Raw genomic sequence first — 130,010 nt, forward strand, 5'->3', positions numbered from 1 at the left:
ACAGGGACTGGTGAGTTATACTGCACCTCCTTAAAGGCTCCTGTTCACTTTTTGTTTCAAAGATCTGATTGGAAGTTACATATGTCTGCTGGTTTCATCAGTGATGGAGTTTGTTTCTGGTTTTTGGTCTCCATGTCATGTTAATTTTTAACCTCTCTCCTACTGACTCTTTTTCCTCAGCCTATAAACATGCTTAAGCCTCCTCATCTGAAAACAAAACCCCGACCTACCCCCTCCAACACTCTGCTTCCCCTTCTGGATGTCACCTACTCTCTCTCTGCCTTCATAACCACAGGTCTTAAAAAAAAGTAACTATTTCAACTTCCTCACCTCCCTCTCTGTCTTCAAAAACAGCAATCTTATTTCTGTCCTTGCCTTTCTTCCAAAACTGCTTTGGCAAGGGAGACCAGTGATTTCCATATTGCCACATCCGACGGACCCTTTTTTTCTCTCTCTACAATATTTGACTCATTGAACGTGTCCTTCTTTAGAAACTCTCCCTTGACCTCCGTCTGAGTGACCGCTCTCTGCTGCTTCTCAATCTTCTCAGTCTCTTCCCTTTCCCCTTCCTGCTCCTTCTAGGTCAGTCTTCCTGACTCTGTTCTTGGCCTCCTTTTCTTCTCATTCTAGACTCTCCTTAGCTAATCTCATCTACTCCCAAGACTTCAACAACCACTTTATTCTGATAACCCTCAGAGCTATATTTCAAATTCAGACATCTCTCTGTGTATTCGTTTCCTAGGGCTACTGTACAAATAACCACAAACTTGGCTTAAAACAACAGAAATTTATTCTCTCAGAGTTCCAGAGGCCAGAAGTTTTTTGTTTTTTTTGTTTTTGTTTTTGTTTTTTGCGGTACGCGGGCCTCTCACTGTTGTGACCTCTCCTGTTACGGAGCACAGGCTCCGGACGCGCAGGCTCAGTGGCCATGGCTCACGGGCCCAGCCGCTCCGCGGCATGTGGGAGCTTCCCGGACCGGGGCACGAACCCATGTCCCCTACATTGGCAGGCGGACTCTCAACCACTGCGCCACCAGGGAAGACCTAGAGACCAGAAGTTTTAATCATGGTGTCAGCAGAGTTGGTTCCTTCTGGAGGCTCTGCGGCGGAAACTGTCCCATGCCTCTCTCGTAACTTCCAGTAGTTGCCAGCAATTCTCAGCCTTCCATGGCTTGTAGATGCATCACTCCAGTCTCCGCCTTCATTCATCTTCACGTGCTGTTCTCCCCATGTGTCTCTCTGTCTTCACATGGATTTCTGATGACACCAATCATTGGATTTGGGGTCCACTCTAATCCAGTATGACCACATCTAAGTTCACCTAATTTCATCTGCAATGACTGTATTCCCAAATAAGGTCACATTCCGAGGTTCTAGGTGGACATGAATTTTGGGGAGACACTGCTCACTATTCAACTCCAGTGTTGAGTATTCAGCTTCCTCCTGGACATCTGCAGTCAGATGGCTTCCAACAGACTCCTCAAACCCAACGGAGCCAAGCGGTTCAGATGATCTCCACTGTCACTCGTACCCCTCAACCTGATCTTCCTCTGGTTTTCGCTGTCTCAGAGATGGTGTCACCATCCACCTAGTTATCCAAGCCAGAACCCGGGATCAATCTTGACTCCTCTCTCTTTCTCACCATCATATCCAACCTTTGGCTGAATCTTGCTAATTCTACCTTTTTAATGGTTCTATATGTCCCCACTTCTGCAATCCCATTTATCAGTTATTATAAGTTTGGCTGCAAGTAACAGAGAACCTAATGCAAGCTGGCTTAGCCACTAAGAAAATTATTTAGTTCATTTAACAGACAATAATGCAGTAAGGGGACTTCCCTGGTGGCTCAGTGGTTAAAAATCCACCTGCCAGTGCAGAGGACATGGGTTCGAGCCCTGGTCTGGGAAGATCCCACATGTCGCGGAGCAACAAAGCTCATGCGCCACAACTACTGAAGACTGTACTCCTCAACAAGAGAAGCCGCCGCAATGAGAAGCCCACACACCTCAACGAAGAGTAGCCCCAGCTCACTGCAACTAGAGAAAGCCCGCTCACAGCAGCGAAGACCCAACACAGCCAAAAATAAAGATATATATACATAAATAAATAAAATAATAATAATAATGCAGTAAGGTAAGCTTCAGGCTTGGTTGATCCAGTGATGTTTCGATGACCTGGGTTTTTTGTTTTTTTTTTTAATTATTTATTTTTGGCTGCATTGGGTCTTTGTTGCTGTGTGCAGGCTTTCTCTAGTTGTGGCGAGCGGGGGCTACTCTTTGTTACGGTGCTTGGGCTTTTCATTGCTGTGGCTTCTCTTGTTGCGGGGCACGGGCTCTAGGCACACGGGCTTCAGTAGCTGTGGCACGCAGGCTCAGTAATTGTGGCTCACAGGCTCTAGAGCACAGGCTCAGTAGTTGTGGTGCACGGGCTTAGTTGCTCTGTGGCACATGGGATCTTCCCGGACCAGGGCCCAAACCCATGTCCCCTGCATTGGCAGGTGGATTCTTAACCTCTGCACCACCAGGGAAGCCCATGACCTGGGTTTTTTTTCCATCTTTTTTCTACTGGCTTCATCGTAAGCCTGGTTGCTTTCATGATTATTGGATGTTTTCCAGTAGCAATTGGGGCCATGTGTTTCATTTTTCCCATCCATCAGGAGAGAGAGACTGGCTTCCTGTGACATCCTAAAGAGTAAGGAAGAACTTTCCCAGTAGACTTCAATATCCAAAACTTGTGCCTTACTGGCTAGAATTAACAAGAGTGAACATTTTGCCATATTTACTTCAGGTCTTTTTAAAAAAATAAACGTTACAGATAAAATTGAAGATTCCTTTGTACTTCCCTCAGTCTTATTCTCCTCAATTCCACCTCAGAAGCAACCACTATTCTGAACTTATGGATGTTTCCCATCTATGTTTGTATATTTCTTTTACATGCTTATAAAAATATATGTATATTTTTTTGTTTTATAAAAAAAAGTACATAATGTACATATAAAATGTATACACATAAATGTACATAACACATATAAATTCTGCAAATCCCTTTCTTCCTTCAACATTATATTTTTGAAATCTGTCCATATTGATACATGTAGATCATGTTCACTCATTTTATGGACTATATAATATTCCATACTATGAATATACTGCAATTTACAATCTTTGTGTCTTTTTTTATCATGATTTCTGTGCATTTCCCCTTTCACTCCTGCCTTCTGACTGAGTTTTTAAATTATCTATTTTTCCTCCACTGGTTTGAAAAGTGTACATTCTGTTTCTTTTATTTTAATAATTACACAATCTTTTTTTTTTTTTTTTGCGGTACGCGGGCCTCTCACTGTTGTGGCCTCTCCTGTTGCGGAGCACAGGCTCCGGACGCACAGGCTCAGAGGCCATGGCTCACGGGGCCCAGCCGCTCCGCGGCATGTGGGAACTTTCCAGACCGGGGCATGGTATTCTATTCTATGAAAATACCAGTTTTTAAATCCTTTGTACTATTGTACTATTGATAGAGACTTGGGTAGTTCCCACTTTGGGACTATTATAAATAAATAGTATTATAATATAGTATAAATAGTATTGCTGTGAACATACTTATATATGTTTTTGGTTAAGATCTAGAAGCATTGCTTTTGGGAAGATACCTAGGGGTGGAATTGCTGGGTCACACATACGCTCAGTTTTAGCAGACATCGTCAAACAATTTTCCAACGTTGTTGTACTAATTTACACTCCCACAAACAGTGTGGAGCAGTTTTCACATCTGTGGGCACATATTAGAGGATTTGGCACTAGAGTAGGTCTTTTCCCTCAATTACACGGGATTGAGAATTACTACTGCTCCTTTTCAAGGAGAATAAATCAAGATTGATATCAGAAGCCCTGGTTTATCTCTTTTATACTTCATGATATATAACTACAAAGTATATCAAAAACACTACAGTTTGTCAAGCTTCTACCATGTGCCAGACACTGTTCCAGGAAGCCGTTTCCTCCTTGTCACGACCCTATGAAATAGGCATTATTATTGCTTCATGTTTCAGGTGAGGCAGCTGCAACTCAGGAAGATGAAAGAACTGTCCCAGGACCCCAGAGCCAGAAGCAGCAGAGCTGTAGCAGCCTAACTCCGAAGCCTGGCCTCTTCACTCTGAACGGCGAATACGCTCCTGCATCCTCCTGCCAGAGTGTGGGCTCAGCTTTTTTCAAAAACCTCTTTTGCACCTCCCTAAAGACCTAAAATACAGAGCCATGTACTGTCAGATATGACTACCTGGAGCAGATGAAATTTGCCCAACTGCAGCCAGAAATCCATGCCTTTGTATCGGCGGGTAGAAACAAGCGAGTGGTCACCGTGAAGAATTCTGCTCCCAGAAATCTTGCTTCTGTCGCGTGTACCATGAGTTACACTGGCTCAGTGCTGGCACATAGTGGCACCTCAGGAACATTGGCTGAACAGAACTGTAGAAAAATCCACATTTGTGATGTTGACCCGGGGCCCTCTTGGCTGCAGCTCCTGGCCTCTAATCTTTGACCACCAGGGGGCACACTTCTGTCCCTAGAGCACCCTCATTCTCCCAAAGCCAGTTTCCCTGGGGAAGAGAGGGGTCTGTCAGAAAACTCTGAATTTAGAAAAAAGATACAAGAGAATTGGGTTTTTCCGGGTGTGGTCCAAGGACCACCAAATCATAATCACCTAGAGTGCATGGCTAAAATGCAGGGTCCAGCTTATTCAGCCTAGACCCATAGAATTAGACTTTCCACGGGTAGAACTTAGGAATTGTACCTTAAGCAAGGTCACCAGGTGATTTTTTTTTTCATGCACATAGCTCTGTGTTCAGACTACCCGTGTTCAAATATTGACTTTTTCACATATTAACTGGGTGACTTTGAGCAAGTCAATTAACCTGAGACTCAATATTATCATAAAAGGGGACCATAAAACCAGACTTAACTCTTAGAGTTACTGTGAGTAATAAATGAGACAATTCATGTAGAGAGCTTAGCATGGTGCCGGACAGTGTCTTAGCACTTATAAAGCTTAAATTATCATTACTGGGGCTTCCCTGGTGGCTCAGTAGTTAAGAATCTGCCTGCCAATGCAGGGGACACGGGTTCGAGCCCTGGTCTGGGAAGATCCCACATGCCACGGAGCAACTAAGCCCATGCACCACAATGACTGAACCTGCGCTCTAGAGCCCAAATGCCACAACTACTGAGCCCGTGTGCCACAATTGCTGAAGCCCGTGCGCTAGAGCCCGTGCTCCGCAACAAGAGAAGCCACCGCAATGAGAAGCCTGCGCACCACAACGAAGAGTAGCCCGCGCTTGCCACAGCTAAAGAAAGCCCGCGTGCAGCAACAAAGACCCAACACAGCCAAAAATTAATTAATTAATTAATTAAAAATATATCATTATTATTGAATGATCTTAGGAGGGAGTGCGGTGAGGGGGAAAGAGCACAGTGGATGAGACCTGGAAGAAGTCTGGGATATATGCTCCCAGTGTAGGCTTTGCTGCTCTCACCAGCTGTGTGTCCTTGGGCAAGTCATTTAACTTACCTGGGCCTCAGTTTCTGCACAAATAAAATGAGAAAGTGGGACTAAGTGGTCTGTGAGATCCCTTCCAGTGCTGATGTTCTGTGAAAATTTCACAGGGTTTGAGGATCCTCGTAAACACATGCACACACACACACCACCTATGCCGCCCCTGTGTGGTTCCTGCAAGCCCCTGTGTGATTGTATCACACCAGATTACATTGCTAATTCTCTTCCCTGCCTTTTGTGAGGAAGGCAGAGCCCATGTCTTCTTCATCCTGGAGCCTCAGAGCCTGGCACGTTGCCTACCACATAGCTCCTGTGCAATAAATATCATTTATACTGAGAAAGTAGAAATATAAAGTGTGACACAAATGTGAGGAATTAGGATAATTTTTAATCCTAGTTGGTCTTTAAGAAAACAGCTGTTGGGGTAGGATTAGGCCAAGAATGGCTGGAGGAGCCTGGAGGCCAAGGTGGGATTCAGGTGTGAGTACTGAGTGGCCAGAGAACTGGGTGCAGGGATACAATGCAATTCACCTGGCACCCTCCTCCTGAAGGTGAACTTCTTTTCGTTGCTACTGTCGATTTGTTTTTTGTGTGTGTGAGAAGCAGGACTGGGGTCAGTGTCTAGCGTGATAGCCTGCAAGTCGTAGACCTTCAAATATTTCACTAAGAATCGTGGCCCAGGAGAGCTAGAAGGAAAGAGAAGTCAGAAACAATCCTCCCATTTTTACAACACAGCAGAAAACTATGAGCCAGGAAGGCAGAGCCCCTTCCCAAGATGACACATCAGGTTGTGGTGGAGACGGGCGTGTGAGTCTACCAAGTTCCATGCCAGGGCCTTGCTCCGGACCCTGCTTCCTCCAGCACTTTTAAACGAACGATGAACGCACACAAGTGGAAATGTTTCTGAATGTGTGCTCATGTCTTTACCGGTCTTTGGGTTTGTCCAACTCTGTGTGTCCAGTTGCCTCCTGCATGACTCCGCCTGGACGGCCCCCAGGCATTTGAAATGCAGATAGCCCAAACTGAGTTCATTACATTCCCTGAGTCTTCTACCTCCCTTTCCTGTTTTTCTCTTTCAGCAAACAATGCCACTGTTTATTATTCTTTTACTCAGATTAGAAACCTGGGTGCCACTCTTTTTTTTTTTTTTTGGCTGCACCCCACAGCTTATAGGATCTCATTCCCCCACCAGGGATTGAACCCCGGGCCCTCAGTAGTGAAAGCCTGGAATTCTAACCACTAGGCCACCAGGGAACTCCTGTGGGTGCCACTCTTGACTCCTGCTTCTCCCTCACCCGTCATCACCAAGGCCTGGCAGTCCCACCTCCTGCTCTCTCTTCATTTCATCCCCCTGCAGCTGCTGACGCTTCAGTCCGGGAACTCATCATTTCCAGGCAGCATGCAGACTCCTAACCAGTGTCCCTTCTCTCCACTTGATCTCCAGACCCCAGCAGTCTGAAGCATCACCCGCTGTCTCTTTGTAAAATATGAACCTGTGAAAATATTTACGGAGGTTCTGTGCTTGGTGATAAGTGAATGATGATGAACAAGGCAGAGATGGTCCAAGAGATGAGCAGAGCAAGGATGATATGGACAAATAAATGGGTAATTACAATAGGTTATGGAAAGTGTTATGACGGGGGAAGTATGGAGTGAGATAAGAGCTTTGGGGAAAGACAGCTGCTGAGCTTGGTTTGTTGAATGACTAAATGTGAGTAAATGAATACTCCTAATCCTGTGAGATTTCAGTATCTGCCCACACCCCCACCCTCCGTGTCTTGTGCATATTGTGAATATGTCTGTGTATATATGTGTGTCTGTTGGGGTTGGATTCAGCTGTGCGTGAGAGAGAGTCAAAATAACAGTGGTTTAAATGAGATAGAAGTTTCTTTTTTCTCTGACTTCAAGTCCAGACCTAGTGGTCCAGGGCTGGTGGTGTGTTTTTAAAACAAAGTTGCAAATTCTTTGACTCTCCTCCCATTGAGAAGTGCAGGTCTATGACCCTTCTCCTCAACTCTGGGTGGGCTTGTGACTTCTTTGACCCATAGCATAGGCAGAGGTGATGTCAAGTGACTTCCAAGGCTTGGTTGTGAAAGGCCACGGAGTGTCTGTCTTGATCATTGGAACGCTTTCTCGTGGAGCCCTGAGCTGCCACATAAGAAGTCCAACTCTCACGAGGCCATCATGCTCGAGAGACCACACGTGGGTGCTCCAGTTGACTGTCCCAGCTGAGCCTTTCACCAGAAGCTGCCCATGCCAATGCCAAGATGCTAGACATGTGAGTGAAGCTGACTTGGACATTCCAAGCCAACCCATGCACCGGCTGAATACCACCAGGTGACCTCAGTCAGTGGCACAAGGGGCAAGAAAATCACCCAGGTGAGCCTTGCCTGGAAGTTGCACTTCCACTTCCATGTACATCCATTGACCAGAAAATAGTCATATGACCACCCTTCCTGAAAAGAAGGCTGGGAAATGAGATCTTTATTCTGGGTAGATACTGCCTAGCTGTTAATAAAAATTCTATCACTATAGAAGAAAAGGAATCTCATATTAGGGGAAGATTAACAGTCTGTCACTCTGTGTTTGTGTGTGTGTGTGTGTGTGTGTGTGTGTGTGCGCACGTGCGTGTGTGTATCCAGGGAGCAGCTGGACCTGGAACATGCAGCTCTGGTCCCAGGCTGACCCCTCACCTCCCGGGGCCAGACTGCTGGTACCTGCTTCATCTGACACCACTTCTGGTACCCACATTCTGGGTGGATGAGGGGACCCTGGATTAGGGCAGTGATTTCTCAGCATCCTCTAGACAAGAGGGAAGACAGGCTGGAGGTGGGTCCAGCCTGGAACCCCAGGCAATGCTTCTGAGTCTGGCCTGGGGAGCCCATTGCCAGGTGGGCCAAGGACTTACAGTCTGGTCTTTTGGTCCTTGGGAGTAACCTCCTTCCCAGCCAACTTCCTGCTTCTGCAGGTGAAGCCCATTCACACCAAAGTTCCATTATATCCTCACCTGAGGAGGTGCCTGACTTGCTTGTAGACAATATTTCTCGATGCTGGTGAGTGGGCAGTCGGAGTGATACCGGTCAGCCAACTACAGTGTGGTCCAGTGGTTGCTGCACAGTCTCTGGAGTCGGAAAACTGGGTGAGAACTGGGCTCCACACGTACAGGTTCTAAGAACTTGGGGCAGAGCTCTCAGAGGGTCAGTTTCCTCATGTGTAAAATGGGGATAATAAGAACTGCCTCACAGAATTTTTATGAGAATTAAATGGAGTAATATAGATGTAGCAGTTATCATAGTGCCTGGCCCATAAAAAGGCCTCAACATATATTAGCTATTATTATTATTATTACTGCTACTACTAGTATTAAGCCCTGAAACGCTATATCTCTGCCCCCAAAGAAAGGGGAATTGGGAGAAAGAACAGTAAGTTTGTACAAGATTATTGATGTAAAATTTTTTGAGATCTTACCCATTTTTTCTCCTTCCTGTTGGTATTTTAACACCTCATCCCCACCACTTCCTGCTTTTCAAGGAGCTGGGTTGTCCTGTGCTCATTGCCTCAGAGGATGACACCTCAGAAATAAAGTTGCTTTCTGGCCTCCCTCTCCAGAAATCTAGTCTTCAGGGGAATAGAGGGACCTCTGAGTAGAGACTGAATATTTGAGGAAAATATCATACGTGAAAGCCGGATGGGGTGTTTGAGAGGAGAGGGGCTCCTTTCAGAAACTGGAGAAGCTTCCTCCAGGCTAAGGAGGAGAAGAGACAGAGGGGAAAGGATGACTCTGTAGGTGGCCATGAGTCTTAGCCAGAGGGATCCTGTAGGGCTGGAGCCTGGGGCAGCAAAAAGGAAATGGTGGTCTGGGGAGGTGGGGCAGATGGGAACTTGGCTGCCAAGAACCCAGGACCCTCAAGCCTGGCATGGACATAACAGAGAAAGCCAAGAAATAAAGGACATCTCAGCAGTAACCCAGTGTGCGACAACGAATGGCCTGGTTCTACCAGTTGACATAGAGGCAGATGACATAGAGGGCTGAGCGCTTGCACACTTGCCTTGGGACACCTTGACAAAATCCTGGTGCAGGGCTTCCCTGGTGGCACAGTGGTTGAGAGTCCGCCTGCCAATGCAGGGGACATGGGTTTGTGCCCCAGTCCGGGAAGATCCCACATGCCGCGGAGCGGCTGGGCCCGTAGGCCATGGCCGCTGAGCCTGCGCATCCAGAGCCTGTGCTCCGCAATGGGAGAGGCCACAACAGTGAGAGGCCTGTGTGCAGAGGGAAGGGGAACCTAAAATGGCCTGGGATTAAACTAAACTCTATGGTTCAATACAGATATAAAGTTCACATCTATTTCTTATACCCTGCAGTAGAGAACAGAGTCATTCCTGCTATTCTGTGTCAAGTACTTTATAGTTTATGACAGGAATCTGTGGAGCTGGAGTCACCTAGACCTGGGTTTGAATTCTAGCTGAGTGATCCCAGCTAAATTACCTAACGTCTCTGGTCTTCTGTTTCCTCTGCTACAACGTAGGGATCCTAATCTTAACCTCACAGGGTCGGAGAGAAGGTATGAATGAGGTAAGGAATGTGATGTTCCTGAGTCTGGCCCTGGCCATCCAATATTTGTTGGTTCTGTTACACAAATGAGGACCAGAGAGGTGGAGTGAGTTGCCCCAAGTCACACAAGAAGTGATAGAGCCTGGGGCCCCTGATTTCAGACTCAGATGGCGAGAGACATCAGGAAGGCCAGACAAACTGGGAAGTCTTTCTGGGGAACAGGGCTTTCTCCTGGGGAGGCACTCCTAAACCTCATTCCCAAGCTTCCCCGGGGCCCCTCCACCAAACTGGGAGAAAAGAGCTTCACTGGTAGGAACTTCCGCCTTGGGAACGGAACAGCCCTAGCTACTGATCCGTTCCTGTCAGTGCCAGCCAAGCACTCCTGGGAGCCAGGTGGTTTCCAAGCCGGGCCTCACCTGCACCTCTGCAAGGGTGACTACGTCAGGGTGTCCATACCTGAGAAGGGAATTTCCTGAACCCGGCAGGCCATGGCCACAGCTTGGTCCTGAACACTGGAGGGTAGGGGGATACTCGTGGCTTCAGTTGTGCCGAGGGTGTAGGATTCTGAACACAAAGAACACACACTGTGGGTCTTAGCTTTGGTGGCATCCTTTTCTGAGTTTACCTCCTGCAAGTCCCCCACAGCTTGGGGACAAAAGCCCATGTTCTGCGTGTTTCCTGGTCTGCAGCACCCCGGAGCAGGCAGCAGATTTCTTTCAGCCTCCACCTCTCAGCAACAACTATTCCCTTCCAGGTAAGAGAGTTGTGGGCCTGGCTCTAGGGGTCTCCAGAATCCAGAGCCATAATAAGGATTTAGAATTGACTGAAGGAATATCTTGCTGATAGAAGGAGGAGAAGGCTCCAGGGCAGCCCTTGTCTATGGCACAGGTTCAATGGCATTGTTTTTAATCTGGGATCAGAGAGATACATAGGTATTTCTCCTGTGCCCTGCTTGCTCTAAATCATGTTTCTCTCTCCTTTGGGAGGCTGCATGGTACAAAGAGCACAGGCTTTGGAGGCAGCAGACCTAGATTGAAATCCTGGCTCTGCCATTCAGTTTTCTCTTCTGTGAAATGGGGATAATCACGTCCATCTCAATTAGCTGTTGGAGGACTTTGATACGAGCACATGTGAGAAGGCTGGCATGAAGCAGGTGGTTGCTGGAAGGAAGGTGGATTCTGAGAGATTTTCTGTTGGGGGACTCCTGGGTGCCCACCCTGGGACCATGTGGCACAAAGAATTGGGGAGAAACAGAAGAGAAAGTAACTGCCTTCTTAGCCCAGAAACTTTACAGTAAGAGTGGCAAACAGATGCCAACAGGGGTGTGCTGGTAAACGTTTAAAAACTGGCTCCCTGGAAAGATGTGTGCAAACACATAAGGTTATTAAAATGTTTTATTTGTATAAAGAATGTGTAGTACACAATTTAGAAATAATAACAAAATATACAATACTCTTTATGGTCAATTCCATTTAGCCAATTCATTCCCACAAAATGCCTTCATTGATTTTTAAGGGCCGCTTGTATCAGTAATCAGCCTTAGGTTACAACTGATAAACAGGTGTACTTTTGACGTGAATGTTGGTTGATATTTTTGTTGAAGTTAAGGCATAAGATGAAAGTGAAATAATAAAGATTTTTTCTTTTGTCTGAACTTCACTTGTTAGTCAATGACTGAGCAACTTCCTTGCTGAATTGCATGGTAGTTTTCAAATACTGAAAGACTAGTTCCTCAAATTTTTGTGCTAATCATAATGTAACAGCTACAGATGCGACACACTAAGTTTATTGATGTTATTAATATTTTCTCCATCAATACCTTAAGTCTAGGGAATTTCCTGGCGGTCCACTGGTTAGGACTCGGAGCTTTCACTGCCGGGGGCCTGGGTTCAATCCCTGGTCAGGGAACTAAGATCCCACAATACCTTGCAGCACGGCCAAAAAATAAACCAAAAAACTTAAGTCTAGACAATCATCAACACAATGAATCAAGCCCCGTTTTATGGTGTTTGCCGATTTCCATGGTGTAAATACTCCTATTGTGGCCAGTTTCATGCTTCCAATGTGACAAAACTGAACACAGTGTTGGGAAGAGATGCAGTAACACACCACTATATAATATTTCCACCATATAGGCACAACAGATGTAAATAACCTCAAAAGCATAGATAATAGTAAAATGTATTAGTAAAATAGTAAACATAATAGTAAAAATAGTCATTAGGAAGTTGAGTTTTGTTTTCAATTTAGTGTACTTAATTGTAAGTTTATATAATTTAATTTTTTTATAATGGCTCAACAACTGACTCTAGAAATTTGACAATCAACTCTTGTGAATGGGTACCAGCCAGCTCCAGCATACCACTGCACAGGAGATCAGATGGGTCTTGTAAGTAGGAGAAGCCGGGTGAGTGTGGCTGAGGGAAATTGGACAGCACTCCCTACCCTAAACAGAAAACCACTAAGCAGGTCCCGCCAGCTATTGACCATGGTATGTAGTATTGCTAGATCACCCAAGGTTTCAAAAAAAACCAGAAATGTGGATTTTTATGTGAATCTCTTGACTTAAAAAAAATTGGCTACAAATCAAGACATTTTTGAAAACACAGTGCTAGCCAATCAAAACACATTTATGTGCAGAATTCAGCCTGTGGGCTTCCATTTGTGACCTCTGCCTTCACATGTGCCTCATGGGCTGTCCTGCTGGGGACCCAGTGAGCAGGGCTGGGGTGAGAATGAGGTGAGGGAGGCAGTAGCCTCAGGCACAAAATTTAAGGAATGCTAAAAACCTCACTAATCAAGATAAAGAATATTTTACTGGAATATTTTCAAAAATTTAAACTGATGCAAAGAAAAAATCCATGTTGAACAAAATAATGTTTTCGATACAGAAAAGATCAGTAACGGTATTGTGCCAGGCCACGTGGGGGGCTGAGGCAAAAGGAAGAATCTGTACTACTGATTTGGAACTAGAGGAGCTTAAGAACCCTGCCAGCAGTGCCCCTCTCTGGCCCTGTGTTCTAGGGCTTTGGGGCGGGCAGAGATACTCTAAGATATGGACCTGGAAACCCTTCCAGGCCTTGGTTCTTCTTGCAGGCCTCTACGATCTGTGTGGTTCCAAGGAACACCCAGAGAAGTCTACCCAGCAGTCTCCCCCAACCCCCGAAGATCTGAGTTCAGAGGAGGAGCTGGACACACTGGAGGAGGAACTGATTTGCATGATAAGGCCTGTAGCTGCTGAAAACCTGGGGATTCACTACTCTTGACTCTGCAGGGTCCTTGTTATGTGACCTTGGCTGGCTGGCTGGGGCATCACAATTTCCTATGATACGGGGTCTTTGCTCTACTCCCTGACTTCTAGCCTGTCACAGCATCTTGTTTACCCCTCTTGGAGTTTTTCCTTTTGGATCTTAGAATCTAGAGGTCAACTTTTTCATCCCCTGCCTCCAAGCAGGAAAACACTTTGCTTAGCCTAGACCAGGTTCTCAAGTTTGTTCCCCATGGGCCATTGGCAATGGAGACATTTTTGATTGTCATGACTCGGGGTGGAAGGGGGGTTGCTACTGGCATCTAGTGAATAGAGGCCAGAGATGCTGCTAAACTTCCCTCAATGCACACGACAGTCCTCTATGATGGAGAATTATCAGGTCCAAAATGTCAATGTGCTGAGGTTGAAGCTGAGGTTGAGAACCCTGGGCCTGCACAGATAGATCTCTGCCCTATTTTCAAAGTTCTCCTGGGAGACTGTGCTCTCATCCATTGTATTAAAGCCCCGGCAACCAGAAACTTCAACCCTCATTCACTCATGTGGACAGCTTGTCTTTTTGAAAGTTAAGGGGAATGGAGAGAGGTTCCAGGGGCAGCTGCAGGATTCTGTTTAGGAGGGGACTAGAGAAGACGATCAAGTCAGCTGTGAAGGCTGGGGTCCTGTCTTGCCCCTGAGTTTGCGCAGTAAGAATGCTGCTGCTCTATTTAGATTGTACTCGCATTTGGGAGGCTGAAAGAGGGGGCTGATGGTGATAAGGGGTGTCAATACCCCCCTCTAAACTATGCCTTGGCAAGCTTTTCAGTAATTCCTAGGATTAGAAGCTACAGACATGTAAAGTTAGGTAAGATTTTTGCAATGGGAGGCAAGAATGGGGGCTGTGAGACTTGCCTCTTCCACATCCTGGCATGGTGACAAAAAGTTATATGTGACCCCGGAACCTGGAGGAGAAACAATCTAAGTTATGAATAGTCTGCTGTGGCATGTTGAGAAAAACAGGCCTGGTGCCTTGTAAGTCTGAAAAAAAAAAAAATGCCCAGGACGGTTGGAAGGTTCAAAAGCCCATTAGTCAGGAACATTTCTGTGGAAGCCTAATTGCAGTGTAAGTGTTCAGACTGTCTTGGTTAATTTGGGGTTGTGCTGGGGAGAAACTTGGAGAGTTGCTGCTTCCATCCTTTCTTCCTCAATGTCCTTTTCTCTGCCAGTTTGTTCTCCTTGTCCTTGTCAGGCAGCAAGTGGCATGCCTGGGTATCAGGCACAGATGGAGCTGGAGTTCTTGCTGTGGGCCAGAAATAGTTATGCAAATATCTGGCTGCTGGGGCTTTATATTTATCCGCGCCCCCCCCCCCCCCCGCCTTCCCTCCATATTCCTTCCCTCACCTCAATTCCTCCCTTAAACCTTGTGATTTCTGTGTCCACAGGTACCCAGACTGGGGTTCCTGGAGTCTTCTCACTTCCTAGAGGGACAGCTCCTGGCGGGAGAGAGGATTCTCCTCAAATGCCTTGAGGCTGCAGCCCAGGAACTCAGCCTGAGGTCACACAGAGTCTTGGCCATCAACCTTGCCCACGTGGCACTGCGGGCCTTTACGGGGTTGGCCTTCCTGCTGGGGCAATACTCCCTGTTTGGGTTTGATGTTCCATGCTTGTTTCATTACCACTCCTATCCCTGTCCCCCTAGTACTGACTCCTTTGTGTCCAGGGCCGCAGAGAAGGTGATGTTTCTGAATTTCATATTTGGGGTGGGAGTGGGATTCTTTCTCCCGAACCTGGTGAAGCTGTAGTACTGGGGCTGGGTCTTCCCCTGCCAGCCCCTCTCTGTGGCTTGTACCAGCTGCTGCCACTTATGGGGTGGCCTGCCCATGCTCCCCTGCTCCATTCTGATGAGACAGCCCTGGGCTCCAGGTGCCCTTCTGCCTGGAGGTGTAGGCCGGGTCAGTGCAGGCCCCAGCGCAGCACGCCTCAGGCTCCCTGCCTGATGGTAAGAGGCAACCGGCTCAAGGTAGCAGCAGGGACCTGAGGTCTGACTGGGCAATGCCACCCGGCAAAAAACCCTGCCATCGCCATCACTCTCCTGCTTTATCCTTGAGGTTGGGGAATCCTGCTTCCTCTTGAAAGCATTACCTCAACAGATGTAGGATAGCAAAGTGATTAAGAGCAAGGCTTCTGGAACCAGACTGTCTGGGTTCAAATCCCAGCTCTGGACTTCCCTGGTGGTTCAGTGGGTAAGACTCTGCACTCCCAATGCAGGGGGCCCGGGTTCGATCCCTGGTCAGGGAACATGCCGCATGCCGCAACCACATGCCGCAACTAAGACCTGGCGCAGCTTAAATAAATAAATATTTTTAAAAAACCCAAAAACAACGAAAAACAAATCCCAGTTCTGCCATTTACCAGCTGCATAGCCTTGCCCAAGTTGCTTAACCTCTCTGTGCCTCAGTTCCTTTACCTGAAAAAAATGGGAATAATAAACCCTACCTCCTAAGAGTGTTGTGAGGATAAGATGAGTTTATATATGTCAAGTACTCACCAATAGTAGCTGGTCACAATAAACATAAGCCATTGTATTTTTGTGTGTGTGTGTATTTCTTTTTCTTGTTTTCTTTTTCTAACATCTTTATTGGAGTATAATTGCTTTACAATGGTGTGTTAGTTTCTGCTTTATAACAAAGTGAATCAGTTATACGTACACATATGTCCCCATATCCCCTCCCTCTCACGTCTCCCTCCCACCCTCCCTATCCCATAGCCATTGTATTAACTTTAGCTATCTGGAGGGTTGCTTTTGCCTTGCTGCCTGGCCCATGGAGAACTGTGGGATCAATTGCCAACTCCTCCCTCACTTGCTCCTATGGCTGTTGGTAGCAGAGTCCCCACACAAATCCTCCTTCCTAGTCTCTCCTACCCAGTCCCCACATCACCTCCCTGCCTCAGACTTGCCTGCACTGCTACTGCTGAACCTGCCAGCACCTTCCTGCCTGCACTGTCCCCTCCCTCCCTTCTAACCTGCACTTGCCTCCCGCTCAGCTCTCCACTTGAATTAACCCCTTGAAGCTCCTCAGCCTGGCATCCAGCATCTTCCACGAGCCAGTCCAGACCTCGCTACCCACTCTTTCCCATTCCAGCCACAGTAGGAGCTATGCCCGGACCTTCACCCGCTTCTTCCCACGCTTTGCTACAGTCCCTCCTGGGGAGCTCTGCCCTGGTTGGCTTCAGGGCCAAACTAACTGGGTTCAAATCCTGTTCTGCCACCCACTGGCTGTGTGACCTTGGCCAAGCTGCTTGGGGTTTTGAGGCTCAGTTTCCTTCTGTATAAAAAGAGACTAATAATACCCACTTCACAGGGGTATAAAGCACCAGGTGCACAATGTTCCTCAGCGGTGCTATGACCGTCGAAATTCTACTATTATAGGCTCAAATCCTAGCCTCTTTCTGTGAAGCCTTCCTTGACCCCTCCTCTGATCTGTTCCTCCTCTGAACCTCCAGGACGATTCCACTCGATAATTAGTCATGCATGTTGTGACTCCCCTTGACTGTGACCTTCAGCAGTTATTTACATCCATCTTGCTGTGTAACTTTGCACGTGTCTCTGACTGGTCTTTGCACCTCCGTTGCAGGCAGGGCAGAGATGCTGAGCTTTGCAGGAAGAGGACACACAGTCCTGCTCTTAACTTAGTGTTTTGCATGGAATAGTGGCTCGACTCATCTATGCTGATTTAATTTAAGGTTGATATCTTCAGACCAGAATTAGGAGTGGCCAGAAAGGGCTTTGCCTGAGGCATGTCAGCAAACCAGAGGAGATGGACATTCCCCTGTCTCCTACAACTTGGGGCAATTTTAACAGCTAAGAAAGTTCTTTCCAAGTCTAATTGGAGTCCTGCTTGCTGCAGTGGAAGCTGTTCTCCTTGGGCCTCAGGCTATTGGTGTCTTGGTCCTGAGTAGCGGGGGACCAATTGCCTTTGGGTTATGCTAATAAGCTTGGATTCTAGTCCTTAGGCCAGGGTTCAGCAAACTGTAGTCCTTGGGCCAAATCTGGCCCACCATATATTTGTTTGTTTTTTTAAATAAATTTATTTATTTTATTTATTTAGTTTTGGCTGTGTTGGGTCTTTGTTGCTGCTCGCTGGGCTTTCTCTAGTTGCAGCGAGTGGGGGTTACTCTTAATTGTGGTGCGCGGGTTTCTCATTGTGTTGGCTTCTCTTGTTGCAGAGCACGAGCTCTAGGTGCATGGGCTTCAGTAGTTGCAGCGCACGGGCTCAGTAGTTGTGGCTCACGGGCTCTAGAGCGCAGGCTCAGTAGTTGTAGTGCATGGGCTTAGTTGTTCCAAGGCATGTGGGATCTTCCCAGACCAGGGCTCAAACCCGTGTCTCCTGCATTGTCAGGTGGATTCTTAACCACTGCGCCACCAGGGAAGCCCCCACCATCTGTTTTTAAAAATAATTTTTATTGGAACACAGCCATGCTCCTTCGTTTGTGCATTGTCTATGGCTGCTTTTGTGCTACAGTCATAGAAATGAGTAGTTGAGACACGTGCAAAGCCTAAAATATTTACTATCAGATGCTTTACAAGATCTCCCAAGGAGGGGGTGTAGGATCCTAAGAGCAGAAGGTGGAGGAAGAAATCCTAGGAAGCACCAACACTGAAGGGCAAACAGAGGAAGTAGGTCCAGCAAAGAGATTTAGAAGAAGAGGTTCCAGGGGCCAAGCTGAGAAGAAAAGGCAGGTCAAATAGGCAGTAGTCAGCAAGGCTGAGAGGCAGTCCCTAGCATTAGCAATTGGTAGGTCATGGCTTGGGTGACCAGTTTGTACTATTTTGCTTGGAACTTTCTGTTTTAGCACTGAAAATCCCACATCCTGGGAATGCCCTCAGTGTTGACACTGACAGCTGGTGACTCTACTGCTGTCCTCACCAAGAATGACGTCAAGAAAAGTTTAGCTTGCAAAGTAACTAACTTCCGGAGACATTATTTTCCCAATGAGCTGATAAACCTATGTCCTAGCTGGATCCTCTTTGAATCACTCCAAGCATAATAACAACATGAAGCCCTCTCTTTGTACAGCCCTTGACCATTATGCAACCTCATTCCATCCTTACACAATCCTGTGAGGTAGGAGTTCATAGCCCTAATTTTATAAGAATGGAAACTGAGAGGTTAATTGATTTGACTAAGCTCTCACGACAAGTAAGTAGCAAAGAGAGGCTCAACTTCAAGCCTTATATCTCCAGAAGCACATGCTCCAGCTGCCTCCACAGCTCTGCTTGTGTATGTCTATAGTCTAGGATGCTGGGCTCGAGGCTGATGGGATTGTGGCTCATTGTGGAGTCAGGCGGAGCCCGTGAGATTCTTGGGAGCATGGAAGGAGTCCCACAACTATGTGCAGATCAATACAGAAGGAGTAAGGCTGCAGGTTCAGACAAAGGCCGACATATAAACTGAAGAGGGGCCATATTCTATGCAATAGCTGGACACTTTTTATTTTTTGGCTGCACTGTGTGACTTGCAGGATCTTAGTTTCCTGACCAGGGATTGAACCTGGGTCCCAGTAGTGAAAGCACCAAGTCCTAACCACTGGACTGCCAGGGAATTTCCAATAGCTGGGCTCTTAAAGATATTTTTTTATTGCAGTAAAATATGCATAACATAACATTTACCATTTTTACCATTTTAACCATTAAGTGTACAATTCAGTGGCATTAAGTACATTCACAATGTTTTACAACCATCACTGCCATCCATTTCCATTACTTTTTCATCATCCCCAACAGAAACTCTGTACCCATTAAACAATAACTCCCCATTTCCTCCTCCCCCTAGATGCTGGTAATTTCTATTCTACTTTCTGCCTCTATGAGTTTGCATATTCTAGGTACCTCATGTAACTGGAATCATACAGCATTTGTCCTTGTGTAACCGGCTTCCTTCACTTAGCGTAATGTCCTCAAGGTTCAATCATATTGTAACATGTGTCAGAGTTTCCTTCCTTTTAATGGCTGAATAATATTCCATTGTATAAATGCTACATTTTGTTTTTTCATTCATCTGTTGCTGGATGGGCTCTTTTCATATTCTTACACTTCTAATAAAGATAATCATATATTTCTGATGTTTTTAAGTATCATTTTAGAAACAACAAGATACTATATGCCTCCTGAAGAAAGAAGACCATGCCACCTATGAAGTATCCTTCCCCCCAAAATAAAACTCAAATTTGCTCAAGCCTCTAGATCTATTTACCAATTTATAGGAAATACAGAGGCCAGAGTATCATATTAAACTACCCCATGGGGATGCAATCAACAAAGTCCAGATTGTGGAAAATCTGTAGGATAAATGACCTAGTTTCTCCCACAAATGAGCTGTGAGGGAAAAAAGGAAGAGATAGAAGAGAAACCTGTAGGTTAAAAGATACTTAAAAGTCACATCCTGCAAATATTCTTGCTATTCTGATTTTATAATAATCAGAGCAGGCTAAGAATTTGCTACACTAAGACCACGCATGTATCCCCAGACCTAGTTCTTTCCCTAGGTCTGGTTTTATAAATGCTGGTGATAAATCAATCCTGATTTATATAATGCATCTTATGTGGGAAATGTCTGTGACTCTAGGTATCTGATCAACCTCGAGAAATTACAGCACAACTAGCGTAATAACTTTTGAAGATAACTATTGCTAATTTGATGATTACCAGTTGCCATTAAATTAATTGTAAAAAAAAAAGAAGTTGACTAACTGCAACATGTGAATCTTGATTCAAACAAACAAGCAATTAAAAAAAACTTTATGAAGATAATTGGAAATTTGAACTTTGATGATATGAGGGAATTATTATTTAAAATCTTTACGTGTGACAATGGTATGTGGTGTTGTCTAAAAAATAATCCTTATCTTTTAGACATACACACCAAAATGTTTTCAGATGAAGTGATATGAGATCTGGGATTTGTTTTAAAGTTACAGTTATAGGGGGGAGTATAGTTGAAACAAGATTTCCAGGAGTTGATGGAAGCTGTATGATGGGTACTCAGGGGTTTGTTATATTGTTTCTTTTATTTTGTCTGTGTTTGAACTTTCCCAAGTTAAACTTTTTTATGTCATTTCAGAGACATGCTCCTTTTTTTGGGCTGGTATTCGGCAGGTACTCTCTTCTAAGAATTTAGCTTCAAGTCTCCTAGAGAGGGTTCTGCATCCACACTGCAAATGTCTATGCAAAGGAATAAAGGATCTTCGGCTAATGCATTTTGAGGAACAATATTCAACATGTGCTCTTGTCACCTGAACATCACTTGCTATCACACAGATATGCAATTCCGTGAGCTTTAAAAAAAAAACTGGCTTGCTTATTTGCGATCCTTTCTGGAGTGTCATATCGTGGTAGCTTACTGTGTGACGAGTATCATCATGCTTTACCTGTGCCATTTCCTCTAAGCCTCACAATAACTCTATGACTTACACATTATTACCAGCCTCCATTTTACAGATGAGGAAAGTCAGAGAGATTAATAAGGGCTAACATTTATTAACCACTTACTACCTGTCAACTACTAGGCTAATTGCTTTAAATGAATTTGCTTGTTTTATCCTCACACTCTTATGAGGTAGGCACTATTATTATGCCCATTTTATAGATGAGGCAATTGAGGCTTAAAGAGGCCAAGGAACTTGCCAGCAGCTGCTAGGCCACGTGTCCCCTCAAGCCGCGTGGCCCCAAAGTCCATGCTCTTTTCACTCTGCCCAGGACACAGCCCAGCAGAGTGACTAAGAGCAAGCGTTCCGGGCTCTGCTATCTATTAGTCGTGTGGCCTTGGGCAAATTATTTCATCTTCCTCAGCCTGGTTTCTAATCTGCAAAATGGGGATAAGAACATCACCTCCCTAATAGGGTGAGGATGAGGACTAAATGGGACAATGCCAGCCAAGGGGTTAGCTTAATGCTGACCCATAGTGAAGGCTCAGTTGCTGTAAGGGATATTTATTATTACCAGCCTTCTCCCTTAGGGGCTTCTCGACTTGAGTCAGATTGCTTTAGGAGCTTACGAATTTTCTGGAAAAAACTGGCCTTTCCGTGGTCATCTGGGCTATTTTATGTGGACACTGCTGTGACGTTTTTATTTGAAGGGTGAATGGGGCTTTACTTTTACTTTTACTTAGAGCCAGGGCAGGGATTATTCTGACCTTTGAGAAGTAAAAGATTAATAAACAAGTGACCATGAGCCAGAGTCACTGTGGGCGTTGCTCTGGTGTTTCATTCTTGCCGGGTTTCTGAAATTGGTTCCTGGTTCAGGCTAGGGGAGCTCTTAGGAACACCGTGTGCTACCCCCGAGTGTCCTGATGTGGACGCACATAAATAACACAAATGTTAATATGTCTATTCATTCATTGCCGTGGTACAGGGGAAAGAACATGGGCTTTGAGTCCTGGGGACCTCAGTTTGAATCCTCACTCTGCCACTTGCAGGCTGTGTTTCCCTAGCTGTGAGTTGGGAAAGTTATGAAAACAAAGCTAACAGTTATAGAATGCTTACTGTATGCTGGGAAATGTTCTTTTTACATATTAACTCATTGAATTGTTAATAATCTTTATTTTTTAAAGCAATATTAGGTTCATAGCAAAATTGAGCTAAAAGTACAGAGTTTCCACATACCCCCTTCACCCTCCCCACCACCAGCCTACCCCACTATGAACATCCCACACCACAGTGGTGTATTTGTTACACCTGATGAACCTACACTGACAGATCATCACCACCCAGTCTGCAGTTTACATTAGGGTTCACTCTTGGTGTTGTACATTCTGTGGGTTTGGATAAATGTATAACGACATGCATCCATCATTGCAGTATCATATAGAGTAATTTCACTGCCCTAAAAATCCTCTGTGCGCTGCCTATTCATCCCTCCCTTATCCCAATCCTAACAACAGCTGATCTTTTTATGGTCTCCTTAGTTTTACCTTTTCCAGGATGTCACAGAGTTGGAATCATATAGCCTTGTCAGATTGATTTCTTTCACTTAGTAATAAGCATTTGTTTCCTCCATGTCTTTTCATGGCTTGATAGCTGGTTTCTGAATAATAATCCATTGTCTGGATGTACCACAGTTTAACCATTCAGCTACTGAAGGACATCTTGGTTGCTTATAAGTTTTAGCAATTATAAATAAAGCTGTTATATCCGTGTGCAGGTTTTTGTGTGGATATAAGTTTTTAACTCCATTGGGTAAAGAACAAGGAGGACAATTGTTGGGTCACATGGGAAGAGTGTGTTTAGTTGTATAAGAAATTGCAAACTGCATTATCAGAAAATCCACAAACAACAAATGCTGGAGAGGGTGTGGAGAAAAGGGAACCCTTCTTGCACTGTTGGTGGGAATGTAAATTGATACAACCACTATGGAGAACAGTATGGAGGTTCCTTAAAAAACTAAAACTAGAACTACCCTATGACCCAGCAATGCCACTACTCGGCATATGCCCAGAGAAAACCATAATTCAAAAAGACATGCACCCCGATGTTCATTGCAGCACTATTTACAATAGCCAGGACACGGAAGCAACCTAAATGCCCATCGACAGATGAATGGATAAAGAAGATGTGGTCCATATATGCAATGGAATATTACTCAGCCTTAAAAAGGAACGAAATTGGGTCATTTGTAGAGACGTGGATGGACCTAGAGACTGTCATACAGAGTGAAGTAAGTCAGAAAGAGAAAAACAAGTATCGCATATTAACGTATATATGTGGAACCTAGAAAAATGATACAGATGAACCAGTTTGCAGGGCAGAAAGTGAGACACAGATGTAGGGAACAAACGTATGGACACCAAGAGGGGAAAGCGGGGCGGGGGGTGGGGGTGGTGGGATGAATTGGGAGATTGGGTTTGACATGTACACACTAATATGTATAACACAGATAACTAATAAGAACCTGCTGTATAAAAAAATAATTAATTAAATTAAAAGAAAAACCCAAAACTGCCAAACTGTCTTCCACAGTGGCTGTGCCATTGTGCGTTCCCACCAGCAACGGATGAGCGTTCCTGTTGCCCCACACTCCCACCAGCATTTGGTGTTGTCAGTGTTCTGGAGTTTGGCCTTTCTATTAGGTGTGTAATAGTACCTTGTTGTTTTAATTTGCAATTCTCTATGACACGCGATGTAGAGTCTTTTTTCAAATGCTTATTTGCCATCTGTATATCTTCTTTGGTGAAGTGACTGTTCAGGTCTTTGGCCCATTTTTAAATCAGATTGTTTGTTTTCTTATTGATGTGTTTTAAGAGTTCTTTGTTTATTTTGGATAACATTTCTTTATTAGACGTGTCTTTTGCAAATATTTTCTCCCAGTCTGTGGCCTGTCGTCTCGTTCTCTTGACATTGTCTTTTACGGAGCAGAAGTTTTTAATTTTAATGAGGTCCAGCTTACCAGTTCTTTCTTTCATAAATGTCCTTGGTGTTGTATACAAAAAATCATTGCCGTAGCCAAGATCATCTAGGTTTCCTCCTATGGTATCGTCTAGCAGTTTTGTGTATTTGTCTTTTACATTTAGGTCTATGAGTCATTTTAATTTTTGTGAAGGGTGTAAGGTCTGTGTTTAGACTCTCTCTTTTTGCCTGTGGATGTCCAGCTGTTCCAGCAACATTTGTTGAAAACACTAAACTCATTTGATTTTCAAAATAGACTTTGAGGCAGGCATTATTAGCCCACTTTTTCAGATAAGGAAACTGAGGCACAGAGAGGTTTTGTAAGTCACCCAGAGTAACACAGCTAGCCTTGACCGAGCTGGAATTTGAACCCAGGCAACCTGGCTCCCGAGTCCATGCACTCAACCCCTATCTATAAAAATAATGTCTCCCTCAGGGACTTCACTGGGGGTCCAATGGTTAAGACTTCGCCTTCCAATGCAGGGGTGCGGGTTTGATCCATGGTCGGGGAGCTAAGATCCCACATGCCTCGTGGCCAAAAAACCAAAAAATATAAAACAGAAGCAATATTTGTAACAAATTCAATAAAGGCTTTAAAATTGGTCGACATCAGGGCTTCCCTGGTGGCGCAGTGGTCGAGAGTCCGCCTGCCAATGCAGGGGACGCGGGTTCGTGCCCAGGTCTGGGAAGATCCTACATGCCGTGGAGCGGATGGGTCCGTGAGCCATGGCCGCTGAGCCTGCGCATCCAGAGCCTGTGTTCTGCAATGCAAAAGGCCACAACAGTGAGAGGCCCGTGTACCGCACAAAAAAAAAAAAAAAGAAAGAATCGTTGACATCAAAAAGATCTTTTAAAAAAATGTCTCCCTCATACGTTTGTTGTGAGGAATAGAGATAGTGTCTAGCACATAGTAGCTGCTCAGAAAGCAATAGTGATAATCATTGTCCTACTTAGCTTCCAAGGTTCCGCTCAAATGGCATGTCCTCAGAGCAGCTTTCTTCCATTCCTCCAGCCAAATAAGCCGTCCATTATAGCGTCATCTCATCATCCAAGGGATGACAGCGTGGTGAATCCCCCTGCAGTCAAAGTTCACTACCAGCCCCCGCCCTCACCATGTGAGTTCCCTGGAGAGACGCTCCAGGTCTGATAGCTCTATGTCCCTCAGAGTGTGCTGCACTTGGCACTTAGCAGGATCTCAGTAAAAGTGTGCTGCATTGAGTTTGCGTTACCTGCTATTCCTTTATCCAACATGCACATTCTGGGTTTGGTCTATTCCTCAGGATCTCTCAGTTCTCACTCAGCTCTTAGCTCCTGAGCCCCCTTGCTTGAACCTTCCCTGGTCTGTCAGGTTGGGCCACGCCTGCCAGAAGTTCCTGGTTGGGCTGTTTACGGAGGCAGCTGCCCTTGTCTGCGACACCCTTTTACCTGCACCACCCCACTCAGTTTCTTCCACGTTCTGGGGTACCTCCCTTCAGTATGGACACTGCCCGTAGAAATGCCCACCTCGCTCTCTCAGCTCAAGGCATAGCACCTCTCTTGGAGGTCTGGTCTCTAAATGTCTCTGGCCTCTTCCAGAAAGTCTAAAATTCCTTCTCAATGGGTAGAGCAGCTCACCCGATATTGATAGGACATGAGGACCCAGGGGCAGACCTCATTCCAAAGAGCTTCTGAAAGCTGTTAATCTTGGCATTGCAGGACTCCTTTGGGGAGTGAGTGCCATTTATGGCTATGACTCCTGGGCCTTGGCTCATCCTTTAGGCAACTCCACCTGAGACAGGGCTCTCTCAGGCCAAGCCACCAGGAGGCTGTGTCCACCTTGGGGAGTACATTCTTCCAGTGCCACCTTGGGCATGGCTGGCAGTGCCTGCTTTGGACTAGGCCAACTGGCATCCTCCAGCAGCACCCTATGTCTGTCTCTGCAGAGCCACCCTGGGAAGATGTGGCCCGCGAGGCTCAGTTGTTTTCTCTGGACAGCACTGTCCTGGGCAGCACCCTCTTGGACACAGCCAGCAGAGTCCACCAGTGCCTGCCGCGGACAGAGCCTGTTCCATACATTCAGCATGACCCCGGGGCCTGCCCTGGGCACGCTCAGCAGCCCCCAGTGCCCAGTGCAGACAGGATCTCCAGGCAGGGCCTCTCGGACCCGGACCGAGGCCTCCAGGGCAGCTCCCGGTGCCCGCCTGGCCCGCTCTGGAGGCGCGCCCAGGCGCTGCCAGGAAGGCCGGCCGTTTATCCCCGGAGCCGCCAGCAGGGAGCTCCCTTTCGGCTCGGCTCGTGCGGCCGCGGGGGGCGGCGCTGCGCTGCGCCGTGCTGCGCTCCTGCCCGGACCGGGCCGGGGCCGCTGGATGCCGCGTCTCCGCTCCTGCTGCCTGCCGGGCGGGCTCCGGCGGCCGGTGAGTGCGGGGCGGCGGGGATGGCCGCTCGGTAGCGGGCTGGGGCCGGGCCCGGGGTGGGGGTGGGGGGTGCGGCGGGGCGGGCTCGGGCCGGGAAGGCGGGCGGGCGGCGGGGCCCGCCGGCTCCTCCTCCTCCCCTGTCCCCTGGAAGCGGCGGCCCGGACTCCCGGCTCCGGTCCCTGGCCGTGCCGCGCAGCTCGGCGCCGGGACGCGGGGCCGACCGGGAGTGGGGCGGGAGGGCGAGCTCCGGCCCCTTTTGCCACCTCGAGGGGCGGGGTAGGCCGGACAGGGTGGCCTTCAGTTTTGGGGGGGCGTTCGGGGCTCGGGGGAGCCCAGGTGGCCCCGAGCTGCGGGGTGGAGGCTGCAGCCCGGGGGGTAGGGGGCTTCTCGAGGCCAGGCCCAGGTCCCCCAGACAGACTGACGGACCGAGGCTCTGAGGAAGGCAGCGGGGAAGGCGAGCACCTCCACCGAGTCCTTTATCCCTCCCAGCGGCCTTCACCCTTTCATTGCCAGGCCGACACCGGACTCCTCTCAAAGGAGCAGCTGCCAGACAGCTGGCAAAACAATGGAGACCCTGCTTCCCTGGGCCCCCTCCCCTTGGGGCAGAAGACGGGGGGCGGGTGGGTGAACGGTAGGCTTTGGGGATTAGGGTGTGCCAGCTGTCCCCTGCGAATGGCTGCTCACCTCACCTCTCCCTGCCAAGGGGTGGGGTGCGTGTGGGAAGGTTGGACTATCTGCCCCAGGCCTCTGGGAGAGACTGCCCTGATGCCCCGCCCTGCGAACCTGTCATGCCAGTTGCTTCGCCAATGGGAAGGGGAGATGGTAAGGTTCGCTGCCCCCCACCCCCTTGTTGGGGGTGCCGCTGGTACCAAGCCTGGTGAGGAGTGGGTCCTGTTCCTGGCTGAGATAAGGCCTGCAGGGACACACCGCACATTGGAGCTTTGTTTGGGGGTAGGGGTGCAGTGGGGGATGGCGGTGTCACCCTGTTGCAAGGCATGTGTGTCCTGCTGATTAGTTGGAAAGGCTGCCGGCCAGAATGAGCTGGCGGGGAGGGTGAGGATGGGGGAGGCTGCCAGTTCGTTTTTTAAGCAGTACTCCTTTTGCCTGGTCCCTTGGCCAATGGGGCATGTGTTTGGCAGTGTCCTCATGGTTTGTGTTTGTGTAGGGAGGCCTGGGATGGTGCTTCCTGGGAAGAGCTTTCCTGCCTAGGGCCTTCCTGCCCTCAGATGGTCCCCCCAAATTATGGAATTGGATTCCCTCCCCTCTTCACCTTGCCAATGATTTATGTAGGTTCGTTTTGTCTTTTGGAGTACCTAGCATGTCTGTGGCTGAGGAGGCCTAGTAAATCCCCCTATGAAGAGCGAATGGTGCCGAGTGTGTCTGCACTGCGGCCATGCTGGAAGGGATGGAAGGTTGTCCAGGTGATTAAGAGCAAGAACACCTTAGCAAGACATTGAACCTAGAGGTTCAAGCTGCCTTGCCATGTGCTTACCAGGTCTGGAGCCCTTTTCTTGGGCAGGTTGGTATCCTGTTGTCATGGCAATGGAGTTGGCCTTGCCTCGTGTTCCCCACCCTATTAGCTCAGGGGCTACTTTCTAGTTGGAGATATTGAAAATTGCTCTCTTGAGGTCTCTGGTTTCCGGACAGACCTCACTGGCTCTTTGTCAGTGGCCTGCCCTCTGTCCTTTTGTGATGAGGACTTTCCAGGAAGCATCCTCCTGGTTGCTGGACATGACTGGTTATATATAGCTTTGGGTGGAGGTGTGCTTGTACATTTGGGGTTAGGAACATTGGAGTTGGGGCCTCAATTCCAGGAAGATGATGGGGGAAGCTATTGTGTTGGGGGGTTAGGGGAATGAGAAGCATCACAGGTGGGAATGGAGGGTGGGTGAGGAAGGGGTAGAATGCTGATGGTCACTTCCTGTGGGAGCTTTGAGCTTTGAACAGTTGATGACTTGGCACCTGGCAGCTCTGAATATCTAGTTTGTTTACTCCTGTCTCCTGGCCTGACTCAGTGCCAGGGTGTGTGTCCCAGGGCTTCCTCTCACGATCCAGGCTCTCCTCAGAAATCTTCAGGTGGATTGTGCCCTTCCTGACTCCTGCCTGGTCCCTCAACCTCACTGCCTGGCAGTCTGGACAGCCAGCCTGTTGGCTGGAGACGGCTTCACTGGCCTAGCTTGAGGCTGTTCATTGAGGGGTACATGTGTCTTCAGAAGCTGGGCCTGAAAACTCCAGGGTCCCCCAGTGGCAGGTACCTGAAGGTTGACTGGGAGGGGCAGAAGTGGGGCTTGTGTGAAAGGAAGAATCCACCCTCTTAGGTGGAGCAGGGAGTTGTTGGAACTCAGGAAGGCTTGATTCAGACTTGCTGTGTCACAGATCTCCAGGGCAGCAGGGCTGTTCTTACTCCTTCTCAATCAGAGGTCTGTCCCCAGCCAGACCTCCTTCACCTGGAGTGGATACCACAGACTGGAGCCAGAGGATCCACGTGAGCAGGGTCCTGTTGGTGGCCCTGAGCCCCAGGCCTTGTCCTAGGCCTCTCCTGGGTGTGGTGGGTAAAGCTGAGGGGCTCTGGCCTGATATAGTTTAAAGGTTTGCGGGGTTGGGAGGGCCCAGCCCACCCTGTGCTATGATGAACAGGTTTCCCCAGGACTTGGGTTGGGGGCTTGATGGAGCTTTTAAGTTCTGCTTTGGGTCAGGCCCCGGGGTTCTTTAAGATCTGCTCACTGCACCTCACCCCCCATCACCATTTTCTGAGGCAGCCTGAATTAGAGGGTCAGGTGGTGCAGTAGTGGGAACTGGATTGGGAAGGGTGGGGAGCAGACTTGGAAACCCCCTCACCCTCTGCCCCTTACTTTCCTGCCCTTTCTCTTGAGGTAGGAATTGTGTGGCTTGTAAATTATCCACATTCCCTTGACATTTCAAATAGTTTACAGTCAGGCAGCAGTTTAAATTGTGGACTGATGATTTTACAGGGCCCAGGGCCCTTTCTCGCAGCCAGGTACTTCATAGTCACTTACAAGGAATTATTTTTGTTATTCTCTAGTATTCAGAGATGTTGGATGATGGGCTGTAGGTCACACAGCAAATCAGAGGGAGAGCGGGATTAGAACCTCAAGTTTGTGGTTGAGCTGAATACCTCTTCAGCGAAGCCCGAGTCTGAAGTCTCAGGCCCATGGAGATTTTAGAGTTGAAAAAGCTGAGGTCTAGAGAGAGGACGGGACTTGCTCAAGGTCACACAGGAGGTGGGGTGTTGGGGTGTTAGCTGAGCTTAGCGCCCAGCGGGCTGCGGCCGGCCCCGCAGGGGGCCAAGGAGGTGCATCTGGAAGAGCCGCCGGGGACCTGGCCGGGCTTCTGGCACGTCTCCCGCTCTCGTTTCTCCCGGGGCCTGCGGGATTGCTGCGTTCCAGGGGAGACGGTATCGCAGCGGAGGCGCCGCGGGGCTGCGTCTGCGCCGGCCCGGCTGCCTGGAGGTGCCGAGGGCCGAGGGTTCCCGGCGCTGCGGCGGGCAGGGCAGGGAGCCGGCTGCCGGGCGGCCGGGCCGGCTGATGTCATGTGAGAAGCGTGCAGACGGAGTGAGTGAGCACACCTGGAGCCAGAGAAGCTCCATGTGACCTGGCAGTGAGTCATGGGCCGCGTCGGGGCTCAGCAGGACCGCCGGCAAGAAGCTCCACGGCGGCGGCGACAGGCGTCACCCTGCGCTGCCCGGGCCGGGCGAGACCCCCTGGGCCACGCGTGCAATTCCTCGGTCCGGGCTGGCAGGCGGGCGAGCGCCCCATCAAGGCCTCGGGGCGGTAGGAAACGGCCGCTCAGGGAGGTCAGAGGCCAAGGGAGAGAGGCCGGCTCTCTTGGGAAAGTATTTCCTTTGTATTTATTTATGAGTGTGGTCGAGGGTGGGAGGACTGGCCGTTTTAAGTATACACCCACAGCAGCCAAGTCTGGGCGCCCTTTTCTTGGGATTCTAATGTTATAGTTTCCATTTCCTGGGGTTTCTACTTTGCCAGCTGCAGGGTGACCCATTTAAATCTGTCCCCACTTAAAGCCACAAGACACTAGTGAGATCTATTTTAACCAAGTCCCCCAAGTCACTGAAACATTTTCAAAGCATGAGATGGCCAGCTTTGAACTTGTCGTTGCAAACCGGTTTACAGCTTTAATGCCAAATGCATTGCTTATTACTTTGTCACACCTTCCTTTTTTCTTCTTTGATCTTTAAAATCACAAAAGTAACATGCTAAAAAAAGGTTTTATCTGTAGCAAGTCTATGAGGTAGAAAGCTGAAGTGTTACCCCTCTTTGCCATTATTCCACAGAGAAAAATCACTGATATATTTGTGTAACAGATCTTTCCAGACTATTTTTAAAAGCTTGTTATGAATATTTTATATATTATGTATTTATAGTTTAATACTTATATGTTATATAAATAGATTTTTTTGTGTGTGGTACACAGGCCTCTCACTGCTGTGGCCTCTCCCGTTGCGGAGCACAGGCTCCGGACGCGCAGTCTCAGCGGCCATGGCTCACGGGCCCAGCCGCTCCGCGGCATGTGGGATCTTCCCGGACCGGGGCACGAACCCGTGTCCCCTGCATCGGCAGGCGGACTCTCAACCACTGCACCACCAGGGAAGCCCCTACCTCATTCTTTTAAATAACTGCTAAGTTCTATAATTTAGCCACTCCCCTAGTGATGGGCATTTATAGAGACAGAATTTTGCTATTATGAAATAGCAAAGATCAGCCATGTTTATTGTGCTGCAAAGATTAGCTGTGTTTGTTGTGTGAATATATCTATAGATGTCCTATAAATGGAATGGCCCTGTCAAAGAATATGTACCTTTAAATATTTTCGTAGGTACCACACACTTGCCCTCCTTTTATCAACTTACATTCCCAGCAACACATTTGGGACACCCTGCTTCTCATCCTCTAGTTGATTGATGTTAGCTTGGTAGTTTTTACTAAACTGCTAAGTGAACGCAGTATACCTCTGTTTTATTTCGCACAGCTGTGACCATTACTCAGGCTGAATACCTGTTCATGTTTGTTGGCCATTTGTATTTCCGCATCTATGAATTGCCTGTCCTTATCTTGGCAGTAGTTATATGGGGCCTCTGGACTCGAGCCAGTGTGATCCAGCTTGGCCGTGTGCTAACTGGATTGCCTTCACTTCTTTGGGCTTTACTTTCCATACACAAAGGTTCTGTAGAGCATTAAGATTGTATGTCTAGACTTATTTTAGTCATATGTGTGCTGATAGTCATTTGTGTACTTTATTATCCTCTCTACCATCCCATTAAATGGCATGAATGTGCCTTGCTACCACTGGGTACCATTCTTGAGGACTTAGTTTGGTCTAGGCATTATATGAAGGGCATATATACACATTTCATTTAATTCCCATGCCCTATGTGGTAGGTACTATTATTTCCATTAAAAAAAAAAGGGAAAATAGAGGCACAGAGGCTTTCAGTGACTTGCCCAAGATTGCATCGCTGTTAGCCCAAATTTGTTTTCAGCTTTGTTACCTGACATCTGAAGCCTAAACTCTTCCATGGGTTTTATTTATCTTTATATCCCCTACATTTAGTAGGTGCTTGATAAATACATACTTTTCCCAACATTTTATCACAAGGATCTGCAAACATTTAGAAAAGTTAGAGTTTTACAGTGAATACCCCATCTCCTAGACTCTACAGTGAACACTTTACTATCCTTGTTTATCACATCTTTATCCCTTGATCCAACCCTCAAGGCATCTTATATTTTTGATGCATCTCAGAGTAAATTGCAGACACCAATATACGTTACCCCCAATACATTAGCATACATATCATGAACTAGAGTTTGATATTTGTTTACTGTTCTTTTCTTCTTTTGAGTGAATATTTCATACAATGAAATGTACTAATCTTATGTGCACTATTTGATGACAATTGACAAAATGTATACATCTGTCAACCCAAACCCTTATCAAGATATGTAACACGAACATTACCCCAGAAAGTTCCCTCATGCCCTTTCTCAGGTAATCCCCACTCCCACTCCACCCCCACTTCCCAGAGGTAACCACTGTTCTGATTTTTTTTCACCATGGGTTACTTTTGCCTATACTAGAAATTCATATAGAAAGTACCATACCAGTATGTCGAAGTCTTCTTTTACTGTCACTTAACAGATGTTTTTGAGATTCATCCCTATTGTGTATATCAGTAGTAGTTTCCTTTTTATTGCTGAGTAGTATTCCATGATATGAATATGTAAATTGTTTCTCCTGTTGATGAATTGATAGGGGCATACTTGAATTGAAAGGTCCTTGCCCTCAAAATGCTTTCTGTCTTAAAGTAATAAAGCAGCTGAGTTGACTGATTCAGTGGTACTTTGCTTTGATTTGGGGGATAGTAGGGTCAAGGTGATTTAGGTATGTACCCTAATTTACACACAGACCTTCCCTCCACTTAAAATTAGGAAAGGCCTCCTGGAGTAGGGTGAGGGGTGAAAGGCAGAGAAGGAGGTCAGAAAAACTGTAAGGTTACCTTCGGTGGGGGGGGTAAGAGACGAAGGGAAGGCAGGTAGAAACTGCAGCTTGGAATGGGAGTGGGGAGGTAGTGATTGCTGCTGGAGACTTTGGACGTAAGGACAGGAGATGCGGGAAAGTCCAAGGTCCACAGGAAGTTGACAGAGCCCAGGTCTCTGGTGAATTGGGCTCTGAGATGCATAGGAGCAGCTGCAGCTATACTGCAGGTCTGACCCTGGAGCGGGGGGTTGCAGGTAGCTCTAGACATGTGGCACAGGAGAGAACCCAGGCCACAGCCAGGCCTGGCAATTGTAGGGACAACAGTGGGGAAGGGGTACCTTGTGAGCTGTGTAGATAACAGTGGCAGGACAGGGCTGATGAGGGAAGGGCTGAAATGGACCTAGTCTCCAAAGGCCCCAGGGTTGGGATGAGAGGGGTGACTTTGGCAGAAAGTTAATAAATAACTTATGTCCACAAGAGACTTAAATATTTGGAATTTTATAGCTAGAAGAGACCTAGATCATCTAGTCCAACCTTGAGCAAAGTGACAGGCTCAAGGTCCCCTAGCGATTTGTTGGCAGATCCAGGCCTAGATACCAGATCTTCTAACATTTCCTGCCAGCACTGTCCCCCTGTGCTGCTGCTGTGACTGTCTGTTGTTTCTGCCTGATGCAATGCTAGTGAGGGACAAGCTTTTGCCGAGACAGCCCAAGGATTCTAGAATTCTGGGGGCTGTGTACCGTTGATACTGCTCAGATATCTAGTCCCCAGCAAAGAGCCGGCACTGGGTAAGGATTGCAGAGTGAGAATTGGAGACCATAAAAGGTGTCTTGGTGGGATAGCATTGTAGGCGGTTTGGTTCTCTGTGGTTGGGCTGAGGCTGGGATATTGGTTTGTTCTCTCCAAGTCCCCAAGGTGGGTTTCTTTCTTCATTTCCCCCACATGTCCCCCTGGAGCCATCTTCTAACCTAGCCTTTTAAGAGAGTGCAGGTAGTGACGGGTGAGAGGTAAGGTGAGCAGTGACCAACCAAAGATCCTGCATCCTAGCATATGGTAGGTCTGTCCATACCCCCATCGGCGTTCAGGAGGAGAGGGAGAGACCCCCTATATTACAGTAGAGCCCTGAAGAGAGGATGCCTGTTGCCAGACTCCCCTTCACCCTGAATCAGTCCAGGCTCAGCTAGCCGAGGCTGTCCCTGGCTTTGCACTTCTTGGGCCCTAGATTTTCTGTCTTCCCACTCCCAGGTACTGTGCTTGGAACATTAAGAACTAAAAAGTTCAGAGGGAACTTTGTTTTACCAGGTAGGCACGGAGGTCAGAGGGGGAGAGGGGTGCCTGCTGGGTCCACAGGGAACCAATGACTGGGCCAGATCTCCCACCTCTTTGGATATGCTCTATAACTCAAGAGTTCTCTAGAACTGCACTGCCCAAGCAGAGGGCTGTTGAATACTTGAAATGTGGTTTGTCTGAATTGAGATGTGCTCCGAGTGTTAAATGTGCACTGGATTTCGAAGACTTAATACGGAAAAGAGAATGTAAAATATCTCAATATTTTTTACATAGCTTACATGTTGAGATGACAATATTTTGGATATCTACATTAATAAAGTATATTGTTAAAGTTAATTTTAACCGTTTCTTTTTACCATTTTTAATATGGCTGCTAGAAAATTTACAATTCCATATATGACTTGAATTATATTTCTTGTGGACAGCGCTGCTCTAGAAAGGATACTCTGATCTCTCAGGGGCCACATGGGTCAGGGTGATGGGCAGGGGGAAAGCAGTTAGCCAGTACCCCGGGGGCCTTGGGCACTTCTGGCCTTGATGCCTTCCTAGGCATTGTACCTGGGTTGGGGGTCCTTCTCAGTAGAATTGGGGGGCCTGGAATGCCCTGCTTGGTTGTGGCAGTGGGGTACACAGAGAGGAAAGGCCTCTCCAGGGCTTGGCAAGAGCTCGCTGCTACAAGGGGTAAGCTTGTAGGTCTTGTGTCTAGAACTCAGAACGGGAGGCCTTCATGGAGAAAGAAAAAAGTACGTTTAATTTCTAATTAGGTGGTACAGCCTCCTTCTTGTTCCCTGCTGGTTAGAACAAGGAAGCCTCTCTCAACTCCACCCCACCAGGTTTTTCTCCATCCTGTCCCCAGATGGGTGTGCCTAGGGGTGGGAGTAGGTTGGCCCCTAGGCGCATAAGCCCTGGAGCTGGGGTTTTCTCTCAGGCTGCCACGACTTTCTTCCTGAGGCTATATTTAGGTGTTGGTCTGGGGAAAAGGATGTGAGCTTTTCAGGATCCTGTTTATCCAGCAGACCCCACGCTCACCCCCACCTTGTAGCTGTCTGTCCTCTATTCAGTCTGGAACTTCCCCTTACCTCCCTCCCTGCTTCACTTTGGGTGCCCAGGCCCTAGAAAGAAAACAACATTTGCCATTGAATCCTGCGGTCACCACCTACTAGCTGTGTGACAACTAACATATACTTAATTTTCTGAGCCCTGTTTTCTCATTTGTAAAGTAGAGATAATGATACCTACCTTGCAGGGATGCTGTGAGGTTCAAATGAGATAGTGTGTGTAAAGTGCTGGCATTATGCCTGGTGAGTGGCAGTCATTAAATAAGTGTTGGTTCTTTGAGATCTTCTGTCAGGCAGTGGCTAAGGCTGCTGCTCTAGGGATAGCAGGTTTAGGAACGAGTCCAGTAGCATGTGATGCCTATTGCCTTAATGACATTGGTTATGGGGAGGTGATGGTGCACAGAGTCCATTTCCTTTTTCCTTTGTGTTTGAATCTTTTTTTTAAATATTTATTTATCTATTTATTTTATTTTTGGCTGCGTTGGATCTTAGTTGTGGCATGCAGGCTTCACTCTAGTTGTGTCTTGTGGGCTCAGTAGTTGCAGCGCACGGGCTTAGTTGCCCTGCAGCACGCGTGATCTTAGTTCACCAACCGAACCTGCGTCCCCTGCATTGGAAGGTGGATTCTTTTTTTTTAATTAAAAAAAAATTATTTATTTTATTTATTTAATTTTAGCTGCGTTGGGTCTTCGTTGCTGTGCGCGGGCTTTTCTTCTCTAGTTGCAGTGAGCGGGGGCTACTCTTCGTTGTGGTGTGTGGGCTTCTCATTGTGGTGGCTTTCCTTTTTTTTTTCTTAAATATTTTTATTTACTTATTTGGTTGCATCTGGTCTTAGTTGTGGCAGGCAGGCTCCTTTGTTGCGGCTCGCGCGGTGGCTTCTCTTGTGGAGCACGGGCTCTAGGCAAATGGGCTCTAGAGCGCAGGCTCAGTCGTTGTGGCGCACGGGCTTAGTTGCATGTGGGATCTTCCCAGACCAGGGCTCAAACCCATGACCCCTGCATTGGCAGGTGGATTCTTAACCACTGCACCACCAGGGAAGTCCCTTGCATTTGAATCTTAAGTCAGATCCCAAGTTGGCTTGATGACATCCTCTAACCAGGAGGTTAGATCTCCCAGATGCCACCACCATGCACAGCTAAGCCTGGGTCTTTCAGGAATTACAGGAAATGACAGACTTTGGAGTCTGGGCTTTTATAAACTGATCTAAACCTCGTTTCCATATTTGTAAAATGGGGGTAATGACAGGCCTACCCGTAGCAGTGTTGTGAAGATTACCTTAATTGAGACAGTACCGTGTAAAACAGAGCACCTGGCACATAACTGGCACTCAGTGAGGGAAAGCTGTGCTCATTAGTTGGCCGTGTCTGGATTGGAGACACAGAAAGAGGCTCTGCTCGAATAACCTTTCTCCCTGTTTCTGTTTGCAGCAGCAAGGTGGGGCACGAAGGCCCTGTGCTGAGCACCCGTAGTCCTCTGGGGTGCCACCCCTAAAAATAGCACCCCACCATGTTTAACCTAATGAAGAAAGACAAGGACAAGGATGGCACGCGGAAGGAGAAGAAGGAGAAAAAGGAGAAGAAGGAGCGGATGTCAGCGGCGGAACTGCGGAGCCTGGAAGAGATGAGCCTGAGGCGTGGCTTCTTCAACCTGAGCCGCTCCTCCAAGCGTGACTCGAAGACACGCTTGGAAATCTCCAACCCCATCCCCATCAAGGTGGCCAGCAGCTCCGACCTGCACCTGACTGACATCGACTCCGACAGCAACAGGGGCAGTGTCATCCTGGACTCGGGCCACCTGAGCACAGCCAGCTCCAGTGATGACCTCAAGGGTGAGGAAGGCAGCTTACGGGGCTCGGTGCTGCAGCGGGCAGCCAAGTTCGGCTCCCTGGCCAAGCAGAACTCACAGATGATTGTCAAGCGCTTCTCCTTCTCCCAGCGCAGCCGGGATGAGAGCGCCTCAGAAACCTCCACCCCCTCAGAGCACTCTGCCGCCCCGTCTCCACAGGTAGAGGTGAGGACCCTAGAGGGACAGCTGATGCAGCATCCCGGCCCAGGCATCCCTCGACCAGGACCTCGGTCCCGAGCCCCTGAGCTGGTGACTAAAAGGTTCCCGGCTGACCTGCGCTTGCCCCCCGTGGTGCCCCCGCTGCCCCCTGCCCTCCGGGAACTGGAACTGCAGCGACGGCCCACGGGGGACTTTGGCTTCTCCCTGCGACGCACAACCATGCTGGATCGGGGCCCCGAGGGCCAGGTCTATCGGAAGGTGGTTCACTTTGCTGAGCCCGGCGCGGGCACCAAGGACCTGGCCCTGGGGCTGGTGCCAGGTGATCGTCTGGTGGAGATTAATGGGCACAATGTGGAGAGCAAGTCCAGGGATGAGATTGTGGAGATGATCCGGCAGTCTGGGGACAGCGTGCAGCTCAAGGTGCAGCCCATCCCGGAGCTCAGCGAGCTGAGTCGGAGCTGGCTGCGGAGCGGCGAGGGACCCCGCAGGGAGCCAGCCCATGTGAGTGTTGGCCTGGGCAGCTGGGGGCAAGCAGGGATTGGGGATGTTGGCATCTCCTGCGACTGTACCTGGGTGGATGATTGGGGTACCCAGGAGCTACCGTCAGAGCCTAGCGAGGGTGTGACCGGTGAAGCCGTGCCACTCCTTGGGCTCCGGGACGACTTACCTGGCCTGTGGGGAGGAGTGACCTCAGAAGGTGTGATACACAGCGATACAAGCTTTATGATACCCTGGTGGGCTAATATGTCCTGAGCCCTAAATTGGGGCATGGGAGCTAACATGTGCCACTTCCAGATGTGAGAGCCACTCTGGGCTACTACTAGTCCAGACTGGTATCTGGACTAAAATATAGGATTTCCATTTTTTAGATATTGGAGGTGAAAAAAAGATAAAATTATTTTAAATCAGGGCTCACATTGGTAGCTCCTGGGGAGATGACCGCAGGCCTCCTTTTACCCCTGAGTGACTGAGGAGCTGAATACCAGGTAAGGTTGCAGAGATAATCAGTGGCCAGATCATCGAAGACCTTGTAAATAATGGTAGGAGTTCAGATTTTATCCCAGTGAAACAGGACCATTGTAGGGTGTTCAGCAGGGGAGTGACTGGATCTGATTTATAAAGAACACTCGGCCTCCAAGAGTCTTTATTATCTCTTGGAAGAAGAAAAAGCACGGCCCTGGAAAGGCAAAAGGGATCAGGCCTACAGAGATAGTATGACCTGCCTATCCCTGAGATCCCAACTCTTATCCTGCCCACACAAAACAGCAGTGGAAGGGGGTGACCTAGGAGCAGAAGAGACTGAGATTAGATGTATGAGCAGGTCTCTAAGGGGATGGAGATCTCTAACCCCAGGGGACTTTTGATAGGGTAGCTACAAATCAGTTTGGAGTGTTCTGCCTAGAGACAGTCTAGGAGGGACAGGTTGGCCTCTAGCCATCCCTTTGTCCTGGCTGTGGGTTTTAGGATCATTCCGATCTGGTCCCTGCAGCCTGACCACTGCATAGCCCGGCCAGGACCTTTCAGCACTAAGTGACCAGCCAGATGTGTCAAAGTCAGAAGCGGGAGGAAATGCTAAGGAAGCAAGCAGAGTCCTGGTCCTGGCTTTCTCCTGGGGAGGGGAAGTGGGAGCTCAGATGGCTGTTCAGCCTGGCAGCATCTCGGGCCAGGGGAGCCTGGGAGCGGCCGGGTTAGACTCTGGCGGGAAGCACTGGAGCTGGGTTCCCGGCCTTCCTTTACCCTGGGGCTGGTGGGGTCAGGCAGCTTTGCTAGTCAGGAAAGGGTAGTGAGTGGAAGGGAGCCTGTTGTGGAATCCAGGGGAAGACCTGGACTTGTTTATTCCGGAAACACACATCAGGCACCTACTGTGTGGTAGCCATCAGGCTAGACTGAACTCAGGGAAGTGCAACTTAGAGGGAGTAGTCTTTATTTCAGAACCAAAAATCATACCGTGTTGCCATGTCTGTCTGCTTTCTACCAGGCTAACATTGCTTTTAACAGATGGAACTCTCTTCTTCTTAAAGAATGAATCTCCCCTGGGGGATTGTTGCCAGCTCCCTGTTGAACCACAGCACAGGCCTCTGTGGGGCCCTGGGCCTGGCATCTCGGATGCTGTTTAGTTTTGTCTTTATAGCACAGGGATCATCCTGGTATCTCATATTTCCCAGCCACTCTCCCTTCCCAGCTAGCTGCTGCTACCTCATCCCTGGGGAAGTGGATGGCTTCGCTTTGGAGGCCCTGGTGGATTCCACATTACAGCAGGTATCCCTGAAATGCTGGCTTGTTCTCGTCCCTGTGGGGCAAACCCAGCTGGTGGCCAGAGGACGTCTTTGTCCACCTGAGGGATTGGGCAGGGGACGAGGTTGAAAGCCCCACCCTCATGAGTCTCCTAGAGCCCTCTGACAGGTTAAGAGAAGCCCTGTATCTTTTCCTACCTGGGTAGGTGGTGGGGACTCAGGCCACAGCAGAGGGGAGTGGAGTGAGCCCAGCATTCCAGCTTCCTGGGACAGACCCCAGAGCGGGTGTGGGAGTGCTGCAGCCTCTTCTGCGGCTCTCATCCTCTGTCTCCTCCTCTTCCTCCTGCTCCTTTTCTTGGCAGCAGTTCTAATCCCAGTTCCATGCCAAGAAAAGAGTCTTCCCGCCTCCTCCAGGCTGCTGGGTGGGGTACCCTGACAACTCCAGCCCCACGGGTACAGCTCCTGGCGGCCACCCTGCCCATCAGGCCATCCATCAACTGTGTCCACACGTTGCCTGTCCCCAGGGAGCTCTGAGGGAGCTGGCTAGCCATCTGTTCTCTTTTGGCACACAGATGGGGGCCAGGCCCCATGGCTTTTTCCGTGGCCTCTTCAGAAGGCCCCAGGGAGAGACAGCCCCTTGGGTTTCCTTCTCACATGGTGTGTGTCCAGAATGCTTGGCTCACACCTTCTTCGTGTATCCCTGTGGCTGCTAGACAGGGTTCCACTGGGAGCAGGGGTGAGCTACGGTAGTAAGATAGACTTGGGGCCGGATAGGAACCACTCAGCTGGCCTGAGAGAAGCAACTCTTCTGCGTCTTTTCTTCCGCTCACCTATCTATCAAACAAACATTTGTTGAGCACTTTCTGTGTGCTAGGTCCTGGGGTCCAGCAGTGAGCAGCACATACCCCCAGCCCCAAGGAGCTCATAGTGTGGTGGGAGGGATGGTCAAGTGGCAGACAAGGGCAATGCCATTTGAGAAGCTCAGTGACAGGGGCCAGGACACGGCCCTAGGGAGCACAGAAGAGGGACTTCTAGGACAGCCTTGGGAATGAGTCAGGGAGGACTGACATCTGGGTGGGAGATGAGTGTCAGGGAGGCGAGAGGAGGAAGAGGAAGGCTGTAAGACACATGTCAAGGTCTAGAGGTTGGAGAGAATGACACATCTGGGGAATAAGACTGGGGGACAGTGTGGGGACATTATTGAGAGAAGCAGCAGGAGAAGCAAGCAGGGGCAGGTCACAAAGGCCCTTGTGAGTCACGCTAGGGAATGTGAACTTTAACCCAAGGGCAATGAAGCAATTTAATTAGGGAGTGATGGGAACAGGTTTTTGAAAAATCTCTCTGCGTATGGAGAATGCTTTCAGGTGTAGCAAGGATAGCTGTGGGGAGAATAGTGAGGGAGCTGTTGTAATCTCAGTAGGATGGATGGAGGCGTGAACTTGGGTAGAAGCAGTGGAGATGGAGAGATGTATCAGATGGGAGCAACTGAGGTAGGCTCTGTTGTCTTTTTTATTTTATTTCAGCTTTTTTAAAATTAAAATATAGTTGATTTACAATGTTGTGTTACTTTCTGGTGTACAGCAAAGTGATTCAGTTTTATATATGTATATAAAATATATATTTTTTCAGATTCTTTTCCATTATAGTTCATTACAAGATATTGAATATAGTTCCTTGTGCTGTATAGTAGGACCTTGTTGTTTATCTATTTTATATATAGTAGTTTGTATCTGCTAATCCCAAACTCCTAATTTATCCTTCTCCCTCCATTTCTCCTTTGGTAACCATAAGTTTGTTTTCTATGTCTGTGAGTCTATTTCTGTTCTTTTTTAAAAATTAATTAATTAATTAATTATTATTTGGCTGTGTCGGGTCTTCATTGCTGCACACGGGCTTTCTCTAGTTGTGGCGAGCGGGGGCTACTCTTCGTTGTGGTGCGCTGGCTTCTCATTGAGGTGGCTTCTCTTGTGGAGCGTGGGCTCTAGGTGCACGGGGCTTCAGTAGTTGTGGCACATGGGCTCTGTAGTTGTGGCTCACGGGCTCTACAGCGCAGGCTCAGTAGTTGTGGTGCACAGCTTAGTTGCTCCGCGGCATGTGGGATCTTCCCAGACCAGGGCTTGAACCCGTGTCCCCTGCATTGGCAGGAGGATTCTTAACCACTGTGCCACCAGGGAAGTCCCAGTTTCTGTTCTGTAAATAAGTTCATTTGTATCATTTTTTTATATTCCACATATAAGTGATAGCATAGGATATTTGTCTTTCTCTGACTTACTTCACTTAGTGTGATAATCTCTGGGTCCATCCATGTTGCTGCAGATGGCATTATTTCATTCTTTTTTATGGCTGAGTAGTATTCCACTGTGCATATATACCACATCTTCTTTATCCATTCATCTGTCCAGGTCTTGGCTATTGCAAATAGTGCTGCTATGAACACTGGCGTGCATTGTAGTCTTGTTGATTGGTTGGTGTGGGAGAAGGAAGAGAAGAGGGGTCAAGCATGACTGCCAGGTTTAGGAGAAGATGCTACGTTCTTTCCTTGGCTCCTCAGGAAAAATGTTCTAGGGACATCTGTTTTGGGATCAATTACCCTTAAGTTTTCTAAAGGCAAAGAGTTCCTTGAGTTGGCGAGATTGAGGGAGGTGTTGGTAATGATGAGGGTCTTAAAACCCCAGTTGGTTCAGAATTCCTTCCTCCAGGTCCATGAGTCTGAGTGGAAAAGTCAATAACCATTAAGAAGGGGTAGAAGCCTGGCCGGGACTAGGACCTGGGAGAGGGGAGAGCGGTCCCTTCTGTTTGTATCCTCAATGGGCCCTTCATGGGGGACAAATGTGTTGTCTGGGAATGTAAGATGTTTCTGCTGAGCTCAGAAAAGCCCAGCTGGCTAAACCCTGGCCGATGTGGTTGTCCCCCTGCCACCAAGAGCTAGAGGACCTGGCCTGCATGGGAGCCGTACCTAGAAAGCACTGCTCCCCTGAGCTTCTGAGGATGTGGTGGGAGGGGAGAGATGGGGGTTTAAAGGAAGGCCTACCACTCCCTCCCAGTCAAGGCTAGTTTCCTGATCTGTCAGGCATTTGCCCGAGATCCGTGGTACAGTTTCTTCTGTTGGACCTTGGGGTTTTTACTCAAAGGCTATAGGGGGCTTCCCTGGTGGCGCAGTGGTTAAGAATCCACCTGCCAACGCAGGGGACATAGTTTTGAGCCCTGGTCCGGGAAGATCCCACATGCCGCGGAGCGACTAAGCCCGTGCATCACAGCTACTGAACCTGCGCTCTAGAGCCCGCGAGCCACAACTACTGAAGCCCACACACCTAGAGCCCGTGCTCCACAGCAAGAGAAGCCCCCACTCGACGCAACTAGAGAAAGGCTGCGCCTAGCAACAAAGACCCAACTCAGCCATAAATAAATAAACAGATAAACAAACAAACAAAGGCTATAGGGCTGTCAGGTTCCTTAAGAGGTCGTCGTGTCCATCTAAACCACATCCACACTCCAGAATCGGGAAGAGAGCATGTTACAGTGTAAAGAGCGTAGACTTTGGAGTCAGAAAGACCTGTGTTTGAGTTTTACTAAAGTTACCAAACTTTGTGAGCCTCAGTTTACCAACTCCCTTAAACATTGAATGAAGTGTGCTTAAGAACCGGCACTGTACCAGGCACAGGGGGATTAAATAAATAAAATATAATCTTTCCTTGAGGGAGCATAGACCTAAGTGAAGAAATGCCACCAAGCACCATGACTGCTATCCCGGAGGTCTGCACAGCTATGCAATGGGGTGAGAAGGAGGACGTGGCCAGTTGTGCTAGGGAGAAAAGGGGTGGCCATTAGGAGGGGCCTCCGAGGCAAAGTGACCCATGACCTCTATAAACCGGCTCTATTCTATCCTCCCGGAATTTGAGAGGACTAAATCAGAGAAGGATGCACACCCAACCAACTACAGTTTTCTCTGAGAAAGAGAATAAGATTGGAGCTAAAGGGAGACTTGTTTCTTATTCTGTATACCATGCTTTGTGGGCCTTTATTTAAGATAAACATGTTTGTGTATTAGATGATGTCACTTATATAGACTTCAGCCGGTAGTAAATGCTTAGGAAGATTAGTACCCTTCCCTCTGCCCAGTCTCTAACGCCATCCAGGAAAGATAATTTTGCAGCCTCTTTAATTAATCCGTCCTAGTGCTCTCCCATTCTTGCCCCTGGTGAGGTTTTCTTTCCAACGGGACGCCTAACGCTTTTGTCCAAACTTTCTCTGTAGCTCTGTTAAAAACAGCCAGCTGGCGGGAAAGATGGGGCGCTGGATGCTCTCTTTCTTTTTCCAGCTTTTTAGAGTCTGGCTTCTCAGGGCTGCAGGCATGGTCATCAGTGGCCTTGCAGGGGACTGGCTGGTCAGGGTTGCCTGCATCTGGGAGAAGGCAGGGGCCCCCTTGCTGTAGTGGAAGGCCCTAGTCCCCTGGGCGGAAATGGTATGAGCCTCACCAACCTTGTCCCCAGGGTCCCTGGGTGCTGTCAGGAGTGGGGCCTGCAAGATCCCAAGGGGAGACTTGAAATGGTGCTGCTTCCAGGCCTTGCCAGGCCAGCCAGCTTCTGGGCAGTGGCCTTCCCAGGGGCTTCTGGTGGTGAAGTTAGGTACTGCCTGAGTTCAGGGTTCTAAAATGCTCTGTTCCTAATGTTACTCCAGGAATTTTTTTTTTTTTTTTTGCGGTACGCGGGCCTCTCACTGTTGTGACCTCTCCCGTTACGGAGCACAGGCTCCGGACGCGCAGGCTCAGCGGCCATGGCTCACGGGCCCAGCCGCTCCGCGGCATGTGGGATCTTCCCGGACCAGGGCACGCACCCACGTCCCCTGCATCGGCAGGCGGACTCTCAACCGCTGCGCCACCAGGGAAGCCCACTCCAGGAATTTTTTACTTCATTTTGCGCCAAAGCTTCTGGCACCTCTGGCATCAGAGTCTCACCATGTGAGAGCCCTGGTTTGGGGGCTCAGGGTGGAACCCAAACTATGTCCTTTTGGTAATGAGAGGCGGGTGGGTAGGTGTCAAGGGTGTGAGAACTGGTGGGTGAAAGGTCTTTGGGAGCATTTTGGGGGGTTGTCTGTCCTGGATTAGTGGGGTACGTGGGACCAGCATGTAGACTAGGTCACTTCTATTCTGCTAGGTCTCCCTTTTGTCTTCAGAGGACCATTCTGCTTTTTTCCCAGTGAGATGCTAGATGAACTACAGTCCCAGAGTGCCCTGGCCACCCAGCCCGTGGGTGGTGGGCACAGTGCCCAGGCCACACTGGACTGGGTGTGGGGACATGTCATGGTCATCGGTTGTTTTTGCAGGCACAGCCTGGAGTCCTGGTGCAGGGCAGAGCCTTGATTGAGGTAGCCTGCTCCGGCCCCTTCCAGCCCTGGCCAGAACTCCTCTGGCCCATCCTGATACCCCTGGCCACCTTGTCCTCCTCTCCCTTCTAATCTCTCTTATTTACATTGAAGTGGTTCTGGAAAATACCAGATATGCAAACACCCAGACTGGGGGTGGGTGAGGAGTGGGGTGAAGGGGGGCGTGTGTGGCGGGTGGGAACACAAGTATTTTAAAAATGCTGCAAATCTCTACAGCATTTCCCAGAAACCACAAGCACGCGTTCCGCCTGCCAGCAAAGCTCCCGCCACCCCGCTACACTAAGCTGCTGGATTCTCCTCACTGGAGCCTGGGGTGGAGAGCAGCATCGTGGGGTGGGGACCGGTGACCAGTTGGGGTGAGGGCTCCCCTGCTGCCTGGGCAGGCTGCCTGGCGCCTCCTTTGTCTGTCCGGGCAGCGGGTACGGATGTGCCCCAGGCATCTGCAGCACTGTGGGCGCGCACTGTGCCAGACAGGCACTGCCAAGGAATGGAGCCTTCATGGCCCCCCACCTCTTGCTGTGCAGTTTGTGGGGGGCGCCCAGCCGACCCTAGAGTCCTGCGTGGTGCTTGGCAGCAGCTCCCGTCCTGTGAAATACAGGGGACAGTGTCAGCAAAGCTTATTTTTTCAGTTGTTGGCTCTAGTTTGGTTGGGAAACTATTTCCTTAGGCCTGGGTCACCGCTCTGGCTCCCTTAATCTCCCGCCATATGTTCCTCAGAATCAGGGCATGGCTGAGCCAGGCCGCTTTGCACAAACTCTGCAGCAGGGAAGGACGTGGGGTGTTTGCCCAGTGTTCTGTACGGCACCCAGTACAGTGCGTAGCATGTACATGCTCCCCAAGTGGTATTTAATTGATCTGGTAAAGATTCAGCTGAACAGAAATGCGTTGAGGGAAGGGCATGAAAAGTAGAAGCAAGAACAAAGATCCTGGCTGGCGTTCACTCTGCTTTCATTAGACACTGTTCTAGATGTTTCACACATATTAACTCATTAAATTTGAAGTAGGTATTATAATCATCTCTGTTTTGCAGATGAGGAAACTGGTTTACAGAGAGGTTAAGGTTAAGTTACCTACGGTTTCACGGTTATTAAGTGACTGGTCAGGATTTGAACTCAAGGTATCAGCTTCCTGCCCTTCACTATGCATAGGAGAGATGGATATCTGTATATCCATATAGATAGCTATATAGGGCAGGGGAAGGCAGTCTCTGGATATCCTTAAACATCCACTGCCCAGCCCAGGCCTGGGCCTTCTGGTTCCCGCTGCCCTGTCACTAGAAGCCTCTTCTCCAGAAGGAAAGGGGAAGCAGCCAGGAGTGACTGACGCTCGTGCTCTGTGGATGGCGTGCTGCAGAAGGGTGTGACTGTTGCTCTCAGTCTCTGTAGAGGATTAGCCAGAGGAAGTGAGCCCAAGTGGCAGCAGGTGGGATGTAACCTTGTGGGAGCTGGGAGAGGTACTGGAAAGGTGGCTGAGGGAAGCCGCAGGAAGACAAGTGCATCTGTCTTGTCAGCCTTCGGGTGTGGTCCCCCGGGGTGGGGGAGGGTTGTGCTTTTGCCCCTCATACGTCTCCCCTTCTAGATCCTGGAGGCCAGGCACGTTGCCCCCTCACCTTTTTGGCCCTTACTGACATGCTGGTACTGACCTCTGCAGCATTTGGGGTAGCAAGATCCCCGGAATGTCACCTCTGACCAACAACATGCCCTCTTCTGTGGCGCAGGGGTGAGTGTGTTCTCTCCTAGTGTGCACTGTGGGACAGAGGTGAGGAGCACGGCCTGGCAGAGCGCCTGGCAGGTGGTGGGTGTGCAACGCAGAGTTCTCACTGGCTTCTACCATCGAGTCTCTGCTGTTCCTTTTGTCTACCATGCTTTTCCCTGCCCATCCTCATGTACTCATACATCCCGGCCCTGGTTTGAATATCGTTTCCTGAGGGAAGCCTTCCCTGGCCCTCTCAGACCATGTCAGGTCTGCACGTCCCCTTTCTCCTTTATAACTTGCATCAAGACTGTAATTAATTCGTTATCTTCTTCTTTCTGCCATGCTGGAGCACTTGAGAGCAGTGGATATTTGTGGAAGGAAAGAAGATGGTTCTCTGGTCAGGAACTGGTTTCCCATTCTCTCTTGTCTGGGTTCCCTTGTTTAGCTCAGTTTGGGTTCCTAGAACCCTCCCCACTGACTGTGCTTGGTGACTTGTCTGCAGTGTGTTAGGACTTTGTTTCTCGTGTGCCTGGACCCTCGGCATCCGTCACATGAGTGGAGGGGAGATGGGCTCTAGACAGCCAGGAGCAGGGGCCTGGGGAGGGGGCTCTGGGAGGAGGGTCCCTGGGACAGCCTGCCAAGGAAGGCACCAGGCATGGGTGAGAAGCAGACTCAGGGTCACATGAGGTCACACAGTGTCCGGCCCAGGGGACCTTGGAGGAATGTGCCTGTCTTACTGGCTGCAGGTCTCTGAGGGGGTGGAATGTGGCCTGACAGGGCTCAGGGCGCCTTCTTTCCTTCTGCTTTCCCTGGGCTGCCTGTGTGCTGGAATGTCGGCAGGCTGGGAATTTTCACAGCCAGGATTTTTCCCAGTCAGAGCGACAGATTACAGCTGGAGCCTGGGGACAGCTCCTGAAGGGGCAGGGGCTGCCGGAGAGGGCGGGGGCAGATGCGGGGCAGCCCCAGCTGCTCTGCTCTTGGGGCCTGGACTCAGTTCCCATCCTCTCTGGGAAATGCAAACATCTGTCTCCCCATTGGGCCAGACCAGGGGGAGCCTGGGCTTCTGGAGCTGCGGGGCTCAGGAGAGGCAGCGGGAGGCCTTGGGGACCAGAGACTCAACCTCAGTGAGGCGAGAACGTGGCTGGCCGTATCCCACAGGGCCTCACTTCCTCCAGACGGTAAGTGCATCAGGAAGGGGTACTGCCTCGATTCCATCCTCAGGTGGGGCTGTGCCTGCCAGACCCAGGTTCTCGGACCTGTAGGGGCCACCCAGCCTCGGCAGGAGGTAGCATCGCTGAGTTTGTCACCTGTATCCGTCCTCCACTCTGTGGACCACACAGCACCTCCAGGGCCTGGTTCCCTCTCTTAGTGACCTTTCCAGCCCCTGTGCCCTCTGCCCTCTGAGCTCCATTCTGCTGGCTCCTCCCTCCAGTTCCCATTTCTGCAAGGAGCTGACTCACTTCCTCCCTCCCTGCCCAGCTTCTCTCACTGTCGGGTCCTAGGGCAAGCGGGTACCCACAGGGAGGGAGGTTTCTCACAGGGCACTTCCTGGGCTCCCTTCTCTGGCAGCAGGACTGTGAGGCTGCCCCGGCTGTGGGCAGAAGAGGGCTGCAGGTGGGGTAGGCTGGGGAGGGGCCTGGCTCTGGGCTGCAGGGACCAGGTGCCAGTGTCCCCCAAGCCTTGGCACACTCGAGGCAGGAGGTCAGGAAACCTTGAGGAGCACCTGCTTCCTGTCACCCTGTGGGCTTGGTTTTGTGGAGGAGAAAGGCTGAAGATGTCACCACTGTGATCTGGGAGCCTGTGCTTTCTCTAGAACAGAAGACATCTGCGAAAAGATAGATCTCAGCCCGGAGTGGCATGGGCTGGAGGCCAAGCAGTGACAGCACTGTCAGGCAGCATGAGACGGTCATGACTCTCTGTGACACCCAGTTTCATGCCCAGCCCCATCCCATCAGGGGGAAAGTGTCTGGAGAGTCCGGTGGAGCCTTCCGGGGACAAGGCGAGGGGAGGGGTCTGATACAATGTCCTTGTTCCCGCTGGCGGCCTGCATCCTGTCCCTGCCCACCCCCAGGTCCCTCATCCGTGGACTGGTTTGGTTGTGGAGCCGCCTGCAGAAGCACTGGCTTCGGAGCAGTGAAAGGTTTCCTCCCTGGGTGGGCTGGCATCTTCTATCTCACCTGGAGCTGTCCAGGCTGTGAGAGCCTGTGTGCCTGGCGCTTCAGGCACAGGGCACCCAGCCTGTGCTGGGCCTGGCACAGCCTTGCATCCTCCTCTGCAGGCGGCCTAGGTTACCTAAAGGACACGGGCACAGGGTAAGGCTGAGGCCCCACTCACTTGGCCATGCATCAAGGTCAATAGAGGCGAGAGGGAAACTGGGCGCACCGCCTGAGAAACCTGGGGTACGGCTGTGGGCTGTCTTCCTGGAATCAAGTGGCCAGCAAAATCCTTATTCCCCGTAGCACTTGGCTTTGCCTGGAGGAGCCCTCATTTCTCTGGCAGACTGCAGTGATCCTGATTCTGGCTTCAGGATTTCTGGACAATGACAGGAGTTTTTTGTTTAGATGAGGTTGGGGGCGGCAGGTGGGAATGAGGCCTAGGGTTGGAGAAGGTGAGGGGTACCAGCCTGAACACCTTTGCTTGGTAAAAGGCCCTCACCCTCCGTCGTGGGAGGTGAGCCACCCTGCCTAGTCACACAGATGCCTGTCTGCATTCCTCTCCCAGGGCTTCTTTATTGTTTCCTGCCCCCACCCATTATTTCTTGGCCCTGACCTGGGGAGAAGAACCAGGCTCTGTGACGGGACACCCAGCTTGGAAATGGCTTGGCGCACGTACACACACACATACACACACACACACACACTCAGCAGAATTTAGTCTGGGTTGTCCTTTTCACCCAGACCCTTCCAAAGCATTTCTGCCATCAGCTTCCAGCCCTTCTAACCAGCCCTCACCTTCTCTGTGCAGAGGAAGGCTGGCCACAAACCAGAGGACGTGGTTTCTGGGGCAGAAGAAGGCACGGCTTTCCTGTTTTTTATCAGGGCCCTGGGTTCCCCACCCAGCCCCTGTGTCTTCCTTAGATCACTGTTTTCTTTGTGGGTGTTTTGGGGGGGCCGCGCCATGCAGCATGTGGAACTTCCCCGACCAGGGATCAAATCCGTGCCCCCTGCATTGGAAGCGCGGAGCCTTGACCACTGGACCACCAGGGAAGTCCAGACCACTGGTTCTGAGGTCTCTCTCTGTGCCTCCGAAAGAGGAGCCCCTGCTATAAAGGGTCTCCCATCTTCCCTCCCCACCCATTCCCTTCAAAATCCCCAAACTGCAGCTCTTATTGTTGCTGTAGAACCAGATGCTTGGCAAATAGAAGTTGGATGGGAAGGCTGGTTTTGGCTGTACGAAATACTTTCAGCTCATTTGGGGGAGGAGAAGGAAGAGGAAGCCAGCATAGGCAGAAGGGCCCGCAAATCGGGAGTTGTGTATGATTGTGTATGTGTTGTTGATCCATTGGTATGTACTGGGCACGGCACAGACTCTGGAGCCGGACTGCCTGGGTTTGAATCCTGGCTCTGCCGCTGACCAGCTGGGTGACCGTGGGCAAGTTGATTTCTCTGTGCCTCATTTTCCTCATGTGTAAAATAAGAATACTAGTACTTTCCTTGTGAGGCTGTTTTGAGGATTAATGAATCAGCACATGTAAATCGCTTAGAATAGTGTTACTGTCATCATCACTGATGTGTCTCTGAGGGCTGAGAAGCACTTGGTGCCTGGGAGCCTGATGGGTCATCTGCCCACAGGAACGCCACAGCCTGTTAGCGACTCAGCTCAGCTCATGGAGGGTGGGGTGGGCTTTACTCTTCTCCTTAGGATGGTGCTTTTGCCCAAAGCGCCTTCCAGGTGGAGATAGGGAAATAAGGCCCAGACTGGTCCCCAAGCTTACTCAGGGCCGCATGGTAGCCTCAGAGTGGGATTGCTTTGCCCTGGACATCCAGTCGAATCTGTTTGATGCCAGTTTTCAAAACTGTGCTACTTTGCCTGTGATTTCCTTCCGTCAACTTCTTGGCTGATAACGATACCTTTCGACGACCAGACTTCTTTCCTATTTGTTTTCCAGTTGAACAAACAAACTCTACTTTCCTGTGGTCTCTTTACAGCTTACTGTGTTTCCTCGCACCTGTGTTGTCTCTGACAGCCCACGTGGATTAGGGCTAAGCAGGAATTGAGGCACAGAACTGAGAGGCAGCCCTGACCTGCCAGTTCCCGGGTCTGTTCTCTGCTCCCTCCCTCACACTTATGAGCTTCCCCAGACGCTCCCACCTTGGATTTTCTAGCTCCTGTTGTATCAAAACCTTTCAAATTAAGTGCCGGTGGTAGAATGTGATAGCAGTCGGATCCGTGCCCTGGTCCCTCCTTCCTCCCTGGGGAGCTCGATTGAGCCTCTCTAGCGAGGTGAGCATGCCCCGGAGGCCTTTCCCCACCACGTCCTCCTCCCCCTCTTCCTCATTTGCTTTATCCATCTGGCACCACAGGCAGGTGTCCAGTTATGGTCCCCACTACCCTGTGGGAGAACTAACATTCTGTTCAGTACCAGGCTTCATTGCCTTATTTGCTCTTCAAAGTTCAGGGTTCTGCTGGCACTTCTTTTTCTGGGAGCACTAACATGAGATGAGTCCAGCAGCGGGTGATGTGGGGAAGCCCTCAGGCCACTACATTCCAGATGTCTTACCCATGCATGGCCCAGAGACTCTGCAGAAACAAGGAGTGATTGTGTGCACTGAGGGGCTTTCTCCCAGGCCTGGGATGCCTTGGGGTGGGGGCTGGCTTCCATTCAGCCTTGCCTTTTCAGCCCTTCTGCATCTGGCTTCTGCTCCCAGGCTGGGGGTTACAGTGTGGCTACCGTCCCCTCCCCCACTTCTTTCTGAGGCCTGGGGGTCAAGGCATGGCACATGGGGATAGGAGTCTAAGCAGACTCTGGGGCAGGGGTGAGACAGAACAGCAGGTGGTCAGGGACAACACCTGAAGGAGTATTCGGCAAGGATGACAAGGACAAGCTGAAAGGGGGATCCTCTGGACCAGACCTGTCCAGTAGAAAGTTCTGCAAAGTGATAAATGTTCGATAGTCTGTGCTTTCCAACTTGGTAGCCATTAGCCACACGTGGCTATTAAGTACGTGAAATGTGGCCAGTGTGACTGAGGAACTGAATTTTAAATTTTATTTCATTTTTAATTTAATCAGAAGCATTCCCTTGTTTCAATTTAAATAGCCACACTTAGCTAGTGGCTACTGTATTGAACAGTGCGGCTCTAGACAGCTCATTCAGAAAGAAGTGGTGGGGTGCTCTTGAACCTCGTCTCGTCTTGCCGTCCCCCTGGTGAGGCTGGGAGGGTGATGTTTTCTCTTCCTCTCAGGAAGGAAGGCTTGTTCTCTCGGGCAATTTCTACACTTCACCAACTCAGGAATCCTGATGCCCCAGGGCCAACGGGTCCCTGGCCGTGTGCCACCACAACTGGGGCAGTGCTTCCCCAGCTCGCCAGGCATGTTTTCTGCCCAGCCTGGTAATGCACAGGTGCTCGCATGCCCCAGTGGATTTGGCCAGGGTTGTCAATGCAGAGGTGGGGGGTTAGTAGGAAAAGTAGAAGCTTTTGCTTCTTCCTTCCTGCTTCTATGGAGATTGGGTCTGTGCTTTATTTTGACTTCAAAGAGTGCTAGAAACAAGCCCAACAGGGGCCTCCAGAGGTGAACACACAGATCCTCAAACATTTATTGAATATCCAGTGTTTGGAGGACACTGAGACTTGTCTAAAGGAGTGTCTCTGAGAATAAATAGCACAGGCCTCTAACTCACACTCCGGGAGGCCGTACTGATATTTTAACTTGGTGTGGCTGACCCTTAAACTGGGTTTCCTTTTTTTTATCCTCTGGAAATAGAGAAGAGTTGTCGTTTATGTGAAAAAGAGAAGAACGCTTCTTCATTATGCTTATTCTCTCCTGTCTGCCAGAGGGGGTGGGAATGGGAATATCACGCATGGTGCGTTTAGTAGACTCAGAAGTGCCCCAAGTCTTGGTGGGATTTGGGGCAGGAGGGTGGAGGACGTTGGACAACCAGCCTCAAGGTTGGCCCTTGGCTTTGGGCCTTGTGGGAGCTTGGCAAGCAGAGGCAGTTTGGAAGTCCCCGGGGGCCAGGAGGAAATCCCCAGCAGCTGAGAGTCCTCAGGGAGCAGCAGGCCTACTGGAGCCACCAGTCAGGTGGTCCGTCCCCGCAGGCAGCCGGGACCTGACTTCGAGGGGATGGTCTCCTGGTCTTCTCAGAGAGGACAAGCCCAGACTTCCCTGCTTGGGCTCTGTGCCCACGAGATGGTGTGGTGTCAACAGGCTCTGAGCAAACCTTTGGGTGTGCCAAGGCAGGGGCTGGGGGAGCCCAAAGCCTCAGTAACCACCTCTGGGGCAGTGATGTGGGGCTGGCCACTCCGAGCCCACTGACCCTCCTGGATTGCTTGTCCCAGACCTCTCCCCACGACACAGGCTCAAGGCATCCCTGGAGTCTTCTGTTTATTCATGAAGTCATCCTTTCATCCATTTTAGTCCATCAATAAGCATTTACTGAGTGCCTGCTATACATAGGGACTGTTTTGGGCTGTGGGGATGGAGCAGTGATGAAAGCAAAGTCTGCGCCGAGCTCATCTTTGCCTCTTCTGGACGTATCCCTCCAGGGTAAAGGGAGAGGCCATCTTGCCGCTTCTGCCCCCCTCAGCCTCCAGCTCCCAGGGGACGCCTCTTGGGGGCGGGGCCGGCAGGGCGACCCCAAGGAGGTGCTATCCCGCGGCCTGGGCGCCGGCTGGCCCTTGAGAAGGGGGCGGCCGCCCTCTGCCGGGCTCCAGCGGCACTACAGGGCGGGTGCACACCGGGCTTCCAGGCGCATGTGCCGGCCGGGCTCCGCCCCCGACTCCGCCCCTGCGCTGGCGGCGGGGCCCGTCGGGGCCAGGAAGCGTAGGCCTCAGGGGTTGGGGGCGGGGCCGGGGGCTGACTTGGCCGCAACCCCGCGAGGCAACTCCTGGGCAGGGTTGTCTGGGCCCATCCCTGCGCCTGCACCTTTGGTCTCGGCGGGTTTCTCCTCCGACCTCCTCCACCTCCCTGCGGCCATCCCTAGGCTTCAAGAGGGTCTGTTCCCTTCCTTTGGGATCCACCACTGGTTATTGATGCCCAGTGAAATTTCAGAAAAAACCTTGGTATCTCAAGGAGTACCAGTCACTGTCTACTGACACACTTACACTGTTACTTTATAGGAGAGAAGACATTTCTTACACACCAAAAAAAAAAAAAAAAAAGGTAATAAAGGCTAATCCTTGCCAACAGAGGGAAGGCACAGGTGCTGAGAAACCTTTGAACTGACCATCCCGAAGAATGCATCTGTCTGGTGGTGGGGAGTCTCCAGGAAGCATAAATAAATGCTCCAGGCCCTCCCCAGCCCTGAGAGCATAGCGCTGGAAACAAGACTCCCCCCAACTTCCTTAAATAAAGAGTTCTATTAGTGACACTTTATACATTGCAAATTAGTCATAACACAAGCACTACATAATTAGTATCCATTTATGGAGACAGTGTTTATACCCCCGCCCCCTTTTCTTTTAAGAGTTTTGATTTAAAGGGGAACTAGAAAGACAAATCGGGTCAGAGGAGTATTCTTTCATTAAAATGCTAATTAGAACCTCAGTCTCAATGTTTTACAAACTACCTCCCTCTAAACCAGCCTCAAGAAGTTCACAGTCTAGTGGTAAGGGGATGAAACAAACAAAAAACAAAAAACCCCAAAACAGGCATTGTGCTTCCCCGCAGTGTTCACCGTGAGGTATTACACATCATCATTAGTTGCAAGAGTAAAGGACTTACTCCTCAGAGCCTCCTGTCTAGCGTGCTCCCAGCTCTGCTTAACCACTTTGCCTAACCCAGTGCCGGAAACAGAGCCAAGGCCCTTTCACTCATCCAACACTACCAATGTGGGAGAGCAGAGTAGTTGAAGTTGTTACTCAATCTGGATATTCCTTTGTTCCCCATTCTTTTCTGCGTGGCTAATTACACATGTACCTTTCAGGTCAGTTAGTTAAATCCAATGGATATTTATTGAACACCTACTATGTGCCTGGTTCTGGGGAGTAGGATGGTATCTAAAGGAAGTAGAAAATCGTCCCTGTTCTCCAGGGGGAGAAGGCTTAAACACATGACACAAATACCATCAAAACATCAGTTTAGTCATGGCATATACTCATTAAACTTCAATAAATTCAATTACAGTTCCCCCCCGCAATCCGAAAGTACAGCGTTCCTATGAAACCTTTTGGAAGCTGAAATGGTGCAAAGTAAAGAAGCAATGACCTTAAGGCACATTTTGCTAATTGATGCATTTTTAAAAATCGAGATAAAGCACACATACAGATTCACTTCAAAGCTATGACAGTCTTTTTTGTTTGTTTGTTTTTTGCGGTACGCAGGCCTCTCACTGTTGTGGCCTCTCCCGTTGCGGAGCACAGGCTCTGGACGCGCAGGCTCAGCGGCCACGGCTCACAGGCCTAGCCGCTCCGCGGCACGTGGGGGTACGAACCCGTATCCCCTGCATCGGCAGGCGGACTCTCAACCACTACGCCACCAGGGAAGCCCAAAGCTATGACAGTTTGATGCTGAGATGCTGAGTGTAGTTCCTGGGGAAGGAGCTTGGCAGTGCTGCCTGGCGTGTGTCCTGCCGCTATAACGCTTGCTGCAAAACAAACACTGGACACTATTTTTGTTCTTAGGATTTTTTTGTAAAAGCGAAAATCCTCTTCAGATTTCTTTTGCTTATCGGAAACAGGTACTAATGTATGCCTTTCGTAAAAGCCAAGTGGCATAAAACAAACCTTCAAAAAATGGAGGATACCTGTATGTGGTTGTGTAGGAAACTATATATTACTGTAGTCTGAAATTATAACCATTGTATTTTGTATACTTTTATTCAATGCTGTACATGACTGTATACATTATGCTTTCAGATATATAGAATGGTGTATACAAACCCTTGTGTACTATACTTTGTGAGCAAGTTTAGGGATTTTTAAGAGTAATTTTGACTATATTCTATTTTTGCCTTACATGCTGACTTTAGAATCTAATTCCACATGGTATGTGACTCCCCTGTATGTAATAGAGCACTGTGTCGAGTATACTCAAGAACCACCATGCATATGTGCTGATGTATAGGTATAGACAGTGAACACTGGGGTTTTTTTGGGTTTTTTTCTTTTCACTACACCTTGGTTTTTAATAATAATTGAATCACTACCGACAATTTGCCAGGCCTAATGCTAGGTGCTTTCCATGTACTTCTTTTTTTTTTTTTAATAAATTTATTTATTTTTTAATTTATTTTGGTTGTGTTGGGTCTTCGTTGCTGCACTTGGGCTTTCTCTAGTTGCCATGAGTGGAGGCTACTGTTCGTTGCGGTGCGCGGGCTTCTCATTGCAATGTCTTCTCCTGCCGTCGAGCACAGGCTCTAGGCGCCCGGGCTCAGTAGTTGTGGCTCGCAGGCTCTAGAGTGCAGGCTCGGTAGCTGTGGCGCACGGGCTTAGTTGCTCCGCGGCATGTGGGATCTTCCTGGACCAGGGCTCGAACCCATGTCCCCTGCATTGACAGGTGGATTCTTAACCACTGTGCCACCAGGGAAGTCCCACTATTTTTTTTTTTTTAATTCTCACGACAACCCCATAAGGTAAGTGTACTATTATAAGGCAAAAGGTGGAAAATCTAAAAAATCGAGTAACTTTCCCTTAGGTCAGACTGCAAGAAAGAGTCCGAGCTGGGATTTAGACTTTGCACTCTGTTACCACGCAGGTCTTGGGGAAAGGCTTCATGAAGGAGGTGGAACTCACGATGGACTTTGAGAAATGGGGAAGGTGGAGGAGATGGTGGAGAAACTTTCATAAGTAAAGGCTCTGTGGGAGATGAGGGCAGGGAGCCGTGGGAAGATCCTCCTGAGAGAGTGAGAGCCTGGAGTGCTGGGGAGAGGGCGAGGGTGAGAGGAAGGTGAGGGTGAAGCGCTGAGGAGGACCCAGATTGTGGCTGTCCTTAGAGGGAGGCTGAGGTGCCTGGAGGTGGTCTGGCTGGCTGTGGGAGTGACCGCGTGGCCCCCAGAGCCATAGGACAGGCTTAAGGACCAGGTCCTGAGACAGTACTGAGCTTTGAGCAGCAGAGGGACTAATGGTGATTATGTGTGAAGCTGAGTGGGTTGCCAGGGCCCCAGTTTCCCCCTCTGAATGAAGAGGTTTCCCTTTTCACTAAGGGAAGTGAAATGCCCTGAGATGGTCTCCGTCAGTAACACCAAGCATCCCAGAGACAGAATGGACAGGATCTAGTCATCTGAGTAGAAACTCGGAACGGATGGGCCCACGGTTACTACTAGTAAGTCAGACGAGACTGTGCAGATGAAGTGACACTCGGTCACCCAGAAGTCATCTTCCAGGGCACTGCCGAATGGCAGGTGAGCCTCGAAGGCCCTCAAGCAGCCAGCGTAGAGAACACTGAGTCTGCGTGTGAAAACCCAGGCCTTTCACTCACAGGAGAGGCTGTGTGTTCGCTGACATCCCACGTGTTCTGCTCTGGACTCTTCTGTCAGGCTTGGTTATTTGGCTTTACAGCCTTTGGCAGAAACAGCGTATTAGAAGCAGGTGAGACTGCGCAAGACAGGCGTGCTGACAGGCAGAGTGACAGCCGATGGTCTGGCAGGGGTAGGGGACAAAAGAACTAAGCAGCAGATACACAGACACAAAGGGCGTCTGGCCTTCCTAACATGGGGGTAGCCCGAGGCTTCAGGGTGACTGCGGTGCCGAGTCGGGGCTGGTGCCCTTGGAGAGTGGTTTGGGGTGTTGGTGGGGCAGAAGCCAGGCTGTCAGTCAGGAGGTCAGAGTTTAAGATGTTAGAGATGAGTTCAGAGTATTTTACCAAAGAAAGAATCTATAAAATGTTTGTTATTTTTATGACTGGAAATAGTAACAGAATTTAGAAAACTACTTAAAATAGAAAGTATTTTGTCCCTTAAAGAGGGTAGGCTTCAGTTACCTGAAAATTTTGCTTGTGATGCCTCTCCCCCACCCCAGTGATCACAGATAGATAATAACTGTTAAAACTTATCGAAAACATAGGGGCTGGACCCTGTTCTTAGGGCTTTGCAAGTACTAATTCATTTAATCCCTACAATAACCCTATGTATTAGGCACTATTATTTCCCCCATTTAATAGGTGAAGAAACGGAAGCACAGAGTGAAGTCGTGTAGTTTACTGCATGGAAGAGCCAAGATTGAACCCGGCAGTCTGGCTCTGAAGGCCTCACTAACTTAACTGCAGTACAGTGTGAATAATTCCTTTAAAGCAGTGGTTCTCAGAATCACCTAGAGAGGGCTGGTAAGAACTCAGCATAAAAACATGCTGAGTTTCTGATTCAGTAGGTCTGGGGTGGGGCCCTAGAGTTTATATTTCTGACAGGTTCCTAGGTGATGCTGATCCTGTCGGTCTGGAGACCACATTTTGAAAACCAAAACCCTTTCCCTGACTGAGACTTCACCAATTTCATGCTAAGAGAGTCAGTGCGGCATAATCCTCATTTTGCGGATGAGGGAAGTCTAAGTCACCTGCCCGTGGTCACACAGCTAAGTCATTCATTCCTTCATTCACTGACTCTCTCATTGATATAACAAATGGGCACCTCTGCACTAGGCCTCACGTTGACCTGGCAGTCAAGCAGCTCTCAGCTGTGGCTGTATGTAAGAATCACCGGGGGAGCTTTTAAGATCCCAGTGCCCGGGCCGCCCTCCCAGACCAATTAACTCAGAAACTAGGTGGAAGAGGTGGGATCGAGGCATCGGTATTTTTAAAGTCCCACTGGGGATTTCAGTATGCCGCTGAGGCAAGTGGCACCACTGTGTCAAGAAAGCACTGGAGGTACGAAGACCTGTGACATGGCACGTGCCCCTGAAGGGCCAGACCATCTCCCCGGGAAGACACACCACTCCCTAGAGAGCAGACTCACGAGGAGCTGGGCTTCGGTCCTCCTGGGCAGTGCTTAGCAACCTCTTCATAGAGAAAGTAATACTGTTTACAGGACCTGCTGGGCTCACAGGACCGGCCAGGGTGACAGGCCTGGGGTCTCCAGACACCCTGTTGGGCATTGGTTAGGAGACAGCTCTGCTCTGGCTTCTCAGCAACCCCCCTCCCCTCCCCTCCCCCTCCCCCTCCCCTCCCCCTCCCCTCCCCTCCCCTCCCCTCCCCTCCCCTCCCCCTCCCCTCCCCTCCCCCTCCCCTCCCCTCCCCCTCCCCCTCCCCTCCCCCTCCCCCTCCCCTCCCCCTCCCCCTCCCCTCCCCCCTCCCCCCCCCCGCCCCTTTTCTTCCTGGAGAGGAAGAGGGAGGCAACCACTGTTTCCTTTTTTGCTGCAGAGCTGACAGCTTCTGAGACAGCTTCAAAAGACCTGTCTTTTGGCTCCTTCCCACCTGCGCCCATCTCCCATTTCAGCCTCACCGGTGTCCCCAGCCCTGGTCTGGGCACCCTGTGGTGCTAACTGAAGAGCCAGGCCAGGTTTCTCTTCACGAGGAATGCTGGCCTCTCACTGGCAGCCCTCGCTCATCCGCCAGACACCCAAGATTTCCTCTGTCTGCAGGGCCAAGGCCCACCCACCACACCCCACCCACCCACCACACCCCACCCACCCCACCTACCCCACCCTCCTCTGTGCCTGTGCGGTCACTGGCTGTGTGGGAGGGATGTCTACGCAGAGCGTGCGATTGATCCTATGCACGTCCCCGGTGTATTTGTTACAGGGGGGTGGCCACAGTGGGCCTCAGACTGATGGTGCGGGTCTCTGCTCCTGCAGGACTTTATAGGATGGCTGTGTTTGCGCACAGTGGGCAGTGGGCCCTGTGTGTTGTATTGGATGTGACGTTAGTGGTTGTCTTGGCCTCTGCCGCAGTAATTAGATGGCTGGGGTGAGCCTATGATTTGTGTGTTCTCAGGAGCGCTGTGCTGTGATCGAGTGTTCATGCATGCTGGGGTGTGTGTGTGTGTGTGTGTGTGTGTGTGTGTGTGTGTGTGTGTGTGTGTGTGTGTGTGTGTGTGTGTGTGTGTATGCACGTGAACGCGCATGTGCATGTCTTGACTCTGGCCTGTGGGGCTGGGGGGCTGCAGGTCTCAAATTCCTCTGCTATTTTTAGGGGCCATATCAGCTCAGCTGTCGGGAGCCTGGGTGTGTGTCAGTTGGAAAGTCTCACCCTCCGCGTCCCTTGCCCCTAACCCTCCAACACTGCCTGCCCCCCACCCCACGTCCTCACTCCAAGAGCCTCCTCCGTCGTTTCCACGCGTGCCGTATCACCCTCTCCTCCCGGCATACCTGGTACCCGCAGTCCTCCAGGCCACTCACTCACTCTCTCCCACTGGCTCTGGCCTGGGTTGGGCAGCTCTGGGCGGGAGGGGCCTGGAGAGAGGGAGGGGAACAGGGGCGGGGCTGCTGCCAGTGCTATTTTGAGCTGCTAACGGAGCAGCATCGGAGAGGAGACTCCTTGCTCTGGCCTGCTCCAGGCCAGGCTATGCGGGTGAGTGTCCCTCTGACCCCCCACCCCGGAAATGTCCCAGGCTCCTCATGCTGTTTCCTCATTTAGGAAAGGAGGGGACTTTTTGTTATTTCCTTCGAGGTGGCTGAAGTAGGTGGGGAGGGAGGCGTGAGGCTGCCTTGGTGGGGAGAGAATCCTCCATCCCCGCAGCCTCTACCTCTCAGAGGCGAGGGGCAGGGCTTCCCGGGCCTGACTCATGACTTGGGAGGTCTTGTCCCTGCTTTGCGTTGCCAGCATGGCCCTCCACCCCCGCTTCCCCCTGGTGGACGAGAGAGGGGCTTGAGAGGGGTGGCTTTTGGAGTTGTCAGGGATCCCCCTTTCATTGTCCCCGAGAGTGGACTCAACATGGGCTCCTCCATTTCTGTGGATCGGACACTCGGAAGGGCCACAGATGGCATCTTGGAGAGTAAGTTCCTTAAAAAAGCAAGTGAGGAGAGACACAGCGGCCTCCCAGCCCGTTCCACTCCCCCACGCCGCCCCTCCCGGCCACCAAGGGTAAGGTTTTCAGTTGTGTCAGCAGCTGGCAGCGAGTATGGGCTGGCCTGGTGCGGAGGTGTATCAGGAGCCTGAGCTGTGCCTCGGAGCATTTGTATCTCCCTGTGCCCAAGGACTGCCCCGCTCCAGCCACAAAACTGGCGCCAGCGCCAACGTGTGTGGGCGGGCTGGGGGTGGGGCCCGAGAGGCTTCTCACCCTGAGAGTGGGTGCTTCCTGGTAGAGCTTATAACCCACCCCACCTTGGGCCTCCAGGTCCCGGCACCAGGTCGCAGACTTGGGGCCATGCACGCCGGTGGCCAGGCAGTTGGCAAAGTGCCCTGCAGAGGGGCAGTGAGTATCCCCAGAGAAGGGGGGGCCTCCAGCAGGTCTGGCCGTTGGAGGAGGAACCCCGGGCCTTCTGCAACTGCAGTGGCAGCAGGAAGCCATCCCAGCGCACCTGCTTCCTCTAGGCTGGCCTGGCCGACAGTGGCCGCGCGCTTGGCTACTTTCTGTTCCGCCCTGGGCGGGGGGGGGGGGGGGGGGGGGGGCTCTCGCTGGAGGCTGGACCAAAGGGGCCAGGGTGTCCCTGCCAAGCTCTTCTCCCCTTTCTTCTCTGACAGCATGGCCTTTAGGCCACTCCCTGCAGAACCCTCCCAAGCGGCTCTGTATAAAGCTTATTCCAGTCATGGGTGGCTGGAGGGGTAGAGGCCATCTCTGGAAACCCCAGCTTTCTACCCAAACTCTTGCTCTGGCAGGTGATGTCATGGAAGGACAATGGCACAGGTGAACCAAGGGAGGTGGGGGCAGGGCTTCCTTCCATCCCCTAACATGAGCCTCTGAGGTTCTTGCTGGAGGACAGACCTGGGCGTAAGTCCCAATCAGCCACTCGCTGCTGTGAGACCTTGGGCAGGTCATTTCTGAGCCTCCTTTTGCTCATTTGTAAAGTAGGAATCATCCTAGTATCTACTGCAGAGGGATGTTGTGAGGATTAAATGAGGTAATGCGTGTAAAGCGTTCAGCACAGTACCTGGCACTCAGTAATGCTCAAGAAAGACTAACTGTTCTTACTGTTATTTCTTCCCTGCACCTTCATCCTCCTCCACATCCTTAGATTAGTCGGTGCTAGGCTAGGACTGGCAGGGATAGGGTCAAGTGGGAGCTCCCTTCTGTGTTCGAATGGGAAAGGAGAGAGAGGAGGATGCCATGAGAAGCCCGGAGCGTGTGTGTGCGAGTTGGTAGAGGGAAGAGCTGCCACGTTCCCTTGGCCACAGGCAGCAGGATCTTCTCTTCCCCTAGGCAGTCTTTCTCAGGGTGTCCACTGCCCTCGGGGGCTTGCCGTGGGTGGACACCTGGCATGGATGTCCGTGATACACTTGTCCAGGCTGAGCACTCCATGCCTGAGGGGTGCCTGCTGGGTGGAACGATCCCCCTGGGGGCATTTGTGCACCTGTACCCTCCTGTGCGGGGCACAGAGGATGATAAGTGAAGGGTGGATGGTCCTTGCTCACGATGTAGAGGGTAAAACCCAGCCTGACCCAGACCCCTGAGCCTTGGAAGCCTTCGGGGCTGAGGGTAGATGGGTCCCTAGCACATTTCTTGGATTTCTCCTCTTTGAGAACAAATGCTTTTAGCTGTTATCTCCTCTGCTTTTTCTTTTTTATTGACTGTTTAGCCATCTTTATAAGAGAAATAAATAGTAAGTGACAAATACATAACAAAATAAATACCAAATGTCTCTATTATGTCTAATTTGCACAATTTACAAGGTTGTTAGGATCACTGTTTGCTTTCTATTTAGGTGCTAGTTTTTTTTTGAATCACTGTTCTTTTAGGAGGAGTTTTCCATATGGTTACATTGTCCACATATTTGTTCGTTTAAATGGCAACACAACAGTGTATTGTACTGAAGTAACATAGTTTACCTAACCCCTCCCTAACTCTAGGGAGTTAATTATCTCCAATTTAGGGCTATTATAGACAGTGCATTTTTGTATCGGCCTGTGGAGGTTTTCTTTCTCTTCCTTTCTTTAAGTCAGCTCGTCGGCTTATACGTTCCTAAAGGTGGGACAGCCAGGCCAGAGGCTGATGCATCTCATGGCTATTGTTGGCTCCAGGAAGAGCTACTAAGCAATTTCAGAGTGTCCTGCCCTCCCTTCATCCCCATGGCAATCGGGTTTACTATCTACTTATTCTTGCTACATTTAGAGATTATACCTCCCTTGTCTTCCCCACCTCCCTGGGAATCAGGATCGACAAGTCTTATTCTCCGTAGTTTACAGCTGACAGAAGAGACCAGATGGGAATAAGAGGTTTGTACAGAGAACCCCCACTGCAGGACCGTCAGGCAGCAAACATTTATTTAGTGCCCACAGTATGATGAGTAAAACAGAGTCCTGCCTGTGAGGAAATCACAGTCCGGGGAGTGTTATAGACACACAAACAGCCCCCCAAGATCCATCCTGGGTGTGAATCCCAGTGCTGCCACTTACCAGCTGGGGGGCCCTCAGCAAGGTACTCGCCTTCTCGGTTTTCTTACCTAGAAAGTGGGTTTTTGTGAGGATTGGAGGAGGAGACAGCGTAAAGCGCCTACCACTGTGCCAGATACCACAGTGAGTGTTTGGTGAGCATTGGTTTCTCTTCCCTTCCCCGAAGAGAAGAGGCCAGAAATGCCAGAGAGGGAGGAGGTGGTCAGAGCCTCAGAGAATGGCAGGGTCGTTGTTCCTTTGCAAGTCCAGAAACTCAGTTTGGGCACGTTGAATGCTAGTAAGCTCCACATTATCGATCCATGCTGTGGCTGGACCCAGACCCCCTGAACCTCAACGCGGACGCAGATCTTAACCAGACTTGGCTACTAATGATGACTCAGCCCCTCTGACCCCGCCTAACATAGCAGAAAGGGGGGGCCTCCAAGGGAGCAGCACAAGCTTGCAGTCAGAGCCACCTGGGTTCAAATCCCAGCTCCATCACTTACCAGCTTTGTGACTTAATCTCTTTCTGAGTCTTTCTCCTCATCAGTAAAGTGGGAATAATAATAATTCCCACGTCACGAGGCTGTCATAAGATTTACATACGAAAATATACTTTAAATATTTTTACGGGGCCCATCTCATTGTAGATGTTCCATACTCAGTAATTAATGTTGCTGGAAACGTCTGAACTCTCCAGAGATGGAACAGGTCAGGGAAGAGAGGCTCTGGCTCCCAGGCACCCTTGCTGAGAACCGTAAGTTCTCAGCTCTGAGGGGACTGTGCCAGAGATATGGCCACCATCTTTGGGACTGTGTTGCTTACCTGTTCTGTATTGGATAAAAATAGATTATTCTTCTTTTTCTTTTTTTGCGGTACGCGGGCCTCTCACTGCTGTGGCCTCTCCCGTTGCGGAGCACAGGCTCCGGACACGCAGGCTCGGCGGCCATGGCTCACGGGCCCAGCCACTCGGCGGAATGTGGGATCTTCCTGGACCGGGGCACGAACCCGTGTCCCCTGCATCAGCAGGCGGACTCTCAACCACTGCGCCACTGGGGAAGCCCAAAGATAGGTTATTCTTGATCCTAAGCAAATCTTAGTTAAAATCTAGTGATAAGGAAGAGAGGAGAAAGATCCAGGCAATTTTGCACAGAAGCCACAGAGAGAATTTCCTCCAGGGAAAAACCTATGTTTGCGTTCAGTGATGCTCATGAGGAACAAGCCCAGGTGTGAACGGCCTGGTGTCCTTATAGCCGGAGGCTGATGGGCTGCTCTCTGGACACACAGGAGAACTGGAGCAGGACATCAAAGAACGAATGAGTTAATTAAACAAACAAACAAACTTGGGGCTTCCCTGGTGGCACAGTGGTTGAGAATCTGCCTGCTAATGCAGGGGACACGGGTTCGAGCCCTGGTCTGGGAGGATCCCACATGCTGCGGAGCAGCTAGGCCCGTGAGCCACAACTGCTGAGCCTGTGCGTCCGGAGCCTGTGCTCTGCAACGAGAGGCCGCGATAGTGAGAGGCCCGCGCACCGCGATGAAGAGTGGCCCCCCGCTTGCTGCAACTAGAGAAAGCCCTCGCACAGAAACGAAGACGCAACACAGCAAAAATAAATTAATTAATTAATAAACTCCTACCCCCAACATCTTCTTAAAAAAAAAAACACAAAAAAAAGAACAAAGCCTAGCATATGAACTGGATAATAGGATAGAAACATCAACAAAGCAAATTTAAAGTAATTCACTGAAAACAAAACATTCTCTGTTTTTTCGCTATTCATTCAGGATAAGTAAGAATAAGAATGAACCAGTTTTTTTAACTCCACTGACTTGAACGGATTCTTGAGATGAAGCCTCTCCCTGGGCTGAGGCCAGTTCTGCCTGTTGAATTTCAAGAGGACCCGCTCTAGTTTCTCACCCCCAGACGGGGCAGCTGTGCAGTGCTCCAGGCCTCTTGCCCCTGGCAGGTGCTGGTGAGTTACAGGTAAAAGGCAAAGCCACAGGAGTCCTAGAGCAGCTTCCTTAATCCCCTCCTGGCTCCCAGGCCCGCAGCTTTGGTTCACTGAATTAAGGGCTTGCGTGCCTCTCACCACCCACCCAGCCTCCTAGGCTGCCAGACCTGGAAAGGACTTTAACCATCACCTGGACTAGTCCATCCCCTAATTCCACAGAGAGGTCCAGAGAGGTGAAGTGGCTTATTCAAGGGCGCACAGCTTCCAAGGGCTGTGTCGATGTTCTGTACGTTACCTTGCCTTCTCTTTTCTCTAATATTTTATCCCTTACTCCTTCTCTGACCTTTTGAGCTTTGTAATCCTTCCCCCTCCACTGCATCCCTCCTTTCCCCTGTTGCCCACAGTCTTTGTCCCGGCAGGTCCTGGCCTTTAGGAAGACTCCAAGTCCCTGGGAGACCCTGCCCCCCATTTCTTCTCTGGCCCAGAGTGCGGGCTACTTTCGGCACCATGGCCTTTTCATCAAGGTTCGCCTTCTGGGAGCAAAAGGAAAGTTGTATTTCAAAACTCTTTATGCTTTTCTTATGTGCTTGGCATGGTGTGTGCAGGCAGGAGACTGGCTTGTGGGAGTGGGAGCTTTGGAAGCTAGAGACGGGTTGGGGCATGTGTGTGTATTTGGGGGCCGAGGAGAATGACCAGGGGGTCCAGGAACTCACTCTTCTGTCTGGATGGGCTCCTGCGCTGAGTCATGCTCCTCCCCTGAGCTCCACCTCTGGTGAGCTGAGCTGCCTTTTGTCCCACTGGTGCCCCTCCAAGTTAACCCCTCACACCCTTCCCACTGCTACTGCTCTGACTCACCCCTGGGAATGTGAGCTGCTATGAAGGGGCCGCTGGGAATGGCTTTGGCTCTGAGGCCTCAGAGCTGGGTCTCCCCGAGTCTGGGGGCTGTGATGGATAGGGGGAGAGGAGCCAAGAGAGGGGAACCAGGCCAGTGGGCCACCTGGGGCCAGAGGGTGATTCAGGCTGCAGACCTGGGCGTGCCTTTGTGCTGTGCTCAGTCCCCAGCTGGGCAATGACCTACAACAGACAGAACCCTTCGGGTGGGGGTGGGGCAGTGAGTCAGCCTCCGGCTAAATCCAGAGCTGAGCTCAGAGCTAGGTCTAGTGTCCCACACATTTCAGGGGGCAGCCGCTGTTTCCCTCAATGCCTCGCCACTGGGGGGGCGACCCTTGAGGTCCCAAGCTTGAGCCAGTGGAAGGAGGACAGATTTGGAGCTGCTGAAGGACACGGAGTGGACTTGGAATCTGGGCCATCCCTGAGCCCGAGCTAACAGCACTGCGTGCAGTAATGAGTGTGTCTGGGTGTGAACACTTGCTGTCCCTCTAACCTGTGTGTCTGGGAGCTCGTGCACGGTGTGATGGTGCGGGGGGGTGGGGTGGGCAGTGATGGGCATTTGTAGGGGCAGCAGGTGCAGACCTAGACTCTCCCACTTCTCTTCCTTTCCTCTCCATCCTTTTCTCCGCTCCAATCCTAATTTCTAAAGTCGTGGAGTCCACTCTGATGAGTAATCGCCGTTTTCCCTCTGGCCGTGGCACTGTGTACTAACGCTGAAGCTTGAGCCCATTGTAAAAAGCTCTGTGGGCTCTTAGCTTCAGCACTGCAGCGGCTGTCATGCTGGTCAGTGCCCCAGGCACCGCTAATCAGAGCTCAAAATTAGCCATGGACCCTGGTTGCAAATGGAGAGTCCCCCCAGGTGGATGATTAAAACGATTTTGGATGAGTTTCAAAGGATCTTTTCCATTAGGAATCAAGGACACCTTCCCATGCTCCTGCCCCCTGTGCTGGGAAGGAGTCATGCTGAGGATGGGGTAGGGCTGGTGGCAGACCTGTCTTTTTCCTACAGTCCTAAGTGACTGGGGAAAGAAGAGAAATGAAATCCACGAGGACTGCCTGAGCTTTTGGAGGAAGAGATGCTGGTGAGGGGGAGGGGAGGAGCCTCTCCCAGAATTGAGGCCTGGTCCTCTGGGTCTGTTCTGAGCCAGGCTCTGAGCTGAAAGAACCATCAGAGCGGCCATATTGTCTGTCCTTTTTCCGGATATATTATGGTCTCTGCCCTTTGGCCCTGACTCTGCTCCTCCCCTCTGACTTGGGCCAACCAGCTCCCGGGCTGGGCACAAACCCCAGAGCCCAGGCATCTTTCCTTCCTCCACGCCCCACCCCGAACCTTGGGGTTGCCTCCCTCAGCTGCATGGTTGGCAGAGTTTTGTGGGTCTGAGGTTGGGAAGTTATCTGGCCTCCTGAATCCCCGCCTCTGCCCGACTTCCTGCCTCCAGCCAGAGCTCAGCGCTCTGGTTGGGAAGGCACGCAGGCTCTGTGCTGAGGGAAATCATACGGACCTAGAAGCAAGCCTGAGCCAGGCTGATAGGGACCACCTATTACCCCACACTGAGCTCTGCTGGCCCAGCCGGCCCCCCACGCTGGGGTCATTCCCTCCTCCTCAGTCCCTAGGTCAGGGAGGCTCTTGTTCAGACCACTTCCTGTCTGAGCTGGGAATGGCTCTTGTAGTTTCTCTCTACCCTGTAACCAAGGCCATGATGTCGCCCTCATGAGTGGACCTCTTTAGGCAGCCTGGGTGGGTCACGTGGCTGGTCACTGAGGGCAAAGGGTACTTGGCTTTAACCACCCCCAGAGACTTCATTCTTGAAGTTGTCACTGGACAATTTTGACCCCAGGATAGGCTATCTGTTGCTCAAGTCCATAGGCCCAGGACTCCCAAGCACTCAGGAGCTCTTGCCTCTCAGAGAGAGCGACTGCTTGGATGTTTTCCTTCTGTGCTTTTAGTGCTGGGTCTCCCCACCCTGACCTCTGACCTGCAAAGTGACTTCTTTGTCTGCTCCCTCAGGTTAAAGAGGAGGACAGAACTCTGCCGAAGCCTGGTCCTCCTGCCAAGGAGGGAGGGGCTGTAAGTGCTTCTCCTGGACGTGTGTGTGTGTGTGCGTGTGCGTGTGTGTGTGTGCGTGTGTGTGTGTGCGTGCGTGTGTGTGTGTGCGTGTGTGTGTGTGTGCGCGCGCGCGTGTGTGCGTGTGTGTGCGTGTGTGTGTGCGTGTGTGTGCGTGTGTGTGTGTGCGTGCGTGTGTGTGTGTGCGTGCGTGTGTGTGTGCGTGTGTGTGCGCGTGTGTGTGTGTGCGTGCGTGCGTGTGTGTGTGTGTGTGTGTGTGTGTGTGTGTGTGTGTGTGAGAGAGAGAGTTGTGTGTCCAGGTGGGTTGTGTCCACAAGCCCAGGCCTAGTCTGGGAGGCAGCTCCATGGAGCAGGCAGGCACGGCAGGGTGCCTCTTCCCGTGTGGGGTGGCTAGAGGGAATTGCAGTAAAGGGACAAAGTGCAGCATGTGTGATGCCAACCTGGTGTGTGTGAAGGAGATGGCAATGCCAAGGCCTGTTGGGGGCCTCTCCCTAAGCCCCCTCTTTAGTTCCTACCTATAGTTCTGGTTTCCTGAACTCTTTGGGGCTGGAGAGGCCTAGGCAGACAAATGAGAGCTCAGCTGTTGGGACTGTCCGTCCTGCTCTGGGTGGCACAAGCCAAGGGCAGGGAGGGGTTTCACTGCAGCTGCTGCTGTCTCTTCCCAAGACCCTGTCAGCTGCTCAGCGCGGGTGACCTAGAGGCAGGCCCCAGCCGTGCAGTGCCACTACCCCCCCCCCACCAAGTCATTCTGCCTTGGGACAGAGACCCTGAATAAAGTTGGACACTTTTAAGGCAAGAGAGGGGACACGGTTCTAGAATAGCCAGGTCCAGAGATGTGTAGTCAGGCGAGGGCTGCTGTTGATCTAGCGGGCAGGAGTGCCCAGGGCTCGGGAACAGAGCTGGATCACAAAACAGATCTGTACTTCGTTACCCCACGTGGTGCCTGCCCCCGCCCCCCACACACACCCCTTACTTGAGTGGAGATTTGATTAGCCAGGTGTTATGGCTTCCACCCGATCTGTAAGCAGTGCTGCAAGGTCAGGGTGATTTCAAGGGGATATGTTTGAGATTGGTGAGGGAGGGGCCTTGGAGAATGCCAGATTTGGGGGGGAAATTATGTGTAAAGTGCTTAGAAGACTGCCTGGCACATAATAAGCTCCGTTTAAGTGTTAGCAGTTACTATCATCATCATCATTGTCATTGTCAACATGAGCTTCAGTTAGAAGGCATGGGAGGAAAGCCAGAAGTGGGGGGCAGGGAGTGAGGCCCAGCAGCTGGGGCCACGGCAGCTCTGCAGGGCCCTGACATGCCACTGAACACTCTTGGCCCAAGAGGTTGAGGAAGAGGCCCCTTCAAGGCCTCCCTTTCCCACCCCTGCAGCAGGGCCACCCTGTACCTGAGGCCTGGGCTGAGGTCGTTTGGCTCAGCTCTGCTCAGGACGTGGGTCTCTGTCCACACGGCAGCCAGAGGTCTGTCCGCTCTGTGAGCGCCCTCCTGCATTTCAACAGAGGTGGCCGCCAGGTATAACCTAGAACCAAGGTCACTGTTTGGGGAACGAGGACTCAAGCACAGCTCATTAGTGGCAGGGCACTGCCTGACCAGCAAGGAGCCCCTAGGTTGACCTGGCTCTCCCAGGCCATGTGGCTTGGCTTTGCAGGAAACTGCCCTGCCATTAGCCAGCCGGGCCTGCCCAGTGGCGGTCCCTCGCGACCGCAGACGGTCCCCACCAGGCAGAGTGTGCTAGCATCTCCAGTGGACTCCTGGGTGCCCAGAGGCTGGCTGAGCCTAGACAGGGTGGAGCTGTGGTCGCTTGAGTGCTGCAGCTGCCACCTCTTCCTCCACGTGCACTCTGGGAGCTAGGAGGCCTCCAGCCCTTGAGAGGTTTGCACAAGGAAAACTGCAGGGAGACTGGCAGAAAGCAGGCTGAGGTGGAAGCTTCCTGGGCCAGCACTGGGTTTCTGCAGCTCTGGAGGGTGTGGGTGAGGGGTAGACAGTGGCCTCAACCCAGAGGAGTGGGGAGGGAGGAGGCTTGGCATGTCTGCGGGCCAAGAATTACTTCCTAACTACGGTTTTCACTGGGATGGGCAGGCTCTGGGTCTGACTACAGAGGAAGTTGGGTGATAGAAGGACCAGGGACCACCAAGGCAGGAAGCCCCAGAGTTAGGCCCAGGATTGATGATAGGAATTGGTGTTTGACCTCACCATGCTCCGTCTCTGCTATGTTTGGGCTGTGAGGGAGCGGGCTTCCTGGGATCCGGGCTTAGTTGCTGTCCTGACATAAGCCAGTAACTCTGGGGTACCTCATGGGCCTCTGGGCACCCTGTGCTGGCCTCTCACCGCTCCTTGCTAAGCCTGGAGATGGACAGCAGGTGACCTGCTGTGCTTTATGGGAGAGAGAAGCCAAACTCTTCGATGCAGTTGTTCTATCTGGAAGATGGAAAGAGGGCTTCCTGGGGCGGCCTCTTGGAGCTTGTGGTGTTTGTTGGATGAATGGAAGGTCTGTTCCACGACTAGATGTGAGGTCACACCTCTTACTTCCTCTGTGTGGGGCGGGCAGGGACACGGGCTGATGCTAATGTCTCCCTGTATTTGTGTGACTGTAGCTAGAGGGCAGCTCAAAGGGCAGCAGTGGCCCATCTAAGAGTCCTCAGCCTTCCACCAGCCCTGCACCCTCAGAGACTCCCCAGAGAGCCAAGAGCCCTGCATCCACACTCGCCATGAACGGCCCGAGGACTGCCTCAGCGGAAGGCCCCAGCGAGGAGGCCCAGGGCCTGTCCCGGAAGAGGGTGGCGAATGCAGTGAGGAAGGTGGTGAGCAAGGTGCTGCCTGGCGAGGAGCCTGGGAGCGCCAAGGAACCTGCGGGCAGAGGGGTCAGGTCTCCTGAGCACCCAGCTCGAGGCAGGAAGGGAGAAAAGACAGCCACTCCCACTCCCCCTGCTCGGCCGAAGTCCGAAGCAGAGAAGGAGGCCGCCAAGGATGAGCTCTCCGTGGGCCTGCGGAGCCTGATGTCTCGGGGCAGGGGCAAGGACCACAGGCCACGTAGCAGGCAGGCTCCCGGGAAGGGGGAGAAGCCCTCCAGCCAGGAGCCAGGCTCCTCGGGGAAACCAGTCTCCCCAGAGACAGTGGACGCCTCAGAGAAGCTAGGCTCCCCAGCCCAGTCGGAAGAGCTGGCGGCCCCAGGCTCCGCCGACCCGAACCTCAAGTCAAACCTCACTGGATTGCAACAGAACAAGTCACCAGCCCCTGACGTGCAGCAGGAGGTACCTGAGTGTGTCACTAACCTCTGACCCTCCCTTACCACCCTCACCTGAGGACTGGCAGCCAGCTTTCCCAAGGCTCTTCCACAGGCCCCGCATGACGGCGAAGCTGGGCCCGGGCCACGTGCCGATGGCAGGGCTGCACGGCTTTCCTTCACCGAATGCCAGAACCCAGGGGACCCGTTAACTGCATGCTGCTGCTCTTCCACACTTGCCAGGGAGTTGGGGCCTGGCCCCCAGCTACATGGCATCAGCTTGGGGCCCCAGATCCCAAGTTGAGGATCAGAGTCTTAGCAGATCAGTGAGAGGGTAGAAAGACAGAATTTCTGGGGTCAGGTGGCCTGTGCTCACATCCCATCCCCAGCCACTCACTCCTGTGGGACCTCAGCATCTCTGAGCCTTCATCTGTCGAGTGGGGATCACATAGGTCTACCATCCCTCCTCTGAAGCCCCTGGGCCAGAAGTATTTTGGAAATTAGCGATTTTTTATATTTGAGACTGTCATGCAATGTACATAATGAGCAGCAACTCGTGACCAAACACATTAATATTCCCACAGGAAAATTATGAATGTTCATGCTGCAGGCGGGGGGGGGGGGTGGATTAAACAGTCAGGTTTTGCCACCAAAACCGTTAGGAAAAGTCTTTTGTTTTGGAGGGCTTTTTGGATTTTAGAATTGCAAATAAGGGATAATACCTACTTTGAAGTGTTGCTGTGAGCATTAGAAAGGATACAGGGAATGAATGCTCTGAGCCTGATCCCTGGTGTGGTGTGTGCTCCGTAAACGGTAGCATCCGTAGTGATGCTGGTAACAGTGCTTATTGGTGCCATCATCGCCATCACTACTTCTTCAGGCCTGGCCAGCTGTCCCTCTGGCAGCAGGACTCTTGAGGAGCTCTGGGCCTGGGTGGCGGAGGAGCACAGTGGGTCCCCTTTGTATCGGCGGTCCTGTCTGTCCACAAAGTGCCCTCTGGGTGGGACAGGAGGCTGAGAGGCACAGGGGAGGGCCAAGGATGATCTGTCCAGCCCTTTCCCTTGGAAGGCATGCCTGCTTGGCTGGTCCTTGGGTTGGGGGGCATTTCTCTTCAAGCTTTCCCATTTTGTGGACCCTTCTGGGGCCTCAGGAGTTGGGTGGGTGGGTGGGTGGAGCGACGCGTCAAGTCTCACTACTGCTTCTCTGTGCTCCTGCGTGCTCCTTCTGGCTGAAAGGGTACAGTCGGGGGAAGTGGGGCAGGGGACCACCTAAAGACCTGTCCTGTCTCCCAGGCCCTAGAGGCCCTCCTCTCTGCCTGCTGCCTGCTAGGATTCCTAAGGTCTCAGACTCGCCCTGCTCCCCATTCCATTCTTCCCGGGCTTTGCAGAACTTAGAAGAGAGCAGGCGGCAGCTTCCCCCACCCCTCCTGGCCCACTCCGCATCAGGGAAGGGACCTCCTGGCACACAGGAGTTGGCAGGGGCGTCTTGGTGTGAGGCGAACCACTAGCCCCTAAGAAGAACCTCCAAGGAGCCAGAGAGCGTCACGCGCCTGTTCCTGGGCCGGCTGCCTTCCCTATGGCTCCCTGTCCCTCTGCCTCTCACTCTGGTGGAGTTGGGGCTGAGATGGGCCCCAACCTGGAGTTCAGCCACCTGTCGCCTGGGCCCAGGGCAGGGGCCAGAGGATGCGTGTGAGAACAGGCCATCCTGGTGCTGGAATGGTTAAAGTGGTGGGAAGAATTAACCCTAGAACTCCCAGGCACCTGTTTTTATTCTCATCTGAGAGCTTAAAAACTCAAATTGGTGCCCGGCTTGCCTCCCTGACCCTATTCCACTAACCCACGGGGATCCCAGTGGCTTCCTGAGCTAGAAGCTTGGTGTGCTGTGCCCCCAGTTCCCCAGGCCGGGACTAATAGTGGTTTGACCTTTAGGCAGGAGCTGCCCCCGACGTCCAGCTGACCCCCGCAGAGGAGGCCCACCAGCGGCTTGAGAGGATCTTCGCAGCTCCTGTAATGCCGCCTCTCACGTGTGGTTGCCAGTCCCTGGTCTCCTCTTTGCTGGGGCTGCTGGCCAGACTGTGTGTGTCTGTGTGTGTAGGCCCACCTGACAGTGGAAGTGTGGCTCCCTGGAGGCCTGGGGGCCCTCACATGGGCTTCCCATTTGGAGAAATGAGAGAAGGGCACTGTGGAGGGTCTGCGCACAGTGAGGCCTGTTCCTCCAGGGAACCTGTGGGAGGGACCCCTCTGGCTAGAGATCCAGCCCCTTCTCTGGCCCCAGTCTCTTGCCCCGGAGGGCGTATCTTGGTTCCAGGGCCTCGTGGGTGCGAGGCAGGGAGAAGACACTCCCCTTTCTTGATGCCCTGGCTCTCCAGTCCCAGGTGGGGCCTGTTAACTCCTTGCCCATTTCTAACAGGCAAGGTCCAAGGCCTGGCTGACTCCTCTTCCTCTCCAGAAAGGCCTTTAAGTAACCAGACAAAGATGGGGAGGTCGAGGCTGGCCACCGGGTCTGTCCACAGTCCCCTGGTTCTTGGGCAGTTGGCAGGTGGACCTGGATGGGTGGTGCTACCTCTGCTTGCCATGGGGTGGGAGTGGTGCAGGGGTGCAGTGGGAGTCTGAGGAAGGGGTCCTAGACTTGGGGCTGCTGGTGGTCCTGTTTGATGAGCTAGGCAGGGGTGACAGCTCTGAAGGGCTGCCCTTGGCCTGGGGAGTGGCACCCTTGGGTGTGTGTCTGGAGGCCAGGGGCAGCCTGTACTGGGGTCCGGTGGCTACAGGGGAGCTGGGCTGGGAAATGCCCTGGAGATAAGGCCAGAGGCTCCCAGGGGTCCCAGGCCCTGGGTGTGGTGAGGTGGTCTGGTCTGGCAACACAGAAGAGGAGGGTAATTCAGAATGGACTGGATGGCCAGCCCAGGAGGGACTGTAGCCTGAGGCAGAGTGGCTCGCTCCTGCCGCAGGGAATGACTTATCAGAGCATCTCCTCTGAGGAGTCTGACGGTACCAAGTGTTGCTTCACTAAGCAGGGCCTCTCCTTCCCGGCCTGGCCTCTCCTTGACTAGGTACAGTACACCTGCCGGGCCAGCCCTCCTACCGTCCACCTCCTGGTGCTACGCCCCTCTCCCCTCCACTTGGCCCCGGGTGCTTGCTGAAGGGGACATGCCAACGGCCTGCTTGTCTTCACCCCTCTTCTTCTCTCTCTCTTCTTTGCTTGCTGCTGGTAGCTGGACCCTGAGGCCGCCTCTCCTGCCCACAGCCAGGTAGGGTACTCCTGCCCCCCTCAGGAGCCCTCCGCTTCCTCTGGTGACCACCTGCCACCCCCGGCCGGTACCTGGGCTGGCGTCTGTGCCCGGGCCTTGTGCTGGAGTGTAAGGCCTCTTTCCCCTTCTGGCTCCCACCTCACGTGGTATCTGGGGGGACCCCTGGGGGAGGCAGTGCCGGGAGCTGGACATGGGGCAGCTCTGTGTCAGGCCCTGGAGGAGTGTCTAGACTGAGGGTCGCCACTCAGTTTGGCCTCTGTGGCGCATGGTTCTTAGCCACAGAAGCCCAAGGGCCTGGCCAGAGCTTTGGTTTCTAGGTGTTTCAATTCTGCTCCCTCTGGGTAGAGAAAGCTGGAAAGGCTGAACCCCTACCACCCCCACCCCCACCCGCTCCCCACTCTGAAGCCTGAAGCTGCGCATCCTCTGTCTCCCCCTGCTGGCCAATATGGGAACCTGTCTTCAGATTAGCTCTAAAGGAACTAGCTGGAGGCCATGGTCCTTTGATGTCACCTTATTCATCAGTCTCCAAACCCTGGACCCATACAACATGCCCATTCAAGACAAAGGCTCCCCTGTCTCATGATTTGAAAAAAAGAAGGAATTTTGTTTTATAAAGTTAATTTTTTCACATATAAAGAACTAGCCTTTTTTGGATGTCTTCACTGAAAACGTTGACAGCCCCATAGTGATCCTCCTATTTGAGGGGTAATTTCACTGGCCCATGATATGCAAAGTCTGGAGCCTGCTGTGTAAGTCAGCCTTCTGACTCTATAGCCCAGAAGGGCTGTCAGCGAGGGAGAGGGAGTTATCTGAAGCCAGAATCCAACCTGGGAGTAGAACCCAGATCTTTTTTCTTTCAGCTCCAAGAAATGTAACAAATAACGTATTTGTTATTATTGTTTCTTGTCCTTTCCAATCCCTCACCCAGGGGGTCAGTATCACAGAGCAGTGTCTACGCCTTGGCCCCAGGTCGGTTTCATGAGGGTGGGGGACCCTAGGAGACTAACTGTACCTCGCAGCTGGGGATCCCCAGAGAGTTGGGGGATGGGGCTAGCTTGGGGGCTGCTCATGTGGGGGGTGACCGTCCACCCACCAAAGGACACTGGATGACCCTGCTGCCCCGTTGCCCACATGACAAAAGGAGCCTGATGGGCCATGGGGGCCAGGCCCCGCTCCTGTTTGCCCAGCTCCCCCAGGCACCATTGCTGACCAGCTCAGGTCTCTTAGGGGTGCCAGGTTTGGCAACCCTACACCCTGACATTGCCCGTGAATGCTTCTTCCTGATCGGTGACCACCTGGGCTTCTGGGGGCTCCCAGCCCCTTTATACCCATTCCCATGCCCATCCATGTGGCATTCAAGTCTCTTCCTGTATTTGACAGAGCACTGCTACCCCTGCCCCTGCCTCATGTCCCTGGCCATGCTGCTTCATGCCCCTGTATGGCCTTAGCACGTCCCCATGGGTCTGTGCTCCTTCTGAGGAGGCACGGAGGGGGAGCAGGGAGGCTAGCATGTGCATCTGGGCACTGCCCCTGCCCAAGAGAGCATCCTCTGGAGGGAAGACCAGTGTCAAGGCTAGGACTCACCCATCATGTTGTACTGAAGCCCTTGGAAGACATTCTCAGATCTTGAGGAAACGCCCTTTCCCAGCTTGGTGAAGGAGGGCCTATTAGGTGGGTGAATGGAGAAGCCAGGCCTGTAAGGTCACAGCAGCTGTGGCCCAGGGTGAGGGCTGGAGGCTCGGGGTACTGATCATACAGTCTTTGCAGGGAGGGAGCAAGAGGGTGGCTGCTGATTTGCTCTCCTGGGATCTGCTCTCTCCTAGGCACATACTCCATGTGTCCCTGTCTTTCCAGACCCTCAGGGCTGTCAGGGTCCCCAGCTCTGTGTCCTTGTCCTCAGGGCTCCTCAGGACCACCCGCCACCAGCTCCTGGCTTCCCCAGCTTCTTCCTTTGATATCTCTGATGTCTCCCGTTCTGTGTCTGCCACCCACCTGTCCCCCTCGCCCAGTGGCTCATCCGGAAGCCCTTCCCCTCACATGTCTCCTCTCTCCTGCTGTCCTTGTCTGCTTTCCAGAACAGGGTCTGACTCTTTATTCTTCCCCTCCCTCTGATAGGTGAAGACAGAAGAGCAGATCGCAGCTGAGGAGGCCTGGTATGAGACAGAGAAGGTGTGGCTGGTCCATAAGGATGGCTTCTCACTGGGTGAGTCTGGGGAGACCCAGGGCCTGGGCCTCTCTGGTTTCAGGGCTGGGTGGTGGGTGGGCCTCTGGGTCTGGAGAGGCCTGAGTGGTGAGCAAGGAGAGGCTGGTGATACAGTGGGGAGAAGGCAGGACCATGAAGGGCCCAAAGAAGGCTGCCACGGCTTCCCGGGCCCATGTCTGTCTGTCTGTCCCTGCTCTGCAGCCACTCAGCTCAAATCCAAGGAGCTCAGCTTGCCCGAGGGGAAGGTGCGCGTGAAGCTAGACCATGATGGAGCCATCCTGGATGTGGACGAGGATGACGTAGAGAAGGTTTGCAGGAGGCTGGTGGAGGGCACAGGAGGGGGGCCGGGCTGGGCAGGCTGTCCACTGGCAGAGCAGACTGGATCTGTTCCTCAGTGCCCGCCCGCCTGTCCTGTCACACAGGCTAATGCTCCCTCCTGCGACCGTCTGGAGGATCTGGCCTCGCTGGTGTACCTCAATGAGTCCAGCGTCCTGCACACGCTGCGCCAGCGCTATGGCGCCAGCCTGCTGCACACGTACGCCGGCCCCAGCCTGCTGGTCCTCAGCCCCCGGGGGGCCCCCGCTGTGTACTCGGAGAAGGTGCAGCCCCCCTCAGCTACCACGTGGCCCCACAGACCACCCCCTCTATCCCCTCCCCCCTGCCCACTTTCCCCGACTCCACCCCTTCCCCTTGGCATCCCACGGGGCTCCTGTCCACTCTCACAGTGGCCTTGGGAAGAGGAGTCATTTCAAGGGGTGGAGACAGAAGGCCCTCCCCCGACCTCACAGAGGCCAGGACTGGGCTGGTATCTGCATTTCCATGCGTGACCTTAGCCTCAGAACCTTCTGGCTCCCCTGGAGTGAAAAGCCCAGAAAGATGTGGGCCTTGGGGGTGAGGGCTGTCCGTGTGGAGCCAGCTAAGAGCGCCTATCCCTTCCTTCCGTCCCTCTCGCGCCCAAGGTGATGCACATGTTCAAGGGGTGTCGGCGGGAGGACATGGCCCCCCACATCTATGCCGTGGCTCAGACCGCATACAGGGCAATGCTGATGAGCCGTCAGGACCAGTCCATCATCCTCCTGGGCAGTAGTGGCAGTGGCAAGACCACCAGCTGCCAGCATCTGGTGCAATATTTGGCCACCATCGCAGGCACCAGCGGGAATAAGGTGTTTTCTGGTGAGGCAGGGGCAGCTGGGGAAACAGAATGGGCTGGAGAGGGGTGTGGGGATGGAGGCCCCGCCGAGGTGCCAGTTCTTCTTCTCCCTGGCCTCTCCGTGTCCACAAAGCCCCTCGATCCTCAGCAGTCTTGTCTAAGTACCTGGGCCTTCGGGTGCTGGAGGAGCAGCCATGGGATGGGCCTCCCATTCGCCCTGGGCCTCTGGAGCCTGTGGCTGGGGGCAAGCTGCCCGTGGCTTTCCTGATGGGCCCTGGGCCTGTCTTCTGCAGTGGACAAGTGGCAGGCTCTGTACACCCTCCTGGAAGCCTTTGGGAACAGCCCCACCATCATGAACGGCAACGCCACCCGCTTCTCCCAGATCCTCTCCCTGGACTTTGACCAAGCCGGCCAGGTGGCCTCAGCCTCCATTCAGGTGAGGGGGCACTCAGGGTGGTAAGAGATTGGCTGCCTGATTTCACGCCCTAGAAATCAGACTCTCCCCTGCACCTCATTTTCCTGGGATTCTTCCCTAACGAAATGGACCCTGGGCCCGGCAGGGCTGGCCTACTTTGCCCTGAGCCTCCACATTCTGCCCCCTGTGCCTCCTGCCCTGGATGGGGCACGGCTCAGCTTCCTGCCCGTCCTGGGGTTGCCCACACCCTAGTTGGGGCCCTGGCCCCTGCTCGGGGGTTTCTCTCAGGCTGATTCACCCAGGCAGGACTGGCCTGTCAGTAAAGTAAGGCCCAGCTGAGGCTGATTCCCTTCCATGCTAATGAAGTCTCTCACCACAAAGTGTCCAGCTCCCCAGGAAGACTGTGCCTGGAGGCTGGGCGGGGTGGCAGGGCCTGTGTTCTTCCCTGGCTCTGGTGTCTGCCCCAGGTTTGACCATGCGGTGATCTGGCCGCTGGTTGAGCACCTGGAGAATCAGATGCAGCTGCTCGCTCCCATGGGCCTGGTTCTTTCTGGTGTGGGTGGGAGAAGCTTGACCTGGCACTGCCTCCTTGCCCACATACCCTCTATGCTGTGCCACAGACGATGCTTCTGGAGAAGCTGCGTGTGGCACGACGCCCAGCCGGTGAGGCCACGTTCAATATCTTCTACTACCTGCTGGCCTGCGGGGATGGTACCCTCAGGTGAGACGGGACAGAGGGAACAAGGAGGGTGCTCTGGGCTCCCACCACTGACAGCTCCTGGGCTTTGCCAGTTGATTGCATCCCATGCCGGTTGTTTATTTCACGCCTGCCATGTGTTAGGCTCTGAGCTAGGCCCTGGGGATGGCGAGATGAATGAGCCATAGGCCCTGCCCGGCGGGAGCTCCCTGGCCCCGGGCATGGGGGACCTGGCTATATGTGAGGGGCACCATTGACCCTTCAGCGTTCCCAGGGCCTAGCTAGGATCTGTGCTCCTGGGAAGCCAGATCTGGAGAGGAAAGCACACCGAGATGCAGGTGGTCAGAGGCTTGCCCGCAGTTACACAGCTAGTATGGGGCTGAGCAGGTGTTTGAGTCCACACAGGGGCCAAAAGCCCGAGCCTTTTCCAGTGCCCTCTATGCTGGCCTCCCTGCATCCACGTTGGCTCCTCCGCCAGGCTCCTCCCTTAGACCTTCGGGCTTGCTGTCTGTGTCCACTGAGAAGAGGATAAATGATAAGGCTGAGCAAGCAGCCCAGGGCACTGTTGTCTTGAGCTCTCCTTGTCACTGAGGGCACGATCTCAGTCCTGGCTGGACTCACCCTTCAGGCAGATTGCCTGCTCTCTTCCAGGGGTCTGTCTGGACACTCTCACCAGGGCCTGTCTGTGACCTGTCCTAGGGAGGCCAGTACTCTGGCCCGGTGTCCAGGCCAATTAGGAAAGGCCGTAGCAGCTGGCCTGACAGGAGGGCATGATGGGCAGACAGAACTGAGTCTGGAAGCGGAGTCTCTGTCTCCAGCCCGGCAGGGAGATGGACTTGGCGTGGGGACCAAGCGCTGTGCTGATGCCTCGTTTGTACCCCTAGGACAGAGCTCCACTTGAACCACTTGGCAGAGAACAATGTGTTTGGGATTGTACCACTGGCCAAGGTGAGGGGCCTCTGGGGACGGGTGGGCAGCCCTGGGCCTTGGGGTCGGAGAAGCTTGGAATGTCCTGGACTGCCTCATGGGAGTAGCAGGAGCCCAGCCCAGGCCGGGCGGCTGTCCTCTAGCTTGGCCGCCCTGATGCTCCAGCAGCATGGGAGATACCAGAGGGACAGCCCCTCTGAGATCTGCTGCCAGTGTGCCCATCTGTCGCTGCAGCCTGAGGAGAAGCAGAAGGCGGCTCAGCAGTTCAGCAAGCTCCAGGCGGCCATGAAGGTGCTGGGCATCTCCCCCGACGAGCAGAAAGCCTGCTGGCTCATCCTGGCTGCCATCTACCACCTGGGGGCTGCAGGCGCCACCAAAGGTAACGGGCCTAGCGGGTCACCTGGGAGAGCTGGTGGGGGCCCAGTCCACTCCCAGTTTGTCCTGGCCCAGCGCAGACACACCTGTCATCAGACACCCCTCTTTGGCTTGTGCCTCTTCCCCGTCCCCTTCATCAGAGCAGAAGTCTCCAAACCCCCGGAGAAGCATCTCTGCTAAGGATGGTCAGAGGCCTGGACTGAGGTGGCAGTGACCGGGCACGCTGTGAAGAGCAGGGGGCTTGGGGGTTGGAGGCTGAGAGGAAAGGGAAGGGCACGAATTCAGAGCAGTCCTCCTGGAATAACTCTCCTTCTTGTTCCCTTTCTGACAGAGGCCCCCGAGGAGCAAGCGGGTAACTGACCTTGACCCCGTCCTGGGGTGTAGGGGCCACCTTGCCCCCTCTTGGTGCTTGCCCTGGGCTCTCTCTGGGGGCTGGGCTTGTTCTATCATAGCAGAGGACACTGGCCTGGGAGAAGCCCCAGGGTTGAGGGTGGAGAGGGTGCTTACTGGCAGTGGGGCTTCTCAGAGTCCCAGGAATAGCTGCTTCTACCTGTTTTGCATTCAGATCCTGGAATCTCTCAGGATGCCCTCCATGGGGCTTATGTGGGGAAGGGTGTGCTGCTTCCTGGGGCTTCCCAAGGCCAGTTTTCCCTCAGTCTTCCCTTCTCTCCACTGGTTTGGTAGTAGGTGCCTCTTCCTCTTGCATGTCAGGGTAGAGGCCACCAGGGGGCAGCAGGCACCGTGGTATTGAATGGGCTGCAGCTTCAGCATCAGTGCTTGGGGTCTTGTGAAGGGCTGGAGCTTGGTCTGGCTTGGAAGAGCTCCTTTGCCTTCCTCTGAGATTCCATTGACGGTCAGGTGCTCTGAGCTCCTCTTCACCCCTTTCTCCTCCGGTTTAGGGAAAGGGATGCTGCTTCTGAACAGCACCTTGGGCATTGGCTTCATCTTCCTCTGGGATGTGAAGGGCCCCAGGCTGTCAGCAGGAGTGAGGAAGCGCTGGTGGGTGGGAGGGTGGGCGGGTGCATGGAGGAACATGCGTCTGGGTGTTAGGTTCCTTATGATCCCAGCAGGTTACATCCCTGCCAAAGAGGAAGCAGACTCTGAGTTAAAGAAGTTGTCTCCACACTTGTAGGTGGGCAGGTGGGTGGCTGTGTGGCTGTGTCTTGAGGAAGTTCTTTCACTCCAAGGAGGTAACAGTGCAGGTTTCCTGTAACCCTACTCAGCGCTGCCTGCAGGTGGAGAGCTCTGGGTGCGTCAGTACGTGGACCTTGTTGAGCAGTGTCTGTTACCTCCTCAGAGCTTCCAGTATTTTCGGCGGGGTGTGTGTGTGTGTGTGTGTGTGTGCACATGTGTGTGTGATAGAAAGTCTTTGCAGGTCTCTTCCCTTGTGTGTCAGTGTGATCACATCCATAAACATACTCCTTTGAGGCTGTGAGTGTGCGCGCGCACGCGTGTGTGTTTTTGTGTTTCTGAGTCTGAATGGGGTTGTGTTTTCTCTCCTGCTCATCTTTCCAAAGCCCCACCCCCACGGGCCCTTCCACTGGGCCTGGCAGGCTCAGCTGATGACTGTTTGCTAACATGCTGTTTTTCTTTGCATGCTGCATGCTGGTCCTTTGCCTTACAGAAGCTGCCGAAGGTAAAACCTTGTTTCTTGTTAGCTTTCCCTAATTGCCGCGATTAGACACGTGTCGGCTGAGGCGCGTCTGCCCGCGTGGGCTGTTCCCTCTCCCCCGCAGTTTTTTCTCGCCTCTCCACTGTTGGGCCACCGTGGATGTTTGCGGTCTCGCCTGGCGGACGCATTCGGGAGGGTCCTAATGCGTTCAAGGAAGGGGGAGACGCCAGTGCTCTCCTGATACTCCCCCACCAGGCACAGGCAGTTCTGTGTTCATCCTAGGTGGGCTGGCTCATGCTCTGTCCTTCCCCACGTTGGCGCCTGGAGCCAAGCCCTCTAAAGGGGTTTTTGCAGCTGATTGGGAGCCCTCTGGTGGCCGCAGTGTGGAGTTACCTCCTCTTTTAGGACCTGCTCGTTCTCTCCAACCCCAAGGGACACAGGAAGCGCTGGCAGCTGCTGGCTCTTCCTGTTTTGCCTGAAGCCCTGCTGGTGTCATCAGGGCTCGTTTTTTTCCCTCTGGAAGATGCCTGCTCCCTAGTGCTATGGGCGCAAGGGAGCTGAAGGGCACAGTGGTCAGCAAACAGTCTAAGGAGGAAGACCCACGACGTCAGGTCCTTTTTTCTACCCCATAGCTGGGCGCAGGCAGTTTGCCCGCCACGAGTGGGCCCAGAAGGCCGCGTACCTGCTGGGCTGCAGCCTGGAAGAGCTCTCCTCGGCCATCTTCAAGCACCAGCACCAGGGCGGCACCCTGCAGCGCTCCACCTCCTTCCGCCAGGGTCCCGAGGAGAGCAGCCTGGGGGACGGCACAGGTACCCGAGCCCCTTAGCTGCTGGATGTGATTGGAGGCCTCTTCCTGGGCTCGTTGCCATCTCTGGGGTGGGCAAACTCCTGAGGTGAATAGATGCTCCCATTAGAGGGAGAGGCCCAGCCCCAGGGCCCCATGCTGCCTTGGCCTGGGTGGGTAGGGAGCACACCCAGGTGGGGAGTCCCAGGGACCTGGAGATAGAACTGACCCTCCTGCCCACAGGCCCCAAACTGAGTGCACTGGAGTGCTTGGAGGGCATGGCGTCCGGCCTCTACAGTGAGCTCTTCACGCTTCTCATCTCCCTGGTGAACAGGTGAGTGCCAGGCAGGGCCTAGGAGCTCTCATCTTGCTGCCTTGACGAAGGTGGGGTTGATGCCTTTGGGCTTGTGTGATTGCCGAGGCAGAGCCATCCTCCACCAGCAGAGGGCTCACTGTCCCTGCAGGCAGGAGAGGCACGTCCTCCCCACGGGTCCTGGGCACCTGGGTGGGGATGGGGATGGGGGCGGAGTGAGCTACCTGGGCACCGGGGGCACTGCCCTGGGCAGCTCTGACCCAGGCTCTCCCTGTGAAGGGCTCTCAAGTCCAGCCAGCACTCACTCTGCTCTATGATGATTGTGGACACTCCCGGCTTCCAGAACCCTGAGCAGGGTGGGTCGGCCCGCGGGGCCTCCTTTGAGGAGCTGTGCCACAACTACACCCAGGACCGGCTGCAGAGGCTCTTCCACGAGCGCACCTTTGCGCAGGAGTTGGAAAGATACAAGGAGGTAGCGCTTGACCTTGCCCCTGCCGCCTAACGCCCCCAGGCTCACCTTCTGGCCTTGGCACCCTCAGTGCGGGGGGGAGGCATCTGTGGATGCAGCAAGGTACCCCTTCCCTTCTGGCTGCTCCCTTCCCAGCCCTTTACTCTCTGACTTTATGTCCTCCTGTGGTCTCTGGAGCAGGACGCTTTTCCTGCCCAGGCTACGTTCTTTCTTTATGGAGAGTTTGCTCTCCAAGAAGCCCAAGATGCATTCAGGGTCCCTGGGAGCCCCTCTCTGCCCACCTTCAAGGCACCTGCCTAGGCCCTGTGAACTGCCACCGTGCAGTTCCTGCCTCCACGTGTGTCGGGCCTGGCCTTCCCTGTCTCCTGAGCTGTTGGTATGGTGACTGATTACTTAGGCCCTCTGCCCCCATAAAAGGGTGTCCCGGATGGATCTGGAAATCCTACCTCAAGTGGAGGTGAGCTGAACGAGCTGGGGAGAATATTTATCTTGGGTGAGAGAAGATTCAGGAGGAAAATGACGGTTGTCTTCAAGTATTTCAAGGATGAGTGTGTGAAATCGAGAGTGGGCTAACTCCACGCAGCCTGATCAGCAGGTGGGAGTAACAGGAGTGTGTACGTGACTTTAGCTCGCTGTAAAAGGAGGTTAGGAGAAGGTTAGCTGTCCGAAGACACGATGCGGTGCCTTGAGAGGTGGTGAGCATCTGTCAGTCGGGCTGTTGGAGGGGAGCTCCTGCCCGGATGGGACATTGGACTTGCTGACCCCAGCGTCCCCACCTGGCCTGCTCCTAGGGCTGCACCCCACACACGGCCCTGTGCTCACTACCTCCCCACCTTCCCTCCTAGGAGAACATCGAGCTGGCGTTTGACGACCTGGAGCCAGCCACAGGTGACTCTGTGGCCGCCGTGGACCAGGCCTCCCATCAGTCCCTGGTAGGAATTCCAGGGAGGGCCTGGGCTGGCCTTTTCTTGCCCTTCCCATTCCTCTCCCTTGGTAGAGCCCTCCCCATATGAGCTGCTGCTGCGTGGGGACACGATGGGCTGGGGGGCCCAGCAGTCAGGCCCAGACACCAAGCGCTTCCGAGCTGTGCGCCCTTTCGCTCAGCTGCCAGCCAGTCTGGCCGGGAAGGTGGTACTTCTTTCTTCCCTGGTGCAGTGGGGAGCACCTGCCACGGGTGTCTGAGCTCAGGCCCTGTCCCAGCCGTGCCTCCAGTGTGTCTGCCAGGAGCCCTGTTACCACCTCCTCAGTGGTGAGGGCCTGGCTGGACCCAGAGGACACAGTCATCCCCTCCCATCGTCCCCAAGCGGAGGACCGGTGCAGCCTAGCAGAGCAGGGCGAGGAGGTGGCATTCACCCAAACACAGAAACAGTATCCAGATATAAAATGCCCACTGAGGGGCTGTGTGGGTGTGAGTCCTCGCCGCTCAGTCTGGGGACGGGCCTTGTCACCCTTTGGGCAAGCGTCTTGGGCACCTTGCTGCCTGGGGGACTGGCTGCCCGGCGAGCGCCTGGCATTTGGCCATTGTCTTCAATTAGGGAAGCTGCATAAGGCGCTTTATTGGAGAATTGGCATTTTTGCCAGGCTGCTGATCTCCCTCCTCTGCTTTGAGTCCCACCTCTCTCTCCCCCGCCTCCCTGCGGGAAGGCCCTGGCCCAGGGGGTGGGGCCCCGGGAGAGCGAGCGTCCCCCTGAGACAAGGGCTTAAAGTGCCCAAGTCCCACATCTCCCCAGGGAAGCTGGCTTTTCTTCCTGACACCTAAGCCCCTGCCAAGGCCTCCCCCGAGAGCCTTTGCCGTTCCCAGGAGGTGTGGGCAAGCTGACCCGGCTGGCTTAGCAGCAGCGGTGGGTCAGACAGTGTGTTTGAATGGGGCTTGGCCATCCCTTCCCTCCTTTGCTCTCCCCTTTCTGATGGGCCTTGGCATCGGGCAGCTCCACCTCTGGGCACGGGGGCCCCTCAGTGCCCAGCCTGCCACTCACCATCCAGTGGCTTCTTGCTCATTCCTGCCGTACAGCTCCAGCTGCTCGGGGGCCTTAGTTGCCCATCGGTCCTCGGCCACCTTCTGTGTCCTCCTGGTCAGCACACAGACTCCCTTGGGCAGCTTGGGTCAGAGAGGGAAAAGGGTACTTCTCTGACTTCTCTTGTCCCCAGTCCCTAGAGGCCAGGCCAGAGTCCTCCTTGCCCAAGGAAGACCTGGGAATTCCGTAAAAAAGGCACCTTCACCCTTGGTTGTTTGGCTTGCGTGGGGAATTAGACATCAGAATTCAGTATTTCCACCTTCTCTTGAAAAGCTGGAGGATTTGCCGACACTAGGCCACCGTTCTTCCGGGACAGCAGTTGGCTGCTCCTGAGTGGTGGCTGTTCCCTTTAGATGGGGACACCTGCTCTCCAGGCGCCCCAGCTCTGCCCATGTTGGCTGCCACAGCCATTAAGTCAGCTGTCTTAGGCTTTTGGCACTTGAGTTTAGGACCCTGTAGTGACCCCACCTGCAGTGCTCTGAGCCCTCTCTGGGTTCTCCCCTCTCGGGCGGGGAACCAGGATTAATCACCGCTGTCTCTTGTTGACAGCTTCCTTTGGGCCATGCCCTGTGCTCAGGGCTTTAAAGACCTCATCTCCTTTTATCTGCGTGGGAGGTGATGCCCAGAGAGTGAGGGCAACGCGGGGCTCACCCAAGCCCCCCTGATCTCCAAGGGGTTGAGGATGGAGGAGAGGCTCTGGGCGTCAATAAGAAGCCTTCAGTCTCTGGGGACTTAGGACACAGGTCCCAGGAATCATATTGTGCTGTGGGCTTCTCTCTCTGATCTCTTTCTGGCCCCTCTTTCTCCTTGCTGGCCACCTGCTCCACAGAATGTCAGCCATGAGTGGCAGGAGCTGTAGCGTGTGTATCTGTGTAGCATGTTTATGGTGTGCGGTCGGGACCACAGGTCCTAGCCCCCTTCACACTGCTCCATGTGACACTGCGGGATTTCTTTCCTTCTGCATAGGTTCGCTCACTGGCCCACACGGATGAGGCGAAGGGCCTGCTATGGTTGTTGGAAGAGGAGGTGCTGGTGCCAGGGGCCACTGAGGACGACCTCCTGGAGCGCCTTTTCTCCTACTATGGCCCCCAGGAAGGTGACCGAAAAGGTAGGTGGTACCCCTGGAGGGCAGCTCCTCTGCTTCCTCTCCTGAGAACCCATTCATGTATATATGAGTCCAGTTGGCACTGCCTTGGGGGCTCACTGAGTCCATGGGCTTTTGGGGGACCTGTGCCCTGATGACCTGAACCTTGCTTGCCCCGCCCTCAGGCCAAAGCCCCCTCCTGCGCAGCAGCAAAGCGCACCATTTTCTCCTGGGCCACAGCCGTTGCACCAACTGGGTAGAGTACAACACGGCCGGCTGGCTGAGCTACACCAAGCAGAACCCGGCCACCCAGAACGCCCCCCGGCTCCTGCAGGACTCCCAGAAGTAAGAACACCACTCCGTCCACCCACCCCGGTTTTCTCTTCCTGCTGTTTGAGGGTTTCTCTGTAGTGTCTCTGTCGGGTGTGAGACGTGCAGCCCCAGCCCAGATAGCCCAGGCCCCCGGCCACGGTGACCTAGGAGCTGGGAAGAGGAACGGCCTCTACTGCTGCCTGAATATGACTTCTTTCCCTCCTTTTCCTCCTCTGGCAGAAAAATCATCAGCAACCTGTTTCTGGGCCGGGCGGGCAGCGCCACGGTGCTCTCAGGCTCCATTGCGGGCCTGGAGGGCGGCTCGCAGTTGGCGCTGCGCCGGGCCACCAGCATGCGGAAGACCTTCACCACAGGGATGGCGGCCGTCAAGAAGAAGTCCCTGTGCATCCAGATTAGGCTGCAGGTGGTGAGTGTGCCAGTGCAGGCCCTGGGGCGCTTCCCGACCGCTGGCAGGGGGCCGGGGCCTTCTGGGCACGCTCCGGTCACCAGTGCCCACTCGGCAGCCCACTCACCTTGATTGCTGCTGGTGGGGTCCTCTTGCAGTGCTACCCGCTGTGCGTGGCCCCCCGGGCCTAGTACGAGCAGGGTTGTCCAGGCTTAGCATGTCCTGCCCAGCCAGGGGTGGGACACCTGCCATCCTGCCACAGAGTGGAGACGCTGGCGCCAGTCCCTGGTCTCTTGGTTCGGGCTGTCGGAGCCCACTGAAGGCTGTCCCTTCCCCTTTGGCAGGACGCCCTCATTGACACCATCAAGAAGTCAAAGCTGCATTTCGTGCATTGCTTCCTGCCTGTGGCAGAGGGCTGGGCGGGGGAGCCCCGTTCTGCCCACTCCCGCAGAGTCAGCTGCAGCAGTGAGCTGGACCTGCCCCCGGGAGACCACTGCGAGGCCGGGCTCCTGCAGCTGGACGTGCCCCTGCTCCGCGCCCAGCTTCGAGGCTCCCGCCTGCTTGATGCCGTGCGCATGTACCGCCAAGGTGGGGCCCCTTCCCTCTCAACTCCTACCTCTCCCTCCTAGAGCTGCCCCTGCCCCTCCCCACCTCCCTAACAGGGCCTGTGGGGCTGGAGGGGTGCTGCTCCCCCCCATCTCCGACTGGCCCTAGATCCCCCTCATCTCTGCTGCTGCCTCCTCTGGGGGTCTCTCCGTGCATCTCTCCAGCCCAGTCTGTTCCTTTCCCTTTTTCTTGCCAGCCTGCTGACCATCCTCTCCCTTCCACATTCCAGCCCTCCTCATCCCCTCCCCTGCCCAGCCCACATGCCCTGTTCCCACAGCTCCCTCCTCCCGCCTTCCCTGGTTTGGACAGGTCAGCTCTGCCCACAGCAGCAGACTCAGTGTCCTTGTGGAGCAACTGCCTCTAAGAGTGGGCCAGCCCTGCAATGAGAAATGAAGTGTTAAATCTTTCTGAAGAACTTAGAATTCCCAAGAAAGGTCAGACAGACCCTTTTTACGGACCCATCTGGACGAGGGGCCAGACAGGACGATAACAATAGTGGTTAACATCCTTAGTATACCAGACACTATTCTAAACTCGTCCCACACAGTAACTCATTTAATCCTCCCAACAACTCCATGAGATGTAGGTACTAGTATCATCCCCAGATGAGGTGACTGAGGCTCAGAGAGGTTAAGTAGTTTGCCCAAGGTCACACAGCGCGTGAGTGGCAGAGCAGGATTTGACCGAAACAGACCAGTTTCTGAGTAGGGTTTCGTTTGCCTGAAAAGTTATGAATCGCCAGGTTTCTGCCCTTTTCTCCCGTAGCTAGAAGAGCATGCAGGCTCCCACCGACCCACAGCCGGGTCCCCTTGAGGCATTCCACAGGGGCACCGTCACTTCCTTAGCAGCCAAAGCTAGGAAACGGGCTCCCAGCCCTGCTCTAAATAAATCATCGATCTGTCCCCACGTCTTGGTAAGGAGTTGCTGTTTATTATTTCAAAACCAGATTGTTACCGCTCTGAACCAAAATCAATGTGCTTCACTCAGACAAGCAGATCGATGAGGCCAGCCGCAGCAGACCCCCTCTCCTCCCCCAGCCCCCAGCCACCATCGATGGCGCTGATGATTAATTAAGATGCCAGGCGTCCGGACCTGCTATCCTGGCCCATCAATTTAATTGCAATTCAGATACAATCAATAGCTCACTTTGTCTTGGCCCCTCAGTGGCCCCCGCCTCCTGTTTCAATCATCAGGCACATGCGTCAGCCCCATCTCGCAGTTGGAGGGCTTCCCAGAGCCAGCTAGGCCGCTGAGGTGGAGCGAGCCCCCGACGGGCTGTCAGGAGCCTGGGTTTGGAGTCCAGCTCTGCCTCCAGCCGCAGGCTTTGTGACCCTGAGCAAGCCAGTCACTCCCCCTCTCAGGCCTCAGTTTCCACGTCTGGAGGCTGAGTTATATCCGGTGTAAGACCTCTTTTTGGCTTGAAATTCTGTGATTCCATAGGAGTGGGTCTCTTGGTCCACTGCCGTGGGCTCTGGTGTCCTCGGGGTGCCTCAGGGTAACCTCTCGCTAGCCACAATCCTGACCTTGCCCCAGCCTCAAGCCCAGACAGTAGGGAATCTCCGTTAGAGGTAACACTCTTTAGGGAAAGGGAATCTACAAGCCTTTTTGGTCACCTTGGGCCTAAGGTCAGGAAGGTGGCAGGAAGGGAGCCCTTTCTGAACACCCACCAAGTGAGCCAACCTGTGCTTTCTACACATTTTCCCATTTAAGCACCATGACTACCATGTGGGGTAAGTGGTAGGGCCCCCATTTACAGACGAGGAAACCGAGACTCAGAGAGGTTGAGTGACTGGTCCAAGGTCACATGATAGCAAGAACCAGGGCAGGATTCCAACCCTAAGCCCTTGCACTTCTCCTCTCTGCTATTCTCCGATGCCCTATTTTCTTTTCTTTTTTTTTTTTTTTTCTTATTAATTCCTCAAGACATCCTTCTCTGGGTTATCACAGAGTCATAGACCTGGAGGCTAGAAAGCATCTTAGGGGTCATCCAGGCTCTTACCTCCATAGCATTCCTTCCAGGTGGTCAGCCGTCCCCCGTTTGCATCCTCACCGACAAGGAAGTTGCTTCCTTCTAAAAGAACCTGTTCCCTGTTTAATCCCCGCAGTCCCAGCGTGGGGCAGCCTGGTTGTCCTCCCGCCTCCTGTCCGTCGCCCCTGCCTCCTTCCTCTCCACTCTCCTTTCCCGGGGCGACCTCGACCGCGGGCTCTCCTCCCCCCGCAGTCTCTTCGCTTTCAGGTGACTCTGCCTGGGCACCAGTGGTTGTTGGGGGCTCTGGGAGCAGGCGAGGCTGACGGGCCTGGCTCCGGGCCGCTCTCTCCCTAGGTTACCCTGACCACATGGTGTTTTCTGAGTTCCGCCGCCGCTTCGACGTCCTGGCCCCGCACCTGACCAAGAAACACGGGCGCAACTACATTGTGGTGGATGAAAAGCGGGTAGGTCTGGGTCCCCACGGCCCCGCCAGACCCTCCTCCCTCTGGTCAGACCCCTCCAGGCAGCTGCCCTTCCTCCCCTAGAGAGAGCCAGGCTGGCCCTGGGTCAGGTGCCTGGTTTTGCCCAACCAGGGCCAAGCCAGGGACACATGGCAGCCAGGCTGTGGCGGTGGGGGGAAGGCAGCCCGGGGCACGGACGGCCTGTAGGAATCACAGGAGAGCCACCCGCTTTAAAGGCCCGAGCTGAGGGTGTCTGCTCTCCGGTGAGCCAGACAGTCACCCAAGAGCCTCCCAGGTGGCAGATTAGAACTAGTGTTTTGGGTGCCCCACTGGTAGCACCTGGGCCCCTCAGCCTTGACCTCCACACCAGGACCTAGTTCCTTCAGCAGGAAGCTGTCCAGGGGAGGGGCAGGCATCCCTCCTTGGAGGAAGATTGATGTGGCAGCACCTTCCTGGTGCCAGGGTGAGCCTAAGGCTCCCAGGGCAGGCCCCTTGTCAGCCAGGTTGGTGAGTTCCTGGCTGTGTGAAGGGATGTCTCCCTGCCGTTCTCGGCTGTCACCTTGACCCCCAGAGGCAACTCCTCAGAGAGCCAAAGGGCTCCTTGAGCCGAGGAACCCTCCTGCACTGTGCTCTGGCCTCAGGTACTCAGCCTGACTTGGAAGGCATCTCAGGCCTTAGGACGGCTCTCCTCAAAGAGAGAATGCTGTGCAGGACAGGGCAGGAAGCCCCCTGCCTCCTGCTGCCCCCCGAGTCACAGACCCACACTGATGGAGGCCTCAAAGACCTTCTCCCTACCCTCTCCATCCGGGACCTGCCAGTGTGCAGGGTGACCTTGGTGTGGCTATACATGACCCACCCACACCCCCTTCTCTCTCACCCTTGACCTCCATTCCCACCTCGCCCTCATGGCTACACCCAGCGCCTCATCATCCCTGGAAATTCTCCGCTCCTGAAATCTCTCACCACAGCCTCCTACCTGTGCATCTGACCCCTCCCTCAGGACACCGGCTCTATGACTCCATCATCACCGCTCATTTCTGGACCCCACTCCATTTTCTCTGCTCTGTCCATTCCCTTCTGACTTCACTTCCTTTTCCTCTCAGTCTCGACGCCGTGGTCCTGCCCTCCGGTCACTCCGCCTTCCTCACCCTCAGCTCTCCTGAGCTTCCCATAGCACCTTCCCTGCTCAATCCCAGCCCTGAAGGGCCGCCTTTGGACGTCTGCTCTCCTTGGCTTGGGGCTCCCAAAGGGCTGTGGGAGAAATTTATACAACTGCAGGGACTTGAATTCCTATAGGTCCGTAGTCTCCAGGCTCACTGGACCCTTGGGCCCCATTTTCCACATGCTCCATCCTTACCTGGCCCCTGTTCTGAGCTCCTTCTCTGCTATTCCATTCTCCGTCTTTCTCCTCAAATCCTCCCCCACTGCACCTTCCCAGCAGTCGACCTTGCCTCCAAACGCTGATAAAATCGAGGCTCCAACTTCCTCCTGCCTTTGTACACTCCTCTCCAGGTGCCTCCTTCTTCCCCAGCCCTCCTGTCTGGGTGGGAGAAGTATCCTCCCTCCCCTTGTCCGGTCCCTTCTTCCCGTGCTTTGGAACCAATTCCCTTTGGCCTCTCTGGAGACCTGCTCCATCAGCGATACGTCTTCTCTCTCTCCTGTTCCTCCGGCCTCTCCTCTGCCGGCTCTTCTCTCAGTGGAGAAACGTTCCACAGACATTACATTCAGAAAGGAGCCTTCCATCAACCCTCCCTCGTGCCCTGCACCATCGACACTTAGTCTCCTCTTGCTGCCCTTGCTCCACTGCCATTCATTCCTCCACCGGTAGCTGCCTGGTTGCCACCCCTGACACCTGGGACCGGTCTTGTCCTCCCAAGCCCTCCATGTTACCAGAGCTAATGGGCACTTTTCTGTGCTTCTTGCCATGTGACTGTTGACAGCTCTGTTCTTTTTGAAACATTCTCTGCTCAGCTTCTTTGATGCCACTCCTGGTTTTCCCCTTGTCTCTCTGTTCTTTCTTTCTCGGTCCCTCTAAGCTTCCCGTCTTTCACACCCCCCTGAAGTAAAGGTCTCTCTCTTCTTTAAGACTACCTCCTTGGCCGTTGTTTTCTATTCTATACCCTCTTCCTGGGCGACCTCATTCATGCCCATCACTTCAATTACCGCATATATATTGATGACTCCCAGATCAATGCCTCTAGCCCAGGCCTCCCTCCCACGCCAGACGTGCATTTCTATCTAGCTGCTTTCTGGGCTGCTCTACCTGTACGCCCTTATAGTACCTCAAACTCTGCACGCTCACACCAAACTGATTATATCTCCTCCCAAACCTACTCTTTCTCTTGTATTGCCTACCTTGGAGAATGGCACCAGTAACTAATTACTACACAAGTCAGAAACCTCCATGTGTCCCTAGCTTCCTCCCTCTCGTCTAACCACCCCCCCACATCGGGCAAGGCTTCATCTCCTTAAGGTCTCTCGCATCTCCCCCTCCTCTCCTCCCTTTGGGTCAGGCTCTAGCCTTCTCTCCTATGGATTCCTGCCTAAGGGGTCCTTGCATCCTCCACTCATGTGCCAGTGGGATTTCTATCAAGAGCAAATCTGACCGTGCCTCTCCCCGAGAGGACCCTCCAGGGGCTCTCGGAGCACACAGGCTCACGTCCGTTGGCCCCTGCCCACCTGTCTACTCGCCCCTTAACTGCTGCCCGCCCCACCCTCCAGTTATACTGAACTACTTGGAGTTTCCTCGGCGCTCCCTGCTGCCTTATGCTTTCAGGCCTTTGCGCATGCTAGTACCTCTGCCTGAAATGCCCTCACCCCTACTTTGGCTAATTCTTACTTGTATCTAAAGACGGCACAAGCAACACCTCCTCCGAGTGCCTTCCACAGCTCCCTTGTCTGGCTTAGATGCCTCCTCCTCTGTGTACTTCACCAATTTTCTTGTCTCGCTCCCCAACAAGAGAGCGTGTTCCTCTCGCAGTCATCTTTATATCCCCGGAATCCAGCAAGGGGCCTGACGCTGCAGAAGCCACCAAACGTGCTCGCTGAATAAAGAGCGGACTGAACGGAGGACGGGAAGGGCTGAGGGACTGGGAGAAGCCCTGCGTGGAGGTGGGGAGTCCCCGGGTGGGCTCCCTGACAGAGGCATCTCTCTGTAGGCGGTGGAGGAGCTGCTGGAGTCCTTGGACCTGGAGCAGAGCAGCTGCTGCATGGGCCTGAGCCGGGTGAGTTGTCCCTACAGGAAGGCGGCCGCTCTCACTCTCTGGTCACACTTGTCCACGTGGCTGCCCCTCCCCTCCTGCTCTCCCTGCTCAGTCCAACTTCAGGAGTCTCCTGGGGCCCCTGCTGGGTCTTGCCCCCGCCAGCCCCCTTCCCCCCCAGCCACTCTGGGGCTGCCCTTCCTCTCAAGCTGCCCCCTTCGGGGCTGGGGGCCAGGAAGTAAAATACTCCAGCTGCAGCAAACTTGACTCTCCCTCCCTCTGCATAACTGTCTTGTTCAGTGCACGGAACACCTCTGTGATGTCAGGAGGGAGTGGGTCAGAAGGTGGCCCAGAATTGGCCTGAGTCCTGGTGTGGGGAATGGGGAAGACGGAAGGGAGAGCTGGGAGAGGCAGGAAGGCAGAGCCTCCTTGGGTGAGTCGTCTGGGGCTGCCAGGGTCCCAGAGAGCAAGCAGGGCTTGGTGAGGCTGTGCCGGCACCACCCGTCCAACAGGCCGAATTCCTCACCTGAATGGAACGTCGTGCAGAAAAGGCAGGCACACCCGGCCCCAGGTGCCAGTCTGCCGCGTCGCTCCATACCAGAGGGCCAGCCGAGCGTCCCTCCCGCGGGGCAGGGAGCCTGGACACCCCTCTCTCCCGAGACTGGGAGGCTTGACAGGTGGCATCCACGTTTGTGCTTCAAGGGCCAAGGTGGGACGGAGAGCAGTTGGGAGCCACCGGGAGGGTTCTGGACTGTCTATCTGTCAGCAGAGAGGGAAGGAACGCGTGGGAGTATGAGGTGGAAGGGGGTGCTCGCAAAAAAGCCTTGCGTACTGCTTGTCAGCTCTGTTCTCCCTGCTTTGCTTCTGAGTCATGGTTTTGGTTCCTCTGCCCCCTCGCTCACTGGGGATCCGTTTCCTGTCCCCTGCCTCTGCCCTCGTCTGTGCTGTCCCTGGTTTATCCTTTTCCTTTGGGCCGTGGCTGTCCCTGCTGGTCCCTGTTCCTTGGTTTCAGATCTGTTATTTTCTGCTTCTTTCCTTGTCCTCTGTGCCTTCTGTGGTCCCAGCCTCTTTCCGTGTCGTCTTTCTGGTTTTGGTCTCTGCCGTTGTCTGGCTCACCTTCTTGCTCGCCTCCTCCCCACCTGTCTCTAAGCTCAGGAGCGGCCAGCTGAGCTTCCTCCCTGGGAGGCCTGCAGTCAGATTTTTCACTGCAGCCTCTTGCTCTCTCCCTGGGTGGGCTCCTGTCAACTCTGGCAGGCTGAGCCGCTGCTGGCTGGCCCTGGGGCTGGCACCTCCTCCAAGGTATGTCTTGGGTAGAAGAAGGCCTGCACAGACTGGTCCTCTTCCCAGCTGCCCTCTCCGACTCTCTGCATCATCCCAGGTGCCTGGCTGAAACAGGAGAACCCCAGGGCCCACTCACGCTCAGAGCAGAATTAGGGGCAAAGTCAGATGCTTGCTGACATCTGGTTTGGGAGAGAAGTGTCAGGGCTTCTGGGCTGTGGTTAGTACTGGCTGGTGAGTGAGGATTCCCTGTGTGTGTGTCCCATTGCTTCAGAGGAAAGGGGGTCTCAACCTGAACCCACCGGACCCTGAGGGTTCAGGCAGGGAAGCTTGGGTGTCTGAGAGCTTCCTGATGTTTGTAAAACGTGTATGGATAGGTGTGTTTCACGGGGAGAGACGGCCCTGAGATGTCACCTGATACTCAAAAAGACTCAACCCCACAAATGTACAGAGGTTGAGAGAGGTTTGAGGCTCACTGCTCTAGACTCCAGACCATCCTTTCGCTTCTCAGTGTATTTCTGGGCCTTTCTCCATCCCCCTCCCTGACACCTCACGTCTGCCTAGTCAGACTGACCACTAGCATGTTGGCCCACCCTCTCGGGGGACTTGGGTCTCTCACACCCCCTGTGGAATCTCAGGCTCACGCATCGTGGGAAACAGAGGCTCAGGTAGGGCTCGAGACCCACTGGAGATCCCAGGCGCTCAGCCCTGCGTGTTGCAGAGGACTGAGCTGGCTTTCTCCCAGGCCAGCCTCGGGGAACTAGGTTCCTGCCAGAGGCGGAGCTTTCTCAGCAGAAAGTGCGGGCTCTCTCCCCACTTCTTCCCTGGAGGGAGGCCTGGGGACACCGTGCCTATCGGTTCTGAATGTTTCCCGTGGAGTTCACATCTTCTCTTTGCCCCACAAAAGGGCATTTTCTGTCTTCTGGGCAAGGTGGAGGTGGTGTATACCTAGATGGCCTTTGCCCTCTGCAAGGATACTAGTCTTTTTTTCACCTGACGATTCCCCCTCTTCTTTTTCTCTTAGCACAGAACATTTTATCCAGTCCCAGCTCAGGGCACCAAAGAGTGAGAGGAAAGGCTGGGTGTGGGGACAGCCAGCTGGTTCCTCTCACGCCTGCCCTCCGGCCCCCAAACCCGTGTGACAGGTCCCTCGCCTGGGCCAACCCTCACCCACCCCACTGGCTCTTTCACGAGATGAAACCTGGGTGTGGGGGCAGGGTGTTGGCACATGAAAGAGGAGACAGTCCGACATGAAACGGAGCTGGGAGGATGCAGAGGAGGGGCCCCCTCCCCGGCCTCCCCCTTCTCTGCACACTGCATCCTGGGCCTTTTCCTTCTTAAACACATACACCACCATCTGCCTGATCGCAGGCAGCTGGAGGCCAGAGGCGGCTGGAGCCCGTGGCGGGCCTGCAGTGGCCGTGGGTACAGGGGCGTGGGCAGTGCTGCTGGCAGCCCTGGGGGAAGAAGCCACCATAGGTGTTGCTGAGGGGCGCCTCCCCATATGACCGGCCGCCGCTTCACGTCCTTCTTGTCCCAGATACCTTCCCTCCGGCCTCCCTCTCCTTTCATCTCTTTCCCACCTTGCTCCTCCCCTTCCAAAGCCTCCCCAGCCCCCAGCCTGGCCCTCCTCCCTCAGCCTCTTTCTTCCTCCCTCCTCGTAGACCCCGGGGTTTTCAGGCTCTTCCCAGGCCAAGGGCCAGGTTCTGGGCCTGCTGGCTTTCTGTGCCAGCTGCTCGTTCCTCCACCGGGTTGCCCCCAGCCCAGGCTCCCACCTTCACCTGGCCCGCGTCTCCACAGGTGTTCTTCCGGGCAGGCACACTGGCACGGCTGGAGGAACAGCGGGATGAACAAACCAGCAGGAACCTGACCCTGTTCCAGGCAGCCTGCAGGGGCTACCTGGCCCGTCAGCACTTCAAGAAGAAAAAGGTGCTGCTGCAGGGCCATCCCCGTCCCACTCCTCAGCTTAGATGGGCAGAGCTGAGCTCCTGGGGGTGGGGGAGGGACACTCGAGGGAACGTGCGGGCAGGAGGTCGTGGGGCTGTGAGTTATCGCTATCTGGGGGAGAAGAGGCTGGACGTCCCGGGGCAGCGTGCCCTGGGCCAGGGCAGGGGATGGGCAGCTCCCTGGTGCCAGCGACAGTGCTCGTGTACCCAGCGATGGGGCTGTGTGGCCTGGTCCGAGGGCTAGGGTGGTGGGGAGCAGGGCCCGGGCAAAGGTGGGCTCCGGATCGTAGGCTGCTCCGTGAGGGTTAAGGAGCTGCGTCAGCGTCTCCTTTTCTTATTAGCAGGTCCATAAAACAGCCAGTACCTCCGACTCTTGTGTTTCAGCAAGATTAGGTTTTAGAGCACATCTCGGCCAGGGTGCTGGAAATAATCAGGCAGCAAATAAAGCAGACAAAGTTATTCCTAATGAGGGCGGAGCGGTTAGCGCCCAGTGCGGTGCTCCCAGGGCCGGGCTGTCTGCCTCCCACTCTCTAAGGAACGGAGGGAGGCTGGGGGCAAGGGGAGGCTTAGGGAGTGTTTGACTCGGGGTCAGTTGGCCAGAGGAGCAGCCCAACAGCTGAGCTGGTGGTGGGGAGGGTCCTGGTGGGCTCAGGACTGAGAGCCTGCTGTGTGCCATGCCCCACCCCAACTTAGATCCAAGACCTGGCCATTCGCTGTGTGCAGAAGAACATCAAGAAGAACAAAGGGGTGAAGGACTGGCCCTGGTGGAAGCTCTTCACCACGGTGCGACCCCTCATCGAGGTACAGCTGTCGGAGGAGCAGATCCGGAACAAAGACGTACGTAACAGCCTGGAAAGCCACGCTGCTGGGAGGGAAGGGCTGTAGTTGGTCCACGTGGGCAAGAGTTTTGCCAGCTTGTCTTGGGCTCCCCAGTGCTCCTTTGTTTAGTCCAGAGAGCTGGTATCCTTGAACTATGCCCAGCAAACAGAAGGCGTCCCTCTGGGGTGCTGGCTGAGCCCCTAGGTATCCTCTTAGGATGAGACCTCAAGCATCCTCAGCATACGGGGAAGGGTCTAGGGATGGAGCCCCAGGGAGGCAGTGGCGTCCAGCTCCTGGGCCCCAACCTCTCCCAGTGCCTCTGGCTCACTTTGCCCGCCTTACTGCACCCTAGGAAGAGATCCAGCAGCTGAGGAGCAAGCTTGAGAAGGTGGAGAAGGAGCGGAACGAGCTGCGTCTCAGCAGTGACCGGCTGGAGACCCGGGTGAGTGCCTCCCAGCACCAGCCTGACCGGCCCACCTCCGCAGGGCGCCCAGCCCAGGAGGCCCCCCACTGCTGTTCCAGCTGAGTGAGGCAGGCAGTTCAACTGGTGGCGACTCCCTCCCCCAACCACAGATCTCAGAGCTGACATCGGAGCTGACGGATGAACGTAACACGGGAGAGTCCGCCTCCCAGCTGCTGGACGCGGAGACCGCTGAGAGGCTCCGGGCTGAGAAGGAGATGAAGGAGCTGCAGGTGAGGGCAGGACCGTGCTAGCGGCTGCCGCACTCTAGTGCCCACTGCTCCCCCAATGATAGGTGGCACCTCTGCCACCAGCCCAGCACCCCTGTCTGCCCCGGGTAAGCTTAGGACTGTGGTCTCGGTGGTTCAGGGGCGCGGGTGGTACTGCGCGAGGGGGGGATCGGCATACCTCATAGCCTCCTCTTCTGCAGACCCAGTATGATGCACTGAAGAAGAAAATGGAGGTGATGGAAATGGAAGTGATGGAGGCCCGTCTCATCCGGGCAGCTGAGATCAACGGGGAAGTGGATGATGATGACGCAGGTGGGTCAGAGGCTGGAGGACTTGGAAGTGGCCTGAGTGGCAACCTCCGATGCCCACCCCTAGGAAACCACACCCCTTGTCTCCTGTCTGTAGGGCTGTTTTAAGGCTACGTGAAATAAACTGATGAGAAGGTAGAGGTGCCAGTAAGTGCAGGCGATTATCGTGGAGGGCGGTAACAGCCATGATAATGATGATGTCTGAGGACCACGGTCTGCCGGTCCCTGGGGAGAAGACGGCACACGTGGCCACATCACCCTCTCTAGGCTTCTCCCAGCTAGTGGCTCCTTCTGCCTTGGGAGGAAGCCACCATTCCAGGGACCTTTCTGAGTCCCTCCAGCTGACTCCACCTGCTGCCCCATCCTTCGTCCCCTCGGCCCCTTCTCAGGGACTCTCAGCAGCTCGGTCCTCCCTTGTCTGCCCCCACCCCACAGGTGGCGAGTGGCGCCTGAAGTATGAGCGAGCGGTGCGGGAGGTGGACTTCACCAAGAAGCGGCTCGAGCAGGAGTTTGAGGACAAGCTGGAGGTGGAGCAGCAGAGCAAAAGGCAGCTGGAGAGGCGGGTGAGTCTGGTGGAAGAAGCGGAGGTCTGTGCCTAGGAGGAGCTGGGAGAAGCTGGGAGAAGCTGGGAGGGGCTTGGCGCCACGTGTTGGCCCAGGGAGTGGCCGGAGCCAGGCAGGCCCTGGGAGCAACGGGGAAGGGTTGGTTGACATGTTCGCCTCTCGGTTCGGGGGACAACCAAAGGCAAGCTGTTGTTAAGAGTGTCTTAGATTCCCTGGACGACCCTGACTTCATCCCCCATCCCCACGTCTCCCCCTCATCCACCCACTCCCTTCTCCTCACCTCTTTGACCAGTACTTCTGGGCCTCTCAATGGCTGCTGAGCCTGCACCCCATCTTGCCCCCTAGCTTGGAGACCTGCAGGCAGATAGTGATGAGAGCCAGCGGGCCCTGCAGCAGCTCAAGAAGAAGTGCCAGCGGCTGGCAGCCGAGCTGCAGGACACCAAGCTGCACCTGGAGGGCCAGCAGGTCCGCAGCCACGAGCTGGAGAAGAAGCAGAGGAGGTGGGTGGGCCCCCTGCCCTGGACGCAGAGGACTTCCTAGAGCAGCACGAGACAGGGCTCCCTGCCTCCCTCCGGGGAGGAGAGAAGAGGGGGCCTGAATTTGGCCAGGGGCTTTGCCTGCATGGTCACTCATCCCGGAATGTGAGTCAGAGTCTCACTCCTAAGGAGCACGCAGACCACAGCCCCACCGACGGCCTGCTCAGGGCTTCGCTCTCGGACACGCTCCCCTCAGTATGTGCTGTCACCCTGCCTGGGGCCGGGAAGGATGGGTGTCAGCCAGAGCCCGTGCAGGAACCTCTCCACGGCGGCCCTGCCTCTTGCCCTTGCCCGGCTCCCCATCTCTCCCTTGCCTCAGCTACACAAACACACTCTCCTGACTAATGTTGTTAAACTATCGTGCCGCTTCCATCTCATTATGGTAAATGTAATGACACAAAGGGGGGCAGGTGTAGCCCTCACAGGAGAAAATCCAATCTAAATTAACTTCCCTGGCTGGGGATGGGAATGGGATGCCTCTATTAGTAACAGGGAGGAACCCTCACACCCTGGGAACAGCAGGGAGCCCCAGGGGGTGGGAACGGCACCCGGTTCCCCGCTGCAGGGGTCGGGTTCTCAGCAGAGGCACCAGTTGCCTTTGTGAAGGGGCAGCCCTACACCCACGCCCTGGGGGTGAGGACGGCAGGGCTGAGTCCTTTCAGTGACCCAGGGTTACCCTTGGCCTCCTGGGCTCACTCGGGCCTGCCAGGCTGCTGCTTTGCAGAGAGTGGGGGGAGGTAGGAAGGCCTTATATTTCTCCCTCCCAGCTCTGTGACTCTCTGCTTCCCTAGTTCTCATCTTTACCCCCACCTTCCCTTTTACTTAGTGGCAGACACCCTTAGCGGGACACCCCGCCCCCGCTCAGAGCACCCCCCTGACAGTGCCAGCTCGGCCTAGTTACCGTCTCACTGCACTCCCCGCTGGGCACCTTATTAGGTTTCAGCTGCCCGGAGTTTTCTTACTTTTTTTTTGATGTGGAGTTGGGATGGGGATGAGCTGTCCAGTTTTTGACCTGAAGCCGATTAGCTCTTCAGTGAAGGTGGTAAGAGGAATTTCAGCAATTTGCTCCTTCTGTAGCGTCACTGGGCAGGAAATGGAAGGCTGGGAAGTGGAGAAGTGAAGAAAGAGGCCCCCGACCGTGGACCGTGTGCCCGTTGAAGCACGCTGCCAGCCGGGCACAGTGGGACTGGGGCCTCCAGCCTGGTGTGGGGTGTCCTGGGGGTGACAGGGTGCTGCTGGAGCAGGTGGGCCTGGCCAGGGCCTAGTGCTCAGAGGTGGGGCAGCAGCCAGCTGCTCTATCTAAAGTTGCCAGACTGAACTGTAGAAAGTGAGTTAGACGCGGCAGGACATCCATTTCTACCCATTCTGATGCCCGCTCTGCCCTCACCCTGGTCCCTCTTCCCATTCTTTGATCTGTTGAAAGGGAAAAGGTCGAGACAATGCCAGAGGAGAGTCTGTCCACCTCTTCCCTGGAAGCAGTCTGTGGTTCCCTCTCAGCCCCATCTGGTGAAAAGCCTCCTTGGACCTGTGTGATGAAATCCCTACCCACCCCATCCCAGACCAGGTTGCTCAGCAGGGCCTAGGTGGCCTGACCTGTAACCCCTGAATGTCACCTGACCACTGGCCCCAAGTTCAGGCTGCATGATTCCCCCTGACTTGGGTCCTGTCCACATCTGTGGCACCACTTCCGGGCGGCCTCTGGGTGCTGGAGACCTGGACTCCTCCCTTATCTGACGGAGCCGCATGGCCACGCTCCCTCGCAGGTTTGACAGTGAGCTCTCGCAGGCGCATGAGGAGGCCCAGCGGGAGAAGCTGCAGCGGGAGAAGCTGCAGCGGGAGAAGGACATGCTCCTCGCCGAGGCTTTCAGCCTGAAGCAGCAGATGGAGGTGCGTGGGGCTTCCCATCGTCCATACCCCAACCCCGTCACAGGCTCGGGCCAGCCCAGGGCCAGCCTCATCTTCTCTTTTGCTCCAGGAGAAAGACATGGACATTGCGGGATTCACCCAGAAGGTTGTGTCATTGGAGGCTGAGCTCCAGGACATTTCTTCCCAAGAGTCCAAGGATGAGGCCTCTTTGGCCAAGGTCAAGAAACAGCTCCGAGACCTGGAGGCCAAGGTCAAGGATCAGGAGGAGGAGCTGGATGAGCAGGCGGGGACCATCCAGATGCTGGAGCAGGTGCTGAGGGCTTGGCTGCCGTCCCCACAGCTACCCTGGGGTGTGGGCCAGAGGAGGACAAGATCCCAAATTCAGTCGATCATTCCTTCTCTTATTCACAAAGTATTGAGGGAGCACCTGATCCGTGCCAACCACAGTGTGAAGATAATTAAGCTTTCATGGTACTTTCCACAAGAACAGATCTTAATTGACCTCCACTGGTGAGGGGCTCAGAGTGCATGGCAGCAGGAAGGCCATGAGCCCATCCAGCCTGCCACTGAGCTACCGTGTCAGTTCAGGGAGCTAGAGCCTGGAGGCCAAGTGGAAAAGCTGCAGGACTGCCCCCACCCCCAGCAGCCTTCTCTGGGCCTGTGCCAGACATCTAGGAAAGGAGTTCAGCTTCTCTGGAGAAGCCACTTGCCATAGAAACAAGGTGGGAGCGAAGGGAGACCTTCCCTGCTCCCAAGCCTGGGGAGAGCGGCCCATGAGGGTGCAGTGGGGAGGGGTCAGGGTGCTACTGGGAAAGAAACCCAGTCCCTACTCCCACCCACCTCCAGGCCAAGCTGCGGCTCGAGATGGAGATGGAGCGGATGAGGCAGACCCATTCCAAGGAGATGGAGAGTCGGGATGAGGAGGTGGAGGAGTCCCGGCAGTCGTGTCAGAAAAAGGTGAAGCAATGGGCGCTTACCTGTCTAATATAAATGCCGGTTCCCCCATCACCGCTTTGAAGTAAGGGCTTTTCTGTTTCTTTACCTTAGCCACACCATTTTCCATTGCTATTCAGGACCAGGAATCTCTGCTCGGGATCCTGGCATTGGCTGGGATGTGTGTTCTCAGGGTCTGTAGAGAAGCTCAGGCCCTTGAGGAGTTAATGCCCCCTGCTTTCTGTGCCAAGAAGCAGGCACAAGGGCTCTGGAGCAAGGGCTCCCACACGGGCCTGGGCCCCTGTGCATGGCCTGCCGTCCCTCCTCTCCCTCCCAGGCCGCTTTGAAACCCTGGGAACTTTGAATTCAGGGTCTGCCCCTCTGGGGTCATCCATGCTCAGCGCCGCCCCACTCTTTTCATGGGGTGGGAGGATCCAGCAGGGAAGGGGCTAGCTGGCACCAGACACTGAAGGGACGAACGGGCCCCTGTTCCCAGTTAAAGCAAATGGAAGTACAGCTCGAGGAGGAGTATGAGGACAAGCAGAAGGTGCTGCGGGAAAAGCGGGAGCTGGAGAACAAGGTGGCCACGCTCAGTGACCAGGTGAGTGGAGACTGCTGGCTGCCGCAGGGAGAGCTGGGAACAGGAGGGGTGCTGGTTCCGTAGGGCCCGCTGTCATCACCTGTGGGATGGGTGATCACATCCCCTGCACACTGGGGTTTCTCACCAGCTGGCATAATCCTGGCACTTCCTCTGTCATTGCTCATTAGGCATCTCTGAGAGTGAGGGTAGGGTGAGGAGTGGGCTTGGGGAAGACAGGAGGAGGCCCCGGGGCAGAGCCCAGAGCCCCAGCTTCTGGTGTCCACCCAGGTGAACCAGCGAGACTTTGAGTCAGAGAAGCGGCTCCGGAAGGACCTGAAACGCACCAAGGCCCTGCTGGCAGATGCTCAGATCATGCTGGACCACCTGAAGAACAACGCACCCAGCAAGAGGGAGATCGCCCAGCTGAAGAACCAGGTACCTGCAGACAGGAAGCCGTCAGCTTTCTCTCTCTCCCTCCTGCCCCTGTCAGTGGTTCTTGAGTCCTCGGGAAGGGAGGTGACAGGGAAGTGGGGAGAAGCCAGACTCCCCAGGGTCTGCGCATGCGATATGCATGACTGTCAAGCCCCGGATGGTATGGACGGGCTCAGCATCCACCACCCCTGTCACGGGAGGAGATGCCGGTACACACACATCACAGCCCTGGGGTCTGAAGTAAACAGGGGAGAAGGAGAGCTCCTGGGTTCTCTCTCCCCTGCGAGCCTCCTGCACAGCCCTCCTGCCCCCAGGGAATGGCTGACGTCTCTCCCTGGGGCGGGGGTGGCTCTCTGTCCAGCTGGAGGAGTCAGAGTTCACCTGTGCAGCAGCCGTGAAAGCGCGCAAAGCAATGGAGGTGGAGATCGAAGACCTGCACCTGCAGATTGACGACATCGCCAAAGCCAAGACGGCGGTGAGGATGCGGGGTGTGCCGGGCCAGATTCGGGGGGCTGAGGGAGAATGGAGCTGTGACAGTGGCTGCTTTTACCCCAAACAGGGCTCATTCCCCAGCCCGGTCCCTTCACGCCAGGGCTTTCTGCGGCAAGAGCGGGCCTCCCCTCCTCTGCCTCTCCCCACTCAGAGCAGAGGCCTGGGAGGGGGTGAGGTGGAGGAGGGAGCCAGCAAGGGCCCATCTCCCTGTTTAACCACCTGTCTGTGGGCGCTTGGCCACAGGCCCCGACACCATAAATAAAGGCAGCAAATGTGGCTGAGGGATGTAAACAGGTACCTAGAGATTAGCAGAAGCACCGATAAGAAGATGGGATGGCTCTGTTTCCCTCCCCTGCCCCTGGCCAGCCCACTGACAAGCCCAAGCGGCAGCTAATTAGAGCGCTTATTTAATGCCTCGCTTTTAATTCCCCACCTCTCCCACGGCCCATCCATCGGCCGAAAGCTCATTACTGGGATACGGCCATCGGTACCTCCTCAGGCGGGGAATGGGGCAGGGGAGGAGGCTGGGCTTGGCTCTGGGCTCCCTGGCCCCCCAGCCAGTCACCTGACTGCTGAGAGATGCCAATCTCCTGGCTTGATTTATCCCCGTGACATTTATGCTCCTCAGCAGTTTTCAGGTGAGTAATTCAAATTCCTTAATTGTGTTAAAAAGGGCTGTTATAAAATTACCATTTTATTTAAATCCGAGTTAATAAATTTCTTGGCGGAGTCTTCCGCAGCTCCCCACGTCCCGGTAACAAGATGGATGGGGCAGAGAAGGAGCCAGCGCAGTCATTTTGGTTTGGAATTACAGGCTAATAGATTCATTCATTTCCTGAAGCTGCTGTTGGCTGTCTCTTCTCCTCCCCCCGCCAGGAGTGGACTTGGCTGTGGGCGCTGGATGGCCAGGGAGCAGGCAGTCCCAGGAGAAACATGCCAGGAGAGTTTCACAGATTTGAGGGGTCCTTCCTTGTGGCCTGAAGGGGGCAGAGTGCGCACAGGTTAGGGCCTGAACGCTAGTGCTAGGATGATGGGTCGTTGGTTCTGGACAGACCTTTTCTGCCTTCTCATTAGCCTCCAAAGAGCTGTCAGAAAGCAGCTGTCATTTAGCCCAGGGTCTGCCTGAGCTGCAGAGACAGCCCTTTTCCCTCAGCTCCCTGGCCCACAGCAGGACAGGCAGTTCCCTGAGCATCATTGGTCCTGGAACCTCCTCCAGCGGGTGGACCTGGCCCTATCATCACCCCGTCCCATTGGAGGAGGCCTAGGGAGGTTCAGTCTTTCCACCAAGGGCCATCAGGCAGGCCAGGCCTGATGCTCTCTGATCTGTCTTCGCCTCTGTCCAGCTGGAGGAGCAGCTGAGCCGCCTTCAGCGTGAGAAGAATGAGATGCAGAGCCGGCTGGAGGAGGATCAGGAGGACATGAATGAGCTGATGAAGAAGCACAAGGCAGCCGTGGCTCAGGTACCCTGCCCAGGAGTGCCCCACCGCACCCTGCAGAAGCACCGTCCCCTGGTCCTCCTCTAGGTCCCTGGCACAGCCTCTTCTTCGGGGGGGTCATGGTGCCTGTGTGCCCTGGCCTCAGTGAGGGGTGGGGTGGGATGGATTTGGTGCTCATGGGGGATCCTGCTTCGCACCCTCTCCTTTCCCAGGCCTCCCGGGATCTGGCTCAGATGAATGATCTCCAGGCTCAGCTAGAAGAAGCCAACAAAGAGAAGCAAGAGCTACAGGAGAAGGTGGGGACCAGGGTCTCCCTTGGCAGAGAGAGGGTGCCAGGGTCACTGTGTGGGGGACCAAATCCCAAGCTCACAGGCGAGCACGTGCTTCTCTCTGCCGTCAGTCAGCGTCAGCAAGCGCAGAGGCCTAGGCTTGCAGCCGTGTCGCCATAGCAGACGGCTTCAGCTGCCTCATTTCACATTTCTATGCCCTCTCTGGTCCTTAGCTTTCTCTTTTCTCTCCAAAGGGCAAAATCTGTGCCCGCGCAGGGCCGGGTGGGGAATGCCCCTGGCTCGGGGCCCCATCCTTCCACCTCCCTGTGCATCCCTCCCTCCCTCAGCCTTCTAGTCACCATGGTGATCTTGCTGGGGGGTAGGGAGAGAGAGAACCTGCCCCTTCCCTTTCCAGGCTCAGTTCTTTCTTCCCTTCCTGCCCCCCCCCAACCCCGCAGCTACAAGCCCTCCAGAGCCAAGTGGAGTTCCTGGAGCAGTCCATGGTGGACAGGTCCCTGGTGAGCAGGCAGGAAGCTAAGATCCGGGAGCTGGAGACACGCCTGGAGTTCGAAAGGACCCAAGTGAAGCGGCTAGAGGTGGGTGCACACTTCCCCGTCCAGTCCTCAGCAGGCAGGGCTGAGCGGCCCCAGCGGCTGGAGCCACGCATGCTCAGCAGGGCCCGGCAGGCCCGCAGCCACTCTGCTCCACGGAGGCCTCTGCCAAGCTGCCGGGCCAGCTGACGGGGCGGGTGCCTTCTCCCCCGCTCGCCAGGCCTGCTCTCTGGGCACCGCGGAGCCGGCCCGCTTTACATTCTGACCCTGTGCTTGCCTTCTGCCAAGGGACCAGAGCAGCTTAGCTCTTCGTCTTCATGTTTTCTTCCACCGTGCACTCCCCCCGCCGGTCCCCTCCCTCGCTCTCGGGCAGGGTCGTAAATATGCAGCGGGTGGCGCCACTTCTGCAAGGGCTGGAATCTGTCCTCTCGCCTCTCCGCTCGCTCTTTCTCTCCCTCCCGTTTTTTATTCCCTTTTTTCCTCAGTTCTTCCCATGCTTGCATTCTCTGCCTTTTCTCCTTCCCTCTTCATTTTCCTCCATTTTGGCCCCATTTTTTCTTCTCCCTCTGTTTATTTTCTCCCCAGTCTCATTCCCTTTCTTACCCTGACCTATTTCTTCCTTTCTCCCCATCCCATTTGTCCTCTCCCTCTACTTTTCACCCTCTTCCCTTCGACCCTTCTCCTTTTTCTGTTCACCTCCATCTTCCCTTTCCACCCCTCCTTCCTCCCAACTGTAATCTCCAACCTCCGCATTTAATCCTTTCGGTTCCACTCTCCTGAAGCCAGCGTGCTCCGGCCCCTCCCTCTCCAGCAGAGCAGGTAGGAAGAAAGAGGCCAGCAGAATGACCTCTCCGGGTTTCCACCCCTCTCATCCTATTTTAAGTTCTCCTCCTCCATCCCAAGCATGTAGACATCTGTCTGAGCACTGACAGGCCTTCATGAGAAGTATGTTCATGGGTGGGTGCTGAGGGACATCCCTGCCACCTCCCCGTTAACCCCTGAGTCGGTGGAGCAGGAGAGAGGGTGGGGATGGAAATAGGTGACTATGGAGCTGGCAGTGGGCCTCGGAGGGCATTAGTACCCTTGACCTTCGAAGAAAATATGGCTGGACCTCCCAGGACAGGGTCACGGTCCTCCGGCGAGCTAGAGAGAGTGAAGGAGACTTAGTAATAGTCCACCTTCTGCCTTGGTAATATTTTGATCCACGTTTTACACACAGGAAGGGTTAAGTAGGTTGCCTAAGGCCCCGAAGCTATCAAGGGGCAGAGGAGGCCACTGGTCTGGTGGATGTAAAATAGGACAGACCTGCTGCACTTGCCTCCTTTGCTCATGGGCCCCAGTCCCTTTCCTCAACTCTCTCATTTTCCCTTCTGCTCAGAAAGGCAGTACCGTGGTTTAGGTGCACAGAATGCTAAACACATACAGCCCTTAGAGATGTAGCCTTATTTTAGAGACATAGAGGCTGGGGGCTGAGAGTGGCGACCCCACGGCCAGTCAGTGGTAGAAGCAAGGACTAGAACCAGAAGCAGCGTTCTTCCCTCACGCTCTGCCCCAATCTCCGGGGCTTTTTTTGCTCAGCGTCCTATGGCGCAGAAGGGAAAAATGTGTTCACGTTTCGGGGGAAAGAGAGATTCATCAGGCTTAGAGGAATGGCTTTGTGTTTGGCATGTGACGACTGTTGAGTCTCCTCCTCATCCAGAATTCTCAGTAAAGCCATTTACTTCTGAGCACAGGCCCTGGCTTTTGGAGCTTCTGGGTTTAGGGTCTCTGAGGGAAACCCTGCTGCCCGTGGAGGCCCCGCACACGGCATCAGTGTGGACAGGCCCAGACTCTAGCCAGAGCTCTCCTCCGACCTAGGTGGTGATAATGATGATAATAGCACTTTTCATCTTCCGGAGCCCCTTCACATGCATTACTTTATTCGGGCCTTAAAAGACCCCTGGGGAATAGGTGTTATTCTCCCTTTTTCACAGAAGGACAAAGGACGTCGCCTCCGAGGGCTTTCGTGGCTTGCCCACCTAGCCAGTGAGCGGGGCAGCCGGAGCTGGACCCGGGCCTCCTGACTCTGGAGCTCTGCCACACCCCGCTCTCTGCCTGGCTGATGGGTCCCTCTTCCCACCTCCCTGTCCAGAACCTGGCCGGCCGGCTCAAGGAGAACATGGAGAAGCTGACTGAGGAACGGGATCAGCGCACGGCGGCCGAGAACCGGGAGAAGGAGCAGAACAAGCGGCTACAGCGGCAGCTCCGGGACACCAAGGAGGAGATGGGCGAGCTTGCCAGAAAGGAGGCCGAGGCGAGCCGCAAGAAGCATGAACTGGTAATGCCCCCTACCCACGAGGCCTGAGGCTGGCGGCCCTCTGAGAAGCTGCTAAGCACACACCTCACCCGTGGGCTTGTGGAGGTGGGCTGCAAAGAAAGCATGGTTTAATTCTAAACCAGAATTAGAGGGAAGAGAACATGTCAAGAACACAGCCCACAAAGCCTCAGGGCAGGCCAGGGGCCAAGGGTGGTACCGGAGTCTCCATCAGGCAAGGCCAGGCCTCAACAGCCCAGCAACAGCAGAGCAGACAAAGCTCTGCAGGTTCTCAGCGGCACCCACGTCGCTGCTGCCTGGCCCAGGGAGACTGGAAGCCGGCCTTTTCTGGGGCAGCTGGGCGAGAGACTAGCCCTCCTGTGGACTGGACTACCCCCTCTCCCTCCTAGGAGATGGATCTGGAGAGTCTGGAAGCTGCTAACCAGAGCCTGCAGGCTGATCTGAAACTGGCGTTCAAGCGCATCGGGGACCTGCAGGCCGCCATTGAGGACGAGATGGAGAGTGATGAGAACGAGGACCTCATCAACAGGTGAGGGGCCTCTATGGCAACCGTGGCCGGCTCGGAGGCCCTCTTGACTGCCTCCAGACCATGTAGAACAGCTGCAGTCTGGGTCTCCCCACCACTGAGCCTCCAGCCCACCCTCCCCTCATTGCCAGACCCCAGCATGGACCCTGTCCTGCAGCAGCTGAGGGCTGGACAGCTGCTGCCCGGGTGAGACCCCCCCCCCCTCCCGCCACTTCCTCCCTGTCCTTCTCCCCAGGCCTCCCAGGGACCTGGCTCTCCAGCTCTGCCCGTTGAAGTTATTCCCCCGTTTAGCTGCATTTCTGATGGCACCTGCCCCACTCTGGGGAGAGCAGAGATTTAAGGGCCCTGGTGCCTTGTTACCGTGCCAGAGCTTTCCTCACATAAGACCCACCCAGGGAATGGTTTAGCATAGAGATTTGTAGTCTTAGGCCGAGGAGGAAGTCTCGAGGCAGGCAGACTGGCAGTGGGGGTGGGGTCAGACCCTGGAGAAGCTCCCAAGGCTGCCCTGAGCAGACCCCCCAAGACTTGCCCCCATCCCACCTGAAGGCCGAGGCCCCATCCTGCTCCTGGGAGGCCCGGGGAGCCTGCTCCTTTAGGGCAGGGGAGTGGTGCCCCAGGCGGCCTGGACCTCCCTCTGAGGACAGCACTGTCCCACCTCCTGGTCTCAGCCAGCCAGAGCCTTGTCTTGCTGAGGAAGGAGGGGTCCTCGGCTGAGGGGTCCACCTTGGTTGACTTTTCTGTGTTCTTCCGGCCCCCTTGCCCACCATTTTCTTTCTGTTTCCAGTTTGCAGGACATGGTGACAAAGTATCAGAAAAGAAAGAATAAACCGTGAGGACTGGAGCGCACGCGCTCTCTGCCTCTCCTCGCGTGGTGTCTAACCTCCCCCTAACCCTGGGCTCCCGCCCTGCTGCATGTCGCATGTGGACACACAGCCTCCTCTCCTCCTCTGAGCTAGTCCCTCATGCTAACACGGCTCACTCTGTCCCAAGGGAGGCGAGGGGGCAGGCCGCGCCCTGTAGAGCGCAGGCAACAAGGGTACACTCCACCTGGAAGGCTCACTGGCCCCCACATCCTTGGTCGGCAGGTTGGGGGCTCTGTCAGAAAGGAGAGCTCACGCGCTTCCCTGGTGGCGCAGTGGTTGGGGGTCTGCCTGCCGATGCAGGGGACACGGGTTCGTGCCCCGGTCCGGGAAGATCCCACATGCTGTGGAGCGGCTGGGCCCGTGAGCCGTGGCCTCTGAGCCTGCGCGTCCGGAGCCTGTGCTCCGCAGCGGGAGAGGCCACAGCAGTGAGAGTCCCGCGTACAGCAAAAAAAAAAAAAAAAAGAAAGGAGAGCTCAGCCTCATTGGGTGGTACCCACAGCCTGCCTTCGTGAGCCTCCACCTCTGCCCCATCAGAAACCAAGTGTAGCCGCTTCCCGGCCTCTTTCTCTGGGGAAAAGTCTGTTTGGGCTGGATTTCTCCCCTTCCTTGGGCTCCTTTGGAGCCTGAGCTGCCTGAAAGAAGTGGGTATGTTTCATTTTGAAAGGTCCGCCACCTTCTTTTGGCAGACAAGGGTAGAAGGTGAGGGGCGTCTAACAGTTACTTGTTGGGAGAAAGCATCCAGGCAGGGGAAGGGAACACAGCCAGATGTGTTTACTTTACTCTCCGCAGGCACCTTGGGCAGAAGGAGGCCCCAGGCATTTGTGCTGCTGTCAGTCAGGTGGCGGGAAGCCCAGTAAATCCACCCCCTGTCCGTTTCCTTCTTTCTGGGTGGGAGCTGGGCAGCTGGGGCAGATGTGCGGGCCCTCAGGCAGATCGGGGTGGTCCTCCTTCAGGTCCGACAGGGCTGGTCTTTGGAGGTGGTTGTTCTAGCGCCGCTTTGGGTTTCCTCCCCCACTCTCTCTTGCCTGGCAGGCCTCCTCCCCTGGCCAGGATGGGCTGGCAGCAGCGCAAAGGACTCCGTGAGAGCTAATGATAAATGTAATAGTGTGTAACAGTGACAGAGGGCCGCTGGAGCCCGGTTGTCACACGCAGTTAATATCCCCTGCCGTTCTGTCTCCGTTTGTTTGTTCCCCCGGGATTCAGCTCCCAGTTAACTAATAGCACATGAGCCTGGACATAAATTGTATTTGACGCGAGGTTTAATTCCGACCATTTAAAATTTCAACTGCCCCCCGAGCCTGCCTGCCCCTGGAGTTTGTTTATGGGCCTGATTATTTAAGGAAAAGAATCCAAACATCCTCTATAGGATTGAAACTAAAGGAAAGGCAAGGGCGGGCAGGCCAGCTTCTCAACCCATTCGCTGCTCTGAATGTCAGGAGGCAAATTCATATTCTGGGCCCATGACTGTCTGTCCCCTGTGTGTTCCAGCCCTGCCATCCTTGGGCTGGAGGAGCTTCGAGGACTGACAAAATGCGCATTTCAGATCATATTCTAAACCACTGCACACGCGCGCACACACACCAGCGTGCACTCATGCAGGCACACAGGGCCTGCAGTCCTAGCCGGGTTCCTGCTGACGGCAGAGGGGGTCTTTTCCTCAGCAGCTCTGGGCCCCTGCTCCAGGTTATTGAGCGAGTGTGCTAAGGCAGCCAGAAAAATAATGTTTCGATTTACTTAGAGATACAGTTGTTGTTGCCATAACCCTAATGAAAGCAGTAAACAGCACAGTATTAAGGGAGATTTATACAGAAACGCTTTTAACATGTAGACATAGATTTTGCAATGCATACAGCACCTCCTTTCTAATGACAATCAGTATGGTTATGAACAGCGGTGATAAATTACAGGCTTTGAAGCTAGAGAAGGAGGTTTTTTGCACGGGTGTATAAGTCAGGTGGTACTGGCGTTCCACAGGGCCTGTGCACCATAGTAAATCTGCCAGGCTCGAACAGGCACAGGGCTTGCATTAGCCGTTTCGGGGCTGTCTGCTAAACTCCCGTTTAACCGGGGCATCAGCCAGCCTGGTCTTTGTTATAATTCTGTATTTGACGGAAGCCCATAAAATGTGCTTCTTTATTCCCCTCCCCACGAGTCATGCTGTCTCACCCCCAGAACAGAGCCTGGTGGCTTCTTGTGTGTGTTTGTGTGTGTGTGTGTGTGTGTGCATACATACCCGCACGCACGTGCGCGCACGCGTGCACACCTGTGTGGCTATTTATTCAAGAACATAAATCAGGAATGGGGCTGCTCCTGTTGACACAGATGAAAGGAGATTTATATCAAGGAGCAATCCTAGCATATCCATAGCAGGGAACGTGGTGAGCAGACATCTTGCAGAATTCTAGAAGCAGTCTCACTCAGAAGCTATATCTCCAAGCCCCTGCTGCTGTGCGAGGAGGTCACCGTGATTCCAGCATCAGAATTTGACTCCTTTGGGCTTTCTTGCAAGTCGAGAGGGCTCAGGCCAGCTTGGCCAGAAAAAAGCCCTGGGGGAGCAAGAGCTGGAGGCTTCCTGAGGGTGGAAGAGGAGACTGGGAGAGACAGAGCTCTTGTCTGGGATTTCTGGGCCCCACTGGATCTCCAGGTGCAGCTTGAATCTCTTACGAACCCCTCGGGAAATGCTGCGGTCCCTGCCTTGTCCTTTCTGTTTCTTAAGGGCCAAGGGGAGTCGCAGGATGGGTCTGCGATATGGCCTGTAGTGCCCGAGTTGGCACTGCATCAGCTCAGGAGACTCCGGGTTCAAGCTCACGTGAAGTCATAACGAAGCCCTTCTATTCTCCGTTCCATCACCAGCAGCCCAGCTCTTGCAGCAAAGGCATGGAAAGTGGCAGCAGCTGTAGCCACATTTTTGGGAACAGGCAGACAAGAACAGCAGAATAGGCCTCAGGGAGGAGCTGAAGGGCCCAGGACTCCTCTTTTTAACCAAAAGCCATTTAGCTGTAATCGATGAAGGGACGGTCTCCCTGTCGTTCTCACTGGATTGGTTGGCTGCACAGCAGCCTGTCACAGAAAGTGGGGTGGAGGTGCCTCCGTGCTCCTCAGGGTCTCCTCGGTGGCTGTCACACAATGTGGCCTGCTGAGCGGGGCAGGGCCCTTGTGGATGGTGCGCTCCTCCGTCTAACTTCTCTTGTTCTCTCTGACTCACTGATGCGCATGCCGCCCTGCATCCCACCCCCACCCAAGACAAACTTGCTTTGCCACTTTGGTGCTGCCTCCTGGGCCACCAGGTGATCACCTCTTCCCAGCCTTGCCTACCTTTCTGCTCCTCATCCCACAGCGAGGGGGACTCAGATGTGGACTCAGAGCTGGAGGACCGGGTCGACGGGGTCAAGTCATGGTTGTCCAAAAACAAGGGGCCTTCCAAGGCGGCTTCCGATGATGGCAGCTTGAAGAGTTCTAGGTGAGCGTGTGGCCTTAGGTGGGAGGAAAGGCCACCTCGTGCCCCAGGGATGGATGAGCAGCGCCTTGATCCCAAAGAGGGTGGGCCTCACGCCACCTGCGTCTCTCTCTTGCCTGGTATGTGCATGAGGGGCCCAGGCCTGCCCCTGGCACATGGGATGAGCACAGGAGGCCTGGTTTCTTCTTAGTCAGGGTCTGCGGCACCCTTAATTTTCCGAGGTAATGTTTTCCTACCGGGCTTCAGGGCTTTGGTTTGGTGTAGGTTTAACTTCATCCCCACTTACTCATTCAACAGATGTTGAACGAACTACCTGATGGTTTGGGCCCTTGGAATCAAGACTGAAATGGGGCGCAGGGGGGACTCTGGATCCCACACCCTGGACAAGGCCAGTCCGGGCTGGCTGTGGACCTCTGAGGTCTTAGTAGGAATAGCAGCAGAAAAGGCCCCAGTTCCCCTGACTTCCCTGTCACAGCTACAGACACATTTCTGTCTTTCTCTGCCCATTCTCTTCTTCTTCTGGTCTCTTCACTCACCCTCCACCATGCTTTCTGCTAACACCCATCCACTGGGGGAACTTGCTCCCCTCTTTTCCAGCCCAGTCACAGTCTTCTGATCACACAGGCAGCTAGCTACCCCTGAAATCCAGGTCTCCAATTCCCATCCCTCACCTACGGGCCAGCCGGGGTCCTCTGCTCCCACCCCTCCCGTGGCCACTTCCCTGCTGACTCCGCCCTCCCAATTCAGAGCCGTCCTGATCCCCCAGGGCTCGCCTTTCCACTCCTCCCAGAGAGCACTGGGTGAGCTGGGTAGAAAAAGTAATCCCTCTCCTTCTCCAGCTCCCCTGAGGCCCCTTCCCAAGTCCAGCCCCTCACCGCAAGCACCCAGCAGCCCCCTCTAATTGGTTTAATTTACTCGGCCAAACAACATTTTTTTATTGCAGATAATGCCACCTTCCCCGCCCCACTGCCGTTCACCAGGGCCCGGCACCAGGCTCCAGGTAGTTGACAATGAAATAAATTGAACTAAACGTTTGCGAGGGGAAAAAGTGATGAAACAGAACAATAGTCTAATTTACATGACATTCTCCATGAAGCTATTTTCACTGACGCAAATTATTTTGCTTCATTTCCTCCGACGCTCTCACGGCCACTTTGCCAGGGCTGCTGCCAAGTTCTCCTCCCTTCTCCCTCCCCCGGTGTCTTTATTCTCTATGTTTAATGCTTGTTTCTCTCTCTCATTCTCTCTCTGCTGCTGCTAATCCACTCCTGGTTCTCTCCTCCCTGGCCTCACCCCCGCACAGCAGAGCTGCCCTCAACACCCTGGGGAAGGAGGGCAAGGGGGTGGAGGAGAGGCCGGCCTCTGTGCTGAGCTCCCTGAGCTATCGGAAGCGGCTCACCCTGAAGGACTCCATCGGGGGCACTGGGGATGAGGATTCGCTCTTCACCACCCTGAGCGAGCGGCCAGCCTCCCCCGAGAGGCCCCCCCGGAAGGCCCGCGGGGGCCCCAGGGAGGAGCCGGGCCTGGGCAGGAAGTCCGAGGAGCCTGAGGAATGTGGCTCCGTCTTCTCCGGGGTCAGGGGCTGCTCTAGCCGGGGGCTGGAGAAGCCGTGGGGCTCAGACTTTGACCGGGCCTCGGCCATCTCTGCGGCTGTCAGCCGGGCCTCCTCGGCCACACAGCGTGGCTCCGGCGAGGATGGGGCCTGCTCCTCCATGAGCTTCTCGCTGTCAGGCTCCCCCGGTTCCCGCCGCAGCACCTCGAGGCTCGACAGCCTGTCAAGGACCCTCAGCCCTTCCTTGGGCCGGGCCTCAGCCCTCAGCCGGGAGAGCCCCGATTCCCACCTGTCCCTGGGCCGGAGCTGCCTGGACGATTGGGACGATGGAGCCAGTGTGGCCTTGAGTGAGGCCCGCTCACAGTATAGCTACCCATCCCTGGCCCGCAGTCTGTCGGTGCCACCCCAGCCCCGCATCTCCGCCTCCGCCACGGATGAGTCTCTCAACTCCAGTGTCCGCCCCATCAGCCGTCACTCCTACCTAGACCCAGACCTGGAGGCTGCCATCCATGAGGTCTTGAGCTACAAGCCCGTCCCGTTCCACCGGAGCAGCCTGGAGCCTGACTCTGAGGAGGATGACCGGAAGAGCATCCAAAGTACCCGGAGCGCCCAACTGGACGCCCCGGCACGAGCCACCAGCATCCGCCGCTCAGCCTCTGCTGCGGACGTCTCTCGGTCCCGCAGCAGCCGGAAGAGCCGGAGCAAGAGAACGAGCAGCTCCAGCTCCAGCTCCGAAGATTCCTCGGAGCACAGGCGGCGGAAGAAGGGGAGCTCTCGAAAAAGCAAGAAGAAGTCCAAATCGAGAAGGAAGAGAACAGAGACGGAGTCTGAGTCCTCCTCATCGACATCCAGTGGCTCCACTGTCTCAGGCCACAGCCGCTCGAGCGTGAAGAAGGGCCCGGCTGCGGAGGACAAGGAGGCTGGGCAGGCGCGCCAACAGTCTCGGAAGGAGGAGAAGAAGCGCAAGAAAGAGGTGGACAGCCTGATGATGCGGTACCTGTACCGTCCCGAGAGCGACTAGTGCAGTAGGTGGCACCTGGCGTGGAGTGCAGAGCATGGTGTGTGCCGCTTGGTGTGAACTAACGTCCCACCCGCCACCACCCAGGCCCCTTCCTGCATTCCTCGCGGGCAGGCCTGGCCTCGGAGAGCCTCCTGGCTACCTCAGAGAGCGGGGGCCAGCTGAGCTGATTAGTCATTCTGAGCCCTGAGCCCAATCAGCTGAACTCGCTGGTGATGTCCGTCACCTCTCCGACTTATCAAGTCCTAACCCTGGGCCAGGGACCACCCCCCACCCCACCCCCCGCCAGATACGTGCCATATTTTATTCACTTAATCCTCACACTAACCCCACAACAAATGTCTGATTAGCCCCATTTTATAGAACAAGAAGCTGAGGTTCAGGGAGGTTAAGTTATTTGCCAAGGTTACATAGCTGGTAAGTGATGTTGCCACGATCTGAATGGAGTCTATTCAGCTTGCCCTCAACTACTCCTCCATACGACCCAAGGCAGAGCACATGGGCAAAATGTTTCCTCTGTGTGCCTGGCAGCACCCGTATGGAACTTCCGTCCATGACCCTGACATGCTGGGCCCAGGAAAGGGCTCTAGCTGACCCCCGGGCGTGGGTTGGTACATCACTGGCCATCAGCTGTTAAGGGGCCTTTTGCTCAGCTCTCCCCCACCTGCAATGTCACCCTCCTCTCTGGCATGCGTCTCAAGCCTAAGAGTGCAAGGCTTACGGGGCTGCAGCGCCCACATCAGACCTGGAGATGCCTGACTCGCTCCCCACCCCTCCTACCCGAAGCCCACACATGAGCGTCACCTCATCTCAGCTCATCTTGTAAAGTTTTAATGAATAGAAATTAGCAGCTGCTGAGTGACAGCCCCCTCCTGGCTCTCCTGCCTCCCCCAGCCTTCTCCCTGTGGGAGGGAGATCTAGCTGTTAGGCCCTTTATGCCCACACCCCCACTTGGAAGAAAGGCGAAGACTGACTCACAGGAATACTATTGTTGCCAGTTTCCCTGGTGGGCGGTGACATTTGGATCACCCTGGTTATGTGAAGTTGTTTTTGGCATGGTACCCTCCCAGGGCAAGCTTGCTGCTTCCCAGGAGGTATGACCCCAGAGCGCAGGCCCCTGGGGCACGGGCAATGTTTCCTAGATGCATGAACTAACACACACACCTGTCGCGTGCTAGTGGGCCTCTTGTGCAGTGGAGCAGCTGCCCAAGCACACTGTCAGCTTGGGCGGGGTTCTACCGAAAGGGACCAGTTTTGTTTTAAGGAATGGAGCCCATGGAAGTGAATGTTACCTGCAGCTATTTGGAGATGGTGATGGGATGGGATTGGGGGGATGGTATGGGGGAGGTGGAACTTGAACCCAGACCAGGCTCATGGCCAACTCAGATTCTGTGGGCCCTGAGCGGCTCAGAAACCAAGCCCTTGGGCTTACCCCTGCTCTGTCACTCCCCCCACGTGGCAGATGGTTGCAGGATGCTCTGGGAAGAGTAGGAAGCATCTCAATTGCGCCAGGGAGCTGTTGTCAGTACACAGTGAGAAAAGGCAGGGGTCATAATATTGTGTCTACCATCTCAGCCCTTCCTTCCGCAGCCCTGCTGAGTGCCCTGCTCCCCTAGCACGGGAAGTCAGCTGATGGGCCATGGGAGGAGGTTTGGAAAGCAGAGAGGGCCAGGCCCTTCTGAGCACGGTACCAGTACCTGAAGAGGGAGACGTGGGCCTAGGCAGGCCATCCCACACCGACCAGCAACTGGTGGATTTCAGACCCCAGTGACTCAGCCCGTCATCACCCTTGACCCAGCAAGAACAAGAACACAGAAAGCCTGTTTCTTCCCTCAGCCACCAGCACAGTTCTTGTCCACCAGGAAAACAGGAGTAGTCCTGAAACCCTACACACTGCCACCTCCAGCAAGGATTGGATTCACTGCGGCCAGAGTGGGCACCAAGCCAGAAGCTAGCCACCCAGTACAGAGCTGGCAGAGAAGGTCCAGGGGAGGGAGGACCTAGTTGGACTCCGCGTGAACTGGCTTGGGGTGAATAAACTGCCAAGAGTGGGGGCAGTTTAACTTCCCACCCGGTGATGGGGCTCTGCAAGCATGCAGAACACTGAAAGCATCCGTAGCAAAGGCAAGGGGAGGGGGCTGCTCGCCCAGTGGGAATTAGCTTATGCACCAAATCGTTTGTGACCGTGTTGAGCAGGAGACGCTGGCTTGTGAGGAGGAAAGCTTTTGAAACAATGTGGTTAAAATGTTCACATTGCAGCCCTGACTCTTGCCCCCGGGAAGGGGGCCAGCTGCCTGCTGTTGACTCTCTGACAGCTGTGCCTGTAGAAGCCGCAAAGGAAGCTGGCTAAAGAGCACCCAGGGTGGGAGCAGGGGTGTCTCGTGGCTGCACAGAGCAGGGGAGAAAGGCGTGGCGTTTAGCGTTCCCGGCTGCCTCTGCCACTGCACCCAGCATCTGGACGGAACAGTGTTGAAACCCAGCTGTCGTTCATCCAGGTGTCTGCCTGGCCGGCACAGGAATATGGAAGTGGGGTCTGCAGCTCCGCTCTGAGGAGAGGTGGGAGGATGGAAAGGAGCACCCCATTTGCATCCGGGTCCCAGCCCTGGCACCTACCTCACCCCCCCTCTCCCCACAAAATAACCCCACTGTCTTTCCACAGAGCCATTCCTTCCTTTGCCCAACAGCAGACCTTAGCATTGGGTGCCCAGAAGTTCTGTCTAAAAAAATGAAAATAAAATCAGGCTCCCGCTAATTCACAATTCAAAAACAATCCAAAAGCTAAAATAACCCCAGTTTTTTCTATGTTGCACAGTCATCATTGAGCTTTATAATTCTGTCCCTGAGACGTCCCAGAGTCCTTAAGTGCCTTTGGCCCATCAAAGTAAAACTCATTTATGTTCAGACTAGTTTATATTAAATGTGTTCTGTGCTATTCTGATTCCTTTAAAAATGGTAATTCGTTCATGAGAAGTACGATAACTATTAACCACACTGCCCCATTCCTAAACCGTTTTGCATAATTGAACAAGCTCTTCTATCAGACTGTTCCATCTCCCCAGGGAGAGAGAAAGAGAGACCTGTCTTTACACACCCCCTGGGCTCTTGCCCAGGCCAGTGGGGAGAATGCAGGTTTCATCTGGTTTTCTCCTCAGGTCAGCGGTCTGGCAGCAAGGTGGAGTCATCAAAAGGCTTTGAGGTCTAAGGTCCCAGGTTCAGATTTACACACAGGCTGTGTGACCTTGGGCAAGGTGCTTCGTCTCTTTGAACCACCTTCCTCATGCCATTTCATGTGGTGAAGAATAAGATAGCACATCCAGCGTGCCTAAGACAGTGTCTCACATCACAGGAAATACTCAGTGATGAAATCCTTTCTTCAACACAGTTGGAAAACCTGAGCATGTGGTTCTTTCTTGCAGAACGCTGTGTCCTCCTCTTTTGGTTTGGAGATAGAAGAACTTTGAAAGCGCTAGTAAGCAAGGGCCTTCCTCAGATTCTTAAATCAGAATTGTAGACAGTGGGATCACAGGATTCCTGTTTATCCTAGCAGAAGCTCTCTAGGATCTGGAAGCAGGGCTGTGTTCCTGAGCTCACTGGGCAGGGAGGGGCCCATTGAGTGCAGGGCACTGGTAGGGGTGGAGCCACCCCGGGCTGCATTTTCTCCAACATTGCTGAAATTACAGTGCACTTGGACTGGCAGAGGCAGTGGAGGTGGGAGGGGCAGGGGAAGGCTGCTCTAAGACTTTGGAAAAGAAAGAAAAGAGAAGGTGACTAGAGGTGGAAATGAGATCCCATCCATGCTCAACGCCATGAGTCTGCTCCATCCAGGGAGTAATGCTTCTTCATATCTTGGTCAGGGGAGAGCGAGAGGCTCCCACTGGCCTGATGAAAGCCTTGGGGTTGGATTATGGTACCAAGAAAGGGATGACTATGCCACCCTGAAACAGAGGTCTTAACCAGCTCCTACATCCTGAGTCTCTATTCCTTGTGAGTAGATGATATCATGGTCAAGGGCAGAAACTCTCTCCGGCCTTAGGAAAATCTGATCAGGAAGAAGGGTTATGATCTGGGAGTATTCAATGGGGAAAGCCCATCCTTCTTAGAAGGAATCTTTTTGGGAGGAACTTTACTAAGACAGGTTGTAGTCGTGTAATCACCAGACCTGCAGTCTCCAAGTCAATGCAGTCCATGGACTGCCTGTATCAGAATCTTCTGGGGAGGGAGTTGAAAATGCAGAATTCCTGGGTTCCACCCAAGAGCTAGCAAATCAAAACTTCTCAGGGGAAGAACCCGGGGATCTTGCAGCCAATTCTTATGCACATTCAAGTTCGAGACCCACTGCTCTTCAGCATTGCTTTCCTCGGAGTTGTAAAAGGTTTCAGAGTCAAAACAATGTGCTCCTTTCTCTTACTACTCTGAGTATCTTCTGGGGAAGCTAGGGAAGTCTTCTACTTCTCAATTTGTGACAGGGTTTGGGGGGCCTCCCCAGGACCAAAGGCTTTGGTGCGGAAGGTAAAGAGCATCCTTCCTCTGTGACCTCATTCCTCTCTCCCTGCAGCCCCACCAGCTACTGGAAGTCCCTTGCCCCTGACCGGTCAGATGATGAGCACGACCCTCTCGACAGCACCTCCAGGCCCCGATACTCCCACAACTATCTGAGTGACAGCGACACAGAGGCCAAGCAGACAGAGACCAACGCATAGCCCAGGGGAGTGGTGTGCACCCCTCCCACCCACGGGCTACTGCTGCCACGGCACCTCTCCCGGGAAATGGCGGGGCACGGGTCTCCCCCACCTGACTGCTGATCTGCATGGGAAACACCCGACCCTCTACGGTCAGGGGGCTTCCCAGGCTGTGGGTATCTGACGTTTCCACGTGGAAGAGGTGGAGGGAAGAGCAGTTCTGAAAAGAGAACTTTCTGCTCCTGCCTTGGGCCACCGTGGATGGCAAGTGGCTTGGCACTGCATAGAGCCGGCAAGTTGACCTCCATCTCAGCCCCCTCCCCCCGCTCAGGGACGGTGGACAGATTGCCTACTGGGACATTCTCGGGTTGCTGGGTCCATGGGGAGGAGTTTGGGGTGGGAACAGCAATTCCTTCCCCATGACTTGGGGGAGGGCTTTCTCTTCTCAGTGCCTGCTGTCTTACTACTTCTTAATTTAAATACCCAACCTCTCCATCACAGCTGCATCCCTGAGAGGGGGAGGGGGCTGTGGTGGCAGCTGGCCCGCCTCCCCGCACCGGGAATGACTAGGGGAACCTCAGCTTCATCTTTACTCTTAAGAGAGCAGTCCTTTCTCTGTGCAGCTGGAGAGACCCGTGAGCAGAGCTGGGCCCAGGTTCTTAAGAGTCCGTGTGGGGAGGGGCTCTCAGGTGCTTCTGGGTTCGAGCTGAGCAGGCCTACACAGACGGGGGTGCATCTGTACCAGCCAGAACTTCTAGCCCCTACCCTTCTTTGTCTCATCAGTGTGTTAAGTGCAATGACCCATTGAAGAGTAAACCCATTCCACCTAATGCCAATTCAGGGCTTATCCAAGCACTGCCTCCCTCCCCCTCTGTCCAAGTTGCCTGGATCACAAGCTCAGCTTGAGAGGGAAGGCCTTGGGTTGAGGGCTTGTGGTCAGAAAAACTGAAGATGGAAGCTTTGGTCGGTACTGGTGTGTATTAGATGCGAGTCCTCACCCTGTGTCCTAAGCCTGAGTCATTTTTCTTCTTCCAGTCGCCCTGCCCACACACACTTATCCCAGACATGACAACATGCAGACTGACAGTCCCAGCTCCCACCCTAAAGATCATCCCACCAACACCACCAGACGGGGGCCCAAGGGCAGTGCCTGGTGCCGCTCCCATCTGCTGTCTCCCCTTCTCTCCTGCAATTGGTTTGTACTCATTGGGCTGTGCTCTCTTCCCCTGCTTACCTGATGTATGGAAATAAATGTCCTTCTTCTCCTGGCTCTGCCAATTTTCCTGCCTGTTCCTTCAGGCTCAGGTAAAGTCCAGGGGTGGTCACAGGGGAGCAGAGTGAGGACCCTGGTGGGGACCTGGGGGAATCACCCTCATCCCTGACCTGCTCCCACATCAGACCAATGCTGCTCAGAGAGCTTGGCAGGTCCTCTGGAGCAGGCGGAGGCAGTGGATGAGAGGGCTGGTCAAGGAAGACACAAACCCCACCTTTTATTTTAAGAGCCCGTGGATTGTAATTCAGGTTGGCAGAGCCGTCCAGGCCTTGGCCTACCCTGGCCTCCACTTGGGAATGTTGAGGTCCCTCTGATTGTTAAATCTTGCCAATTACAGAGATCCTATCTCCTCTCTCTCTCTCTCTTTTTTTTTAAGTTTAGTCATCCCAAAGATGACTTTCTGATCAACACTTGGCAGAACTCTCTCTGTCCTCCAACCCCATTGGCCACGGGGCAACTTGAATAGGCTGGGCTTGCCGGCTTCTCCACGCTGCTCAGTCTCCGCCTTCATGCCCCAGTCCACACGTGGTTCCCTCACTGACAGCTGAGAGGCAGTGGGCAAGAAACAAATGACTCCCTCCTCCTCCTCCTCTACCTTCTGTAATGTGACCAGTTATAATCCCTGCGTGCATGAAGTATTTACAGCTGGCCGATCAGGCTCCTCTGGTTTGGACAGGTAGGCAAGAAAGGGGATCAGACAGGCCTGATGCTGACGCTCTGGTGATGTCACCCACCCAGAAAGGGGCAAGAAAGGGAAAGAGGGGGAAATGTCATCCCCAAAATGAATGGGAGAGAAGTGTGAAGTGGCTGCACCTTGAACAAAAGAAGCTGCCCCCAAGGTGGAATAGAGAAGGCAGTCAAAGTGAAGTCACTTTTTTTCTAAACTGCTGGCTCCTCATGTTCAGTTCTGTCACTCACATCTTTTACTCCTGCTTTCAGATAGCTCGGTGCACTTTTTTCCTCCCAGGAACTAGTGTGACAAAAGTCCCTGCTACCTACAGACAAGATCCCAACTCTGCTCACCCACACTGACTCAGGCCTTTGGTTAATTATTGATAGAAAGTCCCAGCATCAACCTCTAATAGCCTTCCCTGGGGCGGAGGGCTTTGTTCAAGTCGGAAAATATGTGTTATTCATCTGCTCATTCACTCAACAGTCAAATATTTCATAACTGCCGCTATGGTCTAGGCACTTTTCTAAGTGCTGGGGATGGGTGAGGTCCCTTCCTTCAAGAAGCGGATATTCTAGTGGAGGAGTTAAACACAAAAAATATGTGTGTCTGATCTCCTAATATGTGCAAGCTTTGGGTGAGTAGAAAGGAGTACATCATAGTGTTTGTCCTCCAGGGGCTCATGTGTTAGGGTTAGGGCAGATCCCTTTGGAAATAATTACATGAGACATAAAAGGACAAAGAAGTTGCTTGGGCAAGTTATGAGGGGAGACACTCTCACTGAGAGAGGGTGGGGAGGGACTGGGAAGGCTTCTAAAAGGGGCTGGTATTTTGAGCTGGGGCTTGAAGAAAGGATAGCACTTCCACAGGTAGATATTGCTGGGATAGGTGTGCTGGGAAGAAAGGAGAACTTGAGCAAAGGCCCTGAGGCTGGGAAATAGAGGCGGTGGCAGGGAACTCCACAGGCTGTCTGGGGAAGCTGGACATCACCTCACATGACCAACACTTCTCCAAGCTTCAGCAAAAGGCCTTCGGCCAGCATTCTGGGCTCCAGGCTGGGAGGAAGGCAATTCCCTCTGCACAAACTCCTCAGGGAAGTCCAGGGACCTGCAAGGCCATCAGAGCCCATCTTCGTTTGGGGTGTGCCTTCAGAGCTCTATAAGCTCCTGCCCTCACCTGTGCACTCATGGTCGCTCTGGTCCCTAAAATGTAAGTGATTCCCACAAAACAGGCAGCAAATCTGTCCCTGTGCCAGGCTCAAAGCCGCCTCGCTAGATTTTCCTCTCTAATCTCAGACCCTCAGGATTGCTCTGAATCCTGGATAAGAGGCATTGGGAGGGGGGGACCCTGTGAGGCTCCGCATGGTGCCCAGTCTGTGCCCAGAGACGACAGCAGCACATGGTGACTCCCGAACTACCTCCTTTTGTCCTGTGTCCTCTTGGCAGATGATCCCAGTTGCCCTTCCCCCATGCCCCACCCCCATGCCTGGTGGCACAGACACTTAGCAATTTGCTCCTTAATTGTCCCCCAGCTAGGCTGCGCAGATGCTGCTCTTTAATCTCTCCTGATAAATGAATCGCGCCTCTCCTTTAATCATATGTTCATATCCAAGCCAATTTGAATCCATTTGGCAGGGAGTGTGTTGCAAGAGATGCCATGACTGCTGCTTCTCCCCACCCAGGGCCCTGGAGCCAGCGCATCCGTCTGCTGTCCTCACCCTCAGCAAAGAGCCCAGGAGGCCCATCCAGGCGAAGGATCTCCTACCTGAGTGATGGGGACTTTTCAAAGTCAATCATTCACTCCTGTCCTCCAAACAGGCCCGTGTGGGACTGGAGGGAGATGGATTCCCAAAGGCCTCAGAAGTGGGAGGGACAGGGTGAGTCCACAGCCTTCCTTGGTCATTGAAGAAAGGGCCCCATTATCACCCCTGGGAGAAAGTGCTGCCTTAAATCTAACCCTAATCCTTTCTGTTCCCCTTTCATTTCCTCTGAGCTGGTTCTCAGGGAAGCTGCGACACTTTTTACATAGCAACGTATTCCAGACCAGTCTATGATCATTTGTACTTGCCTGCTACTGCTACTGGCTGCCACCCCCAACGCCTTTCATCTTTCCCCAGGAAGTCTTCTTTTCTAAATCCTCCAGCCTGGTGGGCAGTCCAGGACATGCTTAGTAATGTACCAAGTTCTGCCACGTTTGGGGCTGCTGCTTCTTTCACCTACCGAGTGGTGTCCCCCGACCCTAGTGGAAGCAAAACAAAACCAGACGAATAAAACCTGCTAAACTGAGCGCTTCTGCCGCTAGCACTGAGACCTTGGAGAAGAGCCTTGACCGCTTGGGCCTCAGTTTCCCCATCTGTAAAACAAGGTGGAATTGCTGGCAAGAATCTTTTGGATCCTAGGTTCGGACAGAGCCCCTCAATGCTGCCAACAGAACCTCTCACCCCCACCTTTTTATCACCCTTGGTGAGGAGCCGGAGGGGACCGATGGGTGGCGCAAGTGGGGCCGGGAGAAGACAGACGTCTTCTCCCAGCGCGAGGGCTGTCTGGGCTTGGTTCCGTCCAGCAGCCCCACGCGCCTCCGCGTCCTCTTCAATTCCTTTCCTTTTTCCGGGCTGGTTCTGCCTGGCCAGGCAAGCGCCCTCCGGTTCACTGGGAACCCGGGCGTATTAGCATATTCATATCTCATTTGCATGACCTCGGCCTCCGGAGCACGGAACCTCTGGCTCCGCCTCCGTCTGGAGGTTCCCCGCCCCGTCCCCCACCCGCCCCCGCGCTCTTCCCGGAAGCCATGCCCCTTAAAAGGTCCTTGAGCCTGTGACAGGGCCGAGCCCGTCGGCGTTGCCCTTGAAGGATTCCAGAAGCATAAGGACAGGTCTCCTCGCGCAGCAACCCGACGATACTGTTCCCCGCCCTTTTAAGGGCTACTGGAAGTCCTCAGCAGGAGCTGAAGCTGTGTAGCAACTGGGGCTGAGGGGCCTGCCCGGCCTGTCAGTAGTGACCCAGAGGATGAGGAGGACAAAATCAATATAACCATGGTGAGCACCTACTTATGTCCCCAGTGCTTATACACTTTGCCTACATCTCATTTAACCTTTATCACAACTCAGTGAAGTATCATTGTCCCCGTGAGGAAACAGGCCCAGAGAGGTGACATCCGGCCTAGCAGCGTCCTCAGCTTGGTTCCAGCAACTGGCCAGGCGTCTTTGAGCTACTCTGGCCTTGTCAGAGGGTGAAGGGGGAGGCGAGAAGGCCAAGAATTGCTGTCATGATCCTCATCTCAAATCACTGTGTGCCTGGTATTCACCAAGGCCTGCCCTTAGGAAGGAAGCACTTCTTGACAATTTGGGGGGGGGGAATGTCAACCTCACGTTTGTGTTGCTCCTTAACAATTCTCAGAGCATCCCCCATACATGATCACATTTGTGTTTCAACAACGGTGCCAACAACATGAATAACAGTTCCACATGGCCTGGAATGCGTATTTTAGGCTCTATTCACCTCAATCTAATTTCATTACAGTACAATGGAACAATCCAGACCATTCTCTGGGATCTGATCTGGGAGGAGTGATTTCCAGAGCAGGAGCCATTTTGAAGTTAACAAGGATGCTAGATTTATTTAGAAGGGATTTTACAGAGAACTTGAATCTTCTGTAGCGTCAGCCCCAGTGATGGGTCATGTACATGAGGGAGATTCCGAAAAGGATGTGTGCTTTGCAATTGAAGTCAGTGACATAAATCTCCCAGCGGAATACTTAAATGCGTGGATAGAATTTGCTTTAGATATCAAAAGTCAGCTATGACAGTATGGAAAAAAAAAAAACAACCTCAAAAAGGATATTAAGTTTTGACACCATCCAGGCAAATTATATTTGCGGTGGTTTAAGAGTCAAAGAGTTTCCACATTTTAATAAATTTTTATATGTTTTGTGCCACATCTACGATCTGACTAGATTAGAAAAAGAAGCAAAAGGATTTGCGGAAGAAAGGACACTAGGGAATTTGAAAGTGGAGAATTAAAAAAAAAAAAATCCTGGTACGGGAATACAGCCAATAGCTTCAGAAATTTTACCTCTTTGAAAGACAGGTCAACAACTGATGACGAGGCAAATATGAAACTGTACATGATGAAATAGGCCTCGTGGCTTATATTTAATCCTGGGGACTGGCGTCAGTTACAGGTTGGCACCCTTGCTTAAGGGCTGCTTCTGGCCCCCACAGGAATAGTGTCCTCTGGAGAGCAAGGGAGATTGACCCTAGTGAGTGGCACTGCCCTGGAAGGTTCTGCACTAGAAGCACAGGTCCATGGCCTGCTTTTGAGGGTCCAGGAGCTCATCTGTGGGGGCTTGTCTTTCCAGTGAACCACATACTGAGCCACTGGACAGGATTTAAGAGGAGAAAAGGAGCTTCCGCTCCCAGGCACTGGCAAAATAAGCCTAGAGAACCAACTCGAAAGTGAGGCAGTCTTAAGCTCTTTGAATGGGTTCTTAAGGGAACATGTACACATAACAAAAGTACATGTGAAAACAGATAAATAGATAAACGTTAGATGAGACTGCTGAAAAATAGAAATAGCTTTGTTTGGGGGTGTGGGATTCTAGATGAAATATCTGTGCTTGTAATAAAGTTTTCATACAATTTTTCTTTTAAGTCAGTACAGATGTGTATCTGTGTCAAACACCAAAGGCCCCCAATTGTCATATTAGTGTGACTATAAGAGTAGCGTCTTTCCCAGCATTGCATATATAGAAATAGTAGCCCTGGGCGGGGAGGGGTAAACCATGTGGCAAAGCTGCTTAGAAACTGCTTAGATCCCTTGCTCAGGGAAAGCCATTCTTAAAGCAGCAGGCGTCTCTTGGCATGGCTGAGAATGGAAGCTGGAAGAGGAACAGATTGGAGGGTGGAACTTGAACAGGGTATTTAGGGGAGAGGAGCAGTGGGGGAGGGGGAGATAAGAGGATCCAGTCATGGCCTCCCATGCAGCCTGGAGCCCTGCAGGTGACAGGTTTAGGCAAGGAGACTCGTGTTGATGAAGGGACCGGTGGTGGAGTGGGGTGAGGAGAAGCTGAGAGTCAAGAAGGTCATTTAGGATATTTGTGTTATGGTTATATACTTTTTTTTTTTTTAAGATCTGTAAGGGTGGACATGACCCAATGGCCAGACTGTGCCTAGCTAATGGATTCCTGCTTCTCATACCTGACTCCGTCTAAGAAGGTTTAGCCCCTTAAGGAAAAAGTATTTTCGCTGTTTCAGAGAGTCAACTGACCGGTGAGTTCTCTGAGAAAATGAGAAGGTATTGATTTTAGAAGGGGAGGACTAGGGGTTCAGACCTTGCATAAGGTCTGGGAGGAGTAAGTCTCCTGGGGCCTGGAGGTGATCTTCATCTCCCTCCCCGCCCCCACTCCTTGCTCCCCAGTAGAAATCAGCTACAAATCTCAGCTTGTTGGGAACAGATGGCCTTGGCTGACGAATAAGCCACCACAGGCTGCTCCACCTGTTCTCGGGTTGGAATAATCAGCTCGAGACAAACATCGGCGCTGAAATAACTCATGGCAGCGGGTGATACGCAGGCACAGATTCCAAAAATCTCTTCAATAGACCCCCTCCAACTCTCTCCCCTGCCCAGCCCCTAGAGGCCATCAGGGGAAGGTAATGGAGCGGAGAAGAGAGAGCGAGCCCCAAGCTGAGCGCGACGGTGGAGCTGGTGGTTGCTCCGGTGGAGATGGGGCGGGGGCGGGGCTGAGTTATGGGGGCGGGGCTGAGTTCGGAGGGGAGGGGCGGGGTGGGGGAGGGAATACCTTGCACCTCGGCAGGGCGGGAAGTTATTTCTCAAGAGCATGTGGAGAACGTGGGAATGGTTGATCCGTGTCAGGGACAAGTGTGAGGAGATCCAATCTGTCGGTGAGAGTAGAAAACTGAGAATTTGGGATTCTTGTGAATGTGTTCGTTAAAGAAGTGATATGCAAATGAGATCAAGCTACCCGCGAATCTCTCAGCAGCTCAGACAGCTCTGCCGGCAGCCGCCGGGGGTGGCTGCCTGGGTGCCCATACTTCTGTGGACTGGTGTTCAGCCTCCCCTCACGTCCTTGATGAAGTCTGCTGGGCTAATGTTCCCTGACAGAGGCAGATGAGCCCGTCGGGAGGGTGACAGCGCTGGGAAGCAGTGGTGACGGCTTGCGGGGGGGAGGGGGTGTTGCCGGCTGAGATGGGGGCCTGGCTCCTGTGGAGTCAATCGAGAGAGGGCAGGGATTGAGAGAGAAGAGACAGGCTGATTGCTTGCTCTGGGTGCCGCAGGCAGGCGGCTCCCCTTGGTCCAGCCTCCTGGCCTGGTGCATAGAGCCTGAGTCCCCAGAGGCTGTGCTGGGGTGGGGGAGGAAGCCTGAAGGGCTCTTTGGACACCCCCAGTGCATCTCTGACTGCCAGCTCTGGTTCCTCACAAGTGGTCCCTGTGACTCTGCCTGAAGCCTAGGGCGTTGGAGGACAGGGCTCTCAGCTATCATTTAGGGTCCCACAAACCTGGTCTCCTTAAAGTCGGTTGTGCCCACAGAGGTGCCATGGTGGCCCATTTCCAGCTGAATGCCTGGCTCTGGGGTTCTCACCTTGCTGTATATTAGAAACACTCAAGGAACTGTTTTTGTTTTGTATACAAAGAGTAAAAAACATAGTATAATGAACCTTATCCACCAAACAGCTTCAACAATTTTCAACACAGTGAATCTTGCTTCATTTGAACCTGGCCCACTTCCCCATTCCCTTGGATTATTTTGAAGGAGACCCCAGATATGATATCACTTTGTTACAATGAAGATATTTGTTTAGTATCTACCCCTCAAAGAAAAGAAAATGACTCCTTAAAATGTAATCACAATACTCTTATCACACCTAAAAAAAATTATCAATAACTCCTTAGTACCAAATATTCAGTGTTTAAATTTTCCTGATTTTAAATATTAATAACGTAATAAATTTTACATATATATATATATTTTTTTTAAGTTAGTTTGTTCAAATCAGCATCCAAACAACATTGAGGAGGTTTTTTTTTGGCCACTCAGCACGGCATGTGGGACCTTAGTTCCCCAACCAGGGATCGAACCCATGTCCCCTGCTGTAGAAGGACAGGACTGCCAAGGAAGTCCTATCATTGAGGAGCTTTTTAAGAAATACTACTGTGCCCAAGGCCTTCTCCCTCGGGGATTCTGATTTAATTGGCCTTGGGTGGGGCCCAAGCATCATATTTTTTAAAGCTCTCTTGATGGTTTTAATGTGCAGCCAGGGTTGAGAAGTGCTCTACCTTTCCCCCTACCAGTTTCCTGCCAACTCCTCGTCCAGGCTCTTAAATACTTCTTCTGCCTCCTGCCAGTAGACCAGAGCAGTTGGCCCTAATATGCCTACCTGGAGGAGTCGAGGGCTGCCCATCTTTTCCAGGCTTTTCTTTCCAGATGGGCTGAAACTCTCTATGGACACAAGCATTCCCTTCTCTACAAATTCACATACCACGTAGGCCTGTTCCTATCACTTTCTCCCCTAATATATGCCTGGTGCCTGTTCTGGCCTTGCAAAGCATAGTAGATTTTTTTTTTTTTTTTTCATGAAAATAGCAAAATTCCTGCCTCAGGAAAAAGTGAGAACTTCCCTGGGGGCAGTTTTCATCTGGCTGCTCAAGTGGCTCA

General features: G+C 53.5%; 1 protein-coding gene across 12 annotated transcripts; it reads left to right on the forward strand.

The window, feature by feature from the left end:
* The first annotated feature begins 26,084 nt into the window (after positions 1-26,084).
* Positions 26,085-121,666, forward strand: MYO18A (myosin XVIIIA). Of its 12 annotated transcripts, none has more exons than XM_082678703.1 (47): positions 59,818-59,945; positions 64,689-64,887; positions 65,275-65,408; positions 67,762-67,814; positions 70,415-71,071; positions 72,972-73,049; positions 74,255-74,290; positions 76,406-76,493; positions 76,695-76,801; positions 76,916-77,092; positions 77,453-77,666; positions 77,937-78,079; positions 78,679-78,779; positions 79,640-79,703; positions 79,917-80,061; positions 82,302-82,478; positions 82,697-82,787; positions 83,046-83,238; positions 84,081-84,167; positions 86,217-86,358; positions 86,520-86,679; positions 86,887-87,073; positions 87,397-87,640; positions 89,982-90,091; positions 93,247-93,312; positions 96,367-96,495; positions 97,206-97,349; positions 97,684-97,773; positions 97,905-98,024; positions 98,222-98,333; positions 98,765-98,892; positions 99,238-99,392; positions 101,192-101,315; positions 101,404-101,604; positions 102,141-102,251; positions 102,724-102,828; positions 103,096-103,242; positions 103,601-103,714; positions 105,075-105,191; positions 105,380-105,463; positions 105,895-106,032; positions 108,119-108,304; positions 108,691-108,830; positions 109,612-109,656; positions 113,028-113,150; positions 114,451-115,724; positions 120,273-120,410. In XM_082678703.1, exons 5-46 carry the CDS (start codon positions 70,529-70,531, stop codon positions 115,718-115,720), a joined length of 6,936 nt encoding a protein of 2,311 aa, XP_082534829.1. In that variant the 5' UTR covers positions 59,818-59,945; positions 64,689-64,887; positions 65,275-65,408; positions 67,762-67,814; positions 70,415-70,528; the 3' UTR covers positions 115,721-115,724; positions 120,273-120,410. The 12 variants fall into 12 exon arrangements, with proteins under 12 accessions (XP_082534823.1, XP_082534827.1, XP_082534824.1 ...); XM_082678704.1 differs by having other exon boundaries at positions 64,689-64,876; XM_082678705.1 differs by lacking the exon at positions 64,689-64,887 and having other exon boundaries at positions 59,890-59,945.
* The last annotated feature ends 8,344 nt before the right edge of the window (positions 121,667-130,010 follow it).

Source organism: Grampus griseus, assembly GCF_964374135.1.
Source record: "Grampus griseus genome assembly, chromosome: 20".
NCBI classification, from domain to species: Eukaryota; Metazoa; Chordata; class Mammalia; order Artiodactyla; family Delphinidae; genus Grampus; species Grampus griseus.

Bases quoted from the DNA above. Each gene is read 5' to 3' on its own strand.
- MYO18A (XM_082678697.1), top strand. From the start codon at position 36,540: ATGTTTAACCTAATGAAGAAAGACAAGGACAAGGATGGCACGCGGAAG. The intron at 78,080-78,678 runs GTGAGGGGGCAC...GCTGTGCCACAG, and splicing joins TGGCCTCAGCCTCCATTCAG to ACGATGCTTCTGGAGAAGCT. The intron at 101,316-101,403 runs GTGCGTGGGGCT...CTTTTGCTCCAG, and splicing joins GCCTGAAGCAGCAGATGGAG to GAGAAAGACATGGACATTGC.